The following is a 144,179-nucleotide window of genomic DNA, read 5'->3' on the forward strand; positions in this document are numbered from 1 at the left end:
TTTACATTATTTTTTAACAGGTGGAAACTCTTTGAATAACTTAATTGAGCTCAAGACAATCAACATAAATCCCACGGACACCACCGTCCTCCTCCTTACTGATTGTACTGAGGTTGGTGAGGTTTAACATTGAACTGAAATTTTTCATTCTTATGTGTGGTGAAGTGAGGTTTAACAATGTCTTCTGCCTCAGTTTCACAGATACATTGAAATTGCAATCAAGCAGTGCCGCAGCTCTGGTATAGACTGCAAGATTCACGGGCTCGGCATTGTAGGACGCATCCGAGCAGAGGATGAAGACCTGGCCACTGTCCCTTTCCTGGCATCTGACAATGAAGAAGAGGATGATGAAAAAGCTGCAGCTGGGAGGTGAGACAAAGCCAAGGAACCACTGTGGAATATCTGAAACATCAAGACATTTAGTCCTGGAACAGATGAGGAAAGCCATTTTTTCAACACGTTTGTATTTCAGTCTTGATTTTACCAGTTTGATAAATTAATTACAGGGTTGATGGGAATCCGACACCGTGCCAGAATTCCAGCGTGTAGCAGTTGGTAATGGGAGGAAAAAAAAGCAGAATACATGCGTGCAAGAAAAAAAAAAATCGTCGACAGCTGAAAGGAGACCTCTTGCTCTCAACCATAGCCATCGTTTAACAGCTATTGTTTCTCCACACGCTTTCCCTTTGCTGTTGTCAGCAACCAGTTTGGCTTTGCAACTGCAAGTGATGAAACTAACGTCAGCTCCAAATTAGTCTATAAGGGGCATTTATGGCAAGCCATACGGGAGCTGGTGCAGAAGATTAAAAAGACTGGATACCTGCTTCTGCACATTATGCTTTCTAAAATTGATATCAACACAAGAGGAAAAAAGTTTTGTCCTGGCATGAGTCGAACACCGTCCATAAAGTGGCTGTGTGAGCTTTACACGTGACCGTTTGCCAGGTGCTACAGTCACCTCAGACATACCGTGGACGTCGCACTCGTCGCCACTGCCTCATCTCCTCCTTCTCCAGTTGCTCCTTGAATCAAGACTGTCTGTGATCAGCTGATTGGCTTTTCTGCCCCAGCATCATCTCTTGTTTGTTTTTTATTCTGGAGGAAACTAGCAGCTGTAGTTAAATTAAATTTAAATTTTTATATCATCTTAATTTTTAGCTGAGGTTTGCTGGTGACTCAGCTGTAAACTCTGCTGCTCATAATACAGCCAGATGGATCAGGTCCAGATATCTAGCGAGTGGCAAGATTAAACAAGGAGTGTCTTCTCTAAATCATTGGTGCTGTGCAGACGTTGGATAGACAGGTTTACCCTTTAGGAGCCATGAATGAGCTGAAGATAAATAATTAACAAGTTCTTAATTACAAATTGGAGCAGGACCCTTCTCTAACCAGGTGGCTGACAGGTAATAGGATTTATACGCAGGGGCAGGTCTAGAAAAGTTTTGATGAGGGGGCCAGGCATGGGCACTGACCAGGAAAAGGGTGGCACAAATGAGATTTTTTTTCAAATCTTTTTTAAGGCCTAGATTTTAGTAAATAATTAGCTGATTATTACAACTTAAGTGGTCATCAGATTTTAAATTTGGAAAAACAAGCATCCAAAGATATTTTTCAGTGTTGATGTAGAACAAACTATAGAAGTTCATCACTGCTGCTATAGACCTATAATTCTGTAAATGAGTGATGGTTAAACTTAATTGTCAGACATGTTGCAATTTAAGCCTTTGTCAGACTTGATAGAAGTCAAATCGGATATATTGATCAGTGATTGATGTTCCTCTATCTAACATCAGCTTGTATCCGTTGCTGGCTTGATTGTACTGAGGCCTCCCAGTACAGAACAGCTACTGGTTCAGTCCCGGCACCAGGACAAAGTACCAGAGAGGACAATTTATCGCTGTGGGCTGGCCCCATTATCAAATGATTTTTCACTTTTTAAGAGGAAAAATTCCAGTTTAATAATTCAATATTTGACCAATTTAGAAGCAGATTAGATAAAGAATACAAAAAAGATAAATTTCCATCTACTATTGTGGGATAAAAACACTTAAAATCGGATCCAGCAGATATCAGATGTTACTGGACAAATTTAACAGAAAATAGAACAATAAATTTCTGAATAACAAAGTCAGTCTAGTCATTTCAACCAGTAATTTGTCTCTATAATTAAATGACAGACTGTCAAAGGTCGAGATCAGTTAATCAGAAAACCTAAACGGCAACATTATGTGAGAGACTTTCAGATCCATGGATCCAGTTTTACAGAAAACAACACAAACACTCAGCACAACCCAGATGTTTCCATCATGCTCTAGCCACTCAGCAAACTTCCACATCCCAGCCAAAGAGGAACCATGGTGGGACACTTAGTAAGTTACTAACCTGCACGAGTTTACTTATGTTTGTTTTAGAGAAAGGCAACTAGAGCTCAACCAAAAGACATCAGGAAACATCTGCAGCACACAAACAAAACAGACATACTAAACATGTAATTGCGACTTACTTCACTTAGTAAGGTTGAGTCGGACTGAGTTTAATCCAGCTACAGACGATGCTCCAGAGGAAGAGGAAAAGCTGGGACACATGCTCCTGTGGTTGCTATGGTTACTTGCTAGGTCTTGTCACATTGCTGGAATCATTCAAACTGCTGGAAGTGGTTGATTCTTGCTGCGTAACACCTGACACGTTCCTTTCTTCACGTTATCATTCGACCGCTTTCGTATGTCCGTTGTCCAAAGCTATCAGTCTGCTGCTACTTCACTGATGCTACTTAATGACTTCACACCAAATATCACAATAACTTACAGAACGCATTATGTTCTTTAAGTTATTGCGGGATTTGATTACACACAAATAGATTAAATATACAAACACACACAACTTGCAAACATCTTGAGAGAAAAGTTTTCTTAATGCAAAAAGCACATATGGGAACTGATCCTGCTTTTGATAATTTAGTATCACTGTAAAAATAACTGTTAAATAATTGTAAATGAAAATGATATTGAAAAGTATAGAAATTAAAATGAAAAAGCCTTAATTGGAGGGCCAAACTTGTGAATGGGCAGGCCTTGTCCGCTGGGTCTGTACTGGTTACTGATTATTTTCACTATATTTGTGAATCTAGATTTAGACTGAGCTGTTAATGTGCCAAATGCAGCCATACTGTATCTATTGATGCTACCAAGACCAGCATTATAGAAAATGAGCAGGATATCAGGCCGGACCCCAAACAGCCTGACTCTGCATAAGAAATGAAGCCTTTGAGCCGCCCCGCAGCACAGATACTTAACATGGGCACTCCAGCACAGGGTACAGTAGTATATTCATGTTGTCAATAACAGCTTAGAAAACTTTATTTTGGATATTAAAAGCATTACATGTGTGAGGACCATGTTGTAGTCACATGGAGTATTGCTATTACCATCTTTTTTATATACATATTGCTGTTTCATAACCACTAATCTGGCTCTGCCAAAGGACAGGTCAGCGGTTAACATGGTGGTTTTTAGAATAATCTCTTGCACATTTTAAGTGTAAATTTTTCCTTTAAGCATTTTAGAATAAAACGTTTTAAATATAGAAACAGTCGTGGATTCAACAGGATGTTACCGTGGAAAACAGGTGTAATGTGTTCTGTGCAATAATACTGTGCTGAAATTTGATATAGTTATAGAGGCATCTATTGAGGAATACCTAAAAATGTTCAGGCTCTGGATTTTTTTTTTTTTTTTTTTTTTGCCATCAACCCTGGAATTAGTAAACTGTAGGCTGTAGGACATGGTTCTCATATCTAAGCAGATTTTTCTCTGGCTTAATGGCCACGAAGACAGAAAAGTTTTTGCTTATCTGTAGATTGTTTGATCTGTTTCCATTTATGAAGAGAACTATAAAGATATGTCCAAATGAAATACTGTTGATTTTCATACAGTTAACACATAAAAGTCTAAATAAATTGACGTCTTTGGTCGCTTTGTGCATCTTTATAATTATTAATAAATTTTCAGTCTTGCTCGGAAGAAGTCATCAGGATTGGAGTCATCCGCCACCATCAGGACCAAAGTGTTTGTCTGGGGACTGAATGACAAAGACCAGCTGGGAGGACTCAAAGGCTCTAAGGTGCAGTTTGCTAATGTAACAATTATTTACTCTAGTATGTAAAGGTTTGGATGCTTTTCTGCCATTCTGTTCTTTAAAGCTTGAAAACTGATGGTGGACTATAAGAAAAGTAATTTACACACTTTTTTTATTACATATGCATTGATAAATATGTTTCAAGATATTTTTTAATTTTGGGAGCTGATTGCTTTGCTTTGTGTTAGGATATTAAACACAATAATAATGGTAATAATAAAAGGAAATATTTACATTTTTGAGTGGAACGTTTCAAAGTGGTGCATAATACCGTATTTAGTAAAGAAATATCATTTAACGAACATTTGGGTGTTACAGCGTTACAGTCGGTAAAACCTAAAGTTCGGTGACTTGATTTATTTTCTGGATAAAATAGTAGCTATTTTCTCAGCGTGCACGTAGTCACACGTGATGAAATGCTGGGCTGTGTTAGTGTTGGAAAAGCTGACGTTTTGAAAGTAAATTTTCTACGAACTCTTTACAGATCAAGGTTCCCTCTTTTTCTGAAACGCTTTCTGCTCTCAATGTGGTGCAAGTAGCTGGTGGCTCCAAAAGCCTCTTTGCAGGTGAGTTAGGAAAATGCTTTTAAATGTGAATGCTCTCAGGCATTATAATACATTCAGTCTGTAACTGATGAATCCTTATTACCTTTTTTTTTTTTGCAGTAACTGTGGAGGGGAAGATTTATGCATGTGGAGAGGCCACCAATGGCAGGTTAGGTCTGGGTCTCTCCAGTGGGACCATCCCAATCCCCCGTCAGATCACAGCACTCAGCAACTACGTGGTAAAGAAGGTGGCTGTGCACTCTGGTGGGCGCCACGCCATGGCCCTGACCGTGGATGGGAAGGTCTTTTCCTGGGGCGAGGGAGATGATGGCAAACTGGGACACTTCAGTAGAATGTGTGTTGTTGTTTTTTTTTAAACATTAGAGGCTGTTTATAACTATCATTACTCCATTGTGGATTTTGGGCAGGATAGTGTTGAGTAAAGGTAAAAAAAAGGATAATAAAAAAGTCTTTTTTGCAGCTCCAAACTCTAAAGCAGTACAAATTGACTATTTAAGCCCTAAAGTCTGAATATTAATTTTACTAATCATTGTCCTGAAGGATTCAATAAAAGTTTTCTGATACAACATTTTCAAAAAATGTTTGATGGTAAGCTGTTTCATATTCAGCGACTAATAATGCTTAATAAACGTATATTTTCTTCAGGAACTGTGATAAGCCCCGGCTGATCGAGGCGTTGAAGACCAAGCGTATCCGTGACATCGCCTGTGGCAGCTCTCACAGCGCTGCCATCACTTCCAGTGGGGAGCTGTACAGCTGGGGGTTGGGTGAATATGGCCGCCTCGGACACGGGGACAACACCACTCAACTGAGGCCCAAACTGGTATGTGCAGCTGCTCTAAAGAGAGTGAAATATTTTCACCCTCTTACTTAATTCCACTGCTTTTAGAACTTAGTTTGCATGAACCATAGTGTGTGAACCTGCAGTGCATCATATCTGATTTGATTGTCGGATTGATCCGGTTTTTTAGGTGAAAGTTCTTCTGGGGCACCGTGTGGTCCAGGTGGCGTGTGGTAGCAGGGATGCTCAAACTCTGGCCCTCACTGATGAAGGTATTTCTGTTGGTGCACTTCTTTGCATCCTGTGGGCTTTCCGACCAAAATGATCTAAGATCAGTGTTTTGATGCAGATTAATGTTTTTTTTCTTTCTTTTTTGGTCAAACCTCGACTATAACCAGAACAGAGTTTTATTACCATGGAAACTACACAAAAGCCAATAACTCAACCTTTAAAATGGTTTCCTGGAAACATGTTTTGTTCTGACCTCTACAGTTTTACTACCTTTGTTTATTATTTTTCTCAGGATTGGTGTTCTCCTGGGGTGATGGAGATTTTGGGAAGCTTGGTCGTGGAGGCAGTGAGGGCTGCAACATTCCCCAGAACATAGAGAGGCTAAACGGGCAAGGCGTCTGCCAAATTGAGTGTGGAGCACAGTTTTCCCTGGCTCTGACTAAATCTGGAGTGGTGTGGACCTGGTAAGATTGACAAAAGATGCTTTTTTTAACAGTCAGTTGTTGGCCCTCAGGCTTTCCACTAATTTTGCGTTTCCAAACAGGGGCAAAGGTGACTATTTCCGATTGGGCCATGGCACCGATGTCCACGTGCGAAAGCCTCAGATGGTGGAGGGACTGAGAGGGAAAAAGATCGTCCATGTTGCTGTTGGAGCACTACACTGTCTGGCAGTCACAGACACGGGACAGGTTCGCTCCAACCTCCTCAAAATCAGAACCAAGCATTTATCTTTGCCGCTAACTGCACCTTGTTTAATACCTTTCCTCAGAGGAAAGTGGATGTTAACAGATCACTTGTTATAGTGAGATGAACTTTTAAGTTTGAGTCCTGAAGCACAGTTCAGCTGTGTGTCTAAATGTGAGAAATGAATGAGGTGATGAAAACCTTTTGTTTATTAAACACATGCTTGCAAACATTGTCATTGTTCCTCAGGTGTATGCATGGGGTGACAATGATCATGGACAGCAGGGAAATGGGACCACCACAGTTAACAGGAAACCTACCCTGGTTCAGGGTCTAGAGGGTCAGAAGATCACTCGGGTGGCATGTGGCTCCTCTCACAGCGTGGCCTGGACCACTGTGGATGTGACAACTCCTTCAGTTCATGAGCCAGTCCTCTTCCAAACAGCAAGAGACTCCCTTGGGGCGTCATACCTAGGTAATCCTCTTCATACACAGTTTGGGCGGGTGCAATTTTCAAATTAACAAGTCCCTCTCTCTACCCTCACTGGCATCTTTCCTTGTGAGGGTGTTTGGGAAAGAGTGTGAAGGATGGAGCTGTGCTTCCTTGATAGGTAGGAAAGATACCCTGTAAGTGAGGCATCTTCTCCTCAAGGGGGGGCTATTCAGTCATTAGATGCTTTTTAACCAAACGGTAATGCCTTGTTTGATGTTAGGCTTGGTTACATATAGTTTTATGACACCAGAGATAGTGGTTTTGAGCAAACTGGTTTACCTAAAAATGTAGGCCTCTGTTTGCGTCAAGTGAATCAAATGAGGGAAGCGGACTACGACTGATGTGGTGGAAAAAAAGTTGTCCTGCGTTAATCAGTTGGGGAGGGGAATACGTTATTTAAAAGGTTCTGTTCATTTGACTGAGTGCAGTATGAAAGCAAACAAAAGAATGTTGCAAACCCCAACTGAACTGTACCAAGACTTGTGAACTGTTAGGTGTGAAAGTGAGCTTACAAAGGAAATAATAAATAGAAATTATTTGCAGGAGTTTGAGGAATAGATTTGGTGTTAATACAACAGAAATACATGATTTTTTTTTTCTTGATTAGAATGGACTTGTAAAGTTGGGCAAATTATTTATTCTGCCTCTGAAACCCCTTCCAGTGAAAAATAAGGACTAATCTAGGTCCAAACAAAACCACAGTGCTGCTAGAATATGGTGCAGTCACTTCCAGAGGAAACGAGGGAAGGTCATTTTGAAGTATGGGTGGAAAACGTTTTAAAGCTGGTTTCATTACTCACTTTTCCTGTTTATTCTTGCTGTCAACACTCGACCAATCAGAAATACTCAATGCTACAAGTCTAAACTTGGAAGTTACCTCATGACCTCATGTTTTTGTGGGTAAAATTTCTTCCCAGGTAATTTATTTAGCACCTGTTTCCTGTGGTGGACTTTTGGCAGGTTGAAGAAAGGAACTGCTGGGAAAAAAAAACAGTTTTTCCCAACAGGTGGTACAAGTTGCAGGCCCAAAACTAGAAGCTGGAATTGTTGTGAAGATTTACATGACTGTTTGCGTGTCTCATCGTTCTGGTGATGCACTCTGCAGGTGTCCAAGCAGACAGTGACTCATCGTCGGCCAGCAACAAAATGAACGGGCAGAGCAGCGTGAAGCCAAATCGACCTTCTCTGGCCAAAATTCTCCTCAGTCTGGATGGAAACCTGGCCAAACAGCAGGCTCTGTCTCATGTACTGTCAGCCCTTCAAATCATGTATGCAAGGTATGCTGTCTGCAGGGTTTGCTATTCTGTTAACTTACAGTACAGTTCCTTCAGCTGGGAGAGTTGGACAGTCAGACGAAATGATCAGAGTCCTCTAAATATGATAATTCTCACTCCTTTTTATTTGTCGGTATTATTGTTGAAACGTTTGTGTTGCCACAGGGACGCAGTGGTCGGGGCTTTGATGCCAGCCAGCATGATTCTGCCTGCAGAGTGTCCATCCAGCTCACCTATTCCCCCGTTGGATTCCTCGTCTTCATCATCCTGTGTCAGTGATGAAGAATGTCCTCCTGTCCCTCCTGAAACTGAAGAAGCGGTCAGCCCTAATCCTTGGCAAGACAAGAAGGGGGAGGTCAGAAACGCTCCGTGTAGTCCAGTCTTTGAGCTTTAACGACATTTCTTAAATTTCCCCATCTTCAATTTGGTTTGTTGAAACTAGTGAGTTTAGTTTATTTTGACCAAAGTGAGTTTTAAGACTATGACAAACAATCATTAAGGTGTTATATGGGTGACTAATATTGGTTTGAAAGGGAAAAAGAGGGAAGTAATTTCATCCAGTACATGTAAGCGTAGGTTTGTTAATGTGGGCAGTGAATAATGTGTGTATGTGTGTGATCAGATCCCCTCATCAGAAGATGCCATTACCCCCTCATCAGCTGTGACTCCCTCTGCCTGCGGAGCCTCCTCGCGTCCTTTCATCCCCGTCACAGATGACCCAGGAGCAGCCAGCATCATAGCCGAGACCATGACAAAGACAAAAGAAGTTAGTCTAATGATAGATGGAGCATGTGTGTCTGATAATGAGCCATTTTCCCCCAGCCATTACTCAACCTTTTTGTTTGATGTACTTCACAGGACTCTGAGAGCCAGAGTAAAGTGGTTGGTCCAGAGCCTCAGTATCTGGATGAATTCACAAGTCTGCTTGTGCCTGATGATACTCGAATAATGGTGGACCTGCTGAAGCTGGCAGTGTCTTGTCGCTCTGGGGAAAAAGGGAAGGAGGTGCTATCTGCTGTGCTCTCTGGCATGGGCACAGCTTATCCACAGGTAGGTCTGTAATCCCTGATAGATGAATACGCTCTAGAGCTACTTTACCAGGTCCGCCAGTTCATTTGCTTGTTAACACAAACATCTAATCAGCCAATCACATGCCAGCAACTAAACACATTATTTCTTTCTTTCCTTTTTTTCCTCATAATTATAATTTTTAAATGTATGTTTCTGGGCTCTGGACACCAGTGTTTAGCTACAACAAAACCAGTAATTTTCCATTTTCTTTCTGACTGGCATTTTTGCTACTGAAGCACAACATTTTCATGACAGTGTAGTGAGTCCTCATCATGCTAGTAGACAGAGTTAAGCTAGCTTCATCTCACATGATGTGCATGACTTTAAGTGAAGCAAATACTGTAATGCTTCCATTGCTGTTGCCAGCATCTGCTCCGGTCTGCTGTCTCCATTATAGGTGCAAACTCCAGCAAAAACAGCCCTGTACACATTAGTTCCATGTCTCTACAGTGAAACATAACTCTCCTCTTGTACCAAAGAAAAATGAGTTGACTTTTAAAATGAGTAGTTGTTAGGCCTGCAGTTTGTTTACGTCCATCATCTTTGTGCTTCGGCGGCTGCAGGTTGCTGACATGCTGCTAGAACTCTGTGTCACTGAATTGGAGGACGTTGCCACCGATTCGCAGAGCGGCCGTCTGTCCTCCCAGCCAGTTGTTGTAGAGAGCAGTCATCCATACACAGACGACACATCTACAAGTGGTACTGTAAAGATCCCAGGTAAACACAGAGGGCTCACTTCGGGGAGAAATAAAGACACAAAAGATTTCTTGTATAAACAACATCTTCTACTTTGTCCCATAGGTGCTGAGGGTCTTAGGATAGAGTTTGATCGTCAGTGTTCTACTGAGAGGCGCCACGATCCATTAACAATCATGGATGGAGCCAACAGGATTGTCTCTGTCAGATCAGGTGATGAGAGGCAGATACTAAAGCTCATTGTTGTAAAAATACAATTCAAGCCAGAAGATTAAAAATTAAACTATCCTGAATATATGATGTCCATTCAGGCCGGGAGTGGTCCGACTGGTCTAGCGAATTGAGGATCCCAGGAGATGAACTCAAATGGAAGTTTACCAGTGATGGTTCAGTTAATGGTTGGGGCTGGCGCTTCACTGTCTACCCCATCATGCCTGCAGCTGGTGAGCGGTGTGACACACAACATAAATTCCTCACTGGACCTTAATGGATCATAAATGCAATGCCATTGTTTTCATTTTTTTTCCTCAGGTCCAAAAGACTTGCTGTCTGATCGCTGTATCTTGTCCTGCCCCTCCATGGACTTGGTCACATGCCTCTTGGATTTCCGGCTCAACTTTGCCTCCAACAGGAGCATCGTGCCCCGTCTGGCTGCTTCTCTTGCTGCTTGTGCCCAGCTTAGTGCACTAGGTATGGCCTGATAATCTACATTTCCCATCACTGTTCTTTAACATTGTCCATGAAAAAGCACATAAAACTAAAATATACACCAATATACAAATGCACCTGAAACAGATAAATTTCTTTGAGATATTTGTGCTGTTTTGTTTGTAATTTCTAGCTGCTGGACACAGGATGTGGGCTCTGCAGAGGCTACGAAAGCTTCTGACCACAGAGTACGGTCAGTCCATCAATATTAACAGGCTGCTGGGGGACAGTGAAGGCGATGCTCGCTCTATTGTAAGTATTGTGTGACACTAACACGATACTTAGGAGTGCAACGTCAGTATATGTTGTGAGCTGTATGCTAGCTGGGAGTTTGGGCTCAATAATTTCTACCTTTAAAGGAAACTGTAGTGCATGAGTTTTACGTGATAGATTTTTATGCATTTTTTATTTGTAATTTATAGAAAATACAGGGATTTGCTTACAACATATATTTTGATGTGGCTTTAAATGAATGTTCGCCACAGTTTAGCTAACACATTCAAAATCAGCTGTTCTTTTGTGAAGAATACAACAATAAAGTCAATAAATGTGGCAAGAAGTTAAAAAGTCTGCAGCTGACTTTGTCAGACATTTCTGTGATTTTTTTTTTAGCTTTATTCTACATCTACTTTATTCCAGTTATCTGTTAAGCTCTCTGTACTCGTTTGACAGTAAAAAATGTCAGAAGTGGACATTAAAGGTTGGAACAGGGCTGTGATTGATAAACTGTGTTCTTTCAGAGTTTCACGGGCAGCGCTCTGGCTGCTCTTGTAAAAGGGCTTCCCGAGGCTCTCCAGAGGCAGTATGAGTACGAGGACCCCATCGTCAGAGGAGGGAAGCAGCTGCTTCATAGTCCATTTTTCAAAGTAAGTCTGCAATTATTGATCATTTCAATGCAATGTTCAATAAGGAATTAGATTTTTTTTGTAACATTTATTTATTTAGCTTTCATTCATAAATGATTTAATCTTGGGGGCTAATTTTGATACTTTGGTCCAGGTCTTGGTTGCACTTGCTTGTGACCTTGAGCTTGATACTTTACCCTGCTGCGCTGAGACGCACAAGTGGGCCTGGTTCCGTCGCTACTGCACCGCCTCCAGAGTGGCTGTAGCTCTGGATAAGAGAACTTCTCTGACCCGAGCCTTCCTGGATGAGGTGGGTATCAGCGTAGGCTTTCACTTTCCTTCATCTCATTCAGTGTTGTTTTCGTCAACAATGACGATGATAAAATTATTTCATTGACGGCCTTGTTTTTCCCCATGATGATAACGAGACGGCGATGAACTAAACATGGCCTTTTGATGACTGAAACAGGATGAGATGTGTGTGAGTCTTTGTTGATGAGACTGGACGAAACTGTTAGTGGGTGGTCTGTCAGACGTTCAGAATGCAGGACATTTCTGCCTGTTGTTCGTGTAATCTGTCTTTCAAAAGCTAAAAAGCATCAGCAGTGCTGCTGCATCCTATCACACCCACCACCTGCATGCAGCGCACATTCTGCACAATACACCTGTGGTCACAAGACACACACGCACACGCAATTGCGTTTATTAATTCATTGATGGACCATGGCAACAGCGACAACAAAGGGGCTTGGTGGTCGTGAACAACGAAATGATCTATAGACATACGTTCAATATAGTCCATCAGAAAGAAGAACAGAATGCGTTGTAGAGGGAGACGCCGCTAAATGAAGTACAGCATGGCAGACTCTTTATAAGTATACAGCTAAAATTATATTAATTATCATCAAAGAAGGTTTACAAAATTAAGTATAATGAAGTATAAAGCAACAATTGTAGCCTTGTTTGCCACAGAAACTAAATCTAAATTTCAATTTGTGCAGCCTGAATATTTGGGCGGGGATAACAGGTGGATAAGCCTGAAGTAATCAAGATCACCTAGACAATATGGCAAAAGTAAGGCTTTGTCATGACAATCCACACTATTTACTATGAGGCTAAAACAATTATTTAGAAGTCCCAGCAGCACAGATCACTTCTCACACCATGATTTGATTTGACAAAGTCATTGAATGTGCAAATTTCAAAATGGTCAGAATGACCGTCTTGGCTGTTCTTGTGTTAAAAGACTTTTTTACTAAAACTGGACTAAAACTATCATATAGAAATGATTAAAATGTGACTAAAACTAATTAGGATTGTCACCCAAAAGACAAAAACTAAGACAAAAACTAAGACTAAAACTAAGACGGTTGCCAAAAACAGCTCTGATCTCGTTCCCTAAATCTGTCCGTGATGTTTCATCTTCCTGTCAAAGGTTACAAAGAAAATCCGGGAGCTCATGGCAGACCACGAGAGCATGAACAGACTCCACGAGAGTCACGACTTGTTCAAGCGCGAGCATGACGAGCAGCTCGTGCAGTGGATGAACAGGCGCCCGGATGACTGGACCCTCTCTGCCGGAGGCAGCGGCACCATTTACGGCTGGGGCCACAACCACAGAGGGCAGCTGGGGGGCATCGAAGGGGCAAAGGTCAAAGTTCCAACACCCACTGAAGCTCTCGCCACACTGAGGCCAGTCCAGCTTATCGGAGGGGAGCAGACTCTGTTTGCTGTCACTGCTGATGGAAAGGTCTCAGCTCTGTTAGCTTTTTATCAAACATGATATAACCCTTGTGGACTGCATGCTGCACATTTTTAGCTTTACTCTTTTCTGATTAGCAGTGTCAGTCTGCTAATGTGTTTCCTCTTGATCTTCAGCTCTATGCAACAGGATACGGAGCAGGGGGCAGGCTGGGTATCGGTGGCACTGAGTCTGTGTCCACCCCAACTTTACTGGAGTCCATCCAACACGTCTTCATTAGGAAGGTGGCTGTAAACTCTGGAGGGAAGCACTGCCTGGCGCTCTCCTCTGAGGGAGAAGTCTACTCCTGGGGAGAGGCTGAGGATGGAAAACTGGGTCATGGGAACAGAAGGTTAAAACTGCATCAACTAATGAATGTTTTCCCCTTCAGATTACAGTCCATAGCACACAAAGTATCAGTAAAAGTTCATGTTAACATATGAATTTTGGACGAAAACCATCTATAAGGTTGTTTTTATAGTAATTCGAATTCATCTTAACTTTAGCCCCTGTGACCGTCCTCGTGTAATCGAGTCCCTGAGGGGAGTGGAAGTGGTGGATATTGCAGCAGGAGGTGCACACAGTGCCTGCATCACTGCCAGTGGAGAGCTCTTCACCTGGGGCAAGGGTCGCTATGGAAGACTGGGTCATGGAGACAGCGAGGACCAGCTTAAACCCAAACTGGTATGGGATCACTTTGCTGATTTTTCTCACACGTCTCTAGATGTTGTGCTCTTCATGTGAAATGTTAACTGTCTGTGTGGTTTTTCCAGGTGGATGCACTACAGGGTCACAGGGTCATCGACGTGGCCTGTGGCAGCGGGGACGCCCAGACCCTGTGTCTAACTGATGATGACATGGTCTGGTCCTGGGGTGACGGGGACTATGGTAAATTGGGCCGAGGAGGTAGTGATGGCTGCAAAATCCCCATGAAGGTAAAGCTGGTTACACAGCAGTGTGTACTTCAGGTTTCTGTGGGTTTTTTTTAATTGGAAAAGTAAACAAAAGAATCAACTTTAACAAAGATTGTCTCTGAAAATCAGAAGCCAAGTTTAAATATTTGTCTCATTCATAGATTTTAGAAATACTTTTATTCCAATACTTAATGTTAGTTTAATCAGAAACTTGTGTGACTTTTTACTAATCAAATCTTTAGCTTTGATTGCAGCAGCTTTCACTGTGGCATCGTCTCAGTATGCTTCTGCAATGTCACAAGATTTATTTCCATCCAGTGGTGCATATGTTTTCACCAAGATATTGGTGATGGAGAGTCCGACCACTGCGCAAATCTGTCTCCAGCTCTTCTCAAAGATCCTCAATGGGGTTCAGGTCTGGAGTCTATGGCAACCTCCTTCCATTGCTCCAGAGTCCAGTCTTTATGCTTTCTAGAAAATTTAAGCCTTTTCTTCCAATAATTCTCACTGATTAGTGGTTTTCTTATGGCTACACGGCTGTTCAGTCCCAATACCTAAGGTCCCTTGACATTATTCATGTGGAAATGCTTTACTTTGGTCCCAGAGCTTTTTTTGCAAGACCCCTTTTCATTGACAAAAATAATGTCAAGCCCCCCCCATCCAAATATCACATGCACCCCAATGCTTAAAAAAAACAAAAAACGAAGAAATGTGCCATGAAGTAATCTGCTGGCTGCTACTTTAATTATAGTTAAATGATAAGTTCCTCTGCTATAGTATGAACCGTCTTAAACAAGGAAACTGCAAACTACTTCAGGTGAATTGAGCGTTCGATGAGGCAGATGCTGCTTTGGTGAAACGGTTCTTCTACTTATGACAGTTGAGTAGTTTATTTCTAAAGTAATCAACAGGATAAATGTAGCATTATAACTTGTTTGGCTTCATACGGAAGATATTTTAAAACATACAACACACTGTGGTCTGGCCTCATTACTAACCATCACCATTACTTGACCATTACCTGGTTAAGTCTAGGGTAAGATATGCCTCATTATATCATATTTTGCCCATTGGTAATTTCACAAATTTGTCCATATATTACAAGTGCAAGAACTATACGTTTTATTTAGCCTAGCTAAATAAAAGTGGTTGTTTGGATGTTATTTATCCTTGAAATTCGGCATTATTAGGGGCGTGTCCTTTTGTTTGACAGGTATCCAATATCCGAAGCAAGAAGGGAGAGTGTAGCACAAGTGTGGTTTTTAGCCGGCTAACAGTGCGCCTTAGCTCCGTTAGCTGGTTAGCTACCGTTAGCTCGGTTAGCGCTTAGTTACAGGCTCAGAGTTTGATGGGTGTCAATCATCCACCCCCACCTTCACAGTCCCTCTTTCAGCTCCATCTCTTTGCTCATTATTGGATTTTCTGGGAATTACAACACGCATGACGCTTCCAAGATGGCGATGGTGGGAACCACTCAATAAGCTTCGATTCAGCTCTTCAGAAACTTACGGGTGATGTCATGGAGGCTCCGTTCATCTTTGATATGCAGTCTATGGTCTTCCCATATGCTTGTTTAAGAAATAAGAAGCTGCTCACTGCATCAGTTACGGTTAAATAACTCGTTGCCAGCTGAAACATAATCATGTAGTAATTATGGGAGACTCCTGCCTATTTGCTTATTGCAGTCCAGGTGCTGACTTCTTCTTTTGATGGACAGTGTATATTTAAGCCCAAGCAGACACAACAAGAGAGAGTGAGGGCAGCATTATGCTCAAGAATCTGTTCTTTGCTGCTAAAAGATGAAGATTCAGAGGGAGTTTAAACATGTACAGGGTCAGGTCTAGAGAAATGGTGTCACCTGACTGGCCCCATAAATTTCTGCAGGCACTCCAGACTATCAGAGCACATTTCAACTTAAACAGAAGATATTTTAATGGATAAAAGAGGTGTTCTGCATTTACTCACTCTGCTTAAGCAGAACAGGAGATTTTTATTTTTTTAAAAGCGTAATATAAATAAATAAATGAATCCATGATATGCTTTAATTTGCAAATGCAAAGCATTACTCAACAGGGCAATATCATCGAGGCTCTATGAACTTTGTGATGAGGTGAACAACATTAAAAGATTTTTTTTTTTTTCTAAATGAGTCATCAAATGATTGTTTTGATTGTTTTTCCATCCCTAGATTGACTCTCTCACTGGCCTCGGCGTGGTCAAAGTGGAGTGTGGCTCTCAGTTTTCTGTGGCGCTCACTAAATCTGGGGCAGTTTATACCTGGTATGTACAGTGTGGTACAGACAGCAGCTGTCGTGGCTTCTTGCATCAGTGTTTTTAGTAATAAGGAGACTCAGTTGTGTATGTTTTATCTTTCAAAGGGGGAAAGGGGACTACCATCGGCTCGGCCACGGCTCTGATGACCACGTACGACGACCCAGGCAGGTACAAGGCCTGCAAGGAAAAAAAGTCATTGCCATCGCCACAGGATCATTACATTGTGTTTGCTGCACAGAAGATGGTAGGGAGAACATTTTTTTAATATGATTTCTGTTTTTAATAATGCTTTTCACAGATTTATTTGTGCATCTATTTCAGATAAGTTTATTTAGCTGTCTTTGAATACTATCAGCTTAACAACATAACCCTGCTGCTGTGTGTTGCTCAGGAGAAGTCTACACATGGGGCGACAACGATGAGGGCCAACTTGGAGACGGGACCACCAACGCCATCCAGAGGCCTCGCCTGGTGGCTGCGTTGCAGGGCAAGAAAATCAACAGGGTGGCCTGCGGCTCCGCTCACACACTCGCCTGGTCCACCAGCAAACCCACCAATGCTGGGAAACTGCCTGTACAGGTACCAACCCGGCTTTAAAAATGGCTTCCAGTAGATGGCAGTAACGATTTGCAGACACAAACGTGATTAAATCATCAGATTTCAAACCTTTAAATGTCTGCATGTTTTTTTTTTTTTTTGTGAGGTTCCCATGGAGTACAACCATCTGCAAGAGATCACCATCATGGCCCTGAGGAACAGGCTGCTGCTGCTGCATCACTTCTCTGAGCTTTTCTGCCCCTGCATACCAATGTTTGACCTGGAGGGTCGGCTGGGTCAAACAGGCCATGGCCCTTCAGTGGGCTTCGACACACTCAGGGGAATTCTCATCTCCCAGGGCAAAGTGAGGCAAAACACAGACACCCACAACAAACATAGCGAGCTATATTGCATTGCTAAAATGGAAATATTAAATTCAGATTAATTAATGTATTTATTTATTTATTTACTGAAACAGGAAGCAGCTTTCAGGAAGGTGGTTCAAGCTACGATGGTGAGGGACAGACAACATGGACCTGTAGTGGAACTGAACAGAATTCAGGTACAAAACACATTCAGACAGCCCACATTTAACCTTATTCTCTCTCATAATCAGCTCTCAAAAAGTCCTGTTCCTGTAGTTTCTGTATTACCCTCCCTTCTCCCAGTGTGAGGTTATGTCCCAGACTGCCTCATGTGATGCCTTTCATAAGAGTTTTTTTTTTCCTTCTTCTTTTTTGTTATGGTGTGTGATCTGCACTCCCTCCTGCCTGAGTTTTTGGGTGTTTTCAATCAGTGGTGAAAAGAGAGCTGTTGTATCCAGTCGTTTATGCACATCACTACTTCCTATTTGGCAGGAAACGATTAAGCACAGAACAGAAAGAAATAACTCCCTTTTTCTCCCCACCCTGCAGGTAAAGCGTTCGCGTAGTAAGGGGGGGCTGGCTGGTCCTGATGGAACGAAGTCCGTGTTTGGTCAGATGTGTGCCAAAATGAGTTCATTCAGCCCCGACAGCCTGCTGCTCCCCCACCGTGTGTGGAAGGTTAAATTTGTGGGTATGTGTTCATGTCCACAATGTGATGTCAAACCTCTCCCCTCCTCCTCCTCAAATGCCTCTGATGAAAATTTCCGTCAGCGGTACGTTCATGTTGCCAGAACAATGTGCTCATCCTGTAGGTTTGAAGTACGGCTGCTGTTTTCTCAGGTGAGTCAGTGGACGACTGCGGCGGAGGCTACAGCGAGTCCATCGCTGAGATGTGTGAGGAGCTGCAGAACGCCCTGACGCCACTGCTCATCGTCACCCCTAACGGCCGCGACGAGTCAGGCGCCAACAGGGATTGTTTCCTGCTTAACCCCGCAGCCAAGTCCCCTCTTCACATGAGCATGTTCCGCTTTCTAGGTATAATGTGGTTAATCTTCCAGTTAAGTCTGGGGTGTTAATCTTAAAAAAACATAATTAGATTTTTGTATGTGAAAAAGTCCCTCCATTTCATCTGTATTTTTCCTGATAAACCACCTTGGCTTTAACTCTTTAGCATTCTTGCAGATTTTTTTTCTTGTTGAACATATATTTGAACAAAGTGTGTTAGGTGATTGACCTCATTTGATGTGCTTTGCCTTGCCGCATCTGCAGGAGTCCTCCTAGGAATTGCAATCAGAACTGGAAGCCCTCTCAGCCTAAATCTGGCAGAGCCTGTATGGAAACAGTTAGCAGGCATGAACCTGACCATCGCTGACCTCAGTGAGGTATGTACGCAGCCGCCTTTTTTTGTGCACTTTTAAACGTTCCATGTGTGTAAAATATCCTGAAATCGACTGTAAATATGGCCCCTCTGGTAGAACCACATACACCCACCGGCCACTTTATCAGGTCCACTTTACTAGTTCTGGGTTGGCCCCCTTTTCCCTTCAGAACTGCCTTAATTTTTGGTGTTATAGATTCATGAAGGTAGTGGAAACATTCCCCAGAGATTTTTCTCCATATTGACATGACAGCATCACACAGTTGCTGCAGGCTTGTCGGCTGCATCCATGATGAAAATCTCCCGTTCCACCACATCCCAAAGCTGCTCTACTGGACTGAGATCTGGAGGCTGTGGAGGCCGTTGGAGTCCAGTGAACTCATTGTCATGTTCTAGAAAGCAGGTGGAGATGATCTGAGCTTTGTGACATGGTGCATTATCCTGCTGGAAGTAGCATCAGAAGATGCTACACTGTTGTCATAAAGGGATGGACATGGTCAGCAACAATACTCAGGTAGGCTGTGGTGGTTAAACCAGGTAACGCTGGTACTAAGGGGACTTAAGTGGGCCAAAAAAATATCCCCCACACCATTAAACCACCAGTAGTCTGAAGCATTGATCCAAAGCAGAATAGATCCATGTTTTCATGATGTTTCCACTAAGTTCTTTCTATCTTCTCCAGTTAGTCTGCCCATTTCTCCTCTGACATCAGCAAGACATTAGATATTTTCTCTTCTTCAGACCATTCTCTGTAAACCCCAGAGATGGTCGTGTGTGAAAATCCCAGTAGGACAGCATTTTATGAAATATTCAGACCAACAACCATGCTACGTTCAAAGTCACTTAAATCCTCTTTCTTTCTCATTCTGATGCTCAGTTTGAACTTCATCAAGTCGTCTTCATCATGTCTACATGACTACATGAGTTGAGTTGCTGCCATGTGATTGGCTGATTAGTTATTTGTGTTTACAGCAGTTAAACAGGTGGACCTGATACAGTAGCTGGCAAGTGTATGTGAACACAATTTTCCAATAAGTGTGTCTCTTATCACCACAATTGAAATTCATTATTAGGTCATTCTAATTCAGTGAGTCAACAACAGCCACTCTGCCATGTTGAGTAAAAGTCTAATTGATTTATTAACCTGCAATTAAAAATACTAATAATGCAGCAGCTTCACAATTTTTAAAACACGAGGAAAATCATGACTAGATTCCAGATCTGGCACACCTCCATATAAATTAAAATTACCACAAAGTCATATGAGATTTATTGAAAACCCTCTAGTAAAGTATGAATCAGAGAAATATTAGTTTCGCAGAGTCAGTATTTGTTGTCGGAATAATATAATAGAATTTCAATTAATCAAAGCCCCGATTTCTTTTTAAGTAAACATGTCCACCACTAAGCTGGTAAAAGGAAGGCCTCTCTTCATATTAAACATTACATAACACCTCCCGCTCACATGATCAGCATTATAATCTGCAAAAAGAGAACATTCCTATATGTTTCTCTTCAGATTAAAGCCTAAGCCCATCTGTTCCTCTGCTCTCTACTGGTACAGAGTTCTCCAGATATTTCTGAAAACTCGCCTTCCACTTGCTTTAAAAAGAGATAAAAGTGGTTTTCCTTTGAGTGTAAGAAGGTCTGTGCCACGCTCTTGTGTGGAATCGTTGACGTGAGTCCACTCCTGCCCTCACGCTGTGATCATACGCTCTCGAGCCATCTTTGGGAGAATAGCAGAATTACTCTCCTCTCAAAAGCTGCTTTTGTTTAGTAGTTTTGCCCCAAAGCTATCAGAAAGGTTAGATGGGAAATGAATTTAGCAGAAGATAAAGTGGATTGCTGTGGAACTCACGGGACTTGAGTTGTGGGCCAAAGTGTGCTCACATACAAACTCTTTTACATACAAGTAAATGAAAAAATACCAGTAAATAGCAGGTAACTTAGTGAGTTGTGTTTTTGATGTTCCCAGGTTGATAAAGATTTTATTCCCGGCCTGATGTACATCCGAGACAACGAAGCTACAGCTGAGGAGTTTGAGGCCATGACTCTGCCCTTCACAGTGCCCAACGCCAGCGGCCAAGACATTCAGCTCAGCTCCAAATACTCCCACATCACCCTGGAGAACCGAGCCGAATACGTCCGCCTGGCAATAAATTACAGGTTAAAAACGAACCTCAATGCACACAAATAAAATGATCCTGTCTTTGTTTACAGTTGTGTGTTTTTCTTAATGTTGCAGGCTTCACGAGTTTGACGAGCAGGTGTCCGCCGTGCGTGAGGGAATGGCTCGAGTGGTTCCCGTTCCTCTGTTGTCGCTCTTTACTGGTTACGAGCTGGAAACCATGGTAACCTAGAGCAGCTTTCAGTTGTGACATCATCCTCTGTTTTCTGCAGATTTTAAGGGAAACATTTACTTCTTCTCAGGTCTGCGGAAGCCCAGACATCCCGCTCCACCTGCTGAAGTCAGTGGCAACTTATAAAGGCGTGGAGCCGACAGCGCCTCTCATCCAGTGGTTCTGGGAAGTGATGGAGTCCTTCTCCAACACGGAGAGGTCCCTTTTCCTGAGGTTCGTCTGGGGTCGCACACGGCTGCCCCGCACCATCGCAGACTTCCGAGGCCGAGATTTTGTTGTACAGGTAAGAAGTGTTTTTGTTTTGTTAAGTGATGCAGATGTAGCAGTTATTTAAAAAGAAAAACGTATGGAAAATGGTTGGCAGGAAAACATGGATATACATAAACAAAACAGCTTCTTCGTTTTTACGTATTCTTTGTAACATCATGCTGATTTTTTATGACATGATCCTTTTCCAAATCTTTGACTGCAACACAGCTGGAATAAACTGCTAATATTGATGTGCAGTATTTATACAGATTTTGAGAAAAAAACATTGAAATGATTATTCTGTTAATACTACTTTTAATACTACTGGAGATGCACAGTATTATTGGCACCACCAGTATCAGTCAATATCAGCTACAAAACTAAATATCAGACATTTGCCATTCTACCGATATAATTAACATAAAAAAAGAACATGATCCAAGCCTGTTTTATGCAGGATAGGAAGCACATATCTTACTTGATTTGTTTTAAAAACAAATGTCCAAATGACATTTGGAGTGAATATTACGGAGTTTTTCTGAACGTGTGTTTTCACTGGATAATTTATCTTGTTAAATTATCAAGATAAATTATCCCATTATTGGGAGAAAACGGTCCTCGTTACCTTGAGATAACAAGAAAACTAACTCGTTATCTTGATATAACGATTAAAAGAAGAATAATAGCCAATAATGGCGTGCTCTCAGCCTACGTAGAATATTAATTATTTTCAGCTTTTTTTTTACGTCTGCATTCGCCAACATGACAGAGTTTGCAGGATAATTCTGTATTTTAATTCCATAACAGAGAAAACTAGATAATCTCTGCAATAAGGTGTGTGTGTGTCAATGATTTTTTCGTAAACGATGATGAAATTATTTAGCTGACGTCCCTTTTTTTCATGACGATAACAAGATGAGCTAAACATGGCTCTTTGATGACTAAAACATGACGTCCTGTTAGTGAGTTGTCGTTAATGAGACTGGACAAAAAGGTTAGCGGGTGGTCTGTCAGATGTTCAGAATGCAGGACGTTTCTGCCTGTTCGTGTATTCTGTCTTTCAGAAGCTAAAAAGTATCAGCAATGCTGCTGCATCCTACCGCGCACAACACACCTGCAGTCACTAGTCACACACACGCAACTCTATTAGTTCATTGATGGATTGTGGTGGCAGAGTCGGTGGTTGTGAACAGATGAATTATCTGTTGACATAAGTTCCATGATGACACCATTATTTATCACATTTTTACAATAAAAAAATATCGTTATCACTACCATGTTGCCAAGAGACCTCTATTTGAATCCAGAAACGATGAGGCCACTCCCTGTCGATTTTTCCTCCAATCAGAACTTAAATTGACGGTAACGTCCAATCAGGAGCAGCCAAAGATCAACCAGTGAGCAGAAAGTTCTATGAGTGTCTGAAAAGAAGGAAAATAATTCTCCTTGATGGCTGGAATAAAGCCAAGAAGACGTTTCTGATGCACGGTGGAGCAAAAAAGCAGCTGAGTTGAAGTTGGTTTAGTGAGGATAGCAGGTAAATAGTAGCAGAAATAACTGGAAATAGGTAAATAACTGCTGGAGGAAAAAGTGTAAATATGTAAATAGGTTTTGTTATGTGTTTGTTTTAATGCCAGTATTTTTCTCCTGAAAGCCAAGACTTGAGAGAATGATGTGCAGATGAGAAAAGTCTTGGTCACTGCTGATCTGTGTGTTCTACAAAGTTCTGTTAGTACGGTTTGCATAAAACAAAAAAAAAAAGCTGGAACAAAAATAAATTTGTTGGCGTTCTGCTGGTTACGTCTTCTGTGTTTGCCTTTAGGTGCTGGATAAATACAACCCTCCCGACCACTTCCTTCCTGAGTCCTACACATGTTTCTTCCTGCTCAAGCTGCCCAGGTACTCATGTAAACAGGTGCTAGAGGAGAAACTGAAATACGCCATTCACTTCTGCAAGTCCATCGACACGGACGACTACGCCCGCATCGCCCTGTCCGGGGAGCCAGCAGCCGACGACAGCAGCGAGGACTCCGATAATGAAGATGCAGACTCCTTCGCCTCCGACTCCACGCAGGACTACTTAACGGGACACTGAAGCTTTTTGCACCGGCATGTGGAAGAGGAACTGCTCTGAATCTGCCTAATGATGCACACATTCATGCAGACTAAGACACAAACGTCGATGGGTGGGGAGGATGTGCAATGAGCTTTACAAAAAAACTTTCGAAGTTAATGAACAAACATCTGTTCTTATTTAGTTTCTTTGAAATGAAGCTGGTCAATCGGCTGCACATGTGATTGTTGTGTTACATGGGAGTTACATATATTATTACAGTTACAGAGTCTAAAAACAAATAAAAAGACAAAAAAGGCTCCAGCCTAGCACTGTGGTAGATTTTCCCCTTCTGGTTTGTGTGAATTACCTGTCCCTAGATTGTACATAGAAATTGATGTGACAACAGTAGTATTACTTTTGTTTCTTGATAAACAACCATGTTTCTTTATATAAATAAATCATTTTTAATTAAAGTCAGTGTTTCTCACACAGCCCGCTTCAGTCAGAGCCAAACTGAAGAGTCGTTTTAAGATTTCTGTATAACCTTTACGCCATATTTGTGCACTTTCTCCTTAAAGAATGTATATATGACTGTGCCATGTATTCACAGAAGGTCTCATTCCTCCATATTAAATGTTAATAAATTTCTGTTAATAAATACAACTCTGAAAAAGGTGGATGTTTATTTAATGATGGCGCATTTTGTTACTGAAACACACACATAAAAAGGTAACACAAATTTATATCAGCAGACATAAAAATGACATTTGTTTACTGGATTATTTTTATTTATTTATAGCCACATAATTCTTTATCAGACATTGTAGTCTGGATTAAGGTTATTGTGGCCAGGTAATGTGGGTTAAAATGGTGCTGTACTACCCTGAATTCTTTCATACTAGGTTATTTAGCTTTTCCTTCTCTTTATCTGGGAATTAACTCAAAGAATCCTATTTAATATATGGAACAAAGGTTGTCGTAGGACTGTTGTGGGAGTAATACATGTCAACTCTGGGATTAAAGAAATCTCCACTAATTACCTGTGTGACATGGTGTATTTGCAGTGTAAGAGGGCAGTGCCTTGGTCTTGTGAGATGGGAAAGAGGTGATGCAAGGGCAACTTAAGACCCCGACTCATTCCTTGCAGTATTATTAGCGGCAGTTACCTCTTAAGGTTGTTCTTGTTGTACAATCATGCAAAGCTCTGAAGTCACGAGAAGGGGGTAAACTTTTATGAAAGCTCCATTTGGCTTGAAAATCATTAGCATTCCTTCTGGACTTAGTGGTTTTTTCTTGTTTCCCAGTAATAATTACAAAGTATATTATTCTGGTGGAAGTCAGGTGCTCTTCAGTCTGTAAAGACTCAACAATGTGAGGGGAGCTGAGGAATGAATGGCTTGTGTGTCTGTTACATAAAGTAAAAGAAAAAGAGGAAATACCTCTTAAATTAACATTAGGATGTAGTAATTAGTATGTAAGTGTTAACAAACCATGTTTCTCCTGTGGTTAAATAATGGATTAAGCCTTTAGAGTTTAAGCCTTTTAGATATGCTAACTCCTATGCAATGCTGCTGCTGCTCACACACACTAAACAACACTTGGACTATTTCATATTAGCCTCAGATGGGGAAAACCTGTGTCTCAGTGTCCACCATAGACTGAATTATTAGTAGAAATGAAGAAAAATAGGGATTGTTCACAATGCATGAAGAATTTGCAAACAAAATTTAAATAGATTTGGAGATGGAGTCGATAGAAAAGCAAGCCCCTCTCTTATATACTCCTCAGCCAGGGTGATGCTGTTTTGTGAAGTAAGGATATCAGAATAAAAAAAACATACACAATAATTTAAAATTTTTTTTAGCATATTGCATAAATCAATGCGGCTAACTGATCATTCCTTCCAGCAATATTGTTTCTTTCCTGACTGAATTATGAGTTGTTATAATAATGATGGTGTTTGTTTGCATTATTAAAAGTGCAAAGGCCTCAGGCTACACCCAGATCACGCAGGCTGCAGGATTCTGCTCTGATCAGGAGAGTTAACTCAGACAAAGACAAAGGGCAGACAGCCCTGTGCGTCTGCAGCAGCATGTGACTGCATGTGGGAGGTGAAGGAAACAGCAAGCTGGGCCGGGTTGTGTTTCTCTCAGAGGACCATTTCTGCATTGTAAACAGATTTAAGAATGAATGAATGAATGAATGAATGAATAAATAAATAAATAAAGATACCCAAAAGAAAATATTTTTGTAATAATTACTCATAGAAAGGAAACACATGAAAACTCTGGGATGCAGAGTCTGGAGTGTTATGTTATGTGTATCTGCTTGGTTTGGGGGGGGTGATACAAACAAAACATACTTTATTAAAATCATTTAAACTAAAAATCTGATTGTAGTGACCTTATGCTTTCCTGATTCAAGCTGAATGCCATACATGTCGGTGTGAGTTGAAGCATGTTACAAATAACTGACGTAACATGAAATGCTTGCAGTTCAGTTTGAGACTAACAGAAACACAACAGTTAAAAGAGCCAGTTTGAGAGTTTTAACATTAAATACCTGGAAAATCAAGAGACTAGTGACCTGCTCAAGGCCTAAGTTTGAATTTGACACTGGTGGATACATAAAGCTACTGGAAAACGAGTGTTCTGTTGCACTTACAATAGACGGCTATTTGCAATATCATGAAATTGGCTGAATAGAAAATCTGAACAAGCAGAAGTTTATAATGCAAAATATTCTACTGAGTTTTTTTAACCAATTAAATTACATAATTATAAACACAGTGATAAACCATCATTACAAGGTATATAATCATCCTTATAGCTGTAATAATTTTATGTGATCACTCTGATTCATTGCAGTTGCATAGAATTTGTGGTATTAGAAAGGAATGTTACACAAGTATTATTCTAATTTCAATGTTTAAACATGCTAAAATTTAGAGTTCTGCTTTAGGATTAAGTGATAAAATCATGCACTTGAAATGAGTGGTTGATGGTCCTGTTGTCCAGAAGTCTTCCAAAGCCCCGTTTCCACCAACAGGTGAAGGCTGGAACAGGGACACATTTTTTTGTGTTTTCATACTTGAAAACTGGGAAGGGTACGACCCATCCTATGTTGTTGGGACCCTTTCGTTGGGGTAGCAATCTAACCAACCTGACCCAAAAGGGTGGAAATTGACTCACTGCAATCTGTTGACAGGTTGAAATATAAACTCACTTTACATGCGACCTGGCATAAAAACAAAGCAGGAATGGCTCCTTGTAAAGATCAATATATTTTCTTTTTGTTGTATAAATCTCAGTTTAAAATGGCATTACGAAGCACCGCCAAGAAGAAAGAAGACAAATTGTTGGATGACCGCCATTTTACTCCTTTTTTTCTGAATCGTGTTTTGGTTTTACTTTAAGGGAGGCGCTGCGAAGGCCTCATAGCTGAGGCATCTATTGCTATCTGGCTGATTCTCCACCTCTCAAGTAAGGTTATGGTTGACTATGGAAAGACAACGAGATTACAAATTACAAACCATATCTGCGCCCTAACCGTACTGTCCCGACTCGCTCCTGTTGGTGGAAACAAGGCTCAAGTGGAGTATGTGGGGTGAAGGGTCAAAGATGTGGAACAGAAGAGGGCCAGGGAAGGGGGCGGTGAAATGTGTACCATGCCCTCTGAGGGGTTCCAAGCGAGGGCTTTGTGCAGAATGAGGAAGGGTACCAAGCTTTAATGAAGTCATCTGGTGGGCACCTTCCTTCACCTGTGTTATGATGATAGGCCCACAGCACCTCCAGAGGGCTCATCGGCAACACCAGGCATCTCAGGTTTTTCCCTCCTCAGCTTCTAGTTCTTCTCAAGTGCTGGTGTTATCTAGGGACCCAGGAGGTATCTCTCCTCTTCAACCTGAGCCATCAACTTGCCTATTTCGGAAACACTTGACAGGGCTTTGATGACTTGGCGTTGGGCTTGGCCTCGGACTACCATGTCTGTAAGCAGCCTGGTGGTTGACTTTCCCACAAAGTCTCTGCAGCCAACTTCTACAGGGCAGATCTTGGCTTTCCAGCCATTTTGTCACCAGTTCAGCATACCTGAGGCTCTTGGCCTTATTCACAGCATCCTCCCAGGGCACAGTAAGTTCTAGTAGACCGTGTAAAGTGAGAAGGACCAAAGCATGAGCTCTGGTCTGAGGTTAGTAGTGATGATCTCAGATGGAAAACCGAGTCTGATTCAGATCCACCACTAACCTCCAATCTTGTGCCACTCCCAGCTGGCTGTAGTCTGCTGTTGCACTGACCCTGGGTTTGGTTTGCTTTCTTACTTCATGGACAAACTCTCTGGCTGGTGCAGTGTGGGATAATGATGGAGGGGGTACAGCACTGATGTGCGTCCGTCTGGTCTCCAGCATAGCTGCCAGACTCTTCAGCACCTGGTTATGCCACCTGGTGTAATGGTCTTTCATCAGGTTTTTCTTGCCGCCAACCAGGATGTGCTTCAGATTTGCTGGAGATGGACAAAGTGGGCATGCATTGTTTTCTCCATACCACAGGTGGCGGAGATGGCAGGACATCATAAGTGGCATGTAAAATGAAGCTGGTTTGTGGTGCTTCCATGCCCCACAGCTCCCTTCAAGAGAGTTTCCTATTTTCAACTCCCTCCCATCTCATCCACTGACCTTGCTTTGCTTGGGAGACAGCTTTAGCACACCTCATAACCTGCTTCTGCTGGCACACTCCCTCGACAACAAGGGCTCAGAGCTGTGTTGGAGTTGCCTTGGGCCAGGATGGTCTGCTCTCACCAAGGCCAAGGCCTCCTCTCCTTTGTTGGACATGGCCAACAATGTCTTGGTGCTTGAGGGATAACTTTGCCTGCTGTGTAGCTGCAGATGGGGTCAAGTTTCTTCCAGTTGCAAGAGTAGGAACTATCTGGATTCCTCTCTTCTGCAAGACTTGACACAGGAAGCTCCAGGATACCTTTTCCGTAAAGTCCTATTTTGCTAAAGCATATAGGGAGACGCAGCCACTTTTTCCACAAATGAGCTGATCAGCCTCTCCCGTATGTCAGCCTTTGAGACTGGGACCTCATACATAGTCAGAGGCCACATCAGCTAGGGTAGGAGATCAAATTGAAGGCACTAGAGCTTCAACCTGCCAGAGAGCAGGGACTTGTTGATACTCTCAAAGCAGCTGATGGTGTCCTGTCTGGGCTGTTCCACTTGATCTCTGTCATTGAGGGTGGCATTGTACCAACACCAAGACTCTTGACTGGCTTCACTGTTGGTATAGGTTCCCCACCAACAAAAAAGGAGTGCTCTGAGAGCTAACTTTGACCACTAATATACTTCTGGACTTGCTTGGTTTTGTCATCACCCATGTCCACTCAATGTTCTACTGTAGCTTCTGTCATGTGGTGAATGCCTTGGTAGTGAGTATGGTCATATCCATGTACTCTCTGATGGGAGGAAGACGAAGACCAGGTCTAAGCTGAGAAAGCCTGGAAGGTGAAGACAACAGTAGTACTGATTGTCATCGGAGCAGTGGGGGCCATGTTCCCCCATACTGGAGAAGTGGCTCCAACAGATACCTGGAAAAGCATCAGACTTCACCATCCAGAAGAGTGCAGTCATAGGAACAGCTAAGAAACCACGCAGGACCCTCAAGTTCCCAGGACTCTGGTAGAGGACCTGAGCTTGAGATGAGGGAAGAGGATTTTTTTTTAAATTTTTATTACATATTTTCTTATTTGTTTGCAGACATTCTCACACTGTCAATCTGTCAAGTGAAGGTGCTGTGGACACTAGCTCCTGAAAAAACAAGCCTAAAGTTGCTTATAACAAGCAGACTTGGCAACACTAAGAACTAGCTCTTAAAACAGATCGAGTGACAGCGGGGACAGCCAATCACATTAGCAAGAAACTCAAGTGCAGAGCCAATCATAACAGATGAAATGGGTTATTAGTGGAACTTATAGCAGCAATGATGCCAAGAGAAAGCACAGATCTCTCAGCTGTTTATATAAGGAAAATAATAGGGACAAGTCGGGAGTTGCTAGATATTGAGCATGTCCCTGCTATCCTTACCCAGTTCTACACCAATGGACCGACCTAATGTAAAATTGGAGGATTGATTCATAAGCTAAAGCTTGGGTTACTTCAAATTCTGATTTGGAAATGAGTGTTCAAAATGTCTCAAACAGCCTGCACTCATTCGCACCTTCATATCTGTACTTTGGGGGTGCAGGTTACAAGACGAAGTTCACATACTTCATTCTTGCAGCGCTTTTGACTCCATCTATCTAAAATAGTCTGTGTCTGGTCCTGTCTCTTTAAGACACACTTCCTGAAAGGCCCAGTCTCTCTAGGATTGGTCAGCTTAGAAAAACACAAGACATTCTGCAGAAAAACAACAGTGATGTGAGATGGTTTTCAAAATTCAAAGATGAGCAGATCACTTCAGAACAGGGGTGGTCCAAAATCTAATGCAACAATCTTGTTAGCACTTACAAGACCTTTTTGACTGCTGATAAAATATCATAGGTTAGAAAAAAAACTGTGGACAAAATCTCCTTTCTAGCCAAAAGAGACAAACTGTTAAAAGGAAAAAATAGAACGTGCTCGTGAATGAACAAAGTTGTGTAAACTCTCTGTGCATGATTCAGAAATGCTGGTAGGCACAGGAGACAGGACTGCTCTCAGAGTGACTCCCACATTGGTTTTCTAAATAACCGTAAAGTTACACTTGCCTTAAAAGTTTCACTAAGACATATCCTAACTTTAACTTGACAGACAGAACAAACAGCATCAGCACACAAAGCCATCACAAGCTAATCAGTTCTGTTTGTAGCACTCAATCCAGTCAGGCTCTTCATTAAAGATGACTTTCCTCTTACTTTAACCTAGAATTGCAGCAGATTAGATCATTGCTATCTAAAGTCGGCTGTAAAATGATCAGCTGAGCCAAAAACATGACTGAGCTGCCGACACATGATACTCTCGGTCTACTGTATACAGCAGGGGGAGAGTAAATAAAGCACAGACCCTGAAGCTTGTTGGGCAACAGCTGATGCTCACCAGTCTACTGAGGAGGGTGGTAAATTCATCTTTGACCCGGAACAAAGTATTTGAGTCAAGACCCACTGGATCTGTTTGGTAGTTTAGGTGAATTCCAGTGTACCACATAGTCTTCACCAGAAGATGTAATGGCTTTTATTTTACAGATAAAAAAAACGGATTTACATTGATTAACACTGAAAACTCCAACTGCTGATCAAAATAATGAAAGCTCCAGATGAGATGAGACTTTGAATGCACTTGTTTGATCATAAGTTAAACTGCACTGTTATTGCTTATTAATTATATTATATTATATTATATTATATTATATTATATTATATTATATTATATTATATTATATTATATTATATTATATTATATTATATTATATGTACATAATATAATATAAAATAATAAACTGTTATCTTAACTAGTTGTTAAAAAAATAATTGTCCCAAGGAAAAGACAAAAGGTAAAGGAAATGCTTCCATTGCTTTTTCTTTGTGCAAACATTATTGGGTTCAGGGTAAAGTTTGTAATTTACAAAGAAAGCAGTTTTAATCCCTAAAATATTTATATTAATGTTTCTAGTGTTTTCATAGGCTGGGAAGTAAAAGGTTATAAAAAGTGGTTTGTTTTCCATAATATCCTGCAGTGTATGAAACTTTCTAAAAGACTTAGGTTATTATGGGTAAAAGACATAAAATACAATTTAACAGTGTTGTTTGAATTTAAAAGAAGAGTGTCTAATTTTTTTTTTCCAAAGTAATGATGTGTGGATTGATACTGAAATATACTGATACAGCCAATAACAGCTTTTTATTTTTAAGAATAAGTTTTCATTTGTATCACTGGCACTGACTAGAATTTCACTTGGTATCGGAATGTAAAGAAAATCTGTGGTATCACACATCACTGCCCCAAAGAATCGGTCATTAAAAAAAAAAAAAAAAAAAAACTACAGCACGATAAAAAATACATCTTAAAACACAAGTCTTAGTGGCTTTAATGTCTAATATATTATATTTTATGCATACAGTTTATGAGACTTATTTCATCACCACATGGTAAAAACTAAGCTGAAAAAATGATGTTATACAATCTGATACTTGTCTTCTGCCCCCTGGTGGATACTTTCCACACTACAATAATTTTGACATGGTACATCACATAGTACATATACTATGTCAGACTTATTTAAAAATGTATCACCTTGACTTTGCTATGGACAGTGTAGTATTTGAACATAGTCATCCATGCTGTTGCTTCTTTTTGCAATGCCTCTAATTTTCATAATTGCAAAGTGAAATGTACTCATATATTCTTCCTGGTCCTTAAGTGTCTAAGACTGTTGAGGAACATAATTGACCACACCTGTAAAAGTCTTTCCTTTAGTTTACTTAATGTATGCCACATTTAATTTACAATCATAATAAGAAAGAAGCAGCCAAAAGCTTCTCATGTGCCTCAGCCTCAGCCATTGTTGCTCTTGTACAACATCTATTCACGTGATTTTTCTGTTCTTCTTTATAAAACTCAGCCCACAAGACCAGTGTGCCGTTGGACCCTGTGGACATCTTCTCTGTGTAGCTTTCATCCTAGGGTGTCTCAAGAAACCCTGAATCCAGACCAGGTGACTCCAGTCAATGGGGATGATTGTTTTCACAGATTTCTAAGAATGAAGCCGGGCAGATGCTGCAACTCCAACAGCAGTGAAGGAAAGCCCACTTTCAGGATGAGAATTGATGGAAATTTAATTCCATTACTGATTTTGTTCAGTTCATTGGATAAATAATTTTCAGAAAGGGAGGAGGTTTTGGTGGTGGGAGTTTCTAATTACTTAGGTCCTGTTAGTCTGGTTCACTGGCTTTTCCTCATGGATGGCAGGATGATAAAACCCTAATCTGCTCAGTTGTGTTGGGTCAAAGGCAAATGTATTAAGAGATTAAATTAAAGACGCACTCACTGATTTTGTTATAGTGTCTGATAGCAGCAAATAAACCCCCAAACCGTATTCATGGAAAACAGCTTAAAAAAGAGAATGCAAGAGCTAATATAAAAAAATTAATTAAATATTAGTTTAGGGTTTTCCAGCTTTCTTCCTCTGCACGTTTTTGACCTTAGTGACACGGAAAATATCTGGGTGCTGATGGATCAGATTATTTCAGGGCTTGAATATCACATTTTAAGCTGGTTATAACTGGGGTGATCACTTGATGTGTAGTTATTGATTAATATTTTCCAAATAAGAGACCATTTATCATGACTAACCTCAGGACGATGATATATGGTTTCTGTGAACCATTTGGTCTCTTACTTTTCTAAATTCATCTAAATCATCCTCTGACCTTCCTCCTTCTAGCTTCTGGTCTTACCCTAAAAATCATTACTTTTGTTTTTTCAGGATTTAAATAAAATTCAAACTTTTTATTTTATGTATGTATATATTATGTATATATATATAACTGAGAAGGGTACCTCACCAACACTGGACAATAGAAGATGGAGAAACGTTGCCTGGACTGATGAGTCTCCATTTCAGCTCCACATTCAAACGGTAGGATCAGAATTTGGTGGAAGCAAGGCAAGGCAGTTTATTTGTATAGCACATTTCATGTACAGGACAATTCAAAGTGCTTTACATAAAACAAAGACATTACAGATATTTAGAATAGTAAAAGGCATCAACACATAATCAACACATAATCACAATAAAATAATAAATTACATTAAAATGATTAAAAGCAAGATAAGTTAAAAAAAAGTTACCGTGCAGATTTCATGCATAGGCGCATGAGAAAAGAAAAGTTTTTAACCTGGATTTAAAAATGTCTACATTTGGGGAAAGTTTAATCTCCACTGGCAGTTTGTTCCATTTGTTTGCAGCATAACAGCTAAATGCTGCTTCTCCATGTTTAGTCTGGACTCTGGCCTGGACTAGTTGACCAGAGTCTTTGGATCTAAGAGCTCTGCTAGGTTTATATTCTCTGAACATATCACAGATGTATTCTGGGCCTAAACCATTCTGGGATTTGTAAATGATCAGAAGGGTTTTAAAATCTATTCTGTGACTGACTGGAAGCCAGTGTAAAGATTTTAAAACTGGTGTGATGTATTCAGATCTGTTAGTCCTGGTTAAAACTCTAGCAGCAGCGTTCTGGATGAGCTGCAGATGTTTAATGCTCTTTTTAGGAAGTCCTGTTAAAAGACCATTACAGTAATCCAGTCTACTGGAGATGAATGCATGGATGAGTTTCTCTTGGTCTTTCTGGGAGACTAAACTTTTAATTCTGTTGATGTTTCTGAGCTGGTAAAAAGCTGTCTTAGTGACAGCTTTGATATGGCTGCTGAAAGTCAGATCTGAGTCTATCAACACTCCCAGGTTACGAACTTGGTTGGTAATTTTAAGAGCCCGAGTCTCCAGGTGTTTGCCAATGCTGACCCTCTTCTCTTTGTTACCAAACAGAATAATCTCAGTTTTGTCTTCATTTAATTGTAGGAAATTCTCCCTCATCCAGGTGTTTATTTGCTCCAGACACTGACACATTAAGTCTATTGGACTGCAGTCATCTGGTGACAGAGACACATAAAGTTGTGTATCATCTGCATAACTTTGATAACTAATGCTATAGTTTTGTAATATTTTACCCAAAGGGAGCATATACAAGTTGAACAGAAGAGGTCCAAGGACTGACCCCTGGGGGACTCCACAAGTCATGGCCACTCGCTCGGATTCATAGCTGCCGATCGTAACAAAATAACTCCGGCCTTCTAAATAGGACCTGAACCAGTTAAGGACCGCTCCAGAAAGTCCAACCCAGTTTTCCAGCCTGTGCAACAGGATTCTGTGATCTACAGTATCAAACGCAGCACTGAGATCCAACAGAACCAGGACTGATACTTGACCAGAATCGGTATTCAACCTAATGTCATTTAACACTTTGACCAGAGCTGTTTCAGTGCTGTGATGAGGTCGGAAGCCGGACTGAAATTTATCAAGATTTCCACTTTCATTTAAAAAGTCATGAAGCTGGTGAAATACAACTTTTTCAATAATCTTGGAAATAAAAGAGAGGTTAGAGACAGGTCTATAGTTGTTCATTATAGAGGCGTCTAGAGTCCTTTTCTTTAGGAGTGGCTTAATAGCAGCTATCTTTAGTGACTTGGGAAAAATGCCTGATGCCAGCGAGCTGTTAACTATCAGTAGGAGATCACTTTCTACTGAGGTAAAAACTGTTTTTAAAAAGTCGGATGGTATCATGTCCAGAGTGCATGTTGTTGATTTCAAATGCCAAACTGTTTCTTGTAGGACTTTTAAATTCACCATTTTAAATTGTGACATGACATCAGAATTATTTCCGGGTTTTAGACACAGACTAATTTTCTTGTTTGACTGTGTGGAATTAATATTTTGCCTAATTGTTTTAATTTTTTGGCTAAAAAAGTTTGCAAATTGGTTGCATTTCTCAGTGGAAAGGAGCTCTGGGCTTATCTGTTTAGGAGGATTTGTAAGTTTTTCAATCATAGCAAACAGAGTGCGAGAATTGTTGACATTCCTGTTAATCATTTCAGATAAATGCAGCTCTCTGGCCTTGCACAACTCATTGTTATAGTTACGCAGGCTTTGTTTGTACAGCTCATAGTAAATTTGAAGTTTATTTTTCAGCCATTTCCGCTCAGTTTTTCTGCATTCTCTTTTTAGGCTGGTAACCACAGTGGTGTTTCTCCATGGTGTTTTCTGTTTGCTCAAGTTGCTCTTGATTCTTATCGGTGCAACAGCATCTATTACATTCAAGATTTTCAGATTGAAATTATCCAGGAGTCTATCAACTGACTCTGCACTGGTTGTTGGTAACATAGCTATGGCCTCCACAAACTTAGCACTTGTTCTTTCATTAATGTACCTCTTCCTAACGGAGAAGCAGGTTGGTTGAACATTCTGAGTGATCAGTAAATCAAACAAAAAGCATCATGAAAATATGGATCAATCCTGCCTTGGATCAATAGTTCTGGCTGCTGGTGGTGTGATGGCGTGGAGAGATGTTTTCTTGGCCCACTTTGGACCCCTTAGTACCAACGTTACCTGGTTTAACCACCACAGCCTACCTGAGTATTGTTGCTGACCATGTCCATCCCTTTATGACCACAGTGTAGCATCTTCTGATGCTACTTCCAGCAGGATAATGCACCATGTCACAAAGCTCAGATCATCTCCACCTGCTTTCTAGAACATGACAATGAGTTCACTGGACTCCAACGGTCTCCACAGCCACCAGATCTCAGTCCAGTAGAGCAGCTTTGTGATGTGGTGGAACAAAAGATTCTCATCATGGATGGAGCCGACAAACCTGCAGCAACTGTGTGATGCTGTTATGTCAATATAGAGCAAAACCTCTGAGGAATGTTTCCAATATCTTGTTGAATCTGTGACACCAAGAATTAAGACAGTTCTGAAGGAGTCAGTGTATGTTTGCAGTGCATAATGTAATATAGTGATACATAACAACCCAATGTGAGAATTAGTAGATGGAAAAAAGACAGAATCATCTTCTGAAGTTGTGAGTTTCAGGAATAGGAGGAGTTAAATCACCATGTTCCACACTCCTGTCTCACCACCAACGGTTACACTTCCTCTAAATGGGGTAAAGTTGTAGTTATTAAGTTAATAAACTGTCATCACATACTGCGTTCAGTAGTGCACTCGGAGCATGATGATGATGGGACATGCAGCTAACTGCCCTGGGGAGTTTAGCTTTGAAAAACAAAATGAGGAGTAAGAGCGACTGAAAAGGAAAGTTTTGTGTTAAGCTGCTTAAACGCTGCAACTCCCTCCTCCCCTCCCTCCTCGGCTCCTCCATACACTGAAAGCTCAAAGAAAGTCTCTCCCTCTTTTGCTGGGGAGAGCACAGGAGAGAGGAAAAACTTCATCCTCTCTTGTCTTCAATTTACATCACCGTGCTCAAATAATTCCCCCCAAAAAATAAATTTAGAAACAGTCCCAGCATCTGTGGCTACATTTATTTTATTATCATTATCATTATCATTATTTTATTTTATTTTTTTTATTATTATTTCTGTGACCTGCATGTGATTTTGGTTTTGGGAGTTCAGCACATCACCTTTCCTGTCATCATCAAAGGCATCATCACCTAGATTTTCTCCTATTCCCATTCATAACGGTAAGTTTAACTTTCATCTCTGTCTCACTTCACTGCCAAACTAAAAGAAATGTGAACAGAACATCTAAATTACCCTCAGTTACATCACTGTAATACAGGGATGGACTTTGTTTTAGAAAATTTAAGGAATATGTCCAAATACTGTTCTAAATAAAAGCATCTTGTCTGGGAAATGATTAAAAACTAACATTCATATATCACTTACAAGCTAGTTGATGGGGAAAATCCAAAGAAAGATAACAGGAGTCAAACATGACAAAAGTACGAGACTTGTCATAATTCTCTAACATCTTTGCAGGATGTGTCACTAATCTAAGAACAATATGACTTTAATCATACATTTTAATTGCTGTGAGTGAAGATGGAAAATTGTAGGAAAGCTGTTTGTCTTTGGTGTTGCATGCAGCCTGCAGGCAGGATGTCGTACAAAAAGGACCATTTTGCTCTCTAATGGGGCACATCATGAGGATTTGACATGCATATCTTGTGAGACAGATCTGAAATGACACTAGCTACTGAAGAGCCATAATAAAATGTTCAGAGAAAGGTGAAAAATTGAATTTTGAGTATTTGATTTATTGTAGTGAAAAAACACATTATTGCAATTTTAATTTATTATTATTAACGCATGAATATTATTTTAATGATAGTATTTAATTTTAAATGGTGGCAAGGTGGTGGAGTTTTAAAATGTGTATATAATGGGTACATTAAAAATGAATAATGGGGAGAAGATGTTTGCTTTCTTGTGTCTGGATACACTGCTGCAAGCTGTTTAAAGATCAGATATTCCACCCTATGCTGCCTCTTAAAAGCATAGGGTTGCTTAGAGAACTCAAATGTCACATGTGAAATCCTGGTGCTCCTTCATGTGGGCAATAATCCTATTGGTTTGAAGTTTTCAGGATCTGCATGTGAGCTGTGAACTTTATACTTTATGGATGTTGAGAGTCAGTCTGATTTGTAATGCAATATCAGAAATAGTTGAATTAGCAAAACTAAGTATATCAGATTTGATACATTTACGATGTATTATACAACCTTCATCAGCAGTAAAAGATGGTGGATCTTGTTTTATAATGATACAATCTCATTATAGAACCCTTAACATGTATGTTGGTCTGTGTAAAAAAATAGGTTAAAAGTCTTTAGTTCCCTACTTCAGTAGATTCCAGTTGAATTGCTGATGATGTTTCCATTCTTTTCACTTGCCTACTCCACACACCCACTTAGTAACGTCTAAGAATTAAAACTATGTTTAGGGTTAGAATTAATGTGTGTGGTTAGGTTTAAATATTCAAAGAGTTAGTGTTTTAAGTATACATTGTGACTGACTACACAGTTTAATTCTCACTGCTTTTGATTACCATCATGTTATGTGATGCTATAACATGTAAACAACTTCCCACCAATTTGTTGTTACCTTGCAATTGTTAAGCCTAGATTATGAGACTGCTACATATAGATAAACATTTACATCTAACTGTTTATGCTGAGACTGGGGAAAGGTTAGAAATGTAAGTCCACTCCAGCTGTTATAAAACCCTAAAAACATATTTGTGTACCTCAAAATTGTACTGGCCAAGTCCATACTGCTAGTGGCTGGTGCCTGCTCACTCAAGCTGCTGCTAGCCAAGCAGCTAACTTCTTCTCGTAGCTCATGCTAGCTTATTTAATTAGTCCTTAACAACATATTTGAGGTAACTTTATAGCTTTACAGAAATGCCTCTTTCACTCTACTACAATGAACCTACACCCCTGTCTGACTTCACCTCCCTGATATTGTAGGTTGTGCTCAGCAAAGAAATCTGCCCCTATAGCATTAATGGCTAACTTAGCTAATGCTAAATTAGCTAATACTAAATTAACAATTAATGCAACACATTAAATACAGATTTGAGAATAAACATTTGGCATAATTACAGAAAGTTTTACTTAAATATAGAGGATAATAGAGGACAAAATATATAAAAATCACTCATTTAGACATAACTAAAATGAAAAGTTTCTGAAACGTTAAGCGCGGTAGTTATTTCAAGGGATCAGATGCAATTTTAAAGTGATCTTTTGAAGCAATAAAATACAAAAATACAGCATCTGACTTTATTTATTTATTTATTTATTGTTTTAAGCCTTTAAGAGTGTCAACTTATTTTCACTGTACCTAACATCTGTAATAACACAGTAGCATGTCATTAATTAACAAGCTGAAGATAACACAGATAATTTTCCACTGAGAAAAAAACTTTTCTCTCCATCTCCCCTGCAGCTGTCTCACCATGTATTTGGAAAACAAAAGCAACCTGGAGATTGAGATGTCTCAGACTTCTGCCCAAGGCCATCAGGGCAGGAACAGCCTAAGGGCACCAGAAGCAGTTGCAGGGAACTTTGGAGAGCTGCGTCTGCTGCAGGGCATCTCAGAGAGGGGAAACACCCAGAAATCTCCTGTTATGCCCTCTGGACAGCGGGTCATCCATACAGAAGGATTCGTCCCTGTTAGACAAGAAGACAGGTATGAGAGCCTACAGTGCTACAACTGTTTCTACTTCTTTATTGTCATTAACAATTGGTTAAATTAATATTTCTTTGTACTAAGTTAAAAGACTGAGAATTGTAACCAAAACTAATTTCAACTACAACAGTACTGACAATATCTGCAAGTCTGTAGCATTCAGCCTTAAGCCCATTTGTTCCTACTAAAATGATAAAGAGAAAAAGTCTGTTTCAGGATTGACAAGTGAAAGGAACCAGTAAAGTCAAATTCCAGTCTCTGAGTCTGGCAGCTTATCCCACCAGCATGCCTCCAGTCACTTAGTAAAAGTTTGGGTATATTCCTGGATCTTTGCTAAATAATTTTAAGATTATCCATACACACAGAACATTTTAGATTAAATGTATTGATGATTCACAGAAACAAAATGGAGTCTGTCTTCCTCCCCAAAATGTGCCTGTTAATAGTATATTCATGCTGACAGATGTGACCTATAATTCTTTTTTTTTTTTTTTTTTTTAACTTGTCCTGTCCAGCATCATAGCAAGCAAAATGATAATCTGGTTGCTGTATCGTTCTGAACAAATTTGCTCTGCCAAGGGGAGGCCTATGGGTAAGGCTCCTCTCGATAATCTGATTCATTTATTTATTTATTTACTTTGAATCACGGAATCTATGTAATCTTGCTGGACCTGACCGGAGGGGACAGAAAAAGATGGAAAATAGCAAAAAGAGCAAAAGGGAAAGAAGAAAGGAGACAAAAAGATCACAGACAGAAGGAAACGACCCTTCAATCCACATCATCACCAGACAACAAACTGTTACACCTGTACATGAACACACCAGAAAATTTCCTACAACTTTTACAAAAACAAAAACAGAAACACACACACACACACACACACACACACACACACACACACACACACACACACACACACACACACACAAATTAAGAGTTTTTAAATAATAACCAAATCAAAAAGGCATATCATGAAAGTAGCCTAACAGCGACCAGATACTAACTCACAGGAAAAATAAAAAAAAAAAAGAATTATCTCTTAGTATAAAAACCCACTGGACAACTCAGTGACTGTGTCAGCATGCAGAGCATGAGGAATAAGGAGTAATCAGTGATGAAGTGGTGAGTGAGATCGTGCAAATGCAACCATGCCTCTATGGAGGTCAGAGGCAGACCAGGGCAGCCCAGAGACCCGGGCCCTCAGCAGCAGCCCCGGAGCACTAACCCAAGCTACCCCACCACGAAGCCGACTCCAGCCCCACCCAAAGGGCGGCAGAGGAGAGCCCCAGCAAGAGCCCCCCACGGTCTTGGGGCACAAGTCCCAGTGGTCCAAGATCGGCAGCCTCCGGCCCCGCCAGGGACCGGCCACCCAGGGCAGCCCAAGCGAAGGGCCCAGGGCCCCAGGAGCCCAGAGGCGGCTGCCCCATCCCCCAAAGGCAGAGGGCCCTCAACACGCCTAGGATCACCAGGCCCCCCCAGACAGCCACCCGGCGTAAGCCAGCACACCCCCCGATGTTCCAGCCGCACACCCCGGGAACCAGGGCTCCATCGACCCCCTCCCCCCACCCCCCACCTACTCCAATCTGCACCCCATATAACCCCACATTCACACCCTCCCCTGTGCCGTACCCACAAGCACTCACCATCACACAGTCATGTCACACATAACCCACCCACCATGCCCCGTTGGGGACACCCCAGGTGGACCAGAGGACAGCAAGCCCCAAGCACCCCCCCTCGACCCAGCACCCACCCACCTAAGTGGCCCCGCCCGACATGCACTGCATGACATGCCCCCCAGGTGTTGTTTGTGTGTTGTGTTTCTTGTGTTTTGGTGTCTCGGTGCAATTAAAACTGATAGGCGAGTTGCCACAGGATGCATGCAAGGAGACCACTGAATAACCCCCTCCGCTCCTCCCCGCATGACTCCACGCCTCCCAACTCCCTACATGTGTGTGTGTGTGTGTGAGACAGAGAGAGGGGGAAATAAGAGGGGTCTGGGGATGTACGTCCAGAGGGAAGCAAACTTCCCTCTGGATGTTGAGCCTCTAGAAGGTGCCCACCCCCCCACATGCCAAACAGAGAGTGAGAGGATGGGGACAGCAGCAGACCCACGGCACACCACCCCCAGGCCCGCCCAGGCCCCCCCCCCCCACAAGTGCACTTAAACCCGCCCCAACCACACACAGAAACACATGCACACACCTATTTCCTTGCACACTCCCGCTCATCCTAACACATACATGCCTTCTCAGCCCCACCCACACAATATAAACACTCACACAGCATACAACCCTCCCACTCTCACTCCCCAGACACACTCCCACTCATCCTAGCACATGCCTACGTACGCACACAAACATACCCCCACACCCACACAAACATCATCCAACGCATAGACACACACACAACACACAAGCATCCCTGTCTCACACCCCAGCACCTCCCCCTATAGTCCCCCAAATCCCACTCAGCCCTCCTTCAAACCCCTACACCCCTCCTGCCCCTGGACCGTACCCTGGGTCCCAGGGCGACAACCAGACACCAGGGCATGCACCAACCCACACCATGGCAGCACATCCGGGCAGGCCCAGACCCCTGGCACATACGGACCCCACCACCCCAGAGGGAGGAGGACCACCCCCAGGCACCAGAGCCCAGAACCTCCGCCCAGCCCGCCCTGGAGTAGCCCGGCCGCCTGGCCCAGGACCGACGCCCACCGACCCAGGCTTCACCAGTGGCCTCACCCCCCTGCCACGAGGTGACTCCAAACGCTGGCCCCCACAGCCCCCTAGAGGACCAGACCCAGAGCCACCCCCACCGCAGAGCAGCCCGGCCCCACACCACGGGAAACCACAAAGAACCCGCAACCACCAGTCACTCCCGGCCATTTTCCAACCCCCAAAGCAACGAGGTCACAGTCCTCCACCTACACTAAGTGATGGAGCTGAGCACAGGGGACCAGAGGGAATGAGACTCAGCTAAATGATTCTTTGAGGAGGCAGACATTGTCTCACTACTGATGTGGTCAACTAAGAGAGTCCTAAACTGCTGAATACACAGATTATTTTTGGTTTTCCAGTTCACAAGGATAGTTTTCTTTGCGGTACATAATGCTGTGAGTGTCATGTGTGGAGAGTTAATTGCCATATTAATGTCACCCAAGTCACCTAGTAGACACAGTGCGGGGTTTGCAGGAATATTACATTTAAACCATGTTGACATGTCCACACATACCTGAAGCCAGAACCTGCGAACAGGTGTGCAGGACCACAAGGCATGGAGATAGTTGTCAGGTGTGTTTTCATTGCAGTGTGGGCAGATGTTTGACTGTGACAGACCCATCCTGAGCATCCTTTGTCCTGTATAATGAGTTCTATGCAGAATTTTGAATTGTATCAGTTGCATATTTGAATTCTTAGTCATTTTAAATGTGTTTAAACATATTTGTGACCATTTATCTTTATTTAAGTTACTGGATAAGTCAGCCTCCCATTTTGAAGTTGGAAGATAGATTGAGTCTTCTAGTTTAGGTAATAGTCTATATGTTTTTGATAATAGCTTTGGGGCATTGAGATTCATTAATTCTGCCACCCTAATAGGTAGCTGTAAGTTTAATTGATTAACCTATAATTCTAAGAAATATTACAAGAAATATGCAACCTCTATTATAAAAGCGAAGAGTAAAATAGGTGTTCACAGGCTTGCATTGTAGTAATAACCATGATTGTTTCATAACTTTACCCAACTATTTTTTATTTTTAACCCTAACCAAGTCATTGCATAAAGTCATCCAGGAAAGGACAAAGTTTCTTACCTATTGTGTTTACATGTATCCAAGGCAACCAGCAGAATGGTGTATATGAAGGTCCACCTTGCAAAAAAAAATAAATTGTTGGGGTGGTAATTTACAGTATATAATGGTATACAAAATTTTTGAGCCACGACCCCCAAGATAAGATGCATTGGTGTTCGTACTAACTTGATGTGTTAAAAAATTAAGGTGATAATTTCAAAGATTTATCTCTTCATTAATGGTTTATTTTGACAGCCCTGGTAAAAAATCCCAAATTTATTTGATAAATGTAGACTTTATATTTTTCAACATTATCTGGCGACCCCCTGAAATTATCTTGCGACTCCCATGGGGGTCCCAACCCCTAGTTTGAAAGCCACTAGTATACATCATATCTAAGGATATGAAGACATTTCAGAAATAAGAAGGGATTTTCCTACGGACCCAGATCTGGATCTACTTCAGTATTTTTTTGTTCAGCCTTACCAGCTTCATGCAGTCTTGGACTGCTCCTGATTACCCTAACAACAGACTTGACCAAACAATCTCAGTAATTTCTGCAAATGTTGTTGACTTCTAAGAAATAAAACAATATGTTGGTACAGCAGAATCAGGTGTCAGCCTACCTGGCTTAGTGGAAAGCAAGAGTTAAATCAATTCATTTCTGAATTTTGACCATTCATGGGATTTACTGACAAAATAGAAAAATATTGATTGTCACAAGACTTCAACATCTGCCTTATGCCATGCCGTAATCAGGCTGATCTGAATCTGTGTCCCATCATCAGCTCGATTTAATGCCTTTCAGCTCCTTTCAGTTCTAAAACCGACATTGTAATAGTTGTGTTAAGCCGTGTTAGTCAGTAAAACAGCAAAAACTTTGGAAGTTTTCCCACTTCCCACTGGATTTTCTTACTTGAAGACATGAGATTCCGAACCACACATGCACAAACATATTACACATGCCCCATTGGTTAAATCCTGTAAGGGATGCGTGAACATAGCTGGAAAAGGCTTGTGAACCATGAACATTCACACAGACTTAAATGGGTTTGGCAGTGGGTGTGTAGCTCAGACTCTTGGCAGGTATTAATCTCAAGCCTATGGCTATGACGTTATCAAGATTAAACAGATTTGCTTTGCCCAATGAACAAAGTCAAAGTTGTAAATCAAAATGAGGGGGTATTTTTGTGTATCCTGAACAGTCCAGTAGGTCAGAATGTGTAATTTTACAGTGATCAAACACAATTAGACTAGAATTAACTTCAGGAGTTCAAGCCAAATATGACATGGTTGTCAGCTGATGGTTAAATTAACATACAACTGAAATATAAGACTGTGCAGATGGTTCCCTCTAAGAGTCGTTCCTGTCCACTGGCCACCTGTACCTTCCTGTTTATGGTATAAAAGATGAAGGCGATGTTCTGTTAAACATTGGACATAATTGCATGTGACAAGTGGAAATATTTTCCTGGCCAAGACGCTCGTACTTCAGCAGAAAGAATGCAGCAGTTGTGGTAGCTTTCGGATGATCTGCCTGGAAATTTTAAAGTCTGCTTGCACACATCACTGTAACATAATGGATGACTGAACTAATTAGGCTCAAAGGTTTCTCAGAAAAGAAAACTATAACGATGTATTGTTTGGAACTTTGCAGAAAATACTGCAGTGACAAGACAGCTTCCAGACCCTCTCTCATTTTCCACATCATTTCAAATCAATTAATAAATGGATTTAACACACTGATCAATACACAATTCTCAGCAATGAGAAAAACAGATTTGTAGATGGTCTATCTTGTTGGATCCTACTCTAGTTGTTTGTGCAATGCTTCAATAACTTGACTGTCACTGTATGTATGTAACTAAATAAGTTTGGCTCAATTAGACTTATATTTGTTATTATAATATATACATATATATTGTGTTTTGAAGTATGTGAAAACACAATAAAGGCAGGAAATCCACTCATTAACTTTTTAAATTAGTGTGTGTGTGTGTGTGTGTGTGGGGGGGGGGTGTATATAAGCTATATATATATATATATATATATATATACAGTATATATAAATGTATATATATATATATATATATGTATATATATATGTGTGTGTGTGTGTGTGTGTGTATTTGTTTATTTGATGTTTATTTGATGAGGACAATGCACATTAGTGAACAAAACTATGCCAGATTTAGCTTGAAGCTACTTTCCATCTGTTGTCCTCAAACATTTAAAAACAACATGACAATAATAAATAGCTTGTAATAATGTATCTTGACTTTCTTTTTCCCTTTTATTTTCTTTTTCCTAATCATTTCCACTTTGATATTTCTCAGACATGTTTAATTAATGAAAGGGCTCAGAAAAAAATTAAGCTAGCCATGAACTACTCTACTACTGTAGCTCCACCAGCTCACTGACCTCACTAAACAAGACAGTACAAGTTGTGGTCTACTAATTAGCTTTTTTATTTTTGATTAAGGACTTACATTTTAAATTATAGTTGTGTGTCTGATTTTGATGACCCCATTAATTCACTTTGGGACCTGATTAAAAAGATGGTGTTTTCAGGCCCCCCAAATGTTGGTTCGATGTTGCTGAAATGTCCAAATGATAAAAAACTTAAGCAGTGTGCCTCAACTTGTTTCTGTGTGGACATTGCCTGAATTTTAACAATCACATGAAGGCTTTGGATATTCAAAAACTTGCAGACCCCTGAACTCTTTGGGGACCCCTTTAGGGGGTCTGGGACCTCCAGGTCACCTCCAGGCCTGGCTCCAGAGGAGGGCCGCGGTGACCCCTGTCTGGGCAAGGGAAACACTGAACCACTATTATACTGCGTCATGAGGATTTGCTGGTCTGATCCCTTTCTTAGAGACCTGGTTGCCATCGGTATATTACCAGGGGGATAAAGCCCCCAACAACATAGCTCCTAGGATCTTTGGGACGTGCAAACCCCTCCATCACAGTTTGGTGGTGGCTCAGGGGAGGGTAAAATGTAGAGAGGGAAGTCATGCTTAGGCAGCTACCCCTGCGACCTGACCCCGGATAAACGTCAAGAAAATGGATGGATGAATTGTATAAGAGTATTGCAGAGTATTAACATATAATCTACTCTCATTCAACAACCTCATAGCACAATGAACCCAGCTGTCTGCAGCGTGTTGGGTAATACCCACCAGACTTGTCTAACAGTGCCAATAAGGACATTTTAGGTTACACTCTTATGCTCATGCAACAGAGGGCAATTAAATGATAACAAACCTCATGCTGAAGCTTATGTCTGATTTATCCATGGTACTTTGTGGAAAAAAAGTTTTTGAATGATAATAGAAGCAAATAAAATTGCGTCTGAGTGAAGAAAGTATACAGACTGACCTTAAAGTTTTGGAAAGTTTGAAAACAAATTGTGGGTGGGTAAATTGTGTTTGGGGTTTCAGGGTGGTAGTAAAGGAGGTGATGACCTTGTCTTTTTATTAAAAAAAAAAAAACTTGAATACTTTCATTTGCAACTATTGTATGGTTATATAGTTGTGTTTAAATTGAAAATAGTGTTGGGAACAGACATTGAAGGAGGGACATAAAAAAGCCAAAAGTCCAAACCTAAGAGAGTTTGAATGGAAAACTAAAGTCAGATTCTTTAGAACCCCCCCTCATAACTTCCAAATTTGGTGTAACTTCAGATCAATGTTGGAGGGGCTGTGGACATATGGGAGACCATACTCATATATTCTGGGACTGTCCTGAATTAACAAAATATTGGAAAGATATACAAAGGGAAATAAAAAATTATCTAGAGGTAGAAATTCCATTAGAGCCAAAGTTTATAATATTAGGAATACTCCCCAATAGATTCAGATTAAATTGTAATGTACTTTTATTAAAAATACTTCTCTTAATTGCTAACAAAATATTTACCATCTCCTGGCTTAAACCTCAGCCCCCCACCATTACTCAATGGAAGAACAAACGACAAGAAATATACCATATGGAACAAATAACACACACACACATATATATATATATGTGTGTGTGTGTGTGTGTACACACACATTATCTCTTTAGCTGTTGAGTCACCAGGTATTCACTCACCTTTGTGCAAACCAGACGTCTGGCTTGTTTAGAACAAAGTTCTATGGAGTTTAAATAAATAAATATATTTAAATGTTCAGTGTTTTTCTGGTCTATTAACTAATTGTCTTACATTGTTTTTTGTTTGTTCCAGGAATAACTTCAGTGCTGTTAACTTTCTCAGAGAAAAAACTAATTCAGCCAACCTAACAGAGAGGTCTCCTCTACTGAGATTCTCCCAAGATGAAAGGTAAACACTTCCCCTCCCTTTACAGACAACGAATGCAGTTTAGAAATACTTTGATTTGAATAGTAACTTAAACATCTAAATAAAATCACTCATTAAATTGTGATGTAAATGTAAAAAAAGTATGTGCAATTCTTTAACCCATTTACTTTATTAAAAGCATTTCATGCTTTCAAATATAACCAGCTAGCTCATGTTAGGAAAACTGTAAATAAACACATCAAACACAGCGGTAACTAACCTTTTGTTTAATTCAGCTTAATACCTGTTTGCACACAGCCCATCTGGTGGCCTTGGAAGGAATATATTTTATTGTGTTGCCACTAATTACTAACACGTGGAAACAAGATAATTAAGTCATGGCCTCATGTCACTAACACAGGATATCATTATAATTAATCTAAAGATTAAAATAAAGTAAAAAAAAAAAAAAAAAAAGGTCCATGTTTTATTTTTGCTATAGCCATACAGAAACTTGCCCATTATCTTCTGGCCAATTTTGTTATCAATACCCAATTTCCAGCCAGCAAGCTAACTCATCACAGGCGGTTAGAGCTTAGTGTTTCATTTCTTATCAAAGTGAAGAACCAGTGTTACAAGATTAGGAATTTAGAGTGTTTAGTTTAGATGAAGAGAAAGAAAAACGATGATCCGAGCAGCATGATTTCCAGTGCTGTGTGCTAAATCACTCATTTATTGCTCCAAATCAAACTGACACTGAATTATTCATTGAGGTGAAAAGTAAACTGAGATTATGGATATCTACTTGCCATAATTTTTTTTAATCTAAACTGTTGACTTTTAATATTCGCTGTTATAAAAATGAACAGAACTCTCTTTTCCAACCTTAATTGACAGAAAATAGCATGATATTAGTTTTAATAAGATGCTAACAGCGTTCATTAGCATACAAGCTAATGGGCACTATTTTGTTTGCTCAGTTGACACTTTTTTAACATAACGTCAAAAGGATAAATTCACTCACCCAAGCCTGGATATTAATAGAAAACAGGGATTAACAGTTAATGAAGCACAATATATAATTTAGTAAATACGTTTTGGCTCTATAAACTAGCTGAGTGTTCATGGCAGAAGTGTGATTAGCTGAACAAGTGGTGACAACTTCCTTACACTGATTTAATTCAGCGATGTACAATACATACATGTAATGAACTCTTGATAATGGAAAACTTTTACAGACACATTTTTGCCGTATTAAAACTTTTTTTCATTTAAGAACTTCAAAAGATCTGGCTGGGATTTTTAATGCCAACGACATGTTTCTTTCTTCACTGAGACCATGCTCCCTGTTACCAATAATAAAATGTCACTAATTTTTCTGTTTCAGCATCACCTACATGACCGTACATGATCCCAGCTTTGTTGGAGTGGAGGAGTCCTGGGAAAACGGCTCTCTGGACATAGAGAGACGATATCGGTTGGGCAGCGAGGTCACCAGCCTGTCACACTCCAACTCTTCTGAGAAGTATGACACTCTGGAGAATCTCAATCGTAGCTTCAGACTCACCAGCAGTGTCAAGTAAGACCCTTTCAGTTATCCTTTCCCTCTAAATACCTGCAAATGACAAAGTATTTTATGTGCAAAAATGGTTTCCTTTTAATGGCTGAATAAAATGTCAATACCTTTAACAGTCTGCAGAAAAAACAAAAACTATGACAATAATGCACAAAGGTTAGACTAAAGTAAATAGTCAATATTAGTGACTTTTTTTTTTCGTGTTTTATGTACTGGTTATTATTTCGTGCCATTATTATTTTTTTCTTTTGTTTTTGTCTTTCCAGGTGCTGCCTCAGAGCCTCCAAAATTGCCACTATCTTTGTTATTGTTGTTATCTGCAGTGTAAGTAGACTCCAATAATAGAAAAACATGATACACTCTATAAACATCCCAAGGCTCAGAAACTGACATTCCAACTATTATTTATTTTTGAATACCATCATCTCATATCATAAATTAATTATTCCATTATCTCAAGATCACAAAGCTTGTTTTTACAAGATAAGTTCAATTATATCATTATTAGAAAATAATTAAACTGTTATTTCAAGATAACGGCATGAATTATTCTGCTATCTCAAAAAAACAACTTACTAAACTCATTATCCTGAGATAATGGTGTTAAAAAGCATTTTTAAAACATGGCTGCTTTTGGCTTCCGTACCATGCTAAAAACAAAAACCAAACAAACAAACAAACACACAAACAACAACAACAAAAAACAAAACAAAAAAAAAAACAACCCAGCAAGCTATGTAATGACTAATTTAAGTCAAGTGTGTGCAAACAATTTTTTTGTACCTAATTCAAAATCTCCTTTTTATAACAGAAAAATGGGAAATACATGGGAAACATGCTCATTCACTGTAATTCAGAGTGAAACTATTACTACTTAATACACTTTTAATACTGTATATGGAACAGAGAAAACTCATCTCTTTAAAAAAACTAAACAAATATACTTCGGGGACCTCCAGGGCTTACTAGACTACAGCAGTAGTTTGTGGTTTGAGGGACATTTATACGGTGAAAACACTGAATTTCCAGTCTAATTGTCGCTACACTGCCCATACCGGTCACTTTCATACTGCAGCTTGCGAGCCAATTGCATCAATTTCTGAAGACATGCACAAACAATGCTTCAAACAAGTACAAAATATGCGAGGCAGCTATGAAAAACACATGTACACATAATCAAAATCAAGTATATTCTGTTTATATATACCACTCTATTCCGTTTCAGTATAACCCTTATCCAGATTTCTAAAAGCATGATATTGTTCATATGTAAGGATCCTATAAAAATCCAGTCTTAACAAAGATTGACTTAAAAAGTCCTAATAAATCATTTTACTCTGGTCTCAGCTCCTTTTCAGTATGTATCCAGATCGAGACAACCCCTGGAGGATGTTGGCAGTCTCTCCAACAGACAGCTTCTGTATCCTTTCCCAATGAATTATTACAATGTTTCTGGTGTAACTGCAGATGTTTTTGGAGGTAAGGGTGTTTAAGGCTTTAAAGATGAGCTGCATTGTAGATTCTTCTTGCTGCTTTGTTTAAAATGAGAAACAAAGAAGTTAGCTTTAATGCAGTGCTGTCATGAAGTCACAGTCATAAGTTACTGAGGTCAGGGGATGCTGCAACAGAATTTTATACACAATCAACAAAGCCACGTTTTTTTCTTGATGATCCATGTCTCACAGCAATGAATGTGACAGACTTCCGTGATAATGCTTTGCTGAAGCTACAGGTGGCAGGACCTTTTGCAGGAGGGGTGGTTGACCCCACCACCCAGGACTACATCCTGATTCAGGTGGAGCAGACCGATCAGCCAGGACAACGCAGGCGGAGGACTCAGCAGGTGAGTGAGACACCATTTCTTTGTGAAGGATTGTTGAAAGATGAACCACTCATATTCTGCTGTTTGTGAACAGGTGACCTATAACTGGACCATTCCCCTGCATGCTGAGCGAAGTGATCAGATAGTGTCAACAAAAACCTTTGAAATGCTCAGCAGGTAGGACACTATGACGCTCACCATGATATGCATATAGAACTAACAGCGGTGCAATTGTCAGTTCAGTTTCAGTGATATTCATTTTTACCCAACAGTTCAGAAAACAACCACCACAGATTCATTTACTTTAACAGTTTTAAAAATAATGTAATCTTCAGTATAATTTTCTATTGTATATTAAGCATTCTATAAAAAATTAATTTATATAATATAATATAATACTTAATATTCAGGAGTTACCACACTGACCAAATTATAAAATCCTTTAGTAAGGCACAACTCTAAGAGACTTAACACGAGTTAAACATCAATGAGGCCCCCTGGTGGCAATAAGCTCAGTCTGTATACAGTCACTGGCCACTTTATCAGGTCCACCTGGCAGGTTGGACCCCTTTTTCCTCCAGAACTGCCTGAATTCTTGGTGTCATAGATTCAACAAGGTGTAGGAAACATTCCTCAGAGGTTTTGCTCCATATTGACATGACAGCATCACACAGTTGCTGCAGGTTTGTCGGCTGCATCCACGATGAGAATCTTCCGTTCCACCACATCCCAAAGCTGCTCTACTGGATTGAGATCTGGTGACTGTGGAGGCCGTTGGAGTCCAGTGAACTCATTGTCATGTTCTAGAAAGCAGGTGGAGATGATCTGAGCTTTGTGACATGGTGCATTATCCTGCTGGAAGTAGCATCAGAAGATGCTACACTGTGGTCATAAAGGGATGGACATGGTCAGCAACAATCCTCAGGTAGGCTGTGCTGGTTAAACCAGGCCACGTTGGTACTAAGGGACCCAAAATGGGCCAAGAAAGTATCCTCTCCAAATGGAGACTCATCAGACCAGCAACGTTTCTCCGTCTTCTATTGTCCAGTGTTGGTGAGTCTGTGTGAATTGTAGCCTCAGTTTCCTGTTCTTAGCTGACACCCGGTGTGGTCTTCTGCTGCTGTAGCCCATCTGCTTCGAAGTTGGACGTGTTGTGTGTTCAGCGATAATATTCTGCAGACCTTGGTTGGAACTGGTGGCCATTTAACTTCCTGTTGTCTTTCTATCATCTCCAACCAGTCTGTCCATTCTCCTCTAACCTCTGACATCAACAAGACATTCTGGTCCAGACAACTGCTGCTCACTGGATATTTTCTCTTCTTCAGACCATTCTCTGGAAACCCTGAGATGGTTGTGCGTGAAAATCCCAGGAGATCAGCAGTTTCTGAACTACTCAGACCAAAAACTTTGCTACGTTCAAAGTCACTTAATCCCCTTTCTTTTCCGATTTTGATGCTCAGTTTGAACTTCATCAAGTCGTCTTCAGCATGTCTACATGAATAAAATCATTGGCATGTGATTGGTTGATTAGATATTTGTAATAACAAGGAGTTGTACTCAATAAAGTGGCCAGTAAGTGTATATACTGTATTTTGAAAGTTACACAAAGTCTCACAAAGCATTTAAACCTTTAATATGATATTGTTGTAAAAGACTCTGCAGCTTGACGATGGAAACATACTATAAAAAAGTGACATCCTGAATTCATGCTGCGTTGTTTTGTTTCTTGCACAGCGACCCTATCGCCATCACAATTCAGGCCTTCCTGCAGGATAATGAAGTGGTGCCATTGTCCATGACCCACCAATCGCTCTACGTCACCATGGAGACACAGGTGGCCATCGCTGGAGTCATCCTTGCCGGGGTCTATGTTCTCATCATCTTTGAGGTAAATGGCCTGTGATGCTCTTCTACAGATGATGAATGAGCTTGTGTTTAATTTCTGCTGCTCAGTCTGATATGTGCAACACATACACTGAAAAGAGGCATGTTTACACATAAAAACACTATATAATGGCAACTTGTGTGTGTGAAGAAATGTCTTTGACAATGAGTCGCCACATTGACTGATAATGGAGTTAACAGTAGTACATAACCAAAGCTGGAATAATCATGAGTGAGAAAAACAAATGTGGGAATTATAAATGTGCTGTACACACCCATCCATAGCTTTTCTGATGTTACTATACTTCTCAAGCTTTTCCAGTTCGCCTCACATTGTTAAGATTTCCTAACACAGATAAACAGATAAATGCATGCAGACCTCTTGCTAATTAAATAATCAATCATCCATTTAAAATTTGAAGAAAGTAATGCCATATTATATTATTTTACTGACTTTTTGCTTTACATACCTAAACCAAGTGGTAGAAATGGGTTGCAGCATCCCACAATATGCTTAGTTAGACCTCATTGTGAGGGGTCTACTACAACAGTTTTACATGCACTTTACACTTAAAAAAGAAAAAAAGAAATTGCTGCAGCACTCTCGTCACAATATTGTTATCCTCTCTCTCTCTTTCTCTCTCTTCCTCATATATATATATATATATATATATATATATATATATATATATATATATATACTGACTTCCACAGGTTCCACTTCTTTAATTCTTGGTACACCTCCTGTCAGCTTTTGGTTTAATTTGGACAAGTTAATCTCCATGAACATAGTTGGTTGTGAACTCACTAAAATCTGTCCCAATCTGTTGTGAAAGTGAAGAGCAGGCTGTAGGAGATGAAAGCACACTTACACTCAGCACACTTTCAGCTGTCATCTGTGATGTTGACAGGTCTGCTTGCAGAGATGTCAGCAAAATGTGATTTGACAGCTCTATCAGGTCTCCTCTGCAGAATTCTGTTTACTCTACATTTTACATAGACCTCTTAATGAGTGGGACCACATGCTTTCTCTATCATTTGGGACATTGTTCTAAATCCCAAGTTCATACAAAATAATATGCTGGTAATCAAAACTGGACACTAGTTTTGCTTATTTGAAATATTTCAGTGAAACATTAATTGAGATCTGAATTAGATGTTGGCAGTCTGATTTATCTTCCATCATCCTTGACAAAAGGAAAAGGGGTCTTTTTGTTCCTTATTCATTATTTAAACAGATTTAATAAAACTATTTAAACTTTATAGTTATTGTCTGGAATGATCTATTATTCATGCTGAATAATGGGACCCAGTTTAATTTGAGTAGTTTAGAAAGATAGGGATCAAATACAGTAACCATTTTGTCAGAATATAACAGAATTAACATGTATCTAATCTAGATTTAATTTAATATATTGAAAATAAAAAGATATTTAATAGGGACTTTTCCAAATGTACAACGTGCAGTGTAATGTTAAAAGTACAAGATCTTTTTATTAAAGGGATTAAAGTTGGTCCACAAAAGCAACAAACACCACTTAATCTAGTCAATTTGTTCTGGTTTTCTGACATAAATTTACAAAAAGAAAAAAAAAGCCGAATTATTATTATACTTGTTTTTTCCTTTTTCAATAATAGATAGAAAAATTAATAAATTTTCTGTTTTCAAAATATTTCACAGCATGTTTTTCATATTTTTTTTTTTTATATTACAAACTTAATTATTTCCTGTAACTTCTGCTTTGTTTAAAACGGACAGATTTTCTTCATCAGTTAAAGTAAAAGAAGTGTGATTTCACAAAACATCGTTCTCATAAGTTTGGATTGATTGTAAAATAAATATATAAATAAATAAAGAGAGAGAGAGAAACTAACTCACTGGAAAATCAAGCAAATTGGGAACTACTGAGAAAAGTAAATGAAAAATAGTTTAGATGAACAGGATTCCTAGCTGTATTTTTACAAACTTACATAAGAAGAAATGCCTTGGAATTTAAATTTACCTTCCATTCTTTTGTGCAGTTGTTCATTTATTCATTCATTTGTTAATTTTTTTATACTATTTGTTGCAATTCAGGGTTGTGCTGTAGAGCAAGTCTGGTCCTCGCGATCTTTTATCCGGCAACTTTTAGGTGCATCCCTCCTCCAGAGCAGCCTCTGCAGAGCTGAATGACATGCAGATGAAGGAATTCAGCCATTTCATTCAGGTGTGCTGGAGATGGGATGCATCTAAAAGTTGCAGGATAGTAGATCTCGAGGACCGGACTTGCGCACTCCTGCATCGCAGCGATTATTTTGAATTGGTCATTTTTATTTTATTTCCTTAATTTTACTTCAGTAGAGTCACATTGTTATTCTTAATATTTTTGTATCATTGTTATTTTTACAAATAAAAAAATAAAGCATAACATAAGGACCATGGCAGCAGAAATGAAGACGGTTCTAACAACATAAAATGAATGATGAGTATGATGTAAAATATTTGAAAAAAGACATGGCTGAAAAAAAAAGCAGCTCTGCAGCTACAACTTTCCCTCCTGTGATTCAACCAAAGGTCATATCAGAAAACCTTTGCAAGTAAAAGACAAACAGATATTTGGTTGTATTTGAATTTTTATGTGTATAAATAGATATTTTCCCCTTTGTGGATTACAATGCTCGACATCTCGGTATTGTAGCCCTCTGTATTTCACACTCAGAAGGATGTGTTCCCCATCAAATTTCAGATTGTCCACCGCACTCTGGCTGCCATGCTGGGATCGCTAGCAGCTTTAGCAGCTTTGGCTATCATTGGTGATGTAAGTACCTGTTACTCTAAAGTTTACTGACCTACTGAATCAATAACAGCTTCACATCAAGAACTGTTTGGTCCACACCATCTTTTTTTCATCAGATTGCCAGACCACCAGCTGCTAGTGCATCTTAACGATATCCAGGAAAGCTGGTTTGCTTTAAAGTAACTCAAAACTTCCAGTCAATTTCAGAGCAAATTTGATCTACAATGTCCCCTTGTTGAAAAAGATAATAATAAAAAAGGATTAACTATTGAAATTAAGATTAATTTACATTACATACATTTAGAGTTATTCCTTTACCACTGATTAGTGGAACTTCTTAAATTATTCTAACTTTCTAACCAGCTTTTGACAAACAATTAAAAACAGCTGGAACTTGCAGGAACGTTGATTTGCTTTGAAGCAACTCGAATCTTCCAATCATTAAACACAGTTATGGGCTCCGGTTTGAGGGAACTAGGCCTATGTGACTCTTTATGCACAGCCCATTGTTAGTATTATTAGTTGTACCTGTGCTTTGTCCTGCTACATTTTTGGAAAAAATTTTTTTAAAACACCACAAATCAGGATCTGAACCACTAATTTTGTAATAGTGCTGTAACACAACTAAATTTGGGATCTTTACTATCAACGTATTGTTTAATAGGCATGAATCCTTGTCTCTCTGCAGAGACCCAGTCTGGTTACTGTGGTGGAGTGGATCGACTACGAAACACTGGCTCTTCTGTTTGGCATGGTGAGTATGTCAGGGATGTTTCTAGCAACTTTTTGCACTGATACCGATACAGTATCAGGTATCGGCCTGATACTGTGGCTAGTGTGTACTCGTACTCGGTATTCATAAAAGTGTTTCAATATTACAGAATCTGATACCAGTGTTCTTAAAGTAGGGCTGTTGGTAATACAACAAATTGACATCTTAGTACAAAGATTAATCTGTGGAATTAACTTGTAAATTTTCTAACACATAAACAACAAAGTTATTACTCATACCATAATAAAAATGATCTCCGTGAGAGAAGCTGATTTTGGCCATGGAGATTACAGCTGTGAACATAATGCACCAAAACCCATTTTATCCTGCTTATCTATGAAAATCCTGACAGTTTTGCAGCCTTACAAGATGGCTGCCGGTTGACCCAGTTGGTAAATCCCAATCTAATGTTTTTGTAATGTTCCTGGAGGTTGTGGCAACTCGGCTCCTTTTGTCAGTTTTCTTATCGAAGGAGGAGGAAATAAGTAATTTAAAATCCTGTCTTCACTCAAATAAGCATGTCCTTATTGCAGGCTGGAAAGATTTCTTAAAAGGAAAAGCTAATAACATGCTTAATTTAATTTAAATTCACTTTTTTAGACACATTGTACCTGTTATAAATGTTATTCTGCTGTCTCACTACTTCCTGTCTTGTGTGTAGCTCTTACTTTTTATAAGCGTTTCAGGAAACTTCTGTGAATTTAACTTTTTTCCCAAAGCTGCAGAGCCATACTGTTTGTTCGATCTTGCTGCCACAGAAGTGTGTTTTTTATAGACCTCCCACTCTTTTCTAAGCACCATCTGTGGTGACGATTAAATATCCTGATGACACATAATCTTATTAAATGGTAGGATTTCTAAAAAAGTGAAACCTGTTTCTCACAGATGGTGCTGGTGGCCATTTTTTCAGAGACGGGATTCTTTGACTATTGTGCCGTGAAGGTAAGTTAATCAGATAAGGTTTTAAAGAATTGATTGAGAAAATCTGAGGTGTACATACTACAGTATTACGTCATCTGTTAGTACTTGCATTTTTTCACCTCTGTCCATGTGGGATACCGAGTGACAGGTCTGGGAAACTAGTCACTCACTGGTGAGTTGATTCAAAGCAGACAGGTTTTGAGATATTTATGAAATCAGCACCAAGATGCCACAAACATTTTTTTCTTTTTTGGTTTTGACTTCTCTAACATGACCAATTTATGGTGTTAGATGACCGTCCGAGTTCTGCTTTTTAAATTTTTTTAATTTAATTTTATGGAGTTTTAAATCAAATATACTCTATTTAAATAGCACTTTTAAAACACTGGTGCAATCTAAAGTGATTCACAGAGCAAAACACCAAAAATAAAGCAAGCTTTGGAATTTAACAAGAAGTAAAACATCAAAAGGTTAGAAACACATCCAAAAACTATTTGCAAACAGCAGCCCAATAAGGAACAAAAGACACTACAAGATAAACTGATGTTCAAGAGTTGAATTTTCTCCACCTTTTTAACTCAGCTGCATCATTGCAGCGTAATGATGTCATCAATCAATGAGTTAGTTAGGAGAATTTTATAGGAAGATGTTAAAATACATGGTTAGAGTTAGAAAACAAACATAGTCGTGGAGTTATTCAGCGGTTGTGGTTCTGGTCATGTGACATGATGCTGTCTAAAACAAAAATGTCATCTCACCATTTTAAGCTTGGATTATGAATCTTCTAAGTATGGGATGTAAAGATAAGTAAATAGACAGACAGACCGACCGACCGACCGACCGACAGATTGATAGATATCTGTGTTGAACAGATGGACCTAATAAAGTGGCCACTTGGTGTATTTTTGCAGTTTTCTAATTAGACATCTCTGATAACTTGTGAGACATCCCAGTAATATCAATATCAGTTCATCATAGTATCAGTGAGTGATTACTTAGATTCAGTATTTCTAAGCAGATGCCTTTAACTTGTCTCATCATAATACGTTTTTACCCTGCAGGCTTACCAGTTATCTAGAGGAAGGGTGTGGCCGATGATCATCATCCTCTGTCTGATCGCTGCCATTCTGTCTGCTTTTCTGGATAATGTGACCACTATGATGCTTTTCACCCCAGTCACCATAAGGTATAAATCTATCTATCTATCTATCTATCTATCTATCTATCTATCTATCTATCTATCTATCTATCTATCTATCTATCTATCTATCTATCTATCTATCTATCTATCTATCTATCTATCTATCTATCTGTCTGTCTGTCTGTCTGTCTGTCTGTCTGTCTGTCTGTCTGTCTGTCTGTCTATCCATCCATCCATCCATCCATCCATCCATGTTGATGTTTAACAGACCTAACCAAATCTGTGCCCTATTTTTTCCAACAGGCCAGCGAAAGCCATGACATTAAAGGACTAATGCCATCATCTTCAAATATCATTTTTATATTCCAGTATTTATGTCTCCCACCCACTGCAATCTAATCAAGTATTATTCTGCCTCTATCTGATTTTGAAGGTTGTGTGAGGTGCTTAATCTAGACCCCAGACATGTCCTGATTGCAGAAGTAATCTTCACCAACATCGGAGGGGCCGCCACAGCTGTCGGAGATCCTCCCAATGTGATTATAGTGTCAAACCAGGGCCTGCGCAAAGAAGTAGGCATTTTTATTGCTCTTCACTTACATATGCGCTCATACAGTGAAATGGCTCAGCTCTTTGTGATCTGAACATGTACTAAACACTCAGAAAGCAAACACAATGTGTGTAGTCGTTTATTTTTCAGCACATATGGTTTAGAATGACAAATTAGGAAATATTAGCATAAACAGAATTAATATGAATGTTCTTCGGGTGCTTGGGTGTTGATCATCAACATTTAATGAAGCTGCAGGAACTCCTACATAGTACAGTCAGTACATCTGGATGAAGAGGTTTGACAGATGTGACTCTTGTTTACTCCTTAATCTATAATCTGTGTAAATTCTTTGCAAATCGTTCTGAATAGACAGAAAGAAGCATGGTAGGCAGTCAATCCAGAAAATGATTCCTTTGTAGCCGCTTGTTCGGCTGAAATGAAATATTGTACTCTTCAGATTATAGCAGCTTTTATCTGCCCTTAGCTGCTCATCTATGCTTGTTAGGATGCTGAACTGAGCTACATGTTAATCAGAATTACTAGAGTAGTTTAAAGATGATCAGGTCTGTGCACCTGTGGAGCTTTCTGCTCTCTAGTGGGCAGAAGTTTGCATGGATGATGTCTTTTATTAACACAAACGATACTATTCTCCCTCTAAGATGAACAGGAACTCACAAATCATTATAATTATTTTTTTAAAACTTATATATGTTTAAGTAACCTCGACCTCCATCTTTTGACATGAGCAGCAGTTTGAAAAGCTACCTGTGCCTGAATTCAGGATCTGCTTCTGTAACATGCTAACAGGACTTCAGAACTTATCCCCTCCTCCTTTAGATGCAGCATTTTCACTTTCTTTGATTGATTAACCTGTTATATCAGTGGTTTATCTGTTTCCACCTATGTTTATTAGTATTGCTCTTTTTTTCAGCAGATTAGCTGTATAAATTATTAAACCCCTAGACTGTAGTCCTACAGGACTTAGTGGTTGGATGAAATCCTGGTGACTGTATAAGAAAATAAGGGTTAGAAAATTGGGGGGAAAGCCTCATAAACACCAGGGGCCATTGTGAAATGTGTGAATGCATACACACTCATGTTGTAAGTCTTCACATCTCTGTTTACTGGGTTTGTGATCTTTGTTCAGCACAATCTCTCTGTGTATTCATACGGGTGTAAGTGGCAGCTCGTGTTTACGTTGATGTGAAGGTGATAAATGAAGATGTTGTGGCAGTGAATCCAATTTATATTTATGCTTCAGCCTTAATAAATCACTGGAATTACAATGTCAAAACAGGAGAAAAATGACGTCATCAGGCTCTTATATCGTAGATGAATTTTGGTCCAATATTGCTTTGGTTCATTGAGGTTTGCAAGCATTTGTTTATGCACAGCTGTCTTAAAGTCCCAGCCTAGCATTTTAATCATGTTGAGGTCTGGACCTTGATTCTTTTATTTTTCAGTCTTTCTGTTGTAGATTTTCTGCTGTGTTTGAGACCATTGTCCTGTTGTATGTCCCAGTTTCAGCCAAGCTGTAGCTGTCAAGGCCTCATATTTGACTCTAGAATACTTTGATATCCAAAGGATTTTGTGGTCCACTCACTGACTGCTACGTGTTCAATCCTGCAAAACAAGCCCAAATCATCAACCCTGCACCACCGTGCTTGATAGTTGATGAGTTGTTTGTAGTTATATTCTGAGTCTAGTTTTCATCAAACATGGTTGCTGAGCAATATGAAAAATCTTCACTCCGGTCTAGCAGGCCTCATTCATTAATATCTTCTTACTAATATTCTTAAATTTGCTCTTAATTTGTACTTTGGAAGATTTTTGTCAATAAAATATTTTTATTAACAAACTGAATGGCAGAACTGAGACATTTAAATTTAGGCTTTTTTTTTGTCATCAACAATGTAACGAAATAATAAAATAAGTCCTTTTTCCTTTGAGAAAAATAAAGTCAACAGTGCAAATTAGCTGAAAAGCAAAACCTACTATTGGTTGGCTCTCATTCACATTTGACTTTTTGCACCCAAAGCCCTATGCAAGACAAATATCTATATCATTATGCTAGTATCAAACGATACCAATAGTAGCATTGGTATCATTACTCTCGATAGTTCAGTCAATCCGCCGAGCTCTAGAAAATGGGACACCGTAGTATAAATTTTCATCTCTCTACATGCTGAATCTTCTTCAGTTTGTAAAGCTAATGACATCCTGGTGTGTCCTAAGACATCCAGCATCCTTTTAAGAGCATCAGTGTAGTGAGTGGTGCATCTGATGAAAATAAACACTCCGAAGGTGGTGTTATTAACCAGGTGACCACTTCCATCTCCTAATAATATTGAGCATTATTGTAATAAAGACCACATTCAGCAGGTGTATCTGGCTGCTGCAGCTGACTTGGACATTTATGGAGTGATATTCTTGCAGTCAAGGGAACCGATCCGGTGAGGTTGGTTTGATGTGCACGTCATAAAAAGAACAAACTTGTTCATAAGAACTGTGGAGAATGAGGCCCGTTGTTCCAGAAGTCTTGTGTTTGTTCAAGTGCAGCTTGGCCAATTTAATCTGTGTTCTTTTTAGAGACCTGGCTTTCTCCTGGAACTCTTCCAAACAAGTCATACTTGGTTAGTCTTTTTCTGTCATGAACTTTAACATTTAACACATTCACTGAAGTCTGAGATGTAGCTTTTGGGTTTTTTGCAATTTCTCTGAGCATAGCAAGGTCTGACAGTCTGACCTTTGGGAGAATTTGTTGGGACTTCCACTATGCATACCAAGTTTGGTGTATCTGTTTTTGCAATATAAACATTTTTACTTTTATAGTATTGTAATGTTGGAGTTTTTCATATTAGTCACAGGTATGCAACAAAGTACAGCTATCTGGGCCCATGAACTTCATATCATTATCTATTGTTTCATGTTCACCTAATTCTCAACATTCATGGAATAAGAGGACATTAAGTTTTTTACTCTCTTAACATACGGCGTAGGTAGGAACTATGCCACAATGCACTGGGCTCCAGTAGAGCACCACCTAGTGGCTGACATGTGAATCAGGATCAATCATAAACCTGATTCTGGATTTCTGGGAAGATTGCTAACTAAATGTTTCTCCTTGTGAATTATGTTTCTTACTGTAGAATGAAGGACTCAAAACAGCTTGGAAATCGTCTTATACCCTGGATGGGCAGCTTCTCTAAAATTATTACTTTTGTCAATTCCTTCTTGTGTTATGCGTAAGACCTGCAAAAGTCCAAGACTTCTTGTTAATGCGTTGTATGCTGTTGTTTGTCTGAGATTGTATTATCTAGTTTTAAGACCAGGGGCCTCATTTATCAAGCTGTGTGCAGCAAAGCAAACTACAGGTGGCATGTGTGGCGCAATAAGAAAATGCCGTGCACTTGAACTTTCAGATTTATAAAAGCATACTCATGCACGTCCCACGCTTGTTTCCGTTTATAAATCGGAATCAACTCTAAAGCAGGCGCACGCGAGGAAACGCTTTTCAACGCCCACATGGTGGCTATAAATGGTCAGGTGGAGGCCTGTAATGAATATTCATCATATCATTTCCATGATGGCTCAGGAGGGAAAAAGAGGGAAGAAGCAGATTTTTTCGGGGTGTGAGATAGAGATTCTGATGGACCACGTTGAAAAACGTAAAAATGTTTAATTGGTGGGCCCTGCGTGGGCAATTCTAGTGTCAGAAAGGCAGAATAGCGGCAGTGGGTGGCAGATGCTGTCACCGCAGTGTCGGAAGGCAAGACACGCCAGAGGAATCGTTTGGTGCAGCTGGATATCTCAGTCGGCAGAACATCTGTCTCCTAAAAGATCGTTTGGACAGAAATTAGGACAACAACAAAAAAGCATTGTGTAAATTAATAAAAGCAAATCCACCACTTGTGTGTTTCATTAGCGTTGCATCACTTCTAGACACTCCAGCCTCCAGTCTGCGTCCCACTGCTGGAATGAAGGACCAAAGCTACTTTTCACACTGACTGCTACATGCTGGCAGCAGACTGTCCACCTTATTTAGCTGGATGGATTTGATAACATGTAAGTTTTGTTTCCCAGTGATATTGGTGTGGATGGTTCTTATTAATATCATCCTGTCCCCCCCCCACCCCGAAAGTGCACTCTTAGGAGAATTAATATCGAATGTGCCTCTTCATTCATTTCTGCAAACAGCTTTAATATCTAACGTGTGGTGTGGAGTGTCTTATATCCTGATATGAAATTCTTTCAGTTCACATTTAATTGAAATTATTTAAAGTGTAACTACACCCCATACTTTTTGCACAACTCCAAACACTGCCAAATATGACAAATGCCTGAAATTGCAAGGGTTGGGTTGATCAGGAAGCAGAGAGGGGGTGGGTCGGTATCATAGACTGCATATAAAAGATGGACGGAGCCTCCATGATGTCACCCTTCGGTTTCTAAAGAGCTGAACGGAAGCTCATTGGGTGGTTCCCACCGCCGCGCCATCTTGGCAGCGTCACGCTTCCTGGAAAATCAAAACATCAAACATCAAACTCCGAGCTGCCTGTAGCTAGCAGCTAATTGAGCTAACCCGGAGCTAATGGTAGCTAACCAGCTAACGGAAGTAGGTGGTCTAAAGCTAAGGTGTGCTGTTAGAAACCGCATTTGTGCTGCACTCTCCCTTCTTTCGGCTGATATTGGATACCTGTCAATCAAAAGTATATGCCCCTAATTATGCCAAATTTCAAGCATAAATAACATCCAAACGGATGAGTTAGAAAAAAGTTCACCCCACTCACAGTTGTCATGAAGTTAAACTTGACCTATTAATCCTAAAATGTTTTTTTGTACCAGGCTTAACATGGGACTCTATGGGGATTGACTCTGTTTTGGAGCCAACTCCTAGCGAATGAGGTGTGAACTGCAGTTTTTTGCACTTCAGCATAGGCTTCACATTTTACCAGCGGAGGTTGCCTCTTGGTCGGGATACGCATGCAGAAATGATTGATAGTTAGCAGCTCAGTAGCCATTAGATAAATGGAAAGCGAGATTCACAAAATACCTTCGCCACAGAGTGGTCTTTAAAGTGGAAGACTTTTCCCTCCTGAATCTCCTCAGCTACACATGAACAAGGTGGTCCTGAACCGTATCAGTCTGAGCCGTTAGCGCTGTTACGCTGACCTGTCAGCAGCTCCAGCAGCTCTGGAAAGCTTTGGAGACTTGCGGCAGGTTGTAGCAGCTGCAGGAAGTGCCGCTGTAAGTTGCTGCTGCTACGATTTCAGCTGCTGTCTCTTGTTGGATGAGTATCAGCATGTAAAGAATAAAGTCCGGTGTTACCCCTCAAAAGCACAAATCCGTCACATTGCAGGAATGATTAATCAGAAACTCTGTGAAAGAATAGAAGTCTAAAACTAATATATCTACACCATTTCACCATTCATATGCAATTTCTTCAACATATGGTTTTCATCACAATGATGTAATACTGTGTTGTTTAGAGCTCAAAAAACACATTTTTGGGTGCACTACCCCTTTAATCTTTTCTAATCCTTTCTAACATCTGTGTGGTTTCAATGCTTTCAAGTGCTACACCTTCCTGCAACGTACAGCAGCCAAAGTTGCAGCGAGGGTCTTTGTCTTTATGCCGGGGCTAGCTGGAAGCCCCGTTTTTTGGATTTGCTCCTGATTAAAGGAGACAGTGCCATTCCTGATGCAATAATGTGTGAAATCATGTAATTGAATGCTCAGCTCTTCTTCAATAAATTATGACGTACATCACATTTGGCTCAGACACTCGCTAAGAATAGATGACAACATCGACCACTATTAATAGAATTTACTTAAACATCACATTGTTGTCATTTTTGCTTTGATCAATTAATTGTTTTTTTTTTTATTTTTATTGAGCTAATATTTCAAAATCTTTTCCAGGAAAAGCTGTTTTGTAAGAACATTTTATTGTTTATCAGGAAAATTTGTCACTTGTCTGAAAAGGCCACTGACTTAGGCTCCTTTTTTATAACACTCTATTATGATACTCAGAGGGGCTTACTGCCACATCTCTAGAAGACATGACATTTTCCAAATGGCTTCCTGTGGCACCTCTTTAGTGCATGTGACATTTTAGCCTTTGCGAGTGCAGCTGCAGACAGTCTGATCCCGCATACAGTATCACCAACACCAGGTTTTCACAGCTGACTGTCCAGTTTGTTTTTGGCCCTGTTCCCGTGGTGACAGAGCCACAGAAACAAAACAGCAGCACACTCATTCAGTCATTTCTGGCCTCTGATAAGCACAGTTTGCACATTTATTTATCTGTTGCTTTGTTTGCATGCTTGCTTGCTTGTGTCAAGGGGAATTGGGGGAGGACTGTAGACCAACAGTAAGGCATGGCAGTGAAGCTTTTGTTTAAGGTGATTTCATCCCTCATTACAGTGCCCTTGCTTTTGACTTTGTTTCACCTGTACATATTCAGAATTTCTGCTTAGTTTTATATAATTTTACTTGGATTTATTTGGATCCATGTTAGCCAGTGTGTTGAAACTGGCCCAGACATTTGTACAGATACTCCATACAGTCATCCATACAGTTTATGACTCTATAGCTCTAAATTTTACTTTATTTTGCAACCCCAATACCAAAAAAGTAAAAATGTAAAACAAAACAACAACAAAAAAAACAAAACAAAACAAAACAAAAAAACAAACCAGAATGTTAATTTTACATTTACTAATCTCATCAACCTATATTTTATTCTTGATTGAATATAAACATCACTTTGAAGATCCCACCATCTACAGTGTATAATACAATCTAAAGATTCAGAGAATCAGGATGAATTTCTTTGTGTCTGGGACAAAGCCAAAAAAAAAAACAGAACTGGATCCTTGAGATCATGGGATCCTCAGGCAGAACTGCATTAAAACCAGACATGACTCACTACAGGAAATCCCTGCAGGAAGACTATCTTAAATCACTGTCTGTGATCATAGTTCATCCTGAAGTCCACAAATTCAGGTAATGCTCTATTATGCAAAAAAAGGCATATGTGAACAGGATCCAGAAACACAGTTGCCTTTTCTGGACCAAAGCTCATTTAAAATAGTCTAAGACAGAGTGGAAAACTGTTCTGGGTCAGATGCTGAAAAGAGATGGAGGTTTTAGAGCAACATCTGCTCCCATCCAAACAACGCCTCTTTCAGGGAAGGCCTTGCAGATTTCAGCAAGACACCACATCCAAATCAGGACACCACATCAACAAGACACAACCCAGAAGAGTCTGGGTGCTGAACTGGCCTGCCTGCAGTCCAGACCTTTTACCAGTACAGAACATTTAGAGCATTATTAAAGCAAAAATCCAGCAATGAAGGTCCAGGACCTGCGCCATACTGATTGCATCTCCAATACAAACAAGCAATAGGAGGAGCAGCACTTTAGTTAGCAATACGTTTTAAAACCCTTTATTCAGTCGCCAATATGGATAAAAAGAAGAATGATGAAAGGATACCGTACAGAGACAAACTTATCTGGGACGCCCGGGATCGGTATTTGGCCAAATTGTCAACAATCAATGACATAGAGCCTTACGACCCCACAGCTAAGGAATGGAGCTACGATGCTACATTACCAGCTCCAACTTCATTGCTGGACATAAGCTACCTCGTTTATGGTATCAGTGCTTACACGTATGAACAGTTGAGAAACTACAAATCTCTGGAAGCTCACGAACATTTCAGGAATGGCTGGGAGCAGGATCTGTTCACACTTCCACCGCAGGACTGCACGACACAGTCTCACTGCAAAGGGAAGCTAACCTGCTGTTAAGGGTCCTAATGACTGGTGGGTTACTTTACTTGTTTTGTCTGATTTTCTTTCCTTCTTTAAACTCTCAGCATAAATGATTCATGTGCTTTACAATGTTGCAAATAAAACCCACTTCATATTTATATTACATAACTCAAAAAAAAAGTTTGAAATGATCTCATAATCCTACCCCTTTTTCATACAACATAACTACTCAAGCACATGTCAGTCTGACATAAACCATCAACTGTAATAATATAGACATCCTTATAAATGAAGCAAAATATAGCAAACATATGAACACTGTTGGAAAGTGTTGCTGTCTGTCTGCCAGTGTGTCTTCAGGTCCTGCACTCCCAGCACGTATGAAGTTACGTTAGCTAGCAAAATGATTAGCAAGCTAACAAAGTAACACTCGATAGTAGCTAGCAGCAATAGCTGAGTGGTAGCAATGAAATTTCATTCTGTAATACAAAATACTGCTTAACATTTCACAAGCATAATTGACAAATTTTTTTTATTATTATTTTTTTTATCCATTTTTCAAATTTCTCAAACTTTTCCAAATAAAACATCCAAGATAAATATATTAATAGTCATAGAACGGTTGGGGACGGCAGTGGCTTGGCGGTAGAGCAGGGAACCAGAAATGAAAAGATTGGCGGTTCGATCCCAGCTCCTGCTGTCGTCTGCCCTTGCAGTGGCTTGGTGGTAGAGCAGGCGATCCAGTAAGCCACAAGATTGGATATGACTCCCCGTTCCCCCAGTCAGCTGCCGTTGTGTCCTTGGGCAAGACACTTCACCCCACTTGCCTCCAGTTGGCACCACTGGTGGATGAAAATGGATGAAAGCTCGCTGTTTTTTTTTTCTTTCTTTTTTCCTATATATTTTTTTAATCCCCCAAAACTGATTTATTTTTATTTATTTTTTTTTTTATGCCACAGATATTAATTAAACTGTATATAATTCTTCAGTTTTAGTTTGTTCTTATAATGCAATGATCAAATACAAACTGTGAGAATTTTAATGTGCAGGAGGTTTTGCAGAAGCATCCACTTTCAACCCAGAAGGGTTCTTTCTTGCTCGCTGCACACTGAGAGAGCAGGCCTCCACGGAGGCATGAGAGACTTGTTCTGTAAGTGAGGCAATGAAGTGACACAGTGATGAAATTAACTGTGTGGCACAAAGGAAACCTGTGCATTCAATTTATTTCTTAATATCAAACATTTCAAGTCAAGTGTAAAAAGGCTGATTTCTTCTCCAACATGTTTCATTTGATCTCCTCCTGCTTTTTTTTCTTAATTTAAAATCCTGAAGGGGTCACTATGAACCATTTTTCTCATTGAAGGTCTGTAGTTTTCTTCTTAATCCGATGCAATTGTTTCAAATAAAGGTAAGACGAATCAATCAGCATCTTTAAATATGAAGGTTTTTCCTTTGGAAATACATGTTGCATATGTGATATTGCACAAAGACAAATTTCCATTTCCAGGTGCTCTTTGTGAAGAGGTTGCTTTATGTTTTAGGGACAATCACAACCAGAGGCTGGTATTTCTTGCCGTTACACCAAACTGCTGCCTGAAAACCTTCAGGATACAGTAATGTGTGAAACAATATAATTATTTTTCCTTACTCCAGGCAGCAGTAACCTAATAGTGGCATATACAACATCTTTTTCTTAGAGAACTGTAGTTAATTAATCACAGTGATATGTAAAGATAAGGCACAACATTAAAACCATTAGGCTTATAAACTCATTGGCCACTTTATTAGGTTATTTTAGAAACTGCTTTTCTACTGGGAAGAAGAGAAAATATTCAGTGAGCAGCAGTTGTCTGGACCAGAATGTCTTATTGATGTCAGAGGTCAGAAGGGAATGGGCAGACTGGTTGGAGATGATAGAAAGGCAACAGGAAGTAAAATAAGCACTGGTTCCAACCAACGTCCACAGAATATTATCTCTGAACACACAACATGTCCAGCCTTGAAGCAGATGGGCTACAGCAGCAGAAGACCACACTGGGTGTCTCCTGTCAGCTAAGAACAGGAAACTGAGGCTACAATTCACACACACTCACCAACACTGGACAATAGAAGATGGAAAAACCTTACCTGGACTTAGTCTCCATTTCAGCTTCATATTCAGATGGTAGGATCAGAATTTGGTGGAAACAACGATTCAGACTGGCAGCACCCTCCACAGTCACCAGATCTCAGTCCAGTAGAGCAGCTTTGGGATGTGGTGGAACAGGAGATTCTCATCATGGATGCAGCCGACAAACCTGCAGCAACTGTGTGATGCTGTCATGTAAAAATGGAGCAAAACCTCTGATGTGTCTCTCAAGCCTTGTCGAATCTATATCATAAAAATGATGGCAGTTCTAAGGGCAAAATGGGTCCAACTAGCATCATATATCTAGATGCAAGATCTAATATAATGTCCATTGAAGGTATATGAAGATTACATTGCACTGCTTCCAAACACAGAGACAAGTCAAGGGAGGGGATTGGGAAGTGGGGAGTTTAGGATTTTGGTTATCACTTTAAGATCTTTGTTGTTCCTGCTCATGCTCCTAAAGATGTCTCAGTAAAGTTGTTCAAATCTAATCATCCACATGACACTAGTTTCCCAACAGAATATTACATTTTAACAAGAAGATAAATAATTGAAACACACTTGAGTCATTGAATGAAGTCCTGCACTGAGCACATTGTGAGCTTTACTGTCACTAGATTATTTCTCAGAGGAACATAACTCATCTCACTTTGCGGGAGTGACACACAGATCATCACTTCATCCAGTTTCTCAACAAAAATGATGTCTCGGCTCAATTTGTCTCATTTGGTTATAACTTGAAGCAAACTGTGAAAGTCTAACAGATTTTTCTCGTGTGTCTTTCAGGGAATTGATTTTGCCAGTTTCACAGGCTACATGTTCCTTGGGATATGCCTCGTCCTTTTCACATCATTTCCTTTCCTGCGATTGCTCTACTGGAACAAAAAACTTTACAACAAAGAGTCAATTGAAATAGTTGGTAAGCAACATTATTGGAGCTGAATCTGTTCTGTTAAATCTTGATGAAAATATTAATTTTATTCTGTTCTTTTGGCAAGAGGTTAGTCTTTCATCCAACTCAGCTGCACACACACACACACTCTTTCTGCTGTTGGAGAGTAAATATTAGTTGTCACGGTACTAAAATAGAGCCAAAATAGTTGTTGCTGTAGCCTGGATACAGAAAGTATATTAACTCCCTTAAAAGCATTGTTTAGCGTATTACCTCTACAATTCCTTAAGCGTTTTAAATTTAACACAATAGTGCTTCTTGTCTGTCTCAAGTAATCGTGAAGTTCTCCATATGGCATTCAAATCGCCAGATGCCCTTGTCTTTGGTGTGTGGTTAGCTCAGAGATGAGGAGGTTCACTGTAGTTCAGTTTGTATAGCCCTAATTCATGATAGTCATCTCAAGGCACTTTTACAGATACCGTCCAATCGTCTCCACTGTGGTCCTGTTGATATATCCATTTAAAATAAATCCATTATATGATCCACTTTAATCTAATTTAATATAGTATAATAACTGTTTTCATATAAACCAATTCATAAGAGATATTTACGTAGCTAAAATAAAACGCATTGAATCTTCTTTTCGATTCAAACCTTCATCCTGAGATGTACACGTTGACATTGGAGAGGAAAAACTCCTTTTAACAGGAAGAAAAACCTTAAGCAGGATGACAACCAGGAAGGACGGCCATCTGCTTTGGCCAGTTGGGGGTGGAGTGGACAGAGAAGTCAACAAGTATCAAAACTCAAGGATTCCTGCTGAGAAAGAGGGAAACATGAAGTAATGACAGTGATAATGTCATACGTTTATGCATGGAACGTCCCCCAGCCTGCATTCACACCAGGATGATCCAGGGACTCGGTTCGATTGGGCGGGGAATTCAGAAAAATTTTGAACCTTTGTTTGGTTTGGTTTGCTATCACACTACACTTGACTGAAGCAGACCAAACCACCTGAACAACGTCACGCAGTTACAACATCTGCACACTAGGGTGAGATTCTCTAAAGCCTGGTACACACATAAGGATTTTTTAAATCTTGTGAGATTTTTTTTATTGGTTCGAGACCTCACACATGAAGATAAAAAAATCAGGCATTTAACAGTTTTGATCATACTGTGTGTGGTGTGCTCCGATAATCTAATCACAGAACAACACACACACATAATGATGCTGCCCCGCAAATGATTAACAATCTAGTCCTCCAAACCGGACATCTCATGTGACCAAACGTCATCTAACAAAAACGTAGAAGAACCATAGCAGCAACTGGCAAAAAACAAAGAAGAAGAAAGCAACAACCAGAAAACACACAACACACAGCATGGAAGGGGATATATAGGACGAGAGAATGATGGTGGTCTTGGGACTATTGTTAACAGAAAAAGCCAGAACTGAAAAAATATAACAGACTGGAGACGGCGTGAACACGGACTTTATTTACTTTCTTGTTCCCCAGCCAGCTCGCTCTCTGATTGGCTACTGTTACGTAATAGACAGTGCAGAGGTGAGGAATCTAGCAGGGGAGTGAATCCAGGGTACGTGGTTTAAGGTCCGACAATGAGTGACTGAACTGGTGGGGTATATAAGGACCGGAGAGTCAAAAGGAAACAGGTGTGACTGGTTGGGTTAATAGTGATGAGCAGATTAGGACCAGGTGTGGAGGATCAGGGAAGTGCAGATGAGTGGGAGAACAGGGGAGTGCTGCAGGAGTGGCTGAGTGACTGTAACAGCTACATTCCAGCCTATGTCACCATCCACGCAATCACAATTCACAAGTTGTTGGCTTTCCTCAGAAATCAGGTCGTAAATATTGAACATGTTCAATATTTCTGATTCTCGGCTACAACCTGTTTCTGAACTGATTATCTGAACAAATCTGCTCGTAGCACACCTCAGACCAAATGATAATTGTACAGGGAAATCTTATAAGACTCACGATAATCGGGCTTTTGCCGTCCGTGGTCGGGAATAGGCAAAATCAGGACAAAAACAGCCCGAAAATCCTTATGTGTGTACCAGGTTTAAAAGGACCACTGGCCAAGAAGAAAGAAGAAGAAAATCCGGCTCTACCTCCAAGCTTAAGTTCGTTTCCAAGCAGACTATAGTTTGGTTTTTTGGTCTACACCACAGTCCGAATGCAAACTCCCATTTCTCCAAATGAACTGGACTATCCATGGAAGCCGACAAGGATTTGCTTAAGGTGGACCAAATAGTGCCAGTGTAAATGCGCCCTGAGTCTATAGCAGCAAAACTAAAGGCATGGTTAAGGGTCACCATGTGAGCACTAGGCTTTATTAAAAAGAAAGTTTTAAGCCTTAAAGGTGGAGAAGGTATCTGCTTCCTGGGAGCTGGTTCCTCAGAGAGGGGCCTGATAACTGAAAGTTCTGCCTCCCATACTACTTTTAGAAACCACAAGTAAACCTGCAATCTGAGAGTGAAATGCTCTGCTGGGAAATCTGGAACTATGAGATCTTTAGATACAATGGTCTCTCTCAGTGCCTGATACAATAGATAAGATGAATTCTGTGAGTTGATTTACAGGTATCTTTAGGACATTTAACAGTTCTCATGAGCTTAAACTAATTTCCGCATCATTAAACAGGGTAGAGCTCCTTTTGCATCTTTTCTCAGCTCATCTCTCTCGACAGTCTGGTGACTCACCCGGTGTCCCAGAGGTAGCATAGCTCATCTCAGAAAACCCCTTTACTCTGATCCTCAGCTGTTAGCTCTGATTAGTTGTCAGTACAAATAAGATGTACACACTGGACTCCCTTGCTCTTTAATTGTATTGCTTTATCAGTGGTTCAGCTAATCTGGTACACCACAGATCAGCAACAGAAAAGATAATTAGTCAGCCATCTCTAAAGACATAGCACATTGTCCAAAAGCAGAGGGAGATCATTTAAAAGGAATTAAACCCACAGGGTGTGTTTTGCTTGGAGAATTACTGTGTCCTCCATCACAGAATCCATTTTTTCTAAAGAGCTCTGCATCTGAGGCCCTGAGGACTGAGATAATATGAGAAATAATAAAACAAAGATGTGTCAGTTAAAGTTTTAACAATTCGTCTGGAGATAGGAGTCATCTTGTTAGTTTTTATCCTCAATACTACAGCGTCCTCCCCCTAGAGAGAATCTCATCAGGGGAGTCAGCAAAACAGAGACCACTAAGCTCTCCAATGGTAACTTTACTATATTTCCATTAGAGACTGGTTGGTTGGAACTGTTCTGACACACAGTTCCAAACAGATTTAGGGAAGCATTAGCAATCACTGCAGCGACTGTTCAATGCAGTCCTCACAGTCCATCTGTAAATCCCACCCCGTGGAGCTTCCGCTCTCTGGTCAACCTGGCATTTAGCATGAGGCAAAATCAGCTCAAACCCCCTGCCACTCCTGGTAATTGTGCATATTTGCTCACAGGAATGTTTTTACTCTGCTAGTTAGATCCTATTAAGGTCACCTAGCAACCTTCTATAAAAAGAATGGATCATACAGATATCAACATAAGGGTCTGGCACCCTCAGGCTTTATCTCTGTTTCAGCATTGGCTGTTCCTGAGCTGGTCAATGTGCCCATCACCCAGCTGCATTAGTCCCTCTACGGGGGCTCGGGTAGCATATTGACCGCCAGTGTCAGGATATCCTCTCAGCTGTAGGGCGTCTTGCCAAGCGAATGTGCAACATTTATGTTACTGAGCTTCATCAGTGTAGCGACTGTGTTGTCTGTGCTTTTGAAGTGCGCTAAACAGGTTTGTTTTTCATGGTTCTGCAGAACTAAAGCATGAGATCCTGGTTTGGAGGCAAACAGCTCAGCGTATTAATCCCGCCAGCCGAGAGGAGACAGCGGTGAAATGCCTTCTGATGCAAAAAGTGCTCAACTTGGAAAATCTGCTTCGCAAGATGATGAAAACTTTCCAAAGGTTAAACCACAAGCCCTGTAATTTTATCCTCTCTTACAGAAACATATTTCTCGGTTGTTTATGGCTGAATTCCTTTCCATAAAGCAGCTACTTGTTTATTACTCTTTTATGCTTTATACTTATGATTAAGACATCACATGCAGGTTAATGAGATTATTACTATTGCTTATTATTTTACACATCTGAAATGAGGAATAATGGATTATGACTAATACGAGTTAACATGCACTCAATACCAAAGCAGCATAACATGCAGCATTGTTATAACAAAGACACTTTTTCCTGTGAATACTTCTGCTCGTTAACCTTCAGACAAATGGAGTTATTGTCAAATTTCACTGTTTTGCATGACAGACAAATTTCTCAAGAGGATAAAAACTGGGAGCAAAACATTCAAGAGCTGCAAAAGAAAGTAAGCTTTGATCCTTCGTCTCAGACATTTTTCTCAATCACTGCAGAAGGCTGCATTGATATACCATCAATGATTAATGAGGTTATTTTATATATTCTTTTGCTTCCACAGCACAGAATAACTGATAAGGTTCTCCTGGTGAAATGTGCATCCGTCCTTGGTGTGGTGATCTTCATGTTCTTTCTCAACTCCTTTGTTCCCAGCATTCATCTTGAGCTTGGTAAGTGGATCTCAGCCTCATCAGAGCTATTTCAAGTCTTTCATTATGATCTCTTTTTTTTTCTCTGGTAGAGAGGTTTGTAAATGAAATCTTTCTACATGAACAGGGACATTTAGAGACCACTGATACGTTTCTTATCTGTTTGTGCCAATCGTTCACATTCAAATCTAGATTTTAGACACTAAAACAAACTAACTGTCATGTCTACGTGTGGACCGGAAACATAGCCTTTTTGGCTTACAACATCATGTGTTCTGCTATTTCTTTAGTTTAACATTGCAAATATGTGCCAAGCTCCCCTTTGTTGTTTGTTGTTGGTAACGGTGGACCTTTCCAAGATATATGGCAAACTGTTTTTGCTAACAATTTGCAAAGTTATGCTAACTTTGCTGATAGGACTTTTTACATGTTTGCACATAAATGTGTGGTCACTTGCAGACTATGTTAAGTAATGGTGACCTTAGAACAAGCTATGTAATACAATGATATAAAAACCAACATCCCAATAACACAGCGTCGTTGGTCTAGGTCCAGACCTAGATGGTGGGAAAACTTTGAGAATGTGGTAGTTTATGCTAGAAAGTGGTAAGAAAATCATTCAGAACATCACTGTTGTGTTTAAGGGAGCTGCTTTGCCCATATGTAGAAGAAGCAGGAACCTGCTGTGGGATCATCCGTTAACCCTGTCAAAACATTACAAACACACTATGTCTGTCTGTTTTCATGTGAATGTATCTTAGCCTGTGTGTATAGTACTATCCCATCTACCAGTTTTCAGCCTCTCAAATGTGAAGCAGCAGTCGATTTCTGACTATCTTACAAACTGGTAGCCGACCCCACCCACCCGGGCAAATCTTCCATCAGGAAAGCAATAATGGAACATTAAAAAAAAACAGGTAAAGACTCAGAAACAGCCTCTTCCCCAGAGCTGTGGAAGCCCCCCTGTAGTTCAACCTTGCTCCACCCCCCCCCCCCCCCCCCCCCCCCACCCCCACACACCCACCCAAAACACACACACACGAACACACACACTCTACAGTACATGGAAATGGGCTGCCAACTGCTCCCATTGATGCTCCCGGTTTCCCTGTGATATGTACTGATTTTTTTTTCTAAAAATTGCTAGTTTTACTTTTACAAAACTAATAGCAAATTAAAAAGCAACTGAGATGCTGATGTTATTGAGACTGCAAAATTCTCATAGTTTTATCACTGTAAATAAAATAAAATGTACTTCATTTATTTAAGAAGGAAAATGTACTATATTAATGTAGGTAGCTTCTTCTGTAAATGATCAGCTGTTAACCGCCCCCCCCCCCCCCCCCCCCCCCCCCCCACCCCCACCCACCCCGTTTTTTTTTTTTTTTTTAATTTTAAGCATGTTTTAATATATAATAATTAACATGAAAAATCCAGGAGCTCAACATGACAGAAAAAAATGGGGGAAGGAACAGAACCTACAAAATCAGTTATGCCAATAAAAGTAAACTAAATTGATATACACACGTATAAATCTATCAATATGCATACATAAGCATATACATAGATATATCGAGCATTTTAAAAAACAAGTTGCCTCTTTCTGTCCTAATAGGTCTTAATATTTCATATATGAGTGAGTAGGAGTTTTCAAGGTTCTTGTAGTGGAGTTTTGGAAAAGATCTGTTACTCTTAGTGTGACGCAAACATGACTTCTGTACTGGTGATGCTGCTGCTTACCTGTCAGTGTGGGGTTTAGTTTTAGGGTTAAATCTCATCTGTCTGACACTGCGGTGTCTCTTGTGCACTCTGCAGATGACCTTACCGGCATCTCATTAGTTTGGATTGCTGTCTACATGCACCTCCCTGTGAGTTTACTCAGTCACCAGGCACGCTCAGTTAATTACAGGCAACGTTCAGGTTGCCTCTCTGTGACATTTAATAAATGGGAATGACCCCACAGCAGCATGTTTTCTGTCCCGCCGGAGAGAGAGGCGCCTGTTCAAACATGCCGCTCATTAATGTATGCAGGTCAGAGTCAGGGTTGACTGCAGCTGCAAGCAAAGTCTGCTCATTCACAGGCAGTTTAAAAACCTAGCCTCATTAAAAATTCATTTACTTCACACGGTATGATTTAATTGCAGTTTCATTACTGTCCAGTCATTTGTTTCCTCTACTGTGTCTCAGGCTTGGAGAGTTACAACTTGAGTGAAGATTAAACCATTTTGATCCCAATGAATCAGTGTAGGTCATCAGAAAATATCAGTTTGAAAAATGCATCTAATGAAAGAGGATGAATTTAATCTTGTTAGCATCTAAAACCTTCAAGCTGGTTTAATCCCTCTAAAATCTTAAAACATAAATCTCTTTATCTTCAGCATTTTACTTGTATTCATGAACTTTGGTTTGTTATAAGACACTTTCCGCAGAACATGTGTCAAACTCAATGTTGCCGTCTCATCTGACAGATGACTCCATCACGAACTGTTCAGACTTGCCTGAAAGCTGTTTTTAATTGGAGAACCCTTCAGGTTGGATGTCTGCTGTTTGCCTCTGGGTGTGCACAGGAGGCACATTCAGGGCTTTTGTGACTGAAGTGAGGAAATCAATTGTGTCGTTTAAATTTATGTCGCAGAACGCTGGAAATGCTTAAGATAATGGTTATGAAAAAGAGTTCAAAACGACACGTTTTTACCTTTAACCGTTGATTTCCTTAGCAAAAGAAAAAAAAACATTTCATGTATTAAATTCAGATTTGATTCCACGAATAGTTACAGACAAATAGCTGTGAGAAAGAAACATGATGTACTGCAGCTCCAGCCATGTAAAGAAGTATGTAGAGCTATGTTGTGTGTGTTTTTTAATCCAATGCTGACCTTCTCTTTGCTGTAGAGCCTCAGCTTGTTTGAACTCTCATTTTAAATTGATGAGAAATGTTATCAAACTCTGCAGGATGGTCTCAAATCTCACCCCACAAAAAAATGTGAATGATTTTGCCTCCATAACCAGATCTGTTGCAGGTTCTACTGGTGTTTTAACAGAGATCATTCCTCTCATACTGTCTGCCAAGTCCACTGATCATCAAAGTAGGTGTGTTTCCATTAGAGTTGTCAAAAGCTAAATATCGCAATAAAAAAACGGTAATGGAAACACCTACATTTAGAAAAAACTCCCAAGTATTGCTAAAAAGTTTTTACGCTCTCATGAGGTGGTTTTTCAGAAGTGTCGATATAGAAGTATATCGTAAAAGTGTAATGAAAACACTTTTCTTGCATTTACGCGGGTCACGTGACCAGTTCATTTCAAATAGAGATGGCACATTCTGAGTAGACGCAGGAGGAGATGGAAATCTTTTGACAAATAATTAAAGAAAAAAAAATAAATTGTCATCCTTGATGGCAAACAACGGTGAAATGCAAGAGTTTTACAAAGATTTAAAAATCTCTATCCTCCTCAAAGTGGAGTCTCGCGTGACTAGATTTTACGAGAATAACGGCTAATGCACTGTGGTGTGGATCCAGTATATTCTTCTCAAAAACCCCCAAATAAAAGCACAGTAACCCAAATACACCAAGTTGACACAATAAGCATTTAGTTCAGTCAACAAAATTCTTTCTAGGTTAATGAAAGAGTTTCATTTAGGTGGAAACTATTTCTATAATATCACCACGTTCACCTAACAAGTTTTTTTTTTTTTTTTAGTGTATTGTGCCACACCGTGAACTGTGGAATCGCAGCACAGAAATGTCCACAACAAAGGCTGGCGTACTTGTTTTCAGTTTCACAAACTTCTGTGCACTGCTTTAAAAACACCCATTTGAGCCCAGTTCTTGCTGAACTTTGACTGAACAGAAATGTTTCAGTAGGTTTTGATCCTGTAAACGTCATGTGAAGCTACAACACGGTCTTGACTTATTGGTCTTCTGTCTGTTCCACTGTTTCATGTCCTTCCATCGCTCTTCCCTCTTCACTAATTCCCTCAAGTTGTGAAACCTTCTCCTCAAAGGTCTCAACCAAGGCAATTACTGGTGCTCACCTGTTTAATCAAATTTTCTCAGAGTGGTTGCACACTCATGTCTCTTTCAGAAACACTAATTCTGAAAATCCGCCGGCTTGGGCCAGCTTTTGTCCTTCAGACTGGAACATGTTGGAGCGACATTTATGTGTTAATAAAGTTTGGCTGGTTTAATCCATTGTTTCTACGAAGTAAGACTTGTTGTTGGAGATCATTTTACCATTAGATGAAGGCTTCTGCTGTCTTTAATAAAATTTATGTTAGACATTTTTTTTATTGAACAAAGAACATGTGGAACTTAATTATGGCTTGTTGTTGATATGTGAATAATTTGTCTTCAATCTGGACTCACTGTGTGTTGGCTGAGCGTGTTTTGTAGCTAAAGTAAAATGTCTGATGGCATTTTCCTTCATCTCTCTCTCAGGTTGGATCGCTATCCTGGGTGCACTTTGGCTTTTGGTTCTGGCTGATGTCCAGGATTTTGAGATCATTCTGCACCGTGTGGAGTGGGCCACGCTGCTGTTTTTTGCTGCGCTCTTCGTTTTGATGGAGGTATTTAGCAGACATGCCTTGTTTCTGGCATTTATGGAAAGACAAAACAACACAAACCAAAGAAGTGATGCCAAACAACAACTTTTGTTGTCTTGATTTAAGGCGTATGGGTCCAGGTCTGAGGTTACTTTAAGTGTAACTGGGCTCGGGACTAGATCTATTGACAATGACAGAAATCCAGTTCGGCAGGAAGCTTACATTGTTAAAAATAATTACTTTTTTCTTTACCCATGAGCCGTCCAGTAAAAGGTCAGGGAGAGGAATGTGACTTCAGCACAATGAGGGCTTTCTTGTTTTTTTTCCTCTGATTCTTTGGCATGGATGTGAGCAAACTATGTGTAAGAAGCATTAAATTCTGTCTTGTGTAAGAAAGCCGACTGTATAAAGAATTCTTAGCTGCATTTGCACATTTCTTTTCTTCTAAATGTCAGGTACAATAACAAAAATAGATTTGTCTCTTTCTTTTTATTAAGCACTAACTAAAAACCAAAATGCTTTTCATCTTCTGGTTCCCACCTGTGAGTAATAGTTTTTTTTATATACTTTTTTTTTTTTTTCTCTATTATTATCGATTTCCTCCTGTTCATTTTTCAGGCTTTAGCCCAGCTGCAGCTTATCGACTACATCGGAGAGCAGACAGCCCTGCTTATAAAAGTGAGTTTTTCCCTTTGATTCCCAGCCTCAGCCATAATCCTTCAGGTCTCCATGCAGCTGATATAATTGATAATTGTGCACAGGTGACATGATATTGCATTCCATGCATATTGATCCTTTGGGCCCTGCACAGCTCTGTATTCTATTATTTTGTTTACATATGATTCCTGCCAGTAGTTGAAGGGGTCTTAGGTAATTTTCACCCATATATTTGCCTGTGTGCACCACGCAAGCGAGTCCTCTCTTAGTGGAGAATTGCAGCAGTAATAGGTACGTCAACTTATGTTTAGACAGCAGTCCTGTGACAGTCTAATAATCACACATGACAGGTGGTGTGCTATTCTGGATCCTTGACTCGCTCTGTTTTCAAACAATAGGCATCAAATTGGGTAGAATAGCGTTGCCTTCCCCTCAATGCAACTGGAAGATGGGGTGAAAATGGGAGCTATTGTTCCCTTTAACCTGATCACGAATGCCTGAGATAAGATCAAGAGGGTTCAACAACATCATGTGGAGAACTGGCAGAGCTCTCAAGATAAAACTGAGACCAACCACCTGTGGTCCTGTCATCAAACAGCTTCATCTTCTCAGCCTGAGGAGAGACTGATTTATATGAAACACATCAAATACGACCAGCTGAGGTAGAGATTGTGTATTTGAATATCAACAAAAGTGGCAGTGAGGTTTTATTTTGATTATCTCCCCTCTCAGGCGGTGCCAGAAGACCAGCGCTTGGCTATAGCCATTATCTTAGTGATGTGGGTGTCGGCTCTGGCTTCCTCTCTCATTGACAACATCCCCTTCACTGCTACCATGGTGAGAGCTATCAGTGTAATACTATAGACAGATGCAACATCACAGCACTTTATGAATGATTACTAATAACTTGAGCTGTTAAATGATCAACATTTTTAATCATATTAATCACAGCTTACAAATGAATTATTAATAATTAATCACCATTCACGACTATGCCTGAAATCTGCCCATTTTTACCGTGTTGATTCAACAGAAAGAGACAATGCTACATTTAATGTTAACTGACCTTCTCTTGGGTAAACGTCAGCTGTCCAAGGGTCAGTAAATGCAGCATGTTATGTACTTCTATATTGTTCTGCATCATCTCTACCATGTTCTGGATCATAATGCAGAATTCATACAGCATCATTTCACCAACCGTCTCCATGGTGATAATATCTGTCATAAATATCATTGCTTGTTTTACAAGTTGTTCTTCACTTTTTTACATTAGATGATCACTTTAGTTTTTATAATCAGTTCAATATTTCATAAAATCTAGGTCTTAAAAAAGGTCTCATTTGTGCCCCCCTTTTCCTGGCCAGTACCCACCCCCAGAAGACGTATCCTTGCTTCCTTTTTCTGTTTTACTCTCACTAAACATCTGCACCTGATCGATCTTCATAGATGGGGTTGTCTTCATGGTTGTCCGATGACTAGCAAATTTTACAGCTGTGTCACTAGCAAACCTCATTAATACTGAAAAGTAAAATTATATAAATGCAAACAATATCTAATTGAAACTGATTGATTGCTAGCATCCACGTAGCCATAAAACCAACAACATGTTTTATTTCCCTTGGAGATGCAACTTTAGCTGAGTTGAGAGCTAGCTGTTTTTGTTGGGGCTTCTTTAAAGCTGTAGTAGAGTTACATTACAGACACCACTTATTATCATCACTAAGGTATAATATTACGGAGTCCACCGACATCAGCATTGGAAGAAAATATGTCTTATAATGTGGCCACAGATTATTTATGTGTGGGGATGAGATAATTAGGTCATGGCCATGTGTTTGTAATGCTTCAACAACTTCACCAATGTCAACATGTTGTTTTAGTTTCAAACTGTGCAACTAAAACACCTTATATTAGATGTCTATTACTAATATGTCAAACGGATTTAATCAAAACAGATCTCAGGATATTATCTTGTGCTTTCATTTTGGGGTTTTTGAGAAGAATATACTGGATCCATATCGCATGCATTTCACCATGATTGCTCTAAAAAACAATGCAATAACTTCCAAGCAGTAAACAATCTGATCAGCTGGAAGAGCTGCACATTCATACTGGCTTGCACAGGACCCACTTTCTCCTGAGAAGAGTAAAAGACAGAGCAATTTGTATTTTTTTTCTCTCTCTTTTGTTCTGTAGCAACAAAACACACAATCAGATTGCTTATTTAAGGATGTAAGTGATGATAGAGTACTTGCAGAGCAAAATTAAAAACAATAATAGTTACTACAAACAACACTTCTCTAGCAATAGCTACTACAGCAACAGAGGTTTTGAGCAAATTTCTGGATTTATTTACCATTATGTTGGTGCAAAAAGCCCTGCACATGGTTTAAGTCAACTTTTGGTTAAAATACTGTTCAACTTTTCATGCAAAGTATTATTGGTGTAAAAACTCAGCTACTTGAATGATGAAGAAGCTTTAACTGTGTGCACAGATGCATCTCAGTGTTAATGTTTCACAGATGTCTGAGCATGTGTGTTTAATTAAAGAAGAATATCCTGTAAAGAGATCAATGCTTCAGAGGTGTGAGCAATTAAAATGACAGTGAGACACCAGAAAAAGTGTATTTTATTTGCAGAATGGGCTGTGTATAATTAAACCATCAGATTTCTGACTTGCCAGTGGTGTGTCTGCAGATTTGAGAACGTTCTTTTGTCTGATAGTTTTCCTTATATTTTCAGGCCCATGCAAGCCTTGTTCCCACTGAAAAGAGGAGGACTTCAAAGTCAGCTTTCAATTCAGTGCACAGCTGATAAAAAAAAAAACATGCTTGTTCTGATTGTCACCATAGACAGAAGCTAAAAAGAGAATTAGTTTTCCTATTCACAGCAGAATTTGTGTTCAGAGAGTGAATGTGTGAATGAATCATTACAAAAGTTCTTTCCTTTACTTGCAAAAATCTTTGCAAGAGGGAAACAAATCACAATGTCAAATGATCTTAAATGATGTCAAATGAACAAAATTTGGGCACAAATGATGTGTGTGCATATCTGTGCATTTTCAGTGGTTTATAATCTGCCTCTGGTGCTTCCAGATTCCAGTTCTCATCAACCTGAGTCAGGATGCAGATGTCAACCTGCCAGTAAAACCTCTCATCTTTGCTTTGGCCATGGGAGCCTGTCTTGGCGGTAAATCCTGATTCTTATAAGCTTTAATATGAGTACACAGTGTTCCAGAAGATTCTTCATGTTGGATTTTAGTTAATGAAACATTTGGGTTTTTGTTTTTCTGTGTTAAATTTATCTTGTGTTGTCTGTTTGGATCACTGATAAGAATCTTCTAAAGGTTTGATGATTAGTTTCCAGGTGAGCTTAATAAAACTGAAGGAGGTTGTTCCACATTGTTAAGAGAGTCACAGTTTCCATGCAGTCTGGGGAAAAAGAAGGATCTTTCTGAAAACGAAAAGTGAGAAGTCTCATTGCCTTGAGAAATGAATAAAAACATTGAACATTTCCTGTTTGTCCAGATAAAGTCAGATGAAGGAAAGTCTCCATCAGGAAAATGTATCGTAGTCAGTGATCAGCTGTTAAAAAGCCACCAAAGAGAAGCAGGTTTCTGAAGCTGCTGGTGAACCTCTCCATCAGGATCCTCCTGAGGCTGCAGTTATACATAATCTGGACCTTCCTTAACCAATGATCACACAGATCACATCAGCAGGTGGTGGTGGAGTGATGGTTTGGGCTGGAATAATGTGGAGTGAGATGGGAGGACCTTTTAGGGTGACCTCTGATAAACCCATCCAGTTTCTAACGGAACATTTCCTTCCGTGGTAAAAAAATCCCATGATACAGAAACACCAGCAGAAACTTTGGCTGCTATATAAAGAGAAAAGCTCAAGTGGGACCACCATCGTCCACTGACCTCCACCCTACTGAGAACCTGTGTAGCCTCAAAAGGAAGATCTATGGGGAATGGGGGCAGTAGAGCTCAAAACAGCAACTTGGGGAGGAAATTCTGGTCTCCGCAATGAGATTCAGGCAGAAACTATCCATGAACTTCAAGGTTCAGTGGTGAGAGCGATGTTTAAGTGATTTCAGAGAAGGACTCCATGTTAACATGGGACTGGAAAAACTTTATATTGATTTATTTTTAGAAAAAATATCTCCTATGTGATGAATAAACTACAATAGCCGAACATTTTCAATTCCTTTAAACATATACTTTTTAAATGTTTTGAAACTATTATATAGAATAATCCGGAAGATTGTTTTAATCATTGGTAGTTTTTGTTTAATAAAATCCAGAATATTATACAACCTAATATAATTTTTGATTAAAAAATCGTATTGACAATGATGTGCACTGATTGTTCAGGAGAAATAAAATAAAAAAACAAAACAAACAAAAAACAGCATATGTTTAATAATTTGGAACACAGTGTTAACGACCCTCTAGATTTCCTTACAGACACCAGAAACTTCACAGTTGATCTTTAACTGAAAGGTGAGGATCTTTATCGACATCCTGTGAGAGATATTCAGCTGTAGGTGGCAACCACAATTTTCAACAGCTGTGCTGCTCCTCTGGGAAACTTAAAGATCAGCTTCAAGGACCTCAAAGCATGCCTTGAGGTTCTACTCCAGGCTCTAATACACCCCTGTGACTGGCTTTTCAGCAGAATGTGGAAGGACACAAATAGAAATAGCTGTCAAAGTTTTTCAGTTTAATCAGCTGCACTGTGACAGAACTTTATTGATCGATGGTATGATGATGCTGCCTCTCAGATCCATCCCACCTATGACACTTTTTAAAGATGTGAGCAGTTACACAGTAAACGACGGCTGAAGGGCTGCAGTCGATGATGGAAAAATGAAAAATCCAGCTGAATGATACTGTGGTTGTTGGGTAATTCTGCTCAACGTGTTGAATGATGCATCTTAAATCACTTGAATCTTTATTTTACATGGAGAAACTTTACAAACAATCACATAAATCTTAAACAGAACCCTATAAACTTAATATGCAGAAGATTGTCCGTTCTTTTTATTTTATTTTATCCTCTGTTCCTCTCCAAGCATCTTTGTCTCGTATAACTGACTTTATTTCAAAGTGCAGGTTTAATCTGTCAGACCACTTTTGTATATCAGAGATTTTGAAAAGTCTTCTGCAAATTACATTTACCTGAGCATCCTAGCGTATTGCTCCACCACAAAGCTCTCTTTACAAGGTGACTCACAAGATGATTTTCATTTTTTCATTTATTTAGCTCGTCCTTGCTCCCTTCTCCTGCCCATTTACAAGATGTTGCTTTCAAATCCTTGGTCCACAAAATGATGATTTAGGTTGGATATTTTGTTTTATGCCTGTCACCTTGATTCCTCTCTCCTTTGCTTTGATCCCTTGCTGCCTCCACTTGCATTTTAGGAATTAACACTATGTTCACACTGCAGGTCTTAAAGCTCAATTCTAATTTTTTTGCTGAGATTTTATTTTTCTACTGTGGTTGTTTTATAATGACCACCATCAGACTCCAGTATGAAGAGAGTGATCCAAAACTGCAGGTTTTAGATGTTTCCCTGCTTCAAATTAATGGGTCATTTTCCAAAACTTAACAACAAACAGCTGATATTTGATATAAATCAGGTGAGTTACAGCTGGGAAACATCTAAAAGCTGCAGGACACTGGCCCCTCGAGGTCCAGAGATGGTGAACCCTGGTCTACGGCCCTGGATTGTCTCACTTCAATGATGTAAAATAATTCTGATGAAATGTAACATGATCTTTCAGACTGAGGTCATCTTGAGACATGTCTCTGGTTTGGGACCACATATGAAAGTGGCCTGGGTCTGATTAAATAAAAACTGATAAATCAGGTCTTAAAACTTCATTTGCCACCACTTTTAATTAAAACAGGGAAAATTTAGTTTTCCCCATAACCATTCAGAGCTTTGTACACCAGCAGAAACATTATATAATCAATTCTTTGATGTGAACAAGTAAAACAAGCACTCCCTAAGCTCCACCGCCACTTCAAATGTGCCACCAGGGAGCTAATACACTGGACAAGGTATACTCCAACATCAAGCTGGGCTATAAGGCTTGACAGCTAGCACACCTTAGCCATTCAGACCACATGTCCCTGCTTATGATCCCTGCATATATCCCTCTCCAAAAAACTGCTCCCAAAAACAGAAAGACAGTAACAGCTTGGCCTGATGATGCCTCTGAGCAGCTGCAGGACTGCTTCGACAGAACTAACACTGACAATTTCAAATAATGCTGCAGGTGTCTCAGTTTTTTAGAGAGACCTGTAAAAACTCCATCACAGTAGTCAAGACTACTGACAGCAGATGATGAAGTTTTTCCAAATCATGTTGAGCCTTCAGTTCCCGTATTCTAGATATATATTTGTCAGGTGGTAAAAGGCTGATTTGTTTCCTGCTTTACTATGGATGTAAAAATTTAGCTCAGAGTCTGAAATGACACTACAGACATGACATTACTGAAGACATCATGTACTCTAACATAAATTTTGGGTGAAAAACGCTAACAGGTCAGCTACTGTCTTGCTTTAAATTAACAGATTTCCTTTACGTACATTTTTCCTATATCTTCTCAGGAAACGGAACACTGATAGGAGCTTCGGCCAACGTTGTGTGTGCAGGAATCGCTGAACAACACGGATATGGCTTTTCCTTTGTGGAGTTTTTCAAGTAAGCTCTTTATCTTTTAACAGCATTTTTAGTTTGTATGTAGGGTCATGCCAGACTTCTCCATAGTTGGAAATACTATACTGTAGGCTATTTTGCCTAAAGGGGTACTTACACATTAATGTCTGTCATATGTTGGGGTTAAAGATGCCAAGAATGAGTTTGAGTTACGTCATAAGTGTCTAACAATCCAGATTATTATAAAAGTTGTAAAGAGTGAAGCTGAAATGAAACTGACACATTTAGGATGCCTTAGGGCAGCTGTGTGTTTCAGTCAGTGAAATTGTTGCAGGATCCAACAAGAAACACCACACAATGTTTCCTACACTCTACATCCACTTTATCAGGTCCAGCTTGCTAGTACCGGGTCGGACCTCCTTTTTCTTCCCGAACTGCCTTAATTCTTGGTGTCATAGATTCAACAACATGTTGGAAACCTTCCTCGAAGGTTTTGCTCCATAGTGACATGACGGCATCACACAGGTGCTGCAGCTTTGTCGGCTGCATCCATGATGAGAATCACCCATTCCATCCTCTATCTTCTATTGTCCAGTGTTGGTGAGTGTGTGTGAACTGTAGCCTCAGTTTCCTGTCCTTAGCTGACAGGAGGCACCCGGTGTGTCTTCTGCTGCTGTAGCCCATCTGCTTCAAGGCTGGACGTGTTGTGTGTTCAGAGATGCTATTCAGCAGACCTTTTTGGACTTCCTGTTGCCTTTCTATCATCTCCAACCACTCTGCCCATTCTCCTCTGACATCAACATCTGACATTCTGGTCCAGACAACTGCTGTTCACTGGATATTTTATTTTCTTTATATTATTCTCTGTAAACCGTTTGCGTCAGCAATGCTGTGAAGGCAATGGCAGATATTTGTTGAAATGTTTATAGCAGTAAGTTTGAAGAAAGTTGCCAGTGTTTATCCATGTCTACAGGAAAATTATCATCATGTTATACTGAATTCTAAAAATGCATGGTCAATGACCAGCTGAATTTTTAGAGTAAAACCCTGCAGAGAACTTGATTTGAGAACCTACAGGTAGTCCCAATAAAAAATGTAAAAATCTGAATCTCATGCTAGATGAAAAGTAGACTTCCTTCCCATTTTCCACCTGCTTGCTGATAATTTCCACCCTGCTGATGTAAGAGCCAGACATACTTTGCAATTTTCTAGATGGAGGAAGAGAAGTGGTCACTAAAGTTGAAAAGAGGATGAATATGAGTCTGATCAGGCCTAATATGCAATTATTTGGAAATAGCATAGTTCATTCATCCATGGGGCTATTAAATGTGTATGCAATGATGAAAAGAGACAGAGCAATACCTTGCAGTTTGGGACTAAGACATGCAACAATTTGACTCAAAGACTTTGATATCTGCAGGTTTAACATGTTTTGACTGGATGGTGTGACACAGCAAATTGTGGATTTGAGAGGGAAAAAAACTACAAGTGACCTTTTTGTGGAAAAGAAATCTCATTTCAAAACATTGCATCTTAAGTTTTTGTTTCTTGCTCCATATGCTTTGAAGTGCAAGCAAAGTCGATGAAATAACTGTTAGAAAATTGTCTCCCCTCATAGTCGGTTATTGTATGTTGACAGGGATGGAAATCTGCATGGGATCTCATTGAAATTGATGGAAACAGTTGCAGCCTGTCAGCTCTACTTTCCCCCTCACTGTAACTATGTTTGCAGTGACTGAGGAGACTCTTTGCCCCTGGCTGAAACTCTGCCTGTAATTGGCTGCCTATAGCAAGGATCACAGCTGTTCAGAGAGGCAGGTAACGGGAAGAGAAGTCTTTCTGTGACTCCAGACAGCTGGGACTAACTAGTGCTGTATCAGGTGGTTGAATTGAGGGGCCAGATGAGCCCACAGGGACATGAATGCCTTTTTGATGGGCCTTCACAAAGGAAATGAGTGGCTTTGAATAGCTCAGTGGTTAGTTGGTGTGGCCCCTGTTGCTTTCTTCATGTTGGTGGGCTCTTATCGTCTTCTCCCAAACATTAACCCAGGGAGCATGGTTTGAAGCATCTATTCTACATGAACTAGAAGTAGTCCAGGTTGGTCTGGAATTACTGATGTGTCCAAGCTTTTGCATCACACTGTAAAATCAGGGCACATTCATACATACATGTGCATCAGGGTAAAATGACAAATTCTGATATATTTTTTTAATGTTATTCATGCACATGCAAATGCATTTTATTAAAGCCTAATAAAACGTCCTGGTGTAATAATAAGATTAAAAACTGAGCCGGAAGAACCATAGACACTATATTAATAAAAAAAAAAAAAAAAAAAAATAAATCAGTTGCAGTTCTTTATAAAAGTTTTAAATCAGTCATCTTTGTAAACTTTGCATTCTTTCTTCATACAACTATGCATGACTTATTGTGTTAAAGTGTAGGGGAGCACATGTAAGTCAACAGCAAATTCAGTCTTTCTTCTTACAAAAAGACATCAGAATAATGACTAAATCCACTAAAACCAACAAACAAACAAAATAAAAAAACAAAAAACAAAAAAAACCCAGAAATTTAAACGCCAAACAGTATTGAAAGTAAATTCATTCAAAGAAGAACATACATGTTTTAAATATCAGCCATTGGAAAAAGCACAAAACTTCACTGTATCGCTACAAGAGGCAAAGCAAGGCAGCTTTATTTGTGCAGTACATTTACAGGATAATTCAAAGTGCTTTACATAAAACATTAAAAGCATTACAGCAACCGAATATCAATGGGAAATACATTATTATCATCATTGTCATCATCATCAGCACCATCAATGTCAATGTACATATTCAAGAAAAAAATATTCCAAAAGAAAAACTAGTAAAGGTAGTGGTAAATGAAAAAAAGAAGAAAAAAAATAAAAAACTAATTAAAAAAAATGAAAGGTAGGAATAGACTTCAGGTTTTTGGGTATTTTGTTCCAGATATAAGGGGCATAAAACCTAAATGCTTACAATCCTTGTTTATAAAAAGCAAACTTCACCCAGATGATCTCAGAAGGCTCTCATAGGGTGTCACCAGATCAGATAAATATTTTAGACCAGAACCATTCAGAGCCTTGTACACCAGCAGAAACATTTATAAATCAGCTATTTGTCTCACAGGAAGCCAGTGTTAAGATCTGTGAAACAGGGTGATATATTCCCTGTTTCTGGTGTTTGTGGACACAGTCATCAGAATTCTGGATTACTTGTGGTTGTCTCTGTGATTTTTCATTAGAGAAACCTGTAAAAACTCTATTACAGTAATCAAGACTGAAAGCAAATACATGAATAAGTTTTTCTAAATCATGTTGAGCCATCAGGTATGTTATTCTAGGTACATTCTTCAGATGGTAAAAGGCTGATTTGGTTCCTGCTTCAATATGACTGTTAAAATTTAGCTTGGAGTCCAAAATGACACCAAGATTTTAGGCTCGATAAGTTTATTTGAACATTGCTGAATGAAGCCGGACAATAATATTTGGATGCTCATGTTTGTATCCAGTCGCAATGATTTCATTTTTATGTAGCTGAAGAAAATTCTGAAACATCCAGATATTGATTTGACTGAGGTGCAAACTTAAGCTTTGTAAGGGATCAGAATCCCCTGATCAGGCAGTAATATAGAGCTGAGTGTCATAATAGGATATTTTGTTTGTTTCCATGATTTGAAGTAGTAGGAGCATGTAGATGCTGAACAATATGGGGCCCAAGATTGAGCCTTGGGGAACTCCGCAGGTCATCTTTGTTTAAAATTTGTGGTTACCAACTGATACAAAGTAGTCCCTGTCTTTCAGATAGGGTTCAAACCACTTCCGAACTGGACCATTCACACTTCAGCTAGCCTGTGACTGTGTCAGAAGCTGTGTTGTTCATTACTAGAGAGGGGGCTCAATCACCATCTTTTGAGAGATATTTTCTTTGTAAATGTTGCCATGTGGATGTGATTTTTTTGTGGGGTATGTAGAATAAAAAAACATCAAAATGTCCGTTAGTGTGGACATAGACTTACAAACTGCATCAGAGCTTCAGTCAGAATACACATAAAATAAAATATTTAACTATAATTCAAAATTTTCATGTCTAAGGCTGTTGACCTGAGATTCACCATAAGAATTTTATGTCAGAGAGCAGATTTCATGTATGTTTTACAAAAGGCGTCCCCACAACATGACACTACCACCATCATGCCTGACATCTGTTTTTACACAATGAAACCAGAGATCATTTACCTGTAGCGGCTGCCTAAGACAAAGCAACTTTAAATCACTTACACTGTCTTTTTGCACCACAATGTTTGAACAAGTTTTTGAAATGAAGTCACATTCAGCAAAAGAAGCTGATGAACTCCTTCCTTTGGACTGTTCAGGTTCATGTATCTATTCTAATAGCAGCTAATCAGAGAGCAACCCACAACTGTTGCAGAGAAATTTGAAGTGAATCATGATGTTGATTTAGCTGCTTTACAGACAGAGAACAATTGTTAATTCTTCTCCACATATTGTTTTGTTTGTTACATGATGTGCACTTCTTCCAAAAACTATGCCAATTTGCACAAGTAGCTGCAAGCGTATCATGCACCATAATCAGTGTCAGAAATAAAATACTTTCTGACTGCTTCATAGCCTAAATGGAGGATATTTTGGTACTTTATAAGTCCTAGTTCTTACTGAGTGGAGTTTATAAACTTTTCCCAAAGGAAGCAGTTCTGCTTTGTTCTTTTGTGCCTTCAGTGTCAAAGGAGTGCATCCCTTGGGTTTTATCCAAAGAGAGTCTTTGAGATTGCATCAGGACTTTCAAAGAGCTCCTATCATATGCAATTAAGTCAATGTGTGAGAGCCTAAGGTAAGCTGGGTAATTTTTAGACAAGGTGAACCTTGTTCCTTTCTGTGTTGTGGTAACTTTTCATCTGCCCTCTGTCTCTTCATGCTGTGGCTGTGAAGGGAAAATGGGTGCTGCTCAGCAGAAAAGGATTGTGTAGAGGTGACCTCAGCTTGTGGATGATAACAGTTCAGATTTCTCTCTCCATCCATCTCAAGTAGACATTAATTTGGTAAAGATACAATCACAGTCGTCTTGTGTTAACTATCTTTGACCTTGTGAAATCATGAATCCCATTCTCACAGCTGTTTTTTTAAATGAAAATACTGTATATATGGCACTGAAAGAAACAGATAATGCTGGTTCAGCAGAATGGAGAGATTTGCTTTCTGCTGCAGATCAATAAACACACCACTGACTATGAGCAGTGCTAACTTTTTACATCACTTTCCAGCCTTGAGATGTTTTTTTTATCACAGTGATAGAACGTAGCAGCTCTGGACTGAGATGCAAAAACAAGATGTTTCTCTATATCCATGTAGTTAGCATGCAAGGATGCTGACTTGTCCTTTAGCATTGAATCTTATCACAGTACCTTCAAGCACAACCTGTTTTACAGGATACTTTTTCAAATATGTCATCTGCAAAGATGATCTAATGGTAGTTTTTTAACCAGCTGATTTCAGTCATGTTAAACCTACTTCATGCTAAATAAATTATTTTAGATCCCATGCTAAATACACATGTCTTACAGACGGAGCCTTCTGTGTGTCATTTGTATTCTTTACATGCGTGTTTCAGTTAGTTTTCAGAAAGCTTGTGGATGACGTAACAGAGCATTACCACTGGAAGTCATTAAGGCAGTGTTGTACAGTATAGCTCACAGCCAGTGGATGGAACAAAGAAGAAGCCACACCTGTATTTAATAACTGCACAGACCATTGCTGTCTTTTTTTCATGCATCTAGTGCATTATCAAGCTCTCGTGAGAGGTAAACTCTGAACTTTGCACTGCTCTAGTCGATGTATTGCCTAACTATGCCAATGTAAAGGACACATGGACACAGTAAAAAAAAAAAAAAAAAAAAAAAAAAAATATATATATATATATATATATATATATATATATATATATTTATATTATTATAATAAAATATATATTAGGGGTGGGACACTTTAATGCATTAATTATGATTAATTAAGAGGGGCCTGTGGAAGCGCTGCTCATTGAGAAGAAGTAAATGTGCCTTCAGAAGTCTCCAATAACACCAGAAAGTTGATAGATTTGTTGCTAGTCGCTTCTTTGAAGTACAGTCACTAGATGGATCTGAAAACTCGCTAATTATAGTCATTTTACAAAGTAGTTAAATTAGAAACCGCGCACTGGCAAACTTTCTGCGTTGTTTGGAACACAAACTGCAGTTAAAAGCGTTAAAGTTTTTTGTAATTAATTATTTAATCAAAATTAAAACTTTGATTAAATTAAAGTTAAAGTCCATCTATGTATTTCTATTAATTCTGTTACTTTCTCATCACTATTGGCTCTGCATCGTATGGGCCTATATTATTTAACAACCTTTAAATTTCAAGCCTTTCAGACAAAGACAGCATGTCATTCCAGCTGTTACCAGATTTGCTATAAATGTTAAATAGGAACATTTTCTTTCGTGTGTAAATAAAAAAATTGTCGTTCTAACCCTTGTGACTCATTTCACATGGCTACTCATAAAGTTTGACTTTTGATTTGAATGCACCACTGCATTTATTATTTAAACATTAATGAGCGTAAGTGCTTGACAAGCCTCATTAAGCTTCACTTCTAGCAATAATTTGACATTTTCCCATGCATATTAAATAGAAATAAACATATTATTACACAGAATGAACAAATAGTTGCAGCAATAATAATCATGGCTGTCTTTTGTGGCATTTGGCAGTTTTTTTCCAGTCTTTTGTTTCCACTGTTACAACTTAATAAAAAAAGATAAAAAAAAAAAAAAAACATGTTGCTGGTTTATATATTTAAACTGAATTTCAACAATTTGATAATGTCTGTTAAACTGGATTTGAATAATTTGCAAAAGAATTAAAAGTATGAAAGGTTCACAGTGTGAACACAACCAAAGCAGAGTCAAAATATCAAGTTAGTACAGGAAAAGAAAAATTAAACCAAAATTACTGGACGTGCTGCTTAATAAATAACAACCCAGATAATACCTTCAGACCATTAGAAAAACAGAGTGAGCAAATAAACTTAGAATACATTGATTTAGTTAAACATATTGATTTATTTGTCCCAGGTGCAGTATTTGATTAAAACAGTGAAGAGACACATTACCATCTCTTACTTGCACAGGGGCTCTTTTCATTTCATACAACTGTTTGTGAAGCATTACTGACCTGAAATTTACCTGAACAAGATTAATTTTCACCCAAAGATTTTATGTGCATATGTTCATTGGTGGCCAATGGCCAACCAAACAGCCCATCATTTAATAAACATGGCCACTATAACTGAGCATCAACACAAAATATTAAATAGATTATATATAAAAACACTTTTCTAGTTTTGTTGATCACATAAAACACTACAAGCCATGTAAAAAACAGACAGGGCAGAAGCTCTTCAATAAAACTTTCAGCTTTATTGTGAAACTTCTTGGAGACTAACATTTCGGCACCTTCTGTCTTCATCAGTCACAAGTGAACACAGCAGCTCTCTGTAGCTCTCTTCCACGATGGCTCTTCATACATGCTAAAAATGCTAAAGAACTAACTAATGTTTTTAAATACACATATAATAAAAAAATGAAGGTTTTTAGCAATTTTTCATTTTTAAAAAATGGAATAATTGCATTGAATTTTCACACTATAATAAACACTAAAATCATCAGTAATATCTTTTAAATCTGTTTTTCTTGTCATTAGGTTGGAAACTATGAGTTTTTTTTTTAAACATCATTTTCCACAAATATCCAAACATCTCATAGAAGAAACTCTGTCTATCCTCTTTTTGCAAAAGTTTTGTTTTTCTTTATTTTAAAACCTAAAAATAGAAATAAAATAATAAAGTATAAAAATAATAAAAAATGACAACAAATTTCCTATAGTACATACTTATCAAAAATTATAAGTTGTCTTTTTTTAAAAGGTCTCGTAACATTTGCAGCTTTAAATGAGTTTTATTTAGCTGGGTTGAGGGAAAAATGGCTCTTTGGATTGTAAAGGTTGCAGACCCCTGCCCTAGAAAATCTAAAACAGGTGCACACAATTAATTAGAAGCACAGCAAAGCCCTGCCACAAGCCCATTGGCCCATATATACATATATATATATATATATATATATATATATATATATATATATATATATATATATATAATCAGTGAACAGTACAGAATATAAACAGAATGTAAAGTGATTTTTGATCCAAAACATGTTTAGATTTATCAACACTGCAATATTTTTGCAGTCTGCCGCTTTTCTTTAGGTGATGAAGAGGCAAAGTTATTTTTGAGTTCACATGATCATTAACTACTTCAATGAAAGATTTGTGGTCAAGTCGAACTCCTAATTCAAACCAAAATTTGGGTGCAACTCAAGGTGTCCTTGCCCCTCACCCTCCCTGGAAAAGGTGATCCTTTATATATGTTTACAATCAGGCTGAGACAGTTATTGATATATATTTTTAGATGGATGTCTCTGTTTCTTTCTGTTGTGTCCTTTTGGTCAGACGATTACAGTACCTTTATTTTTCAATGATCACAGTTTCGATTAATCCTTTGCCGCTTTGACAATGATTGATTGCCAGCTTGCCTGTATACATGTATTTTCCTTCCTGCTTTTGTCCTCCCAAATCGATCTGTGTCTCAGACCGGAGGCTAACAGCTCTGGCCCTGAGAGCAGCCATGTGTTCATGTAGGACATGGTAGAGATCCAAATGAGCAACCATCTGCAGCACAGAGTCCTCTAAGAGGCTAATTCACAATGCATCATAAATACATTTCAGTCATTACACACAAAAGGTTTGTATTTAAAAAATCGATAACACCATTTCTAATTTTTTGACAGAAATGGTCAGTTTGTTACAGTTGAGTGCTTTAAATGAATTAATTGCAAATACCTGAAGATATTTAATATATGTTGGACAAATAATTTTGAAACAGCAGTATCTTTAGAAAACAAGCCTTTACCTGCAGGATAACATGTATTTCCAGCACGATGCTGAATTTATTCCTCCTCTGATCTCCCTTCGACTGAAAAGAGAGATAACCAGTAGGGTTCAGGCATATATCACTTTAATATATGCAAACAATAGTTTTTCCATAAATGAAAGAATTGTTATTTTATGTCTGCAAAAGAACATGCAGGTCTAAAAGAAAGAAAATAATGCACTTAATTAAAAGTAGTCGTACAGATAGTAATAAAAGATAGTTGTGAATAAAAGCTGTGATGTCACATGACATTGTGAAGTAATCAGCTCACACTTTTAGTCATGAGCAAGCTGCTTCAGGCAATCTGTTACCAGATGTGTCTGTAATGACTTTTTTCTTGTCTTTTTTTACCTTTCTGGGTTGTTTGAGGACTTTTCCGATAATTCTGTCATCACTAATCACCATATGACCCTTCAAACATTGTGTAGCTGTAAGATAATAAAGTAACACTATTTATGTTCATAGACCTGATTATGCCACTTACACTGAGTGTCACCTTACAGCAACAGCCAACACGGTAACATCTTCCAACAATTACCAGACTTTGACAATATTAATTAGGCATATTTTAACTCTTTAACTCCTGGTGTTTGAAACAGTAGTGGAGAAAGACAAATATAAGGCAGAGGGTGGCTCATGACACACTGTTTTGATCTACAAGCAGCGCACAACAGCAAACCTTGCAGTGAAACAATTTAGCTCTTTGCCCCTTTAAACAGTCCTCTTCATCATTCGGTTCATATTTAGACATCACTAGTCTAAGATGACACCTACCACAAGTTACTGAGACATTGGCTTTTTATGTGGCAACATATCCACCTCTGTTGTTAGCTTTTCTTTCAATAAATTGTTTGAGAAAATCATTACATGATTCTATGCAAATGCCTCACATTCATGATGTAATATCAGTGTAGCATCAACCTTTTACATTTTCTGTAAATTTTACCCCAAAGTGGAATATGCTGAACTTTTTATGAGTAGTGGATAAGGCCCTGCGATAAACTGGAGACCTGTCCAGGGTGTACCCTGCCTCTCACCTGCTGAATGCTGGGTTAGACTCCAGCTTCCCCACAGCCCAGAATGGATGAAGCAGTACGATAATGGAGGGATGGAATATAAATTATTTGTCCATCAGTTATTAAAAGGGCCAGCTGTATTTGAATGGGATTAAATATGTTAGACTTATTCCTACTCCTTTTTGAACATGTGATTACTTTTACTTTTACTGTTTTAATGTTCAAAATAAACCATTCATTCATTCATTCATTCATTCATTCATTCATTCATTCATTCATTCATTCATTCATTCATTCATTCATGTGTCTGCTTAATCCCCTGAGATTACAGCAGAGGCTCTTTTGTGTCAGAAAAAAAAAAATCAGAAAGCTTGTGAAAAGTTTAGCGTGAGGATTATTTCCTGTCTCGTGTTAAATGATGATGGTATGTTGGGATTTTTCCTCAGATGCTACATTCAGTTATTTTGTATTGTGCAAATAACTTGTCATCTTCTTGCTTTTTACAGGTTAGGATTCCCCATGATGATAATGACATGTATGATCGCCATGTGCTACCTGCTGGCCACCCACATCGGACTGGGGTGGAACATGTGAACCACACCTCCTCTACAGAGCCAAAGAAACTGTGTGTGTTTGTGTGTGTGTGTGTGTGAACACAGTGAGTTTCAGCTCACTGTGTAACCTGACTGACCAATCAGGTTACAAGCACTACATGAAGCACTGCAACCATGTTTTCTTCAAATTGTGGTGAAGTGTCTTTGCACCATCAGGGACCAAATTCACAGGAGCTTTGACCAAATCTAGGAAATGTTTCTTTACTGTAAAAAAAAAAAAAAAGGCTCATCTCCATAACGGTGTACATGGTGCTATGTTCTCAGCGGGTGTAACTGGTGTAAATGATTTCAGCTGTGGTCTCAGACCTCATACTGTTGGAAATCCACGTGGCCTCTTCACAAAAAGCAGTACGTCATGACTTCAGGCTCATATGTCACATAATTTGCTTTTTATACATTTAGAGGACCGATCTTGATTTGTCTCTGACAAGTATTACTCCCTGGTTTCCCAATTTTTTGCAGATTTTTTTTTAAAAATCACGAAACCCAGTGAAAGGGATTTTATAACAGCTTATGTCTATTTCTTTGTTTGATTCTCAAATCTTGAGTCAGTTTAACTGGAAAAGGCTAAAGGAAACAGGAAAACAGCAGTGGATTTCTCAGCTCTATGAATGAATATACACAAAAACTGATGTAGTCCAGTTAATCATATTGAATAGTAAGTACTTAGAAACGGTCATAAAAAACAGTTTCCTGTATTTATTGTACAGCCCAACAACCAGAACAACATCTATGTTTGATGATAACTGAGATGAACATGAACAATAAAAAAGTCATGTCTGGATTTTATTTGAGTCTGTGAGGTTTTATTCATGGTTTTAATTCTAATAAATGATTTCTAACTGCGATCAGTAAACGAACCCACATTGTAACTCTGCATTTACAAAAGGCTGATGAAATTAATTAGATAAGATTTTTCATGTGTTTTACCAGCAAAACACAAGTACATAATTCTCTCCTGTAAATGGAAGTTTTTTAAAACTTGTTCACATCTTTTACATTCGCACACAGTCTGCTGAAACTTAACATTAAGGAAAAATGACAAATCTCATAAACTGTGATGGACTCATTGTTGCTGCATGCCCTTTGTGAGGGCTCAAGCCCAGTGCTAATGTTTCACACATTTATTTTTCACAATACTTTTCTTCACAGTCACAAATATTTAGTGTTAATTTGTCATTTTTATCGTTACCTGTCATTGCTGTGATGGAGAGCGCACGTCAACAGTGGAAAGTTTTAGACTTTTTTTTTTTGTTACCATGGTGGGGCAAGCATTCCTTTGCTGGTAGAGCAAAGATGTGGAAAGGGTTGAGGAGCCTTAAATCTGGGCGCAGGCTCGTCAGGTCAAGTTTAGCTAGTTTTGAGTCCTTATCTATTTATTGTTTGCCATTTTGTTTTCCCCTGTATGTGTTATTTGGTTCGACCGAAACATTACCCTCATTACCCTCATTAGTCATTGTGTTAGGTCAGTTTTCCTCAGTTGAGTTTCATTTGTTTAATACGGAAGCGTCCAGCTGCCACAGCCATGAAAAAAATATCGAAGCAGTTTCTCGTTAAAACGAGATAGATTCTCGTTATAACGAGATATAAATCACGTTTTAACGAGATGTATTTATCTCGTTATAACGAGAATCTTTCTCGTTATAACGAGATAAGTTAAAAATGTATTTATCTCGTTATAACGTGATAAGTTTATTATAAGAACATAGCCTGTACTGTATGCAGATGTTGTTACGACCTATATTGGAGCAAAATACATTTCATGGAAAATATACTCATCAAGCAGAAACTTTTCAGTTCTTTGTGACAATGATTAATTGTTCTACTCTGGTTTATTGCTGTACAGAAATGTGGGACAGTTATGAGAAACACGTAGGTCACCTGCCTGCGCACAGTGAGACGGTGCGTGCCTGTGTGTGTCTGAATTGCCACAGAGCAGGCATCCCCAACTTGGGACCTCTTGAGCCAGTGTCCTGCAGGTTTTCAGTATGTCCATACTGCAGCACACCTGACTCAAATAATGGGTCGTTAACAGGCTGGTGCAGACCTGGTTTATTCTTGCACACAAGACCGTTATAAGCAACACGGTGCGTCACCTGCCTGCACGCAGTGAGACGGTGCGTGCATGTGTCTGAGTGACAATAGGGTGTGCGCGCTGCTTTCAGTTAATAATATGTTGTCTCCTGACAATAAAAATGAAAATTATAAAGGCTTTATGCACCGCTGGGACTGGGAGAAATAAGTTGCCGACATAAAGACGTGGTCCTGTCTTCTTAAAGGGTGCAACGTCAACAAGTGTCCTCCAAGCTTCATCAAATCTCTCCAATGAAGTAAAACTTAATCCCATGTAGTAAATTAGGAATTTCTCTGGAAATAATAAACCACACTGAAAACCTTCAGGACACTGGCTCAAGAGGTCCCAAGTTGGGGATGCCTGCTCTGTGGCAATTCAGACACACACAGGCACGCACCGTCTCACTGTGCGCAGGCAGGTGACCTACGTGTTTCTCATAACTGTCCCACATTTCTGTACAGCAATAAACCAGAGTAGAACAATTAATCATTGTCACAAAGAACTGAAAAGTTTCTGCTTGATGAGTATATTTTCCATGAAATGTATTTTGCTCCAATATAGGTCGTAACAACATCTGCATACAGTACAGGCTATGTTCTTATAATAAACTTATCACGTTATAACGAGCTAAATACATTTTTTACTTATCTCGTTATAACGACAAAGATTCTCGTTATAACGAGATAAATACATCTCGTTAAAACGTGATTTATATCTCGTTATAACGAGAATCTATCTCGTTATAACGAGAAACTGCTTCGATATTTTTTTCATGGCTGTGGCAGCTGGACGCTTCCGTAGTTTAAGTTACACTTCTGAATATCATTATTTTTAGTTGACCTCTTTTCTTTGTCGGCTAGTTTTTTTTCATTCTTTTGGGTTTTTGTATTCATTTTGGGTCAATAAAAACCCAGTTTTTGAAAGTATTTTGTGTCCTTGTTCCTTTACTGCTTGGTCTTGACACCCTTCTACCCTTTCACACACAGAAGAGAGATCGCCAGTATTATTGTAGGAGTTTTCCAGCTGAATTAGATCAGAGTCTGCACAAATTAAAGCCTTGTATATCCTGTATTAGCCTTTGGAAGATGTACAGCTTTCCACAGCAGAAGTCTCAGAAACTAAATAGTTAACTTTGTCTTGAGCTATAAGATCAAATGATCTGAGGTAACAGTAATAAGAGATGCTCAGATAATCCCTATTCCTCAAGATACAGTGTGTGGTTCATAGTACAGTGGGGATTTGAGACATTTTCCAGCAGCTACTGGGAAGAGGCAGGGTACACCCTGGACAGGTTTACAGTCCATCACGAGGCACCAGAGACACCAATCAACCTGACATGCATGTTTAGGACAGTGGGAAGAAGGTGGGAATACCCAGAGAGAACCAATGCACACACAAGGAGAACATGCAACAGTCAGAAAGACAAACAGAACAGAAGAACATGTTCTGCTCCTGTCATGATTAATAAATCTTATTTGGTGTAAATTGTGCAAGAACTGAATCAAAAGGTATTTAAATCTGGCCAATAAAACTCATGTTGAGAGGCAAAGCTTTAGCTTTGACAGTGTTTTGAACCTACCTGAACCTGCTTTACACTTTAAGGCGAGTAATTGAGATTAGTTTCCCTTGTTAAAACCAAATATTCACAATCTGTTCCTGAATTCTTTTGGATGATGGTAAGAAGTGTTTCAGAGGAATGTTACTGTCTTGCTCTGTGTTTATTTTCCATTCCTCCATAGACCATTTCTGCTTATTCCCAGACAGGCTTGCAGAGGGGCTGGAGCATTTCCCCGCAGCTACTAAATGAGAGGCAGGGTACACCCTGGAAGGGTCGCCAGTCCATCACAGGTGCTACTCATTAAGGATAAATCACCTTGTAAATTAATGCAAATTCTGGGGTTTGTAATGATTATTGAATTAATGTGTTTTTTTAAGTCACAGCAACTTTTAACAATAACAGTCTGGGTATTTGTTTTCTTGGATGTTGTAGTGTTGCTCTGCTGCCATTCTCACAGCTCTGTCCTCACTCTGTTTAAGCTTCAGGGAGTAAAACTGGCTTTCATGTTCCCTTTAATGAGCCAGCCTCATGGCCAGCTAAAACCCAGCAACACAGATCGATCACCAGAGCTCCTGCTGGACTGTTGTTTCCCATTAATGTGTTGCTCCTGTGGGAACTTGATGGCTTGAAAAGTGAAGCACCTCAATTATCACCAAGTCCAGAACTGAGCCAAAAAACTCAGTGGAAATGTAATAATGATCATTTCCACCATTAGGAAAACTCTTTTGTATAATTTTATTCCGTTCATTGTGTTGCAGGATTCAGTTCAGCTCAATTGAACTTTTTTTTAGCAACATTTTACAACAATTCACTTTTACAGCTATAGTCAAAATTCATGCAGAGGTTTGTATGGCCTCAGCAACCTTTGTTCAAGACACTAACGTAAAGATTGAAAAATATTTTCAATTATTCAACAAATATTAGGTTTTATGACTGAGATTCGACATTAGGGTAAATTATTTCTTATCTTCAACGTCTTGTCATTTAGTTAACCCGTTAATGACACAATAATTTGAGTCAAGTAAGTGTAGGCAAAAAAATATGTAAACCATGGTCCTGGAAGACTGAATATGGACAACCTTGACCTGAAGGCTAATATGGGAAGAGATAAGAAAGCTGGATCTGTCTTGGACTGCTCACTGGACTCCATCAAGGAGGTGGGAGACAGACGGATGTTGGTCAAGCTAACATCCATCATGGACAACTCCAACCACCCAATACATCTGCTGTAGTAGCTTTGACCAGCTCTTTGAACGCAACGTTCATACCACCCCAGAGCAGGAAGGAGGGCTCTTATCTTATCTTATCTTGTCTTGTCTTGTCTTGTCTTGTCTTGTCTTGTCTTGTCTTGTCTTATCATAGCTTAGCTTAGCTTAGCTTAGCTTAGCTACTGTAGAAAACTGATGGATGGAAGCTTTAAGACTCCAACACAAGGTTTTGTTTTGCGACACACTGGATAAGTTATTGAGTTTTGAATCTGCGCTCATGAACTAAAGCATCAGTGATTCATGCCCACATGAATTTCTGATTGTAATAGTCATTGTCATTTATTTTAAGGAGTGACGTCTTGCGCTCCCAAATTAAATACTGAGTTTGTAGTTTAGTTTTGCTAGTAATGGAAAGTTACCATTTTTTTAAGTAGTGATCAAGGTGCCAGCCAATCAAATAATCTGACTAATTATGTATCTGATCTCATGCCTGATTGTTGCTACACCTCTAAGCGTCAGACCTGACCACCATTGAGAGTAAAGCATCACCCTTCCTGGTACACCATCATCCATGCACTGCAGAATTTAGTAATTTATTTTAGTCATAATACTGTTATTCAACTCAGAGAATTAGCATATTTTCATGCTTCTTTCACAGCTGTGACACTTAAAACCTACTGGTCACCAGTAAATTTAAACCACAATATTATTACACATAAAGACTTTGTTTATAAAGGTATTCTCAAACCATTGTGTAGTTTTACTTCCCATGCTTACAATGAAAGCCATTTCACAGGATCATCCTGGATGGTGCTGTGATCAAAGAAAAAAGGGGTTTATTTTGATGTGAATTATATTACTTTGTGTAGGATGGGGATTTTTAAAAATAGCCTTTAAAGTGAATCCTCTTAAGCCTTCTCACTCCACTTCCTAATTACCGAAGGTGGAACACATATAATCCCTTGTTGATGAATGGGAGCATTGGCTGTGAATAAAGGAGACTGCTTAGAGGAAATCAAATTACTTTTCCCATTGAACCAGTCTAATTAATTAGTTCATGCAGTCTGGGGAACAATAGTGCCACCCAGTAATCAAAAAGGACCATGTTCAGTAGTAAACGGATACTTCACTTTGGCCTCGTTTGCTTGCACAGCAAGTTGTTCCCACATCATTATATTTATAATTGTTTAATGCCTCATGTGGTTGTTTATTTAGGCGAAGGTTGATCAAGGATGCAAACATCAGTTGCAGTAACAGGCAAATGCAAAGAATTGAAACTAAAAATATGACCCAAACAACACAAAGTAGACAGGCCTGCCAGCTGAAAGAGGCTGTGAAATGTTCGGAAACTCTTTTACTCCACAGATTATTTTGAGTTTTTTTTCTGTCTCAAAACACACTTTGTGCAGAGTTATGGTGTAATTTTAGGCTACAACTGGTATCCAAGTATAGAAATACACTAGCAGACTGGAAGAAGCTTCTCAGTTAGCATCAAATGGCTGACAGTTGAAGTTATGGATCAGTCTACATGGTTGAACACAAAAAACGAGTAGACAGATGGTGACGAGCAACTGATGATTAAAAGAAAGAGACAGACAGAAGTTAATCTAAGTGGCTTGAATATTGTGCTAATAATTATTTGCTAGTCTGCTAGCTGCTGCTAACTAGAGGCAGTTAGCAGCAGCTAAACTAAGCTGCTTTGCGGTCCGAGTCAGGAAAATTACTAATGCTTCCTGCAAATGACAAAAAATCAGCTATTGTTGATTCAGTTTACAATTTTCCCATTTTTTCCCAAAGATTATCATTTTTTGCTAATAATATGAGAGTAAAACGTGTGAACATTGACAATAATATTTGAGAGCATTGTCCTTGGAAAACAATAACAAAACAAAACAAAAACCCCAACATCATTGGTCATTGTTTTTATTGTTTGACAAATACCACAAATTAAAAAATAAATAAATAAATAAAAAAAAATCTTCAATCACGTTTGTTTGATCAGTTGAATATTTATTGATTTATTAAACTATGGCACATAGCTGCAGGTGATCACATCATGTCAGTGCTACTGTGTCAATACATGTTATAAAGAAAGTTTTGTGTTATTTCTACAATTTGACTATCTTATCCTGCCAGTTTTTTTTTTTTATTTATTCCTTTTTTGTTTTTAAAGGTTGTACTGATCATTTGCATGTGCCACCCTTTCTCCTGTCTGTGTGCCCCCTCCCTCAAAAATGTTTTAGACCTGGTCTTTGCTATATGTTATCAAACAATGCTTGAACTTGTTCTTGGTTCATACAGTGTGTTTTACTTAGATACAGTATGTTGTGAACCATACTTTCTACTCAGTGTATATGATGTGCAATAAGATATGATGTCATCATTGCAAAGTTGTCTTATTCTTACTCAGGATAATAAAGACCCAGATAGAAGAACAATGCACAGACAGCTGATGATGTGATGATTGGTAATGTTTGTGTGTATGATGAGACCTTCATTTCTTGCTATAATGTAACAGAGAGAAGATTCTTTGAATCTTCATACAAATGCAGTCATATATGCTCCCTTATCAATCTGTTTTAAAAAAACCCAGTGAAACAATTGTTCAACTTGAGACTTATTCACTAAAGTTTTACTTGGCACTAATGAGTCATTTTTGCCACAACAACAGGTAGCACACACATTGTAAAAACACACCTGAATGTACTGCTAATGCTGTACCCCTATGACAATGTTCAAGTGGACTCAATCTATGGGGTAGACACACACACACACACACACACACACACACACACACACACACACATACACACACACACACACACACAATAAAAGAAAAAACATCCCATTACTTTGGTTTTTGCATTGTGGACAAAGATGAAACATTCTGTGAGATATCTTTGTGGGAGCATCTGGTAAGAGCACAATAAATATGCTAATAGCTGCCACTGAGCATGACCAAACTGGACACCAGATAAGGGGCTTGCAGAACAGCTGGATTCCCTCCAGCTGCAACAGAATGTCAGCAGTTTTGCAAATCAGGATTAAACAGGAGTCTCTCTCATTGTCAAAGTAAAAAGTCTGTAGTTTCGTGGCATGTGCCTAACACTGAATGATTTTAAACATAAACAAATCTGATGATTCAAAAATTTATTGATGTTCAAGATGTTCAGCTGTCATACAAACAGAAAAACAGCAGAGGAAACATAATATTTTAACTCCAAACTTTAAAGTGGACCTGATTATCATTTCCATTAATTTATTTTTTAATCTTGGATACCTTGAAATTGTCTTTGCACCCATCATATTTCAAATATGTTATAATTTTTTTTAAAGCAGGGCTTTCTTCCTGGGGAAAACAAGAGGATCTAGGGAATTTTTCTTCTAATTGGTCAAATTCTTCATTTATGAGTTATCACAACTTGATAAAGAATTGAATGTTATTTGACAAACATGATTTTTGAGCGTGACATCATCTCAAATAAGAATTGGAGTCAGGTTATGAGGAAGAACAGCAGGACAAACCACTACAACAAAGTTTACAGCAGCTTATTCACTTTGGTAAAAACTTGCAGTTGTACAACATTACAGATTGGTCTTAAACGCCTTTTGCTGCTTGCTCCCTCATCCCTGAGCAGGTGAATGGCAGCTATTGCCTGGTACCTGCTTGGTTGGCGCAGGGAGCAGCTGATGGTAGGCAAGAATTTGCCTGCTTGGCTCTACCCAGGTGACTGGAGGCTAACAGTTAGCATCTGCTCTTTGAACCTAGAGGAAGCTTAAGCCAGTGCTGTCCCTCAGCTGGCATCTTCTTGAGCCTTTTACTAGCTTCACATTTGATCCATTCCTGAAAGCACATGCTAAAGACAGTGTTAGTTCTACCCTGCAATAGTCGGGAATAACTCCTTTAATTGCACCAACATCCATTCTTAAAATGACTGCGGTGGATACCTGCAGCCTCTAGCTGAGACTGCCTGCACACTGCTTGCAGAATTGGACTGTTTGAGGAAATTTGGGACAAACCACATGCTGCTGTGTTTTGAGGTTTGGGTGATGTTTAAAGTATTAAAACTTTCTTTTAACACTGCATTTAAGCTAAAACATAATAATGGAAACTGAAAATGTTGCCTTTTAAGAAACATTTCAATCATAATCAGTCTCTCCAAGCTTTATCAACACACATCTGGATGCTTTTGGATAGACATGCAACCAATGAATGCATGAAAACTTGAAACACCACGTCATGCCTCCTTCATTCAGTCTTAGGCTATGTCCACACGGACAGCCAGTTCAGGTGTGAAACTGGTGGTAAAAACTAGGAGAAAGGCTTCACCATCCTCACAAAACCACTGTAGTACATACCACAAGGCTGTGGGGGAGCGCTAACGAGTAACACTGCAAAGCTAGAACAAGACGCAGCAAATGTACAGATAAAGGCTGATCTGCGTGTTGCAGGAAGTTCACTTTGGAAGAAGAGAAGAGAAGATGGCTAAGGATTCACTGCAAGGCATAATTTGTTTGGACTGATGAAGAAGTTGAGCTTCTTCGAGTAACGCTGGACTACAAAGCAACAAAAAAAAAAAAAAAAAAAAAGGAAGGCGTGGATTGGAAGTTATCGTGTGTTTGTCCCATTGACGTCATATCTTCCAGTTATGTGGCTATGCTGTCCTAACATAACACAGACAGTAGAGGTCTCAAACCTTTCCACCTTGGTACCTGGTTTCAGACATGAGCAGTTTCATGGAGGCTAATCCCTGGTTTTGTGGGGATGAAAGGGTGGATTGGCTCTGTGGGGCGGCCCCTTGCTATTATAAAACCTAAACCATGTCAGATCCATGGCTTTGATTGGTCGTCCCAGACAAGACTGGGTTTGATGGGCTGGATGCATCCTGCCAGACCAGCTAAACCTGTGCTCATTTCATTCCTGTTGTAATCTTGGCAGGGGATGTTTAAGTATTGTTTTCCTTTTCAAATGAGACAGGTGGTGTTACTCTTTGCTCTATAGACCACCTTTAAAAATATTTCCCTACATTTTTGGATTTACTCTCGGAGAGGACAAAGATTGTCAAAAAAGTCACAAAATTGTTATTTGAAAAAGGAGGTAAAAGCTTAAAGAATTCCTAGACTAAGTGCTTCTTTTTTTTTTTTGATAAGTTTTATTTTCGACAAAAGAAAATGATGATTTTGTTGAGGCTTTTTTCATCTGTGAACAAGTACACATTTAATGTTTCTGAGTCTTAATTTTTAATGAGCTTTGAGTTAAGTATGTCACAGTTTGCATGTTCATTTTAACAAAAGTGTTTTTGATGGTTTGTGTTCAACAACTTGTTTCCAGTTCATGCGGTTGCTGGAACATGTTACAGCTGCAGGTTGACCATGTTCTCCAGCTCCACTAAATCTCCTGGTTTCCATGCAGTCTATACTGTCAACCAATGTGGTGTCACAGGCTTCTGAAGTAAACTAATTTGTCCTTCTTATAGACTTTTTATGAAGATTTTGGCAATCACAAAAGTGTTTTTAGCCAAGATTTGTTCTTAGATGAGAATAAATCCTTCAAACACTCAGGAGTAAACTTACACACACAAACCAAACCAGCATTTGTTATCCTCTGTTTTCAGTTCCTTGAAATACAATAAAAACATTACATTCATATTTATATTTTTAAATAAATAAAGTACACCAATAATTTTAATTTACATCAAATTAATTGGAAATTGTTTAATAAGTTAGTGCTTCCACCATTTTTCTATGCTTCATGTGACATTTCTTCATCCCAGTCTTGCTCACAAAAGAACATATTTTCTATTGTTGTCAGTTATTGCAGATCATGTCCAACAGGGAGAACAAAACTTTCATGACCACAAAGATTTATTTACAGAGTGATGAGTACATATTTGTATGCTCTAAGAGCTGCTCTCTTGGACAATTGTTTGCTGTCGTTTGGAGCCAAACACAACGCTCCAACCCTGTTCCACCACTCGTGCAGCTTCTCTCCAGTTTGGACTTTGGCCACTGGAATATTTCAACAGGAGCTGGGAGACATGGTGGGCACATCACTGCCCTCCTTCAGTCACAAGGAGACTGAGCAAAGATGCAAAGAATTTCTGGGTCTAAGAACATGCTCATGAATCTGATGTAGAGATTTCTTAATTTGAGAAAGTGTTTAAGAAATTTGTGGAGAAGATAAAGGGCCCAGTATGATTATTACAGGATGACACAGTACGATGCTAAACAGTAAGTTGCTAGTCTGCAATGGCTTAATCTCAAAACATGTTTAATGTGTTTGAAATATTGTAGCAAGTTCTACTTATTTCTTCCTAAAAGACAGAACTAAACATTTCTGCTTGAAAATGCTGAAATTATTATTGTGACAAAACTACAAATTTCTTCTCCTCAATTTTCCTACGATGCAATTTCATTCTCATTTATGAGATTAGGAAATTACTAATTAGTAATATGAAAGATTAGCAAAGTAGTACACACTTATCAGCCTGAAAGGTGGTTGTTTACTGATAATTTGAGTGGATAAAATAAAATTAGAAAATATAGGTGTGTTGATTTCTGAAGTCAAACAGTCAGTGCCATGACCAGCACACACACTGTACATGCCATCAAATTAGACACAAATCTACAAAGCCTTTGGAAGCAGTTAAGGATCTTCAGTTGGCTGCTGGGAGTGATGATTAACCACAGTTTGAAGCTCACTGGTACAAAGGGTCAAAACACTGCAGGTGTTCATTTCCAAATGAAGCCACTGCTTTCACAGATTACCTGATTTAAACAGACACAGGAAGCAATAAGAGACTTTTCTGTGGAATCAAAGAGAATTTATACTTCAAATGAAGACCGAACAGTGCTCCCCTTTCCACTCCAAGAAGCTACTGAAGTTATTTGTGATTATTATTATTATCTGGTGCAGCACGCACCATTCACACTAGAATCTCTAAAGACCTGTTATTTTAATTTCAAACTAGTGCACAAGAGGTTTCACAGAGTAAATACTGCAGTGGCTCTCTGACAGAACCCCAGTTGTGATCTCTGCTGATCAAAATTCACTTGCCTTGTTAACATTTCTTCCCCTAATAATAGAGCATTTGCATATCTATGACAGAAATGTATTACACTTTTGATGGGTTATTGTTTATAGTTTATGATTGGAAATAAGACTGCTCAGCATCGACTTAATTGGATTTCTTATCAAAGCATTGTGTGCATGATGAAAAAGAAGATGGGTGTGAAAGTTGAAGTCATAAGCCATGCGGGTTTCAGCAAATGTTTTGGTCAAACTATGTGGTCGCTATCATTCACACGGCTCCATGGCTGTTTATCTATTAGGGGTGTAAAGATGAACTGATATAAAATAGCATCTTACTTTAACATTAAACATGCATTAGACGCAAGTAAAATTAATCAAACACCAGATAAATAAGGTTTTGTTGCAGTAGTACAGAATCAAAGAGAGATTTTTGTGTCATTTGTGAGGTCTGGCACCATCAAAGTCTCAAATCATGTAGATTTTATAAAAAGGGAAGAACACTGGATGAAATAACAGGACGAATAAAAATACAAAAATGAAAATGCAATAACATGGAATTTTGAAACCCATGTAAAGCTCTATGGCCCATTTGAGTCTAGCTGAGCATAAGCATACAGGACCGATCCAACCCCTGCTTCTGAGAGTGGTAATCTAACTTATAGAGCTACGATATGTATGAATTCAGAAGGTTAACACAGTTATACAGATTTTAAAAAGCCTGGTTTTTGGTTGAACTAAACTATTTGTTTTTTGTCATATAAACACACTGGCTGCTGTTTTTAAGTAGTCTGACAGAGAATAACACCTCAGTAATTTTCTTTTTTTCCTACACAATAACTTGAACAGGACATTTATAAGGTCCAGAATGCTACAGCAGTGGTTCCCAACCTGGGGTCTGGGACCCTCCAAGGGGATCACCCAAAGAGAACAAGGGGTCCCCAAGGCTTTGAACATTAGAGTTCGGTGGTGGTCAGAGAGGCCGTAGGTGCGGCTTGGCTGCCACCATGTTTCCGTCAGTCTGCCCCGGGCAGCTGTGGCTACACACATAGCTTACCATCACCAAGTATGAGCGAGAAAAGATACAATGTAAAAGCGCTTTGGGTGCCTTAAGAAGTGCTATATAAATCTAATCCTTTATTATTATTATTATTATTATATTATTATTATTATTATTATTATTATTATTATTATTATAGCCATTGTGATTAATGTCCACACATTGTGCCTATTTTAAGAAAAAAAAGTTAGGCTATATGTTTTTAATTTAACTTTGGCTTTGTCATAGGACAGGACTCAGCCAGAATGCGTTGTTTATGGTGAGAATCTCACTTTTGAAAGCATAAAACCAAGGATGGCTTCAGCACGAGGTGGGGCAGGGGTCCGTGGCTTTTTAGTATTTGCATGAAGGGGGTCCCCAAGGAAAACATGTTGGGTTCCTCTGTGCTATGTCATGCTGAAGCCTAACATCTAGTGGTGATGTCTCACAATGCACAGTTACCCACTACTTTATTAGGTCCACCTGCTCAACTGCTTGTTAACACAAATATCAGGCAATTATGGGGCAGCAACTCAACACATGTAGTCATGTAGACTAGTAAAGATGACTTGCTGAAGTTTAAACTGAACATCAGAATGATGAAGAAAGGAGATTTAAGTGACGTTGAACATGGCATGGTTGCAAACTTTGGGCCCCTTAGTACCAACTAAGCATGGTTTAAACTAGTTTAATTTCAATCTGGGTCCTCAGGACCCACTGACTTTATTGACGTTTTCTGCCGTTTTTACTACTCCAACACACCCAATTCAGATCAATGTACCTCCTCATCAAAGTCTTTGCAAACCTGGTAATAAGCCATACATTTAATTCAGGTGTGTTAAAGTAAACATCTAAAGCATGCAGGGTAGTGGATCTAACCACCACAGCTTACCTGAGTATTGTTGCTGACCATGTCCATCCCTTTATGACCACAGTGGAGCATCTTCTGATGCTACTTCCAGCAGGATAATGCACCATGTCACAAAGCTCAGATCATCTCCACCTGCTTTCCAGAACATGACAATGAGTTCACTGGACTCCAACGGCCTCCACATCCACCAGATCTCAGTCCAACAGAGCAGCTTTGGGATGTGGTGGAACGGGAGATTCTCATCATGGATGCAGCCGACAAACCTGCAGCAGCTGTGTGATGCTGTCATGTCAATATGGAGCAAAAACTCTGAGGAAGGTTTCACCAAGAATTAAGGCAGTTTGGAGGAAAAAGGAGTCCAACCCGGTACTAGAAAGCTGGACCTGATAAAGAGACGGGTGAGTGAAGGTTGTAATTCTTAAAAAGACATTGTCATGGTTTCTGATTCATTTTTTTTGTTTGTTTGTTTTTTTTAAGTATTACCTGGGAAGTTTAAAATAGTTAATTTTCTGGCCAGTGTGCGCATGTGTAAAAGAGTACTGTGATGGCCGCCTAGGCAGCCACACACTGAGCCTGGTCTGGTAACCTTTTTTCTTTCAGTTAAATCATTTTATTTGTAATATTTACCATTTCCTTTATATTTCACATTTTTCTTAGCAAGTTTGGCACGGGGGGTTAACTGATTGGGTGCACACTTTTAGTTGACTCATTCTTGTCACCTTGTTAATTTGGCTTATTTCAGTTAATATGCATTTTCTTTGAGTTACTAGTTCCTGGGGAAGTTGCTGTGTGGGAGGCCCAAGCCTGCTAAGAGTCCCAGCTGAGGGGGATCTCCATTGACGAGGCTACAGCCTAATTGGATTCATCCATCTTGCAAAAAGATAGTGAGAAAGGGGTTTAGATTTTCTATTGTTTTGTATTACTTTGTTTGTTCTTTATGTAAAAGTATGATTATTTAGATTTCTGTTTCCCTATTGAGTTATGAATCTAAATTGTTTAAGTTCTGTTGTGAATTAGTTAAGTTTATTAAGTTAGCTGAAGATGGTTATGTTATGTATTTCCCTCTTGTGTCAAAATGGTCTGATCAGCCAGTGTATATAGTTTCCCTTGTGTCAGTTTGTTAGGTCAGTTAGTTTTCAGTTCCTTATGTTGATGTTCTGTTTATTTGACCTCTTTTATGGGCCCAGGACTTTTACTTAGGAATTTGTATTTTTGTTGTTTTTTGGTAAAATTAAATGTCAAAAGACTTTTTCTTTAAAAAACCTCCTGTGCTCTCTTCATCCTTGGCCTCGGTCCCTCACAAGTACAAAGATGAAAAAGGGGATTATTCAAGCAGCCAACTGTCTCCATCCTTCAGCCTTTGCCTTCCCCCTAGTTGGCTGCAACCAAGGACAGAGTGAGCAGTCACCTCAGTCTCCAGCTTCCTAAACAAAACCTGAAAGGCAATTACACTTGTAGTTTGTGAAAAACAAAGATAATCTGTTTCCAATTCATGCTATACAGGTGTTTAATTTGGCTTTGGTTATCCAGGTTTTAAGACACCAACATTCCATTTTTTTTTTGTGAATAATATCCCATTTATCGCACGCACGCACGCACGCACGCACGCACACACACAAACTATTATTATCACTCAAATTGTCAAAAAGAAACTTTATAACAAAGAACAAATAAGGTTGTTCTTGCTGTACACCTCAGACTACCTATATAGCTCTGAGTCCGTCATCTGCAGAAGTACTCTGATTACTCTGCAGCTGTGGGGTGTATCAGTGATGGACAAGAAGGTGAGTACAGAGAACTGATCAGTCAGTCTCTGGTTCTTTGTGTTCAGCTTTAACTCAAGAAATAAAAGAGATGACTGTGGATATCAGGAGGAACAGGAATAAGCAAAGCACTGTTTACATCCTGGTGGAGGTGGTAAGAGACCTGGGAGATGAGCTGGACAACAGATCAGACTGGAAATATAACACAGAGACCATCTACAAGAATGGACAGAGCGATCTGTACTTCATGAGAAAGTAAAGCTTCTTCAGTGTCTGCACCACAATGTTGCATCTCTTCTAAAGGCCTCTACATATTTCACAAGAACAGAGAAACTTCTTTGTTTCTCAAAGCGGCAAAAAAAAAAACAAATTTCATTCTGGCCAGGAAATTTCATACCTCACATGATACCTTGTCGCATCAGTGGAAAAGTGAAAATGACAATTTCCACTTCCTGTTTTTCTGTATTAACCACGCCTACTTTAAATTTCTGACCAATCGCACAATAGTTGCTGGACACCGCATGAAAAAAAGATTCTGCCTGGGCGATAGTGATGCGCGGGTCGGGGTTTTTTCCGACCCGCGGGTCCCGCACTATTAAAAAAATTGGACCGCACCAACCCGCCCCGCACCTCCGCTTCTATTTTTTTTAACCCGACCCGACACGCCCAGCCACATTAAAACACATGATATTGACGAATGCTTTTATTTAGTCTGAGAAAGGTGCATATGGTCTCCTAAATTGGCACTGGAAACTGGCAACACAAAATGTATTTTCATTTGAACGTTAAGCCTATAAACATAAATAGGCAAATTAATAAAGTGTTTTAAAGCGTTTAAGCGTTAAGTGTTATAAAGCACATAGCCAATGCTGCTGTTGTTGTCTGCACTGATTACCTCGTTGAACCTGTCCCAAACCTGTGATTTAGCCATTTGACCCTCCTTCTTCTTTTTAAGGACGTAAACTCCCGAACGAATATTATTCAACACTTCTTCCATCTTTTGTTGCTTGTCTGCTTGGCGCTTTCTGCACGTAGTCTGCGTAGCCTATTACGCGCCTACGTGGACATTACGTTATAAAACGTGACCTGTGTTTAAATAACTGATAAATATTTTGTCTTACATATTATAGTAACAAAATGTAGACACTGATTAAGGTCTTTATTTTCAGTTTGACAAAAAATAAAATTAATAGATAGAACTAGATATTTCAGAATAGTAAACCACACCAACCCGCCCCGCAGTGAAGCGAAAATTCTTTGACCCGCCCCAACCCGAACCGCGGGTAACCCGCGGGTTAGGGGGCGGCCCGCGCATCACTACTGGGCGATGTGTTGAGAACAAGTTTGCAAGATGTCCCAAACCAGGGCTATGAGAAAAAAAATTCCCAAATTTTATATTGCAGCACTGGGAGAGGGAATACATTTATACAGGCTACTTACAGGCCTGATGTGCAACCAACTGCTGAGGCAGCAGCACCAAAGACTTCAGCTCTGTTCACACTGCAGGCAAAAGTGACTCAAATCCAATTTTATGGCCCATTTGTCACCCATATTGTTGATATGTGATATTTTTATTACAGTCTAAAAAGAACAAAAACTATTTTTTCAAATCTGACCTGGATTGCTTTCTTATGTGGTACTAAATCAAATACATGATGTTTTCCTAAGCAACCTCAGTCTGAACAGTCATGTTTCATCCGACCTTAGTTGAACTAGCTAGCTGAGCTAGCTAAGTTGCAGCTTACAAGCTGCCAGATGCGGCAATAGACGACAGGGTTGAAACTTTGGAGGCCAATGCACTTGTAACAAGTACAAGTTACACACTGTCCTCCATTTATTAGATTTATCTGCATTTATATAATTACAGTGTTAGGGGTGGAGACACACTTTACTGTGTCAGAGATCTCTGAATTTATCCCTAAAGAAATCTTTGCCATCTCATCAAATCAGCAGTCCAATAAACAATAACCTCTTTTAACTTGTGATAAACAGATTTTTAACACATTTGTATGCAAATCCTTGAATTAGCTTTACTCAGAACTGAAAGGAATTAAAAATAAGTGAGTGTGAGTGAGGTTAGCATTTCCCCTGCCTCTGGTCTTTATGCTAAGCTAATAAATTCCCCCATCTTCATAGTTAATGCATGGACACCGGAGCTGTGTTAATTTTCTCATTTAACTAAGTGAGATACAGATAATGGGCATATCCCCCCAAATGTCAACCTTTTGCATTCAAATTCAAGAGAAGTCCAGACTTCATAAAGAAAAAGACGAGTAAATGCTCGGTCAAAGAGGCAGCTGCTGGAGGACGATACTGATCTATGTAAAGCCTCAGAGAAAAACTCCGCTCCAAAGAAAATGTAAAAAGATTTCACTGATGAGCTGAAATCACCATCAAAAGTAACTTGTGGTACGAATATGGACATATTTAAATGTGTATGAAACAGTTTTAAGGAGTTTGGAGTCATTTTAAAATCAGACTTGAGTTTATCTTCATTAGTATGGTATTTCATCAGCATAACTTTTGAAACAAACAAACAAACAAACAAACAAAAAAAACAACAAACAAGAAAAACAAAAACACCCTTAACTGCAGCAGTCACCTATTGGGAGAAAGAGAGGTGATGAAAAGGTGGAGGAGGAGAAAGATGAGATTGAAATGTCCTTCAAGACTTTTGATTGACACCATAAGAAAGAAGGAGTAAATTTATATACATAATTTAACCAAATTGAAGACTTAGAAGCCAACTATCATAATCTAACTATATCATATAGATTCAGCAGCTCTACTTGGTCTGAATACTCTAATTTGCCACGACGTAGCTGCTCACCTGTGCAAACATGATGTTTAAAGCAAGTATTTCACTTGCTCCTAAAGATCAGATCTATAATTACACTTCATTGTATCCCTGAAAATACTGGCTGCTACTGTACCTGCTGTTTGTTTGCAGTTGATGATCCAACCACAGTACAGAGCTGAAAGAGGTCTGGTTTATTTATCTAGCACATTTAAACAACACAAAGTGCCCAAAATGCTTTACAAATCTGCAGTCTGATAGTGTAAAAACTAATGAAATAAGAATAAATGTAAGATAAAAACAACACAACATTTACATAGTAATAAGATAAAATACCTTCTAGAAACACAACCAGAAGATTAAAAGAAATACAAGTTCCACATTATGAAAGTCACACACTTATATTAAGGTAAGACTGTCAAAAATAATGCATTAACAGCGGTAACTGATTTATGTGATTAATTGTGTTAAAAATGTTAACACATTTACCACATATGCAGCATCCGTCATTTATCAGCTGGAGCAGTCTCATGTGAATCAGACCCATGACTGTCACCGAAGATCAAGAACAAACAGCCTATTTGAGTTAGATTTTGTTGCCTTTATTTTTTTTTTCAAATTTTGAGGCTTGCTAGTGACACAGCTGTAAAATCTGCTAGTCATCAGACAGCTACGCACACATCTATGAAGATGGATCCGGTTCGATGCGTAGTGAGAGTGAAACAGCAAAATAAAGTAAGATGACGTCTTCTCTAATTAATTGCTGCTGTGCAGATGTTGGAGACATAGGTCTGATCATTTATGGGCCATGAATGTGATGAGAGAAATTGTGAACAGGTTCTAACAAACAAATCAGAGCAGGACCCTTCACTAACAAAGTAGCTGACTGGTGGTAGACAGGATTTATACCTCAGCTATGCAGGGACGGGTCTAGAAAAGATTTGATGGGGTGCCAGGCAGGAGCACTGACCAAGAAAATGGTGGCACAAATGAGATATACTTTTTGAGATCTTGGTTTTATGTAATATTGAACTGATTGTTACAACTAAAGTAATCATCTAATGTGAAAGCAAATAAAAACTCAAGTGAGTGTTGGCTCTTTCTGTTGATAGAATACAGTAAAAACAGGCATACTTTAGGCAAAGTCACGAATGGCGATTAATTATGATTTATAACATCCCTAATTAAAAGCCAGTGCAAATAGGTGTGTCTTTAAATTGATTGTGCCAAAATAATCGGATGGGACAGAATGTTCCAGAGCCTTGGACCTGCAACAGAAAAGGCTCTGTCGTCTTTTGTCTTCAGGCGGGTTCTTGGTACGACTAAAAACAGGTGATTTGAGATGGAGTACTGTTGTTTTGCTTTCTGCATGCACAACATCACAAAGCTTCAGCTGCATTTCTCTACTGCTGCTCACATGGAGAACCACTTTTAATGAGTCCACAAAATTTCCTGAATGAATCTATGGGTGAACGTACTGGAGACGCCAACATGTTTATGATCGATGATTGCAGCATCTTGTCAGTTCATTCCTGCTGGCATTTCCACCTCCTCGTTACTTGTTTAATGATCTTAAAGACAATTCTAAAGCATGAAACTTGACATCTTATAGAGGAGAATTCTGCTTTTTAAGGCTGCAATTTCAAAATCTTTTGGTGATTGAGTGAAACTGAACTGGTGGACAAAAGGAGCAGCAGGCCTAAAAAAAACAAAACAAAACAATACAAAAGGAAAGAAGAATCTACAGCAGACGAACACCACCTACATGGCTGGAAACATCAGAATCAGATTTAGAATGGGACTTTCTTGTCAAGGAAGTTTGCACAAGTAACCTGTGACCATGATAGACAATGAAGAAGACAACCAATAAACACGCCACGTATCAGGTTTTCCTCCATTTTGCCTGCGACTCCCGGCTGGACGGCTCATTTAGAGCTATGAAGCTGGGATAAGTGGCACTCTGCATTTTGCTCCATGCAGCAACATACTGTTAAGGGAGGACAACTACCAACAATGATTTCTTTCAGAGTTCACTGATGCAGTTGTTAAGTTGTTCCTGGGAGCCTTATCAGTTGACACAGATTTAATATTTCCATGGGCATAAGTTCGATTTTGACCTTGAAAGGGAAATAAAACTGAGTCCCCTGGAAGACAAGTGTTTTGTTGCATTTACTTTATATTAGATATTTATATGTAATATCTTGCAACTGTGGTTTAATGAGTTGAAGACATATGTTGATGTATTTGTTTCACATCAGTTTTGTCCAGACAAGAATGTAGTTTACACTATGGTGTATACTACATTCATCAACAGAAATGTACTCTAATTACACATTATAAGTCATCCATGACTTAAATTATTCACTTTAGTTAAACACTAAAGGAAAATATGACTGTGAACAGATGGAATTATAAACAAAGTGATAAACCATGGGAACTAAGTACATAATCATCTAAAGAGGTGTAATAATTTTGAAAAAGAAAATCAATATGTTATCACAAGGACGTAGGGACACGTCTTTACCGTCCCTACACAATTCTATGCCCATGACTTGTATTTGTTGTTGTTTTGTGTTTCTGTGAAATACAACTCAATGACTTTTATTTTGACCTGTGGAGATAAAACAAACACAATTCTATAACTTATTTTAGATGTTTTCCAAAGGACATTCAATCAGGTTGCATCTTTATTCTTCTGGCTTGGAAAGCCTTATTGGATTTTATACATTTACGATTTAATTTGAAGCCACATTCTAGGACAGTTTGGTTTAATTAATTTTTTTGGTTGATTAAAGCTAAACATGGAACTGATTTATGCATATATGCTCTTAAAGAGATTGTAAACAACTGCATAGACAAAAACTCATCAGTTCTTTTATGCTTTATTGATGCTTCAGAAGCTTTTGATTGTGTTAACCATAGAAAGTTATTTGTAAAACAGTCTCAAAGAGGAGTGCCCAAATAAATTGTAACAATTCTGGCTTACAATTTGCTCATCAGATCATGAAGTTGAAATGGGGTAATTATGTTTCTGCCCCATTTGGAGTTGTCAATGATGTCAGGCAAGGGGGGATCTTATCTCAGTTCTTTTTAACCTTTACATTGATGATCTCTCCAGGCAGTTTAAAGCTGCTCAAACTGGGTGTGTGGTTGGTTATTTATTGGTGAATCATATTATATATGCAGACGATCTTGTGGTGTTCAGTCCGATTAGTGCTGGGCTCCAGAAGCTCCTTGCTACTGCTCTGCTTAGAAAGTAGAGTATGATTTTAAATATAATGCTGGAAAGAGTGTTGTCATGATCTGCAGAACAAAGGAAGATAAATGTCCTCATTTTTAAGTTGTCTGAGAATAATCTGACCATCTGTAATAAAGTTAAGTACTTTGGACATTTTATTGCAGATCAAATGACAGATGATGAGGACATCTATATGCAGTGCCGTATGTTGTATGCACAAGTAAACATTCTCATTCACAAGTTTAGTGCATGTACAGACAGAGTGAAGGTGTCTTTGTTTAGCTCATATTGTATTCCACTCTGACTGTACACTTGTGGTCAAACTACAGAAAAACGAGTCTACAGAGACTTAAAGTGGCGTATAATGATGCCATGAGTCTGTTGTTGAAGAAACCGAGATGGTGCAGTGCAAGTAGCATGTTTGTAGCTGCTGAGGTCTGTACTTTTCAGACGGTTTTAAGAAATTAAATGTTTAAATTTATTTGTCGCTCAGGTTCTTCAGATAATCAAATTATAATGGGATTAACTAATGTACAATTTAGTACTATACAATACCAATCTCCACTGTGGTGGCATTGATACAGTTTTGTTCTTGTGGGTGCTGCTGACAGATACTCCATTTTTTTACAAGGGAAGGAGCTAAGACTGTACATGGACATGTGCTGAGCAAATCAAGCAATAATATGCTCATTTGCTCAGCAGGTATTACCTGCTACGGCCCCCTGTTTCCATTACAGATAAAATGTTGGATTTGACAGTATTAGCATAGATCGTTAGTGGGGATATCACCAGATTGTGCTAAAGCCAGACTCTAGCACAAATTTTCCATGTTTCCCTGCTCTAACACACCTTATTCAAATCAAACAGATCCAACAGCCAGTCACATGAAAAACTTGCAGGATGTTGGCCAAGGTTCCCCACCACACACACAGGACTGTGGAGGTACAAAAGACTGATGTTTGTAATCTCCTCTGTTCTGGAGATTTATCACCACATCATCAGACAAGTTCTTCAAGGTACCCCAGGGGTTCACAACATTTCGGATGTCATCGTTGTTTTAGAACAAAAACTTCAACACATCATGATGAGAGACTTCATTAAGTCCTCCAACATCTAAAAGAAAAGCAGCCAAAATTAAATGCAAAAAAAAAGAAGTCCAAGATTGAGGCGGTAGAGAACATACATTGACTAACAATTGCAACGGAGGTAACAAGTTACTTAGGACTTGTGAATTACAGTGACAGATTCATGTCTAATCTCTCCATTATAGTACATCATTAAATATTGAATTTCCCTTTGGGATTAATAAAGTATTTTTCATTTCATTCATTCATTTCATTTCATCAGAGCCATTAAGGAGACTCACCAGGAAATTATGCACATGGGCATGGCGACCAGAGCAGTAAACAGTATTTATGGAGCTGAAAAGACAGTTGGCCGGTTCATGTGTGATGACACACTTTAACCAGGATACTGAGGGATGCAGTGGGATTAGCAATAATAAGCCAAGAACAAAGCAAACCTGTTTACAGTGCAAGCAGAGCTTCATCAGATGTGGAACGGTATTACTCTCAGACTGGACGAGAAAGTCTTGCGATTGTGTTGGCATGTGAAAAGTTTCACGTGTTCCCTTATGGCAGGGGTGCCCAAGTCCGGTGCTCGAGGTCTACCATCCTGCAACCTTTAGATGCAACCCTTCTCTTAACACACCTGAATTAAATCACTGGCTCGTTACCAGGCCTCTGCAAAGCTGAATGACATGCAGATGACATCTGATTCAAGTGTGTTGGAAAAGGGTTGCATCTAAAAGTTGCAGGATGGGGGATCTCGGGGACCGAACGTGGGAACCCCTGCTTTATGGAAAAGACTTTACTATAATAACAGACCACAAGCCCCTTGATACTATATAAATTTACCAAAATCCAAACAACCCGCAAAGATTGAAAGGTGGGCATTACGTTTACAGCCATATATATATATATATATATATATATATGTTAATGTTTATGTCACAAGAAGAGAATTTCTCTTAAGAGCTAATGTTTTCAGTGTTATCAACATGAGAAGTTCTTATGTTGTACATGTTCCAAGAAATATTGTTAGGAAAAAACTCAATAAACGACAGACACTTAGATTGGTGAGAAGACACAGCTGTTATACTGCAATTGCAGGAGCTCATATAGTGAGCAGACACAGGTCAACAGACATGCTGAACTGACTTTCAGTTCAGGATACTTCTCTTTATACCCCAGCCACATTTTTATTCAGCAACTTAACCATCAGTGTGATGTGTTTGGTGTTCTAGCTGGATAAGAACGTGGCGGTGCTGTTTGAGGATTGAGTTGAGGATTCGTTCTGTTAAAGCAACAAAACTGAGACTCACTAAAACATACAATTTTGTTTGCATGTGGCTTACATAACACATTAGTGGAACAAAGATAATTTTCAAGTCTGTCACCAGCTCAGTACCATAGATGTCCTGGATCATCCTCGGCACAGATGACACAGAGCCCCGAGCTGCTTTGCTGGACCAGCCTGGAGCAACACACATGCAAAAACTGGCCTGGGATCAAATCCCAGCATGATTTCCATTCCTGTGTTTACAGTCTTTGCCTTCCCAATGTCTGGAGAGATTATACCGAAATGTGTGCTGTCCAGTTGGACAAACATGATGGAAAATCATCAGAAACTATGATGGGAAGGGCTTTTGAAGATGACAGTAAGGGAATTGTAGGGATGGCCAGTAGAAATTAAAAAGGGACAGTGTTCAAAATTATTATTCTGCTCAGTAAAATGATAATGTTGCACTTCATTAGTCATCAATAAATTATACAAATATTTGAAAAGTTTACATATGAACAATGTGACAGGTCCTCAGAGGTGATGCTTATAAGTTCAGATTGTCTTGTTATTTTTATGAGGTTTATATTTCATCAGATTTGGAATGAACTAAACTAAAATCAATCAGAGTACATCTGGAACTAAATTCTGTTAAAATCAGGTTATAAATATGTGTTTTTGTTTTTTTTTTTAATTTACTGTAGCTTGTTTGTGGTTAATTATTTAATTTATGTATTGAAGAATAAATAAATTAGTAAAATGCTTTAGCTAGTAAGCTAAGAGCTTAAGTTGTGTAGGTTAGGTTTTTGGTTAGTTATCTCAAACTGACAAGATTTCTGAAGTGAAGAGCAGTCTAAAGAGTGGGTGTTACCAGTAAAATCATTAAAGCTTTATTCAGTTTTATTTATATTCTAATATAAAAAAATATTACACCAGTACAGAAGAAAAAGAGTTCCCCAAATAGTAACCTAATGATACGCACTGCTTAACTTATAAGACCCACCTGTCCTACTGCTTTTTAAACAAATATCTAACCAGCCAGTCACATGACAGCAACTCAACACATTTAGTCATGTAGACATGATGAAGACGACTTGATGAAGTTCAAACTGAGCATCAGAATGAGGAAGAAAGGAGATTTAAGAGCGTTTTGGTTGTTGGTTGTTGGTCTGAGTATTTCAGAAACTGCTGATCTACTGGGATTTTCACACACAACCATCTCTAGGGTTTACAGAGAACGGTCTGAAGAAGAGAAAATATCCAGTGAGCAGCAGTTGTCTGGACCAGAATGTCTTGTTGATGTCAGAGGTCAGAGGAGAATGGACAGACTGGTTGGAGATGATGGAAAGACAACAGGAAGTCCAGTAAGCTCTGGTTCCAACCAAGATCTGCAGAACAGCATCTCTGAACACACAACACGTCCAACATTGAACAAGGTGGGCCACAGCAGCAGAAGACCACACTGGGGGCCTCCTGTCAGCTAAGAACAGGAAACTGAGGCTACAATTCACACAGACGTTGCTGGTCTGATGAGTCTCCATTTCAGCTCCACATTCAGATGGTAGGATTAGAATTTGGTGGAAACATCATGAAAACATCGACCCATCCTGCCTTGGATCAACAGCTTAGGATACTGGTGGTGTGATGGTATGGGGGATATTTTCTCAGTAGACTTTGGGCCCCCTAGTACCAACATGACCTGGTTTAACCACCACGGCCTACCTGAATATTGTTGCTGACCATGTCCATCCCTTTATAACCACAGTGTAGCATCTCCAATGGCCTCCACATTTACCAGACGTAGAGCAGCTTTGGGATGTGGTGGGACAGGAGATTCTCATCACGGACGCAGCCGACAAATCTGCAGCAACTGTGTCATGCTGTCATGTCAATATGGAGCAAAACCTCTGAGGAATGTTTCCAATGCCTTGTTGAATCTATGCCAACATGAAATAGGGCAGTTCTGGAGGTAAAAGGAGGTCCAAGCCCGTACTAGCAAGGTGGACCTTATAAAGTGACCAGTGAGTATATGTATAAAAAGGACAAACCAATCAGCAACAATCTTAGAAGCATTGACAGATCAGACATAAAAAATTAATTATTTTCTTACAATGGCACTTTTCAAATGGTCAAAGTCTCCAGAGGTTAGAATCTGTCTAAAGTCCTGTATGAAAGGACAACTACAGAGAAAGCCACAGTTTCATGGGCACTGTATTCTTTGATTCATTTCCTAGATAGCCACCTGACTCAACATCTGTGGGAAGTGCAGGAAAAACAGGTCAGATCCACAGAGAACCCATCTCACAGCTTCCAGGAATTAAGCAGCCTAACGCTCACATCCCATTACACCACATTAACCACATCTCAGCCTTTCTTCATCTGTTTCTTGCTCTTGCTGGTATACAGCCGTTCTCTATTCTCTATGTCTTTCAGTTTACTTTATCGGCCTTATTTCAATCAGCAGTTTAATGCAAGTAAAACGGTTCAAAATCAGTAAGTTATGTGAATTTGCTCTCAGAGACTACATGTATGATGAACACTTTGGTCACCCCATTTATTTATTTATTTACTTTTTGAAAAAGGTACAACAACCTGCCTGGGTCAGACACAAGTCTGAACTAATAAGCTATAAATTAGTGTTTGGTTGATTATTTCTCCCCTTTAATAATACCAATTAGTGTTGTATTATATGGTTGGAAAGCCTGATTAGTCACCTTTAAAACCACGTATAATCGGTAAGGATTGTGCATTGGTGGAATGAGCAACAAAGCTAAATGTGTGCAGAGATTCTTAACATAACATTTCTTCTCATCATAATTGATACTTCACACTAAAAGAACAAGCCACAATGGAAAAAAAACAAATTGACCGTATGTTGTCATATTTATTGACAGAAATCACAGCTAGTATGACTGTGTGAAAATAAAAAGCATCACTTTAGGAATTACTGGACAGAATAATCTGCTTTTCTTTAAAAAAAAATAAAAAAATAAAAAAAGGTTGAGCAGCATTTTATCTGCTAATGCATAAAAAATAAATAAAACTAAAACTCCTTTTGGATTTATCATTTTTTACAACTCTTGTCATTCTAATCAAAGACACATTTTAATGAGTTGAATAAAAAAGAAAACAAAAAACAAACAAACAAAGAAAAGTTTTGTCAGTAAATAGCACAAAACAAACACTGTTTTCAGTCAGTCTTAACCACCATCCTGCGATCTGCAGCACATTTAGGCCAGTTAAAATAGTCATGACAGCATGATATGACATTTCCTATTGCACCTATAAAATAGCCATCACTGAACCACGGATATGAGTATTTGTAGCTCCAGTTATCAGGAACATTAATGTAAAAGTAGCTTTTGTCTGAGTGACAGAATGCTGGTACTTAATGAAGCAATTATCCCATGTAATGAAAAAGAGCTTACAGTATGTACATACTGCACTGTTATATATTTTGAATGGAAATGCAAGAGTTAATGACAAGTAAAGCACCACTCAGAATAACTTATTGCATTGCCCTTCATCTGTCAGCAGAAGGGAGTTTGAACACTGCAATGTTTGGACAGCACAGATCGATACATCCACAAAACAAACATGAATCATAAATGTACTATAAGTGCACAGATTTGCATTCACTTAGTGGCCAAGAAACCAACACATACTACGAGTTGAGTTTTGTGGACATTAAACAGCGTATTAGCTTGTGTAAATGCCAAAGAAAGGCGTAAAACAGTCAGAAAAGCTGCTGTCAGAGCTCAGATGGTTGTAAAGATGCGATGAGCAGGTGCACCGACATGTCATCGAATCCATTTCCTCTTTTATTTAGCATCTTGTTTTGTCTGCAGGCACAGTAGGCAGCAACGTTTCACCAGGTGCCGGCAGAGGTTTTTTCAGTCCGAATCAGTTTCACATCATCGTTGCAACGTGAACGCAGCATCAACCCTGATACTTGCACACTCCATATTTTAAAAGCCATTGCAATGAATATCTTAATTATCTTTAAGTTTCCCAGAATAACAGATTTCTACACACAAACAGTATCAAAACATATTTCTATAAGCATTTTAGGGTTGTTAGACTAGGCTAAAAACAGAATGACAGGGCACATATGTGAAATATTTGGCACCTAATATCGCAGATTTCATGAAAAGAAAACAGCTGAAAAAAACCCCAAAGAATATAAAATGTTCCACTTACAGTGAGTTTGCTGCCTGAGGCAAAGGAGCAGCCTGCTGCAGTGAGGTTTTCACCACGCTAAGCTTATAATCAGAGGTAAATAAGTCTTCTCAGCTGGCTGGGCCTCACTAAGGCAATTTAACTGATAGTAATGCAACGTCTGAACACAAGGAAATTAAATTTTGACACAAACAGTCCATATTAAAACAATATTTCTGTCTCCAAACATGTCACAACCTTTTCAGGGTAATGGTCAGCTGTCTGAGGCGTGCAATCAAGCGTCTGCTGCCGAATGGAGACAAGTGAGCCTAATAAGTGTGACTGTGCCCACAGTAATGTGGAGACAACAGATATTATTATTCTTTTAGGAGGAATAAAAACTTGTCTTTGCCAATACATTTTTTCTAGTGATAAGAACAATGTCTGCTCTGTGATGTGAACATATGATGTCAAAGAGCTGAAAATTAACATTTGAACTATACGCAGGGTTGGTAGTAATCTGGGACAAAGCAGCTGGTAAATATAAGAAAAATGCTGTGTTTACTTTCTGTTATAATATTTAAAGTATAAACAGCTTTATACTGTATGTGACTTATCAGCCACTGCTTGGATTTTGTTACTTTATAATACTTAAAATGTTTGTTTGGATGGATGAATGTTTGTGTTGAGAAAACTATTTTATATTAAGCACTTAATTTGGATGGAAAAAAATGGATAATTTTCAAAAGTGCAGCTGAAACTTAAGTCCAAAGAAATCATTTAAGTTCTTCACTGACCACTGTCAGGGTTGGGTATAAAAGAAAAAAACAAAACCGAAGGCTAACTCTTTCCTGGCTCACCATTTTGTGCCAAACTCATACAAATAAATAATCAGTAAAAAAAATTTTTTTAACCCTTAAATTCCCAACATTTCATATTTTATACATTCAGTTTCTGAGACCCATTGTATCATTCTGTGGTACAAACTTTGTTGAAAACTCTGTTGTATGCAGTCTGGAACTTGTCTTCTTTACCCTGGTGGATACATTTAGAAGTACAATAATTTTGACATGTGACATAGAAAAATACACTTTTTATCAATTTGTTAAACGGCCAAATAAGGATAAAGAATTTTCTGTCCAATTTTTCAGGTCAGGCCTTAAAGCAACACTACTGAATGTTGGCTGATAATTATACTTTGGTGTCCACTAATGAAGGCTAATTCAGCATCCCTCTTGCATTCTGTCTCTTCTCTGAGTTCTCTCCAGCCAGTAAAGTCTTATGTTGACTCTTGTTTTATTCTATGCTTTTTCACTTTCTCTCTTTTTGTTGCGCTTTGTCTGATATTGTCCTCTTGCATTACTTTGATAAATGAGCCAAGGTTCATGTTCAAATCTACAAATGTGTTGATATCCATTTGCTGGAGTCTGACATGGTGCTGTAAAGGGAAATGTAGCTGTACCATGATGTCCCAGGCTAGACAAAAGCTTCAGAATGCTGCAGGGCAACGATAGCTCGAGGAATGTGCATGATAAATGTGAGTTAGCCAGTAAAATATATAAGAAGAAAGTAGTTTTAAGGTTGGAAAGTTATATAGTGTTGCTTTAAAGGGTTAATGCAAGTTTGCATAGTCTTTCAACATTTACAGTGCATGATATTGTGAAAAGATTTTGGAAGTCTGGGGAAATCTTAGTGTAGAAAGGCTAGAAACAGATGTTGGATGTGCATGACTTTGCGTCCTCAGATGCACCGCACATCAAACCTTCATATTGCGATTGTTAGTACAACCACTTGGGTTTAGGAATATCTTGGAAACCCTTTTGTCGCCCAATACAGTCTGCAGCTGCAGCTATATGTAACCTGCAGCTGAAATACCCAAAGAGGAAGCCAAATATCAACACTATGCAGAAACACTGCTAAAGTCACTGGAAATAAGCCCATCTCAGATGGACAGAAAGATGATTATGACTTAGAAAAAAAAAACTGATAAGTAGCTGTTTGTGCCAAAGATGAGAAAAGCAAAACATGGATCACTTTAAAAAGTGAAAAAAGTCTGGTGTTAATGATGATATGGGGTGTACCAGTGCTTATGGTCATGTCTTGCAGATATGTAGAGGTACCATTGATGTGGAGACATATACACTATCATTTAAAATGTATCACAACACCCCAATTTTCCAGTTTTTTATTGAAATTCAGGCAGTTCAAGTCTGATAATGGCACAAACGTATGTGGTGAACTGGCAATGGTTAGGAAAAAAAAAGATAAGATTACCAAATACTGAAAAATAATGTGGGTATTTCAGAATGATATCCAAAAGGCCATTTTCAGGAACCCAGAAATGGGTTGACAACTTAAAGCTATTCAGCTGAAATGGAGGCTGATTTAGCCTTGCAAGGTGGAGCTACCAGTTCTCATTGGTGTCCCAACTTTGATTACTCACAACCTCCTTTGTCTTTCAGTAAAGAATGGGAAAATTAGGGGCGTCCTAAAACTTCTGACAAGTATTGCATTGGAATTTGTTACCATCGGAACAATGTTTTTTCCTTAGATGAAAGGGCTTTTTGTTTTTCCTTTTCTTTGTTTGTCTTTTCAATTCCAGACTTCCCTCTGCTTAATATAAAACACTAAGGTTTCACAGAGTGAGACGGTTCAAGTAGAAAACCTATGGCACATGATGAAGAAGAGAAACACCCACAGACTGTTGAGCAGCTGATTTGCTGTACTGAGCAAAAATGGACCGATTCTTTTGCAAAACTCCAAAAGTTTGTACCCTCAAGTGTGAATAAAGTGAAGGCTGGTGTAACACAATAGTGCTCCTCTATGCCAACATTTATGTTGTTGCTGTGAAATTTGTTTATATTTTCTACATAAAATGAAGTTGATCAGTGAAGACACTGAAAACAATTTCTTAAAGGACCTTTTGTAGAGTGCTTTGGAAAAAGGTGTGAAGCACATGAATCTATAAAACTATGAAACTATGAAAAGTCCCATGAAAAAAAACATGAACAGTCCCACCAAAAGAGCTGAGTTTACACTGCAAAATGTATAAATACATACAAACAAATTAGAGACTATTATCTCAGCTCAAGGATCAACTGAATCATCCTCTTTGCAGGGTTTTCTAGGTGCACTAACAGTGCTGAAAGAAAGACGGAGGGATGAGTCACGTCTGAAAAGTCATACTGAAGTAATTAGATTGCAATGATTCTTCATGTGGTTATTCTAACAAACGGCCATTTAATAAACGTAATTCAAAACTCTGAATGCGATTAGCCACAATCAGTGGAAACCAGGCTCTTCTTTTTTTCGTTTTACAATAATTATTCCCTGATTATTGTCACAGATAGTATCTACCCCTCCATACTGTAGGAAGGCACTATGGATGGTTTGAATGTCCTTGGATTTTAATCAACTGGATTTGACTGATGGCTGAATAATAATATTCCTTCAACACAAGTCGTCTTCCTGGCTGAAAGGTCTGGGTTAGCAGTAAAGCTAACCTTTTTGTCGGACGTCAGCACACGGTCCACACAGCCATGGACAGCATAGGGGGGACCTCAGGAATGTGTTGTATTCTCACACCTGAAGTTACACAGGCACAAGTCTCACACACTGTTCCTTTTGTTGGGGATTTGATGTCCAGGTAACTGTTTCAGGTGCCACACAGAATTTATAGTGTTACAGTACCTCATATTATTACTAAAAGTCACCATTTCATTGCTGTCACGCTTCTGAAACTGATTGGGTAGCAAATAGTGTACTAAAGGTAGAGATAGCCTACCCAGTAGACAATGTTGAACAGCAAGAAGGAGGTGGGAAAAAATACTCGTGAGTAAGCGTCCAGTTCGAGCAGATCTATGTGGACACGCCCTTTTCTCCACCCGCCTCCTTTGCACTCCTCAAAGCAGCAGAAGAAGCTCTGGCAGTCTTTTCCATCCAGACACTCGTAGGGGCAGGTGTCTTCAAAGTCCTGCCAGTACATGGAGTTGTTTAACGCAATGATGGCATGTGGAGGAGGTCTCACATCAAGGACAGAGTAGTTCTGAAAATATTAAAAAGCAGAAGTTTCAAAAGTGCTCTCTAGGTTTTACATTGCACATAGAAGGGTTTTTGTACAGTTGTAAAGAAATATGTCCACTTGTGAGCATGGATTATTGTTAAAATCAGAATTTAGACAAAAGAGGCTGAAATGTGTTGAGGTTTCAGCCTGTAGACATCCTCTTAAATGCATTTTATACAGGTGTTTACTGATAACCCCTTTATGCCTCAGCTGCATTGGTTTACGCTAGTTTGCTTATGTGTTCAAACACAATTATTGTGAATGAATTGAAGAGATACATGCTTTAACTATTTTATTTTATCAGTCATTCACTTTAGTTCAAAATGAAACATCTCACAGAGTGCTATAAAACATTAGTACAGACAATCATTCTCCACACAAAATAATTCCTTGCAACTCTGGAAAGTAATTTATTATTAGTCACCAAAACACAAGTCTGAGATTTCAGTATTTCATCAAAAATATTAGTCCTTCTTGAATTTGATGGCAACAATACGTCTTAAAGAAGTTTGGACAAGTCCATGTTTACTAGCATGTAGCATCCCCTCTTCTTTTAACGACTTTCTGTAAGCATCTGGGAAGTGAGGTGATTTCTAGAAATACTTTTGAGCCCATGTAAATGATTTCCAGTAGAGACCTATGATTATTTTTAATTTAGTGCTGCCTGATCACAAGAAACCAAAATTGATGAAGAAATGCTTGGAGACAAAGATATCTTCATACGCTATAAATCTTTTGATATTTTCTCCTGTAGGTAATACAATATTAACACGACTCTGAAACTGCTTTACAGCTGGTAAACATAGTTTTTTGCAAATTGCTGAACATCTGGCCAGTTTTACTTAAGAGACTTTCCCTCTTTAAGGTGCTCTTTTCCAATCCAGTCATGTTACTGATCTGTTGCTAATTAGCCCCATTTTGGTAGCACTAACTTTCCAGCATTTTGTTTCCCCCTTCTCAACTGTCTTGACCCTTAATTCTCAGCTCTTTGAGCCCCAAAAAAGATTTCACAGGCGCCCCTCCAACCAGCGTTCATTATTATGATGTTGTATAATTATAACAGTGACAATAACATGTTAATAATGTTATCTTTAAATGTGTTGTTGTTACAGCATTAAATTCTTCAATTTGTTATTTTCATTTCATTAAACAGAAGCAATGTGATTTAATGTAGTTCCAGTACAGAAGATTAAACTGTGTGCTGAAACCTGCATTATGACCCTTTAGGATTACATTTACAGCTTATACATATTTTAGAAGCATAAAGCCTACTGGACATGGAAAATAAAATATAAACACCACCTGAACACAATAACTGTCATCCACGGTACACATCAAATGTCTTATCTATGAATTCTATAATTTAACATGATTGGCTTTACAGTTAAGCTGAACTAGACAGCATTAATTTGATATTATCAAAGTTATCTTTATTTTCAGCCTCCTGACACCCAGGTGGAGGACAGACTGAGCTGCTCTGAGCTAAATTAGCTCCTGGATTATCTGCACTACTTACTGTACATCTTCCTTGGTCTCTTCTTGACTTTTCCAGTTTGTTTTATATCTTTCTTTTGTCAGTGCCAGATAGAAAACTTCTCATTTTTATAAACCTGCTCTCTCCTGTTTGCTTGCACAAGACGCGCCGCTACTCGCAGCAAGAAGGAGCGGTGGAGGTGGGGCCCCTTTAGGAAGTTCTGTAATAGTTGGCCACTGTCATTGCAAACTCTCCACTTTGTCACTGCTCTGTCTTGATTCAAAGTTGGTTGGCCCTCGGAGGCCCTTTTCCGGCTCTGGGCCCCAAGCATTTGCGTGGTTTGCTTGTTGGCAAGCATCGCCTCTGGATGCAAATAAATAAAAGATAAATATATAAATAAAATATAGCTCTATATATAAAACCTTAGGTCCCTCAATTGGGGGACTCTGAGAACAGATGGGGCCAAACTGAGTCAATATGGCCATTTTGGAGACATTGCCCTAAGTGTCTGTACTAAAACCTCTCTAATTTAGTTTTGCTTCTCCCTATCAGAGATGACATTACTAAAGATAATGTTCACATGCTGTAGTATGGATTGATAGAGGTTTAGAGCTACAGCCGTATCAAATCAAAAGGATATTTATATCAATCCTGAAAGTGTTTTTGTTGTTTTGTTTTTTGGTCATTTGTGCCATCTTCATTTTATTCTTCACCAGTAACACATGTACTGATATTTACTAGGGGTGGGACTTAAACACATTAATTACAATTAGCCAAATAACAATAATAATAATTATAACATGTTCAAAAATCAACGCATTTAATTGCAGTTTGCGTTCTAAACAATGCACAATGTTTGTGAGTGCGCAATTTCCTGGTAAACAGATTAGAGTGATGCAAATGTCGAAGCTCGGCTAACACCCTGTTTCCAGCTTAACTACTTTGGTGCTGTATTTAGCCAGTTTTCAGACCCCACTAGCGACTATTTAAAAAAGCGACTAGCAACAGACGGGGCTACTTTTATTGGTGTTATTGGAAAGTTTTGGAAACTGACATAAAAGTATGTATAGTTCACTCTTAATGAGCAGCACTGCCGTAGGCTCCTTCCCTGTCCAGAAGCACTCCCAGAGCCTCGGTCCTCAGATGTTCATCTGCCACCAGCTGATCCTGCACTGGCTTGGGTCAGATATTAATGCCTATTAATGAAGAGTGTGAAGGTCTGTTCAGTTTTGTCCAGGGATATTTTCTATTTCTTTTTCTACTGTTCTGAATTAAAATGCAATGAAATGCATTTTTTCCAGACATTACTAGAGCTTAAGTTTACAATATTCATGTCTGTGTCTGTTATTTGATTCATTTGTCACCTAAAATCTATTTAAATAACAAAAAAAAAAATCTATATACACACACACACATATATATATATATATATATATATATATATATATATATATACTGTTCTGCGAATAAAATGCACTTAAGATTAATTACAAAGCCTCTAATTAATTAGATAATTTTTTTAATCGAGTACTAATGAAATTGTATAAGTCTTCTTTACTATGACTCCAAAAGGGTTCAAATTGACCTTGTGCTTGCAGAGATATACACATTTCATTATTTTATTCAGAGGCTTCAAAACAGGCACAATGCTCAAAGGGTTGGCTAGCATAAGCTTCAGGAATGGTTTTGTACTTTATGAACTTTTTGAAAGAATTTTGACAATATAACTTGAAAACAACTAAATGGATTCATTTAAGAAAAAAGAAAAAAAAGCTTTGTGAAACACTATATTGTTTTCTGTATTTATCATCTTCACCATCTAATATTGCTTTTATTTTGGTGTGAAGCACTTTGGTCAACCGTGTTGTTTTTAAAGTGCTATATAAATAAAGTGGAGCTGGAGGACACGGTGACATCATCTCAGCTGTGAACACATTTCTAACTTTAGTCGTGCAATATTAATAAACCCTGACATTATGACAGAGAAGCTACTGTTTAATATGCAACAGTAATTCTGCACATGAGGACATCACCTTAATCTACATTTTATTAATTCCTGATGAGTTCACCTCACTGATTTTTAAAATATGCCAGAAAATACTAAAACACCCACAAACCTAACTTACCGGTCTTTTAGGCTGTATGTAGCTGGGTCTTTGAATGCTGTATGAGTAGTAGTTTAACATTGCATACTCCATCAAGGCAGCAAAGACAAATAGGAAGCAAACAGTGACAAAGAGGTCCATGGCGGTGACATATGACACTCTGGGTAATGACGTCCTGGCCACAGTGCTGAGAGTAGTCATAGTCAGAACTGTGGTTATGCCTGAAGGACAGAAGAAAGTACAAACTCATCACAGCCAATGTTCACGCATAATAATCATCATCATTTCAGTATGCAGTGGTGGTAAAAAGCACTGAAGGTTAAAGTTAGTGTTTCTTTACATGAAACAGCCTCAACCCTAACACAGAATTGTGATTTCACTTTCAGGTTTAATATATTCAGTGTATTGATGCCATTAAAATGTCAAGAGGGATGTTCAGGATCTGTGACAGAAACTGCTGTCAAAACACACACACACACACGCATACATACATATTTATTAGGGCTTTCAAATGATTAAACATTTTAATCAGATTACAAATTAATCATGATTAATCACCATTCGCAACTATGCCTGAAATTTGTCAGTTTTTACTGTATTTTATCAACAGAACGAGCCAATGTTTACAAATATTTAATATATTAACTGACCTTCCCTTGTGACCTGTCCAAGGGTCAGTAAATGCAGCATGTACTTCTATGTGTTGTTCTGCATCATCTCTACCATGTTAGTTTACGTCATCTTCTCACTAACCGTCTGCATGGTGATAATTTCTGACATAAAACCACCAGATGTGAAGACTGAAGTTAAACAGCCAACATCGATGAAGAAACTCTGATAAAACTGACGATCTGGATAAAAACACATTTTTCCTTTTATCATTGAAGTGTGAGTGTTTGTGCAGCAGTGATAAAAGTCCTACAGCAGCATCACCCAAAGTAAACACCTGCTGATAAAATAGATCATTGGCTGCTTGTTTTACTAGTTTTTCGTCACTTTAGTTGCAATTATCAGTTCAACATTTAATAAAATCTAGACCTAATTAAGGCCTCGTTTCTGACCCCCTTTTCCTGGTCAGTGCTCCTGCCTGGCCCCCCATCTGAACTTTTCTAGACCCGCCCCTGCGTATCTGAAGCATGAACCCTGTCTACCACCAGCCAGTTACTGTGTTACAGAAGGTCCTGCCAAAAACAATACTTTGGGGTAAATATGTGACGGTGTGAACCATGAACTGCTAGTTTCCTCCTTCTCAGCTGAACCATAAACAAACGCTACAAAAGACAAAAGCCGATCAGCTGATCACTGACAGCCGTCTTGATTCACGAAACAACATGAGAGGAGAAGGAGGAAGCAGCTGCTGCACACACACGGAGACGAACAGAGATCCTCTAGATCAGACAAAACGCAGGATAAGTTAAAAAATAAATAAATAAAAAATACAGGAAAAGTGCAGGTGTGGAACCCTCTCCCTTGGAAAAGAATGTGTGTTAAAACATCCACATTCTTAGTGAAAAAATATATTAACATTATTAACAATATTTAAAGAATATTATTAACGCAATTAATTACATAAACCAGTTAATGCTATTAACATGGTTTTTTTTTGACAGCCCTAATAGATAGATAGATAGATAGATAGATAGATAGATAGATAGATAGATAGATAGATAGATAGGTGTATGTGTGTGTGTGTGTGTGTGTGTGTCTGTGTGTGTGTGTGTATAAACACACAAAGACACACAGACATACGTAAACATAATCTCGTCTTTGTTTGAGTCGGTTGAACCAAAACGATGAGGATGAGAGAAGATGGGTGGATGCTGCATGACAATGTGGTGTTTACCTCATGACCATTTTAAACTGAGGGGAACACAAGAGAAGTATGACTACTTAAACTGCTCCAAAAACACAACATGGAGGTGAGAGGAGAAAGGTCAAAGATGAAACAAAGTGTGAGGTTTTCTTTCGACCGTTATGTTTTACAAATCTTTTACACTCGTTGCCAGTTTTCCAGACTTTGTAGGATGTGTACACAACAGGGCGCAAAACAGTTGCTGGCTGGTGTGTAATTGTAATGGCTCTGTTAATACATGTTACACTAATAAAAACATTCATTTTACCAGGGAGAACACAGCAATAATGGTTCAGTGTTGGTATGTTTTAATTTTTTATCATCATTAATTAGTCAAATTCACAGAATAAATCTTGTTTATGAGAGAACATTAACTAGACTGCAGAACTTACACATTTTACACTTTCCGCTAAGTTCACGACATTAATTGCTTGTTTAATTCCTAAGATTTAATCAGCCAATCACAGGGCAGCCTTTAATCATGTAGATATGGTAAAGACGACTTGCTGAAGTTCAAATTTGAGCATCAGAATGAGGAAGAAAGGAGATTTGAATGATTTTGAACGTGGCATGGTTGTTGGTCTGAGTATTTCAGAAACTGTTGATCTACTGGGATTTTCACACACAACCATCTCTAGGGTTTACAGAGAATGGTCTGAAGAAGAGAAAATATTCAGCAAGCAGCAGTTGTCTGGACCAGAATGTCTTGTTGATGTTAGAGGTCAGAGGAGAATGGGCAGACTGGTTGGAGATGATAGAAAGACAACTGTAAGTCCAATAAGCACTGGTTCCAACCAAGGTCTGCAGAATAGCATCTCACAACACAACACGTCCAACCTTGAAGCAGATGGGCTACAGCAGCAGAAGACCACACCGGGTGCCTCCTGTCAGCTAAGAACAAGAAACTGAGGCTACAATTTACACAGACTCACCAACGCTGGACAATAGAATCCATCTCGGACTTCAGTTTGCCTACAGGCCCAATAGGTCAAATGAAGATATCATCGCCTTCACCCTTCACACTGCCCTCTCCCATCTGGACCAGATGGACACATATGTGAGAATGCTGTTTATTGACTACAGCTCAGGATTTAACACCATTGTGCCCTCCAAACTTATCACCAAGCTCAGAGACCTCGGGCTCAACAGCGCCCTCTGTGACTGGATGCTGAACTTCTTTACAGGCAGAACACAGGCTGTGTGGATGGGCGCCCCCCAGGGCTGTGTGCTCAGTCCTCTGCTGTACTCCTTGTTCACGCATGATTGTGTAGCCACCCACAGCTCCAATACCATCGTTAAATTTGCTGATGATCACCGGTAATGACGAGACGGCCTACAGAGAGGAGGTCAGAGGCCTGACAGCTTGGTGCCAGGACAACAATCTCCATCTTAACGTCAGCAAAACTAAGGAACTGATTGTGGACTTCAGGAAGAGGCAGAGGGAGGAACACGCCCCCTTTTCCATCAATAGGGCTACGGTGGAAAGATTCACCAGCTTCAGGTTCCTAGGGGTTCACATCAGTGTGGACCTCACCTGGACTCATCACACTGATTTTATTACAAAGTCAGCCAGACAGAGCCTCAACACGGACTCAAGGATACTCTGCAACTTTTATAGATGCACCATAGAGAGTATCCTGACTGACTGCATTACCACCTAGTACAGCAGCTGCACCGCCCTCCACCTCAAGGCTCTACAGAGGGTGGTGAAAACTGCTCAGCACATCACCGGGATGGTCCTGCCATCCATGGAGGACCTCTACACCCAGTCACCTCAGTCACAAACTGTTTTGTCTGCTACCATCTGGCCGACGGTTTCGCAGCATTCAAGCCCGTCCCACCAGGCTCAGGGACAGCTTCATACCGCAGAACATAAGACTTCTAAATGCTGTCAGCAGCAACGCACCTTTAAATAATAGCATTTTTTATTGATTATTATATATTTTACTGTATAACTTATTTGTAGTATTCTTTCTTTTTGTCTTTGACTATTTTTATTGTGGTTTATATTCTTTTTAGCATTGTTAGGAGAGCCTGGAAGAATTTTTATTGCCAGTGATTATTGATGTAATTGTTGTACAATGCCAATAAAATTCATTCATTTATTCATTCATTTATAGAAGATGGAGAAACGTTGCTGGTCTGACGAGTCTCCACTTCAGCTCCACAGTTTAAAATTTCAAGGTTCAAAATTTGGTCGAAAAATCATGAAAACATGGATCCATTCTGAAAAGGTTCAGGCTGCTGGTGGTGTAATGGTGTGGGGGATATTTTCTTGGTCCACTTGGGGCCCCTTAGTACCAACTTGGCCTGATTTAACCACCACAGACCACCTGAGTAGCTGCTGACCATGTCCACCCCTTTATGACCACAGTGTAGCATCAGAAGATGCTACTTCCAGCAGGATAATGAACCATGTCACAAAGCTCAAATCATCTTCAACTGCTTTCCAGAACATGATGATGAGTTTACTGGACTCCAACGGCCTCCACAGCCACCAGATCTCAATCCAGTAGAGCAGCTTTGGGATGTGGTGAAACAGGAGATTCTCATCATGGATGCAGCCGACAAACCTGCAGCAACTGTGTGACGCTGTCATGTCAATATGGAGAAAAACCTCTGAGGAGTGTTTCCAACATGTTGTTGAATCTATGACACCAAGAATTAAGGCAGTTCTGGAAGAAAAAGGAGGTCCAACCCAGTACTAGCAAGCTGGACCTGATAAAGTGGCCAGTGAGTGTAGGAGCCATAGTTAATATAAAACTATTGATTCATAAAGTTTTATATTATATTTGGCCAATTACCTATAATTTTACAATGTATATTTTTTTATTTAAATGTTCATCATCATTAACGTGACACTGTGATGATTTCATTCTATTTCACTACCATCTCTCCTCAATGAGCCTCTAACAGAAAAAATCCCAAAAAAGATGTTACTGTTACACTGAGGTTTCCATGGCAACAAGCTGGCCCAATCTATTTCAGGCGGACACCTCACACTTTTCCTTTAGTCTCTGCCTGACACAATGATTACCCTTACCTGCCTGATGCCAGATTCCAGTTTTTGTTGTTCTTTACTATAAAACCAACAACAAGTAAAACTCTCATAGTACTTATGATCACATACAGCCTGATGCAGCATCCAAAAAGCATCAAGTGAACAAAGAATAAGAAGAACTTAAGAATTTTAAGGTTAAAACACAAACATAAAGGTTTTTTGGTGTTGGTTGACTCACCCCATCATTTCCTACATCTTAAAGAGGTTTTATCTTTACTCCCACATTGCCCAATGTGCCTGATATCTTTACAATCAGCCTGCATCCATCCATTATCTTCATTCCCCATACTGATTACCCTGCAATTGATCCACATGCTTTGGAGCAAAGATGATAGATTAAAAACATCAGCTAATCTGCTGCATTTGTGTGAATGTACAGTATTGAACACTGCTGATGCAGAAACAGGACAGTGTCTGACACTAGAATGTGAAGAGTGGCTATTTGAACCATTTTCCTTTTTATCCATTATAACAACAGAGCAAAAATGAAATATTTGCTCATATTTGCTGGCAAAACAAGAGCTTGCGGAAATGTTTTCTTGAAATAAAATATTTAAAAATGCTACAGCTGAAATCAGGAATTTTGTCCATTTGCTATAAGTAAAGGCTTCAGACAAGATAACCTTACTTAATCAGGTGAATAATGGATCAAATGAAAACAGAGAAAATGTCAGTTACCTTCACAAATTCCACTGGACTGCACAACAACAGAAAGCATACAAAAAAAAAAAAAAAAAAAAAAGCATGACAAAACAGAAGAGGTACATTGACTGATTTAAGTGGAAACAAAATAATCCAAGCATTGTTGCTAAAGATTGAGCAAGACAAAGCAAATTCAAAGCAAAGCATGGCTAAAATGTGCAAATGAAAACCATCCTTAAATGATTACTTCATCAACAACCAACATCTACAATACCTAGAGCTGTTCTGGCTGGAGTGGCATCTTTTTTTATCCAGAAGGACACCCAGGAGAGAACCACAGTGAGGATGCAAGGGATGTAAGTCTGGATGGTAAAGTAGCCCATTCTTCTGCTCAGGTCAAAGTAGACAGTCATCACCACATAGTCGCCTGTGGGTGGAAAATAACAACATTGAAATGTTTCTGTAAACACATAAACAGCAGGCGAACATATATGGAAAATAACTGCCCAGCTGTTGTGTAAATAAATAGTTCATTGATGCTGAAAACTTTTTAAAGGTGTCATCACCTGGTCTTTTCATTTATCCACTGTCTTCTAAGTGTCTTTAAATATTTTTTGATAACTTATTAAACAAAGAAAAACAAACATAGCTTGTTCTGACCCTTTGCTCATACCACAACTTTGTCTCGTGAGAGTTCATGCAAGCTTTTGACTAATGTTCATGAGGTGCGCCCTTAGTGATGGCGAGCGAACCGGACCGACAGCCCCCTACGGAATTCAGCCATTTATGTTTGAACCAGACTCTGAGCCTGAGAGTGAAGCTACCGAGATGGTGGAAGAAGCACGTTTACAACAAAATAAAAACACGGGGCTTATTTGTACATTGTAGGTGGTTAAACTTTTAGGCCGTCCCTTAGCATTAGCATTAGCTGCATCAGCTTAACTCATGGTCGACATCTTCAAACAACTTCTTGTTAGGGCGACTGCAATAGGCTGAGCAGGTGATTTTAGGCATGAAAGAGGGGCTGGCTTATTCCTGTGATGATGAAATCCCAGGAGCAAATTAAAATCACGCGTTTGCGAGAGTTTACCCTTGTTGACGGTTCTGCTGTGAACAAAGGGCCCAGACAGAAAAACTCGACCGTCTTCAAAAGAAAGGCTTTCAGGGAAGTTAACACTTCGGCCCAACAATAATACACATGTTTTAACTTGAAAAAGTACAATTTCCAGGTGATGACTCCTTTAAACACTAAAAATATGCCAATTTCTAATTAGCCACACAGCTACAAAGTCAACAACCCACATGTACTTCCATGACTTAGTTTCATATACACTGAGCAGAGAAACATAATTTTATTGATATTATTTTAAAACTAATGAAATACATTAGTCGTGATGGCGTCTCAGTCATCCAGGTCATGGTAAACACAAGAGCCTGAGCTAAGGCAAGTAAATTTCTATTTCTTGGTTCTTGAAGCTGAAACTTCCCACCAAGCGGTTTGAGCTGGAGAGGCCATTTGGATGAGAAGTGAATTCATATGGCTTTATTCAGGCATTTACAATTACATCACGCCTAACTGTAGCCCACACATTTAGACAGGTTTTGTATGTTCACCTTGTCTGTAGATTAATTAAATTATCTGAATATCTTATATTAGGTGTATTTTAATTACATGTATTTCTCTCCAAGTCTCTTATGTTAAAGTTTTATTATTATGTGATTGTGTTTTACCAGTTTATTTAGTAATTACTTCAACACATTTATTACTTTTACATTATGAAATGAACTTGTTCTAATATTTACCTTATATACCATTTTTTTCCATTTATTTTTTCTAGTGTCCTGTTTTATCTTGTTTTATTTGACTTATTTCATGTTGTTTTATCTTATTTGGTTTATTTATGTTTTATGTTGTTTGCATTTCTTTGTCCGTTTAACATCAGTTATTTAAGTTCCCAGTGGTTTACCTTCCCTGATACGACTGGTGGGTGTTAGGCCAACACTTGTAGAGAGCGTCAGTTTATGTACATGTATGTGCGTGTATATATATGTATGTGTAAGTATATGTCATGTATGTGTGACTCTTTGGTTTGTGGTCTGGAGGACTTTATTTGAGTTAAGATGGTTTTTTTTGTTTTGTTTTGGTTCTTTTTAATGTAAAACACTATGTTTCACAATTTGTTTTCTATGAAAAAATACTTTATTAATAAAGTTTAACTGACTGATTGCAAAGATTTGATATATTTATATATATATTAAGTAGCGTTAATCTGCCATAACTTGTGTTTACATATTTTTCGGACTTTGTGTACCTGGTCTTTGAATTGTTTGTTGTCTTAACTGTGTTTGTTGGTGATAGAAATGGTTTTACTGAGCTGTTAACTGAGATTCTGGACTTTCTGTGGATACCACACATGTTTACAGTTACATCTACAGACCTGACGCTTCACCCGGAAACGAGATGTTAACTCCTTAACTCCCGGTAATGGAGGCTGCAGGTGCAGAGGTGTTAAGCTAAACGGTCAAGCTAAGAATGAAAGGTTTATATATCTTTCTTTATTTGAGCAGAGTTTTGCAAAACAAATTTTGACAAGTACATCAGCTTTATAATCCAAAAAAAAAAAGAAAAAATAATAATAAACACAAAACTTGCCCAAATGGAGTAGACCGAAGCAGAATGCTTATAGATGTCTACCCCTAGCAGCACATTCAGTATTATTGCCAAAAGTAGTGGCTTCTTTTTTTTTTTTTTTTTTCTGCAATGGTATCGAACTACAGCAACATTTATATATGGGAGAAAACATCACATTTCAGCAGTGGTAATATAGTATGATACATGTGTATTTTCAAGTATCAGCAAAGGTTAGAGACATCTTTTAAGATGACTAGAAACATCAGACACTTCAATAGACCGCTTGGCTCCCCTAAAAACATTCAGCTGATACTTTAAGGGGAGCCCTAAAAATAGTTCACTTTCAGGTTACATTTAATTTTTCAAAAAGGTCCCTGATGTGTCTTGAAATGAAAAGCATTCATTTGTCAGCTTTGTGGTTTATTTATTTTTTAATTGAATTAATTAAATTCTTCAAATGTGATTCAGTGCAGTGGACAGCAGTGTTGTTTGTTTGTGTGCTGTGAGCGTCCATACAAAAAACACTTTCTTTGCTTTCTTTTGTGGTTGTTAAAGAACTTTCCATCCTGGTTTCTGATTAAACAAGCTGCATACAGTAGCAGCAGATATATATATATTTTTTGTAGTAAAAATATTTTTTATATATGCGCGTGCACATCACGGTACACACCCGACAAAAGCGCCCCTAAAAGCTCTGGTGTAATTCGAGCCCTGTCTTTATAATATATATGAAGAAATATTTTAACTGTTGCTGTTTAAAGAGAAAAGTGCTGCTACATCTGTATATGTGTTTAGTGCAGGGGTCTGCAGCCTTTCCAATCCAAAGAGCCATTTTTCCCTCAGCCAGCTAAATAAAACTCATTTAGAGCTGCAAATGTTACGAGACCTTTGGAAAAAGACAACTTAATATATATTTTTTGATAGCCACCATAGGATATTTGTTGTTTTTGAATAACCACATTTTTATTTCCATTATTATGTTTTAAAATAAAGAAAAACATAAAACCTTTATAAAAGAGGATAGACAGACTTTGTTCTAAAGGATGTAGATATTTGTGGGAAATGATGTAAAGGAAAAAAAGAGTCACTGGTTTCCAACCTAATGACAGGAATAACAGATTTGAAAAAATATTTTAGCCACATATTTAGAGGCATTGTGGAAGGTCCAGAGAGCCATTCATATTGTTTTTCTCCTTATTTTCTCTTATGATTATATTTTTATAATTTTATACTTTTAAAAATATCTGATAGATATTGTTATGTTTTATGATTGTAATTGTATTTTTGGCTATTTTTAACATTTATTATAATTTCTCTAGAAATTATTTATTTTTTCATCTTTATGCAGTTTTATTTAACTATCCTGATAAAATGTGTTTATGCAGAAAATTAATTTCACAGTAAATAAATGAAGCAAAACTGTCTCATATGTGTTGACACTTATTAGCAGCACATTTCTATCTGGTCAGCTACTTGTAGGTTGTTATTGCTAAGTACATTATTTTTGTTTCCTTACCTGCTGTTGTCTTAATTATTTCTGTGGTGTTCCTTAGGCCCATAAAATCAAACTGGTACAGACGCCAGGACTTCTGGTCAGCCGCCTCCACAGAGTTTTTCCTCCACTTGTAAATCATCTCATCTCGGGGGTATCCGTCTGTAATTAGACAGAGCATGTGGGTGCGTGAACCTCGGCACTACACGGCACATCCTAATGACGGATACCCGGTACAGACAGACCTAGGGCCACTTGGAGCAACATTTGTCTTGTGCTGGAGGCTGGCTAATGAAAAGACAGTCTGGGATGAAGACAGAGGAAGAAGGAAAGTAGATTAAATTAAAGATTTGCTTTGATAATCATGTGAATCTGTCTTGGTGTTGGGTTTAGCCTTCACATGATGCCTAGGAGTGCGTTTACAATTGACCATGTGAGGTTAATGATGGGTTAATGATTCTATTTTTGTTTTGGTGCGGTTCATCAAACCCTTTATCTGGCTTTAGTTAACTAACTTCAATCTTACTTGATAGCAATTTAATATAACAAAAACACGAACCAACAACAGGCTCAATAATTGAACTCTATTACAATTTCCTCACATTTGCTATTTTTGATATAGCTCAATGTTAAGAAAGGTCAAATCCTAAATATGTAGGAAATACCAGCTTACAGTTTAAAACAGCATTACTTGATTGACAATATATTAGAGACATTTGCATAAAATCTCAGTAATCAAGGCATCATTTATGATTATGGATTGTTTTAAAGAAGTCATAAATTTGAAATTTGTTGTGTGATTTAAAGTAAAACTTTCTCTTCCGGTCCCCTTCCTTATCTTTTTTTTTAACCTGTCCTGTCCAGCATCATAGCAAGCCGAATGATAGTCTGGTTGCTGTGTTGTGCTGAACAAATTTGCTTTGCCAAGGGGAGGTTTGTGGATATTAGGAAAAAATGATTCATTAATTTATTTATTTAGTTTGAATTATGGAATCTCAGCGTCTGTAATTTAATTAATATGGAGCAGCAAAAAATTCAACATACTGTCAGTGCCAGGAATTGGTCTTTAATACATTATTTTAGTAACTTTTCCTCCACTTTTTGCTTTATTTTCTCATTGATTCAGAATTTGCTCATTTTTGATACTATTGCTTCTTGTGTCAATTTCAGATAATGTCTTTAATCAAAATAAAAAAATCCTTCAACTATTTTACATTTTATTTATCTAACAGTATTTGTTAATGTTAAAGACAAACGTTGTCTGAAAATATAAATGCGCTCACAAACAGGATATTTTAATGACGGAAGAGGAAGGAAGAGAGGAAGAGTCTTCAAGCTCTGGTTTCTCCTTAAAACTGCCGCTAGCCATAACGTTTGCTGGCATAGTCCAAGGCAGTTACTCTTCCGCGTGGGAACTCCATACGGCTCTGTTCCGAACCGAACGTTCCATACCGAAAAATCTGAATACGAATACATGTATCACTACACTTGTAGTTAATGGGTCATATTTCGATCAAACTTTAAGATCTATTTCGTAATGTGATGATGGAAAATCTTGTATTAATGATATTGTGACTCTTTGTGAAGGACACAGCTAGTCAGGAAATGTGACACGTGTCGTTCATTAGAGTTTTTTTCCTAATATGTGGCAAAAGAAACAGAAAAATATGTAAATGAGAGCAGCTTTGTCAGGGGTTTTACTGTTTTTACATAATTTATGTATGCACAGAAAGTAGAAGAGAAACAAGTAAATGGCACACACATAGATAAAAAGGTACTACTATATTTGATGCTCTACATACATGAAAGACAAATAACAACTCTACTATTTACTAACTGAACAGATCACCTGTACCAGCTAGCTGGTATTCTGTGTTATAGTAACAGCACCGCAGAAATTTTGGGGGATTTGGAGTCTATCCCAGCAGCTACAGGTGCGAGGCAGTGTACACCATGGACAAATTTTGTCTAAGCAATTGTTGCCTCAGCTAAAATGAACATTTAGGCTACTGACAGCTCAGCTAAACACACTCAATCTTTCTATACAGTGAGGAAAACGGATGAATAAGGAAAGAGTGAAGCAGTGGCGCCATGCTTTAGGGGTGGGAATTGAAACACGGTTCCACTCAGGGACCGGTTCTAAATTTTCTAAAGCAACAGAATCGTGTTGTAGATAGATGTTTCTTCTTTAAAAAATTAAATA

The 144,179-nt window shown here is 38.9% G+C and overlaps 3 protein-coding genes across 5 annotated transcripts in view; 2 read left to right on the forward strand and 1 right to left on the reverse strand.

The window, feature by feature from the left end:
* herc2 (HECT and RLD domain containing E3 ubiquitin protein ligase 2) overlaps positions 1–24,030 on the forward strand; it is a 53,133-nt gene extending 29,103 nt beyond the window's left edge. For both annotated transcript variants that reach the window (XM_042006163.1, XM_042006164.1), the window contains exons 55-91: positions 21–112; positions 194–369; positions 4,008–4,119; positions 4,619–4,700; positions 4,800–5,034; positions 5,346–5,523; positions 5,672–5,753; positions 6,005–6,176; positions 6,257–6,401; positions 6,646–6,871; positions 7,995–8,166; positions 8,329–8,518; positions 8,786–8,929; positions 9,022–9,213; positions 9,798–9,951; positions 10,036–10,143; positions 10,242–10,373; positions 10,462–10,620; positions 10,772–10,890; positions 11,379–11,504; positions 11,638–11,793; positions 12,919–13,233; positions 13,362–13,576; positions 13,731–13,908; positions 13,998–14,159; positions 16,327–16,418; positions 16,517–16,656; positions 16,804–16,991; positions 17,116–17,313; positions 17,428–17,511; positions 17,864–18,005; positions 18,155–18,349; positions 18,584–18,696; positions 20,668–20,858; positions 20,938–21,043; positions 21,123–21,335; positions 23,124–24,030. In XM_042006163.1, coding sequence (XP_041862097.1) covers positions 21–112; positions 194–369; positions 4,008–4,119; positions 4,619–4,700; positions 4,800–5,034; positions 5,346–5,523; positions 5,672–5,753; positions 6,005–6,176; positions 6,257–6,401; positions 6,646–6,871; positions 7,995–8,166; positions 8,329–8,518; positions 8,786–8,929; positions 9,022–9,213; positions 9,798–9,951; positions 10,036–10,143; positions 10,242–10,373; positions 10,462–10,620; positions 10,772–10,890; positions 11,379–11,504; positions 11,638–11,793; positions 12,919–13,233; positions 13,362–13,576; positions 13,731–13,908; positions 13,998–14,159; positions 16,327–16,418; positions 16,517–16,656; positions 16,804–16,991; positions 17,116–17,313; positions 17,428–17,511; positions 17,864–18,005; positions 18,155–18,349; positions 18,584–18,696; positions 20,668–20,858; positions 20,938–21,043; positions 21,123–21,335; positions 23,124–23,396 — 5,957 coding nt within the window. In that variant the 3' untranslated portion in view covers positions 23,397–24,030. The remainder of the gene's footprint in view (positions 1–20; positions 113–193; positions 370–4,007; positions 4,120–4,618; positions 4,701–4,799; positions 5,035–5,345; positions 5,524–5,671; positions 5,754–6,004; positions 6,177–6,256; positions 6,402–6,645; positions 6,872–7,994; positions 8,167–8,328; positions 8,519–8,785; positions 8,930–9,021; positions 9,214–9,797; positions 9,952–10,035; positions 10,144–10,241; positions 10,374–10,461; positions 10,621–10,771; positions 10,891–11,378; positions 11,505–11,637; positions 11,794–12,918; positions 13,234–13,361; positions 13,577–13,730; positions 13,909–13,997; positions 14,160–16,326; positions 16,419–16,516; positions 16,657–16,803; positions 16,992–17,115; positions 17,314–17,427; positions 17,512–17,863; positions 18,006–18,154; positions 18,350–18,583; positions 18,697–20,667; positions 20,859–20,937; positions 21,044–21,122; positions 21,336–23,123) is intronic.
* A 12,478-nt stretch (positions 24,031–36,508) lies between these two features.
* On the forward strand, positions 36,509–97,376 carry oca2 (oculocutaneous albinism II). Its single transcript, XM_042006533.1, has 24 exons — positions 36,509–36,584; positions 38,854–39,096; positions 47,119–47,214; positions 48,560–48,751; positions 49,015–49,072; positions 50,096–50,168; positions 50,434–50,591; positions 50,665–50,747; positions 52,305–52,458; positions 55,181–55,252; positions 55,920–55,985; positions 56,889–56,945; positions 57,986–58,110; positions 58,499–58,637; positions 69,315–69,447; positions 73,256–73,403; positions 73,758–73,815; positions 73,927–74,035; positions 78,454–78,581; positions 79,176–79,235; positions 79,947–80,051; positions 82,310–82,403; positions 85,835–85,928; positions 96,472–97,376. Exons 2-24 carry the CDS (start codon positions 38,864–38,866, stop codon positions 96,557–96,559), a joined length of 2,523 nt encoding a protein of 840 aa, XP_041862467.1. The 5' UTR covers positions 36,509–36,584; positions 38,854–38,863; the 3' UTR covers positions 96,560–97,376.
* Positions 97,377–128,418: 31,042 nt separating this feature from the next.
* The window catches only part of LOC121653697 (gamma-aminobutyric acid receptor subunit gamma-3), a 67,260-nt gene continuing 51,499 nt past the window's right edge, over positions 128,419–144,179 (reverse strand). For both annotated transcript variants that reach the window (XM_042007344.1, XM_042007345.1), the window contains 4 exons: positions 142,001–142,138; positions 138,127–138,279; positions 132,319–132,518; positions 128,419–128,700 (listed from right to left, as the gene is read on the reverse strand). In XM_042007344.1, the coding sequence (XP_041863278.1) occupies positions 128,419–128,700; positions 132,319–132,518; positions 138,127–138,279; positions 142,001–142,138 (773 nt within the window). The remainder of the gene's footprint in view (positions 128,701–132,318; positions 132,519–138,126; positions 138,280–142,000; positions 142,139–144,179) is intronic.

This window comes from Melanotaenia boesemani, chromosome 14 (genome assembly GCF_017639745.1).
Source record: "Melanotaenia boesemani isolate fMelBoe1 chromosome 14, fMelBoe1.pri, whole genome shotgun sequence".
Lineage (NCBI taxonomy): Eukaryota > Metazoa > Chordata > Actinopteri > Atheriniformes > Melanotaeniidae > Melanotaenia > Melanotaenia boesemani.

What these genes read in the sequence shown, in the direction of transcription:
- oca2 (XM_042006533.1), top strand. Translation starts at nt 38,864, where the DNA reads ATGTATTTGGAAAACAAAAGCAACCTGGAGATTGAGATGTCTCAGACT. An exon ending in TTATTGTTGTTATCTGCAGT is followed by an intron (nt 49,073 to 50,095) that starts GTAAGTAGACTC and finishes CTCTGGTCTCAG; the next exon opens with CTCCTTTTCAGTATGTATCC. An exon ending in GCAGGCGGAGGACTCAGCAG is followed by an intron (nt 50,592 to 50,664) that starts GTGAGTGAGACA and finishes GTTTGTGAACAG; the next exon opens with GTGACCTATAACTGGACCAT.